This window comes from Papio anubis, chromosome 18, assembly GCF_008728515.1.
Source record: "Papio anubis isolate 15944 chromosome 18, Panubis1.0, whole genome shotgun sequence".
In the NCBI taxonomy this organism is placed as follows: Eukaryota; Metazoa; Chordata; class Mammalia; order Primates; family Cercopithecidae; genus Papio; species Papio anubis.
In genome coordinates this window covers 15,350,128-15,493,936 of record NC_044993.1, presented here as the reverse complement: position 1 = coordinate 15,493,936, position 143,809 = coordinate 15,350,128, and the positions used below count along the sequence as shown (strand labels likewise).

Sequence of the window (143,809 nt, the reverse complement as noted above, 5' to 3'; positions counted from 1 at the left end):
TCTGGTCTGAGATATAACCGCGGTATAAATGAGTGCTCCATAAAATAGGGTTGCTGGAGAAATTAGAGAACAAATGTATTCTAAATATAAGGTACAAAAGTTGCTAAACAAAAAAATAATGAAGCTTGAAGAAAACAATTTTATTGTTTCATTTTAAAAATAATCTTTGAGTATACTTTCTTTACTCATGAATGAGGTACTGCATTGAGTAGCTGAAGAAATACTTTTATTTTTACCTTTTGGAGGAAACCGTGTACCCCGCATATAAATTCTAACCACGCCTAATTTTTTTTTTTTTTTTTTTAAAGAGCATGAATCTCACTCTCAGTCTCCCAGTGGCATGAACACAGCTCACTGCAGCCTCAACTTCTTGGGCTCAAACAATCCTCTTGCCTCAGCCTCCCAAGTAACTAGGACCACAGGTGTATGCCACCATACCTGGCTAATTGTTTTTAATTTTTTGGTAGAGACAGGAGTCTTTCCATGTTGCTAGGCTGGTCTCAAACTCCTGGGCTCAAGCAATCCTCCCGCCTTGGCCTCCCAAAGTGCTGCAATTACAGGTGTGAGCCACTTGTGATTATGGGTGTAAGCCCACTTATTTTAAAAAACAGACATTGAGGACCGGGTGTGGTTGCTCCTGCCTGTAATACCAGCACTCTGGGAGGCCGAGGTGGATGATCACCTGAGGTCAGGAGTTCCAGACCACCCTGACCTACATGGTGAAACCCTGTCTCTACTAAAAATACAAACAAAAAATTAGCCAGGCATGCTGGTGTGCACCTGTAATCCCAGTTACTTGGGACGCTGAGGTAGGAGAATGGCTTGAACCCAGAGGTGGAAGTTGCAGTGAGCAGAGACGGCACCATTGCACTCCAAACGGGGCGAGACAGTGAGACGCAGTCGCAAAGAAAAAGGAGAAACTTTAATCTGTAACAAGAATCCCGGCTGGGCCCAGTGGCTCACGCCTGCAATCCCAGCACTTTGGGAGGCCAAGGCGGGTGGATCACCCGAGGTCAGGAGTTCAAGATCAGGCCGGCCAACATGGTGAAACCTCATCTCTACTAAAAACACAATAATTAGCCAGGCATAGTGGCAGGCACCTATAATCCCAGCTACTCAGGAGGCTGAGGCAGGAGAATCGCTTGAACCCAGGAGGCAGGAGGTGCAGTGAACAGCGATGGCACCATTGCACTCCACCCTGGGAAACAAGAGTGAAACTCCATCTCAAAAAAAAAAAAAAAAAGAATCCCAAATATAATAATGAAAAACTGTAAAACAGGAGGGAGGAAGTATTCTGACTTTACACAAAAACATTCTTTTTATTTTTATTTTTTGGAGACATCATCTCATTCTGTCACCCAGGATGAAGGGTAGTAGCATCATCATGGTTCACTGCAAGCTTGACCTCTTGGACTCAAGCAATCCTGTTTCAGCCTCCTGAGTAACTGGGACCACAGGCACTACCAGCCATCACGCCAGGCTAATTTTATTTTTATTTTTTGTAAAGATGAGGTTTCAGTATGTTGCTCAGGCTGGTCTCAAACTCCTGAGCTCAAGTGATCCTTCCGCCTTGGCCTCCCGAAGTGCTGGGATTAAAAGTGTGCAGTGGCTCATGCCTGTAATCCCAGAACTCTGGGAGGCCAAGGTAGGAAGATTACTTGAGGCCAGGAGTTCAAGACCAGCCTGGACAATAGAGCAAGACCTTGTCTCTCAAAAATGAAACCCATTCTAACAGCAATCATTTGGATTTGCTCCTTGTTCTCTGTTAAAACTAAAAGAATGAGTAAGACACAATTTTGGTTGTTTGAGGTATTTTTGCTTTGTTTTTGTTTAATTAGACCTAAGTTGCAATACATTTGATCTCTTTTTGAAAAACTGTTTATTATGAGTATGTGATGACTCATGACTGATGAATAAGACTGAGACAAGAAGGAAATGGACGAAAATTGATCTCATTAAAGTAGATAAAAGCTTTCTGTAGAACTCAGCCAACTAATGCCATCTCCTGCAGCTAATGCATTGTCCAAATACTCTTTGGGGCACTGCACAGTCCATTTTATCCTCTAGCTTTGTAGGATGTCTTACTTTATGAAGTTCAATTTCAGAGTAAATTCTGTCAAGTGTATTTTATGAAGACTAAATGTTGCTTGTAAGAAGTCAATAGATAATGTCTAATATTTTTAAAAAATCAAGAGAACAGCTTACATATTCTATTTTAAAATTAGGTAAATAAGAATAAAGAGCTAAAAGAGTTGAAATTGCAGAGAACTAAGACTGACTGTAGTCTTTCATTATCAACCTGATAGTGCCCTGCATCTCCTGAGGCAGGAGAATGGTTTGAACTCAGGAAGCGGAGCTGGCAGTAAGCTGAGGTTGGGTCACTGCACTCCAGCCTAGGTGACAGCGAGACTCCGTCCCAAAAACAAAAAACAAAACAAAACAAAAACCCTCAAGAGATCTTCATATGAAGACCTTAGCATGGCCGCACGCAGTGGCTCATGCCTGTAATCCCAGCACTTTTGGAGGCGGAGGCGGGCGGATCACGAGGTCAAGAGATAGAGATCATCCCGGTCAGAATGGTGAAACTCCGTCTCTATTAAAATACGAAAATTAACTGGGTGTGGTGTTATGCGCCTGTAGTCCCATCTACTTGTGGGGCTGAGGCAGAAGGATTGCTTGAACCCGGGAGGTCAAGATTGCAGTGAGCCAAAATCGTGCCACTGCACTCCAGCCTGGGTGACACAGTGAGACACTGTCTCAAAAAAACAAACAAAAAACCTTAGCATAACTTTTCCTGAATCTCATGTTGTACCATTTTTCAAAACACAGGCCTAAATCCTAAAAGCTATTTATCAGGTATAAAAGATGCTAAATTGAAAAACCAAATTTTAGGCCTGGTGCAGTGGTTCACACCTGTAATCCCAGCACTTTGGGAGGCTGAGGTGGGAGGATTGCTTGAGCCCAGGAGTTTCAGAGTAGCCCAAGCAACATGGCACAACCCCCATCTCTACAAAAAATAAAAATAAAAAACAAACAAAATCTTAACCAAGACTGGTGGCATCTGCTTGTCGTCCCTGCTACTCAGGAGACCAAGACAGAAAGAGTGCTTGGGCCCAGGAGGTCAAGGCTGCAGTGAGCCATATTCATGCCACTATACTCGAGCCTAGGCAACAGAGACAGACCCTATTTCAAAAACAAAAAAGTTTTTTAATTAACTCAAAATGGATCAAAGGCCTAAATGTAAGATCTAAAACTACAAAACACTGTGAAGCAAGCATAGGAGAAAAGCTTCATGACACTGGATTTGCAATAATTTACTGGATACAACACTAAAAGCACAGACAAGAAAAGAAAATAATAAAGTGAACTACATCAAAGTTGAAGACGACAAAATCGATAGAGTGAAAAGGCAATCCACGAAAAGGAAGAAAATATTTGCAGGTCATCTATCTGGTAAGAGGTTAATATCCAGAATATATAATAAGCTCTTACAACTCAACAACAAAAAACAAACAGCCTGATTAATAAGTGGGCAAGGATCACCTGAGGTCAGGAATTTGAGACCACCCTGACCAACATGGTGAAACTTCATCTCAACTAAAAATACAAAAAATTAGTGCACTGTTGCACTCCTGTCTGGGCGACAGAGTGAGACTATGTCTCAAAAACAAACAAACAGAAAATAAGTGTTGATGAGGATGTGAAGAAGTTAGAACTCTCCGAACTGTTGGTGGGAATATAATATGATGCAGCTGCTGTGAAAAACAGTATGCCCTATCCTCAAAAACTTAAAAATAGAATCGCCATATGACCTAGTAATTCCACTACTGGGTATATACCAAAAAAAAACTGAAGACAGGGTCTCAAAGAGATATTTGTATACCCACATTCACAGCAGCATTATTCACAAAAGTCAAAGGCAGAATTCATTCAAGTGTCCATCAACAGATGAACAGATAAACAAAATGTAGTGTATACGTATGATGGAATGTTATTTGCCTTTAAAAAGGAAGGAAATTCTGATACCCATGCCACAACATGGATGAACCTTAAAGACATTACACTAAGTGAAATAAGCCAGACACAAAAGGACAAATATCACGATTCCACTTATATGAAATACCTAGAATAGTCAAATTCACAGAGATAAAAAATAGAATGGTGGTTGCCAGGGACTCTGGAATGGGGTGTTGTTATTTAATAATTATAGAGATTCTATTTAAGATTTAAAAAAAAAAAGGCCAGGAGGTGCTTCACGCCTGAAATCCCAGCACTTTGGGAGGCCGGAACTATCTAAAAGGGAGGACATTCCTATTAACAAAGATCTTTCAAGATTAAGGAAATCCCAGCACCTCGGGATGTTGAGGCGGGCAGATCCCCTGAGGTCAGGAGTTTGAGACCAGCCTGGTCAACATGGTGAAACCCCGTCTCTACTAAAAATACAAAAAATTAGCCAGGCGTGGTGGTGGGCAGCTGTAATCCCAGCTACTGAGGCTGAGGGGAGGCTGAGGCAGGACAATCGCTTGAACCTGGGAGGCAGAGGTCACAGTGAGTCGAGATCGCTTCACTGCACTCCAGCCCAGGCAACAGTGAGACTCCGTCTCAAAAAAAAAAAAAAATTACAAATCATGTTCTGTGACACCACATTGGCTTGAACCCTCTCCTCCTTCCTCTCTTGTGTACCATTTTTTATGCACCCTCTACCTCTCCAGCATTTCCAATCTCTCACCCTCTCTACTGGTTCCCTTTTTCTTTGCCTTTAAAATAGATTTTCCTAGATAGTAAGATTGGGGAGAAAAATATTTTAATAAAAAATAGATTTCCTTAATGTTTTGTTTGTTTGTTTTTTGAGACAGACTTTCGCTCTTATTGCCCAGGGTGGAGTGCAATGGGGCGATCTCAGCTCACTGCAACTTCCACCTCCCAGGTTCAAGCGATTCTCCTGCCTCAGCCTCCCAATTAGCTGGGATTTTAGGCATGTGCCACCACGCCCAGCTAATTTTGTATTTTTAGTAGAGATGGGGTTTCACCATGTTGGCCAGACTGGTCTTGAACTCCTGAGCTCAGGTAGTCTGCCCGCCTCAACATCCCGAGGTGCTGGGATTTCCTTAATCTTGAAAGATCTTTGTTAACAGGAATGTCCTCCCTTTTAAGACAGTCTCACCTTCTCTTCACTATCAAACTTTTCAAATAGTCAAAATCTGGGTTCTATAGAATGTACTCTATCTCTTTTACCAGAAACCATGGTCTTTTCCTAGTCATTAACTTTAGCTATGCTACTCTAGTTACCCAAGGGTTTACTACCTTTTAAATTTCTCTTTTCTGGCTGGGCGCGGTGGCTCAAACCTGTAATCCCAGCACTTTGGGAGGCCAAGATGGGCGGATCATGAGGTCAGGAGATTGAGACCATCCTGGCTAACACGGTGAAAACCCGTCTCTACTAAAAAATACAAAAAACTAGCCGGGTGAGGTGGCGGGCGCCTGTAGTCCCAGCTACTCGGCAGGCTGACGCAGGAGAATGGCGTGAACCCGGGAGGCGGAGCTTGCAGTGAGCTGGGATCCGGCCACTGCACTCCAGCCTGGGCGACAGAGCTAGACTCCGTCTCAAAAAAGAAAAAAAAAAAAATTCTCTTTTCTTGACTTTCACAACTAAAATTTCCCTTTCCTTGGCTTCCACAACTAAACTCTTATAAATCTTCTTTTAACTCCCAACCACACCTCCTGTTCCCTATAATTCCCTCCACAAGCTTCCAACCCTTCATTGCAAGCTGTCCCCAGGGCTCAGTCCTTGGAATCATACTCTTCTATTTACACATTCTTTAAGAGGGCTTGGCCATGTTCATAGCCCCAACTAAAATTTAGACTCAGTTCAAGAGTTAGTTCCAAGTTTATATCCTCTTACTGGAAATTGCCTGAAATGCCTAGCTGTCATTTCAAATTCACCACAAATTATATATTTTTGGAGGTAGTGTAACAGTTAAACTTTGACTTTTTTTGGGGGGCGGGCAGAGTTTCCCTACTGTCGCCCAAATTGGAGTACAATAGCGTGATCTTGGCTCACTGCAACCTCCGCCTCCTGGGTTCAAGCAATTCTCATTCCTCAACTCCCTAGTAGCTGGGATTACAGGCGCATGCCACCAAGCCCGGCTAATTATCACATTTTTAGTAGAGGTGGGGTTTCACCATGTTGGCCAGGCTGGTCTTAAACTCCTGACCTCAGGTGATCCACCTGCCTCAGACACCCAAAGTGCTGGGATTACAGGAGTAAGCCACAGCACCCAGCCTAAAATCTGAATTCTCTTCACTGGGTTAAATTCTATCATTCCTTCAGCTCAATCATCTCAGAAAGACATTTCCAGACTCCGATGAGCCAATGTCCAAGCATCTCTCTTTGAAAGCTCTCACCATGGCTACGTCCTCCACTCGACAGTGAGCTCCGCAGGAGCAGGGACCACGTCTTTTAGAAGGGGGAGCTGAGGGTGTCATCATCACCACATTCCCAGCACCTACAATTAAGTTGCTGGCATACAGTAAATAATATTTATCCAAAATTTGTCAAACGAATGAACAAAAGCACTGTAAATTTTTCCTAGGTAATGAGTCCTCATCAATGCCACTTTTATCTCCTTTGCTACTAGTTTCCTTTGGCCCAAGTCTTTACTTTAAGATCTTATTTTAACAGCAGCTTTCTCACTGCCTTCAATTTTCCTCACTTCAATTCATAGTGTCCCAAGTAATTTCCTTAACTATTTCATCATGACATTCTCCTACCCAAAAGTCTTTATAGACCTCCTAATTCCCCTGAAAACAAAACTAAGTTAATACAGACATTTCAATAGAGGGCCAGATTTGACAAGAACAATAATGCCAGCTGCTCAGGACCCTTCCCACTGACCACGCATGGCTTTGAAAAACACTGTTTGCTCTGACTCTCCTTTATTCTCCTTGCAGACAATAATATGAACTTGGAAATGTTACTATTAATTGCATCATAATGCCTAACATTAATTAACTGAGTTTTGTTAGCAATACATTTATAAACCATCTCTTAGGGTATGTTTCTTACAAAGCATGATTAATATTATTTATAACACTCTTACCAATTAGTTTCAGTCAGTTTCACTTTAGAAACCTATCCTTAAATTCTAGAGAGCTAAGTAAACTATGAAGAGGCAAAGGCATCAGAATGATACAATGAACTCTGGGGACTTGGGGGAGAGGGTGGGAGGGGATTGAGGGATAAAAAAACTACACACTGGGGGCTGGGCACGGTGGCTCACGCCTGTAATCCCAGCACTTTGGAAGGCCAAGGCGGGCAGTCACGAGGTCAAGACTTCAAGACCATCCTGGCCAACGTGGTGAAACACCATCTCTACTAAAAATACAAAAATTAGCTGGGCGTGGTGGCAGGCACCTGTAGTCCCAGCTACTTGGGAGGCTGAGGCAGGAGAATTTCTTGAACCTGGGAGGCGGAGGGTGCAGTGAGCTGAGATTGTGCCACTGCGCTCCAGCCTGGCAACAGAGCGAGACTTGTGAAAACAAACAAACAAACAAAAAACCTACACATTGGGTACAGTGTACAATGCTTGAGTAATGGGTGCACCAAAATCTTAGAAATCACCACTAAAGAACTTATTCATGTAACCAAACACCACGTGTTCCCCAAAAATCTACTAAAATAAAAAAAATTTTAAAATCCTATCTTTAAATTCTAATCACAGATTCAAAAACTCTAAGTAAATTGACCAGGCTCAGTGGCTCATGTCTGTAATCCCAGCACTTAGGAAGGCCAAGGCAGGCAGATCACCAGAGCTCGGGAGTTCGAGACCAGTCTGGTCAACATGGTGAAACACCATCTCCACTAACAATACAAAAAATTAGCTCAGCACAGTGGCGCACACCTGTAGCCCCAGCTACTCGGGAGAGTGAGGCAGAAGAATCACTCGAACCCAGGAGGTGGAGGCTGCAGTGATCCGAGATTACACCAGTGTACTGCAGCCTGGACAACAGAGTGAGACTCTGTCTCAAAAAAACAAAAAACAGGCTGGGCGCGGTGGTTCACGCCTGTAATCCCAGCACTTTGTGAGGCCGAGATGGGAGGATCATGAGGTCATGAGATCGAGACCATCCTGGCTAACAGGGTGAAACCCCGTCTCTACTAAAACTACAAAAAATATTAGCCGGGCGTGGTAGTGTGCGCCTGTAGTACCAGCTACTTGGGAGGCTGAGGCAGGAGAATGGCGTGAACCCAGGAGGCAGAGCTTGCAGTCAGCCAAGATCATGCCACTTTACTCCAGCCTGGGCGACAGAGCCTGAGACTACGTTTCAAAAAAAAAACCTCTAACTAAAATTATGACAAATGCCAAAGTAGTTTAGTTATCTAAAATAAGATTTGGCCGGATGAGCTGGCTCACGCCTGTAATCTCAACACTTTGGGAGGCCAAGGCAGGCAGACCACTTGAGGTCAGGAGTTCGAGATAAGCCTGGCCAATATGATGAAACCCTGTCACTACTGAAAATAGAAAAATTAGCCAGGTGTAGTGGCGGGTGCCTGTAATCCCAGCTACTTGAGGGGTTGAGGCAGGAGAACTGCTTGAACCCGGGAGGCAAAGGTTGTAGTGAGCTGAGATTGCACCACTGCACTCTAGCCTGGGTAACAGAGCAAGACTCTGTTTCGGGGGGGAAAAAAAAAAAAGAACAGGTGGTAAACAGGGTGAATCTTATGGTAAGTGAATTTCATCCCAATGAGTCAGAGAGAGCTGATAAGGAAAAAAAAAAAAAAAAAAAAGGCAAGGCCCTAGGAAATGAATGGACCCACAAGATAAGAGGAACCTGGGTCTCTGGATCACCAGATGACTGGATCACAGTCCCCCACAACTTCTCGTGTTCAACCACTGATATTTTTGGTTTTTTTATGGAAGTTAGTTTTGTCCTAATTAGTACATGAACTGAAAGGAAAACTTTTATCTTGCACACTGGTAAAGGGCTTATTATTACCTCAACTCAGTTACAAGACAAGTTGACCTTCTTGACACACAATGAAATTATATCATGCTAAAATATTTTTCCACTGGGCAATGGAAAAATAATTTTTTTTTGAGACAGGGTATCGCTCTGTCACCCAAGCTGGAGTGCAGTGGCGCAATCATAACTCACGGCAGCCTCAATCTCCTCAGCTCAGACAATCCTCTCACCTTAGCCTCCAGAGCAGCTGGGACTACAGGAGCCTGCCACCACGCCTGGCTAATTTTTTTGTTTCAATAAAGTCAGAACTTTGGATCAAAATACACACACATTTGTAATTCTAACTTTTTTTTTTGAATTGTAGTCTCGCTATTGTTGCCCAGGCTGGAGTGCAGTGGTGTGATCTTGGCTCACTGCAACCTCTACATCCTGCGTTCAAGCAATTCTCCTGCCTCAGTCTACCAAGTAGCTGGGATTACAGCCGCCCACCACCACACCCACTAATTTTTGTATTATCAGTAGAGACAGGGTTTTACCACGTTGGTCAGGCTGGTCTCGAACTCCTGACCTCAGGTGATCCGCCCGCCTCAGCCTCCCAAAGTGCTGAGATTACAGGCGTGAGTGACTGCGCCTGGCCTTATTAATCTCCCTTTCTAACAAATTCTCCCCATTACTTCCCACATTTAATATGTCAGAAGTTAAAATCCAAGAAGTAATGATTTCTACTTCCACTCATGAGGATTAGCTACTATGGAAACTATCTCCCTTACTCCCATTGTAAACGAGACACGATATATGAAGTAACTTTCAGTCACTGGACAACAGGCAGCATTAACTATGATCCCTGAGAGAAGGTAACAAACCAGGTGAGCCGATGATTACCTAGCTTACTGCATGGAAGTGGCTTCTGGGCTGCAACACAGGGAGAGGAAACCCAAACAGAATTGGATGGTCTTGCTGAATGGAGGAGAGAAACTTTAGGGTATCTAAAGCAGCTAGAATTTGCAAGATTTGAATACTGGAACCAAGAAAGAGTGAGAATAGAGAAAGAGTTCTGTACTGAGAATGGTCACAGGAAATCTGCAGAGGGATCCCCTTGAATCCAATAAAAAGTTACCACACTTGGAAAGCAGGAATATGACTAATAACAAAACCTAATCATCAGAAAAAGATTAAGAAATGACAGAGATTATGGAATTAGCACATGAGGACCTTAAACAGCTATTATGGCTGGGCACGGTGGCTCACGCCTGTAATCCCAGCACTTTGGGAGGCTGAGGTGGGCGATCACAAGGTCAAGACATAGAGACCATCCTGGCTAACACGGTGAAACCCCATCTCTACTGAAAATACAAAAATTAGCTGGGCATGGTGGTGCATGCCTGTAGTCCCAGCAACTCGGGAGGCTGAGGCAGGAGAAACACTTGAACCTGGGAGGCGGAGGTTGCAGTGAGCCGAGATCGCGCCACTGCACTCCAGCCTGGCGACAGAGCGAGACTCCGTCTCCAAAAAAGAAAAACAAAAAAGAAAAAAACAGCTATTACAAGTACACTAAAGGGTGTAAAGGAAAACATGAACATAATGGATAATCGACTATATATGTAAAAGACCCAAATCAAACTTCTATATGTGAAATATATCTAAAATACCAAATTCACTGGATGGTATTAATAGCTGGTTGAAAACTACAGAAGAAAACATCAGTGAGGCCGGGCGCGGTGGCTCAAGCCTGTAATCCCAGCACTTTGGGAGGCCGAGACGGGCGGATCACGAGGTCAGGAGATCAAGACCATCCTGGCTAACACGGTGAAACCCCGTCTCTACTAAAAAATACAAAAATCTAGCCGGGCGAGGTGGCGGGCGCCTGTAGTCCCAGCTACTCGGGAGGCTGAGGCAGGAGAATAGCGTAACCCTGGGAGGCGGAGCTTGCAGTGAGCTGAGATCCGGCCACTGCACTCCAGCCTGGGCGACAAAGCGAGACTCCGCCTCAAAAAAAAAAAAAAAAAAAAAAAAGAAAACATCAGTGAACCTGAAGATACAGCAATAGTAATTATCCAAAATGAAACACAGAGAGAAAAAAACCGGGGCAGTTGGGGTTGGGTGGGGGGATTAAAAACAGAGCCCCCTCGTGGGACAATAGTAATCAATTTAACCTACATAAGATTAGAGCCCAAGAGAGAAAGAGGGACAAAAAACCTCATGAGTAGCTGGGACTACAGGTTCTCACCACCACGTTGGCTAATTTTTGTATTTTTTGTAGAGATGGGGTTAGGCCATGTTGCCCAGGCTGATCTCAAACTCCTAGGCTCAGCCTACCAGAGTGCCGGGATTACAGACATGAGCCACCATGCTCAGTCTGTTCTTAACACTATGTGACTTGCGCAAATAAAAATCTATCTGATTCATGGTTTTTTATCTGTAAAATAAGGCTAGTATCTGTCATATCTATCACACACGGTTATCAAGAGCTACAAATAAAATTAAAAGGGTTCTATAAACTGAAAGCTAAATAGCAACTTGACTAAGAATAATTAAATATTTAGGGAGAAGGTTGTCAGACCAATACCCATTCTTTTTTAATCAAATGTATTTCGTGAGTGGCCAAGCATGGTGGTTCATGCTTGTAATCCCAGCACTTTGGGAGGCCGAGGTGGGTGGATAACTTGAGGTCAGGAGTTCAAGAGCAGCCTGGCCAACATGGTGAAACTCCGTCTCTACTGAAAGTACAAAAAAAAAAAAACTTAGATAGGCATAGTGGCTTGCACCTGTAATCCCAGCTACTCAAGAGGCTGAGGTAGGAGAACCACTTGAACCCAGGAGGCGGAGGTTGCAGTGAGCTGAGATCGCACCATTGCACTGCAGCCTGGGTGACAGAGTGAAACTCTGTCTCAAAAAAAAAAAAAAAGAACAATTACGTTAAACCATATGAAAATGTTTTTATAAGTCAAATATGATGAAATATTGGTAATTTCTTATAGTTCAATCTAACAAAAATGAAGGAAGAAAACAATGCCTAAAGTGGACCTAGCTGGCAGGGGAGGAGAAGCAATGGGCTGTGCTGAGGGAAGGGCACTGGGAAATATTTTGGTACAGAAAATTCCCAAATCACTGAATATAAAATATTTTCCCAAAAATAACACTTACATATAAGCCCTGTAAACTCTGAAGCTGTAACTCTGTACTCTCCAGAAGCCCACACCGCTACACTATTTATCTGTGGGTGTGGGGCAGCAAGATGTGTATGGAGCCAGTGCGAAGGAGAGGCAAACAGGTTGAGTATCTGGGCTAAAGAATGGGAATTTCCACAAGAGGAAGGGAAGCACACCAATTTCTTCTGACTTCTGCCCTAATTTCTCCTATTTCACATACACTTTCAAGTTGAAAATGAAAGTATACCAATAGTAAAAATTCTTGGCCGAGCGTGGCGGTACACGCCTGTGGTCCCAGCTGCTCAGGAGTCTGAGGTAGAATTGTTTGAACATGATGGGAAGCAGAGGTAGCAATGAGCTGAGATCCAGCCACTGCACTCCAGCCTGGGTGACAGAGTGAGATTCTGTCTCAAAAATAAATAAATAAATAAATAAAATAAACAAACAAATAATAAAAGGATACCAATAGTACAAATCCTTGAAACTTTTGTTTTTGTTTATTTTTTTGAGACGGAGCCTAGTTCTCTCACTCAAACTGGAGTGTAGCGGCGCGATCTCTGCAAGCTCCACCTCCTGGGTTCATGCCATTCTCCTGCCTCAGCCTCCTGAGTAGCTGGCGCACGCCACCACGCCTGGCTAATTTTTTTTGTATTTTTTAGTAGAGACAGGATTTCACTGTGTTAGCCAGGATGGTCTTGATCTCCTGACCTTGTGATCCGCCTGCCTTGGCCTCCCAAAGTGCTGTGATTACAGGCGTGAGCCATCGTGCCTGGCTGATGTTTTTCCTTTTTTTTTTTACAATTATAAGAAGTTTCAGGCCAGGCGCCATGGCTCACGTCTGTAATCCCAGCACTTTGGGAGGCTGAGGTAGGCGGATCACCTGACATCAGGAGTTCGAGACCAGCCTGACCAACATGGAGAAACCCCATCTCTACTAAAAATACAAAATTAGCTGGGCATGGTGGCACGTGCCTGTAACCCAGCTACTCGGTAGGCTGAGGCAGGAGAATCGCTTGAACCTGGGAGGCAGAGGTTGCAGTGAGCCGAGACCACGCCATTGCACTCCAGCCTGGGCAACAAGAGTAAAACTCTGTCTCAAGAAAAAAAAAGAAAAAGAAAAGCATCACCACCACTGGACACACTAAAAGCTGCTATCAATACACATAATAGTCAGGTTCTAATAAACCTACCAAACTCAGAGTTTTAAAGTGAAATTGTGTCAAAGTACAGCCTTTCTTGTTAAAAAAAAAAAAAATTAAAATATAAAAATATGAAAATGAAATAGTGGATTTTCAACTATTTCAAAACTCTGCTGCCTAGTTACTTCTGAAAGAAGACTTACAGGGCCAGACGTGGTGGCTCATACCTGTAATCTCAACACTTTGGGAGGCCAAGGTGGGCGGATCACAAGGTCAGAAGTTTGAGACCAGTCTGGCCAACATGGTGAAACCCCATCTCTAGTAAAAATACAAAAATCAGCTGGGCGTGGTGGCATGTGCCTGTAGTCCCAGCAACTCGGGAGGCTGAGGCAGAAGAATCACTTGAACCTGGGAGGCAGAGGTTGTAGTGAGCCAAGATTATGCCACTGCACTCCAGCCTGTACAACAGAGCAAGACTCCATTTCCAAAAAAAAAAAAAAAAAAAAAAAAAAACCAAAGACTTACACAGCAAAAATTATTTGCGCTGTCCTTAATGTATGGCTAAGTCTAGTATTTATATCTTAGTATTACAGACCGCTTCACAGGCCAGAGAAATGTTCCAACCTTGACAATATGAGAGCAAAAGACCTTACATATTACTTTCCCTCTGAAAAGTCACCATCTTTCAGAAAAATTTCAGTAATTTTTGAATTTATCTGGTTTTATACAGGGAAAAAAGTAGTCTTCTCAACTATCCTTTTTCCCCTTATACATGAGAGCAGAGTCTTCCTTTGATAGGCAGTATTCCAAATTTGGCAAAACTTAATTCCTTTACCCAGAGGATTTACCCCTTCCTTCAAAGTGTACACATTTAAATACCATGCATGTATGTATGTATGTATGTAGAGATGGGGTCTCACCATATTGGCAAACCGGTCTCAAACTTCTGGCTTATGCGATCTGCCACCTTGGTCTCCTAAAGTGCTGGGGTGTGGGCCACCGTGCCTGGCCTTCTGTAATTTATTTACTGATTGATTGACTGATTGAGATGGAGTCTTGTTCTGTCACCCAGGCTGGAGTGCAACAGAGCAATCTCGACTCACTGCAAACTCCGCCTCCTGGGTTCAAGCGATTCTCCTGCCTCAGTCTCCTGAGTAGCTGGGATTACAGGTGCACGCCACCACACCTTGCTGATTTTTGTATTTTTAGTAGAGATGGGGTTTCCCCATGTTGCCCAGGCTGGTCTTGAATTCCTGACCTCAGGTGATCCACCCGCCTTGGCCTCCCCAAGTGCTGGGATTACAGGCGTGAGCCACCGCACCCGAACTGTTTATATAAATGTTCTTGACCTTATTCCAAAGCTTTATTGGAGACGCTTTGGAAGGATTATATAAAGGGTGTGAAGCATTCCAGTTTATTTCACATTTCTCTTAAGGCAGTGAACAAAAAGCATTATCTTGAATGATCTCACCTACAACAACAAAGGGGAAACGGAAGACCATTTACAAATAAGAAAACTGAAGGTTTGAGAGATTAACTTGCCCAAGGTCATAATAACTGGTAAGTGAGCTGGGATTTGAATCCAGGACTGCAGTTCCAAAGCCCATTCTATTTTTCCATTTACCACAATGCTTTTCCTCTCATCACAAGCTTCACATGACTGTAGGACCTTATCTCTTCTGATTTTACATCATATATAATAGGTGTGTCCTCAGTAAATGGTTGCTATCGTTTGAATGTGTCCCCCAAAGTTCATCTGTTGGAAACTTAATCCCCAATACAAGTGCTGAGAGACGGGACCTTTAAGAGGTGACCAGGTCATGAGAGCACTGTGGCCTCATGAATGGATTAACGCCCTTATTTCCGTTGCCCGGGAAGTGGGGTTCTGATAAAAGGATGAGTTATGCACATTCCTTGTGCAAGCCCACCCTTTCTCTTGCATTCTCTTGTCCTTCCACATTCTGCCATGGGATGATGCAGCAAGCCAGCCCTCACCAGATAGGGCCTCTCAATCTTGGACTTCCCAATCTCCAGAACTATGAGCCAAATAAATATTTCTTTACAAATTACCCAGTCTTGGGTATTCTGTTAGAGCAACACGAAATGCACTAAGACAATGGCACTAATTAACAGATGGCATGATATTTGTTCATGATTAAAATTCTCCATTACATCCCTTTCTTCATCATTGAAGTTACTGTCTACTTTATGCTGTTTATCACATTACAGAGCTGATATGGTCAGTGTAATTATTTTCAGAGTTCTGCTAAATGACTTGCAGGGCGGTCTTTCTCGTTTAAACTTAAATTACAAGTGAAGTACCAGAGCATTTTTTTTTTTTTTTTTTTTGGAGACAGAGTTTCACTCTTGTCTCCCAGGCTGGAGTGCAATGACACGATCTCCGCTCACTGCAACCTCCACCTCCCCGGTTCAAGCAATTCTCCTGCCTCAGCCTCCTGAGTACCTGGGATTACAGGCATGTGTCACCATGCCTGGCTAATTTTTGTATTTTTAGTAGAGATGGGGTTTCACCACGTTGGCCAGGATGGTGTCGAACTCCTGACCTCAGGTGATCTGCCCGCCTCGGCCTCCCAAAGGGCTGGGATTACAGGTGTAAGCCACCACACCCGGCTGGTACCAGAGCATTTTTAACACAATTTCTTTTGCTGTCATTTTTTCAAAACTTGTATTTCAACTGATTTAGAATTTATATTCATATTCTCATGGTTAATTTTACTCACTTACCATTTCATTTCATTGCTTATCATGCTTATGATTTTAAATATATATAACATTTTAATTTTTATTGTTGTTTTTTTTTGAGACAGAGTCTCACTGTTGCCCAGTGCAATGGCATGACCTTGGCTCACTGCCACCTCCGCCTCCCAGGTTCAAGCAATTCTCCTGCCTCAGCCTCCCGAGTAGCTGAGATTACAGGCATGCGCCACCACATCTGACTAATTTTTGTACTGTTAGTAGAGACGGGATTTCGACGTGTTAGCTAGGCTGGTCTCAAACCCCTGACCTCAGGTGATCTGTCCACCCATCTCCCAGAGTGCTAGGATTACAGGTGTGAGCCACCACGCCCAGCCTATCACATTTATTTTTTAAAGAAACACAAAAACATTTTAAAAATTTGTTTTATTTTACAAGTGTATAGATCCAGGATACAAGTCAGCACCCATTTTTACTATGATTCACCCTATCAAGAATCCTAGGTGTTATTAGAGCCTTTAATAGGAAAATGTACAGGTCCTGTAAATATCACACATTCAGTCAAACAAAATTTTCTGATTTCAGTAAAATTATTAAAGCTGAATGACTACAGATGTCTGGTTCTCTTAAGTCATTGTTTTTAGATTCCAGTCCACACTCCTTGTTCCTTCACACTCTATTTTAATGCAGATACAAAGGGTAGTACTGGCACAGTTCTGAGGGCCATCACTTAGGGTTCTTTCTTAAGTTTCAAATCTAAGGCAACCAAATTAAGATGAGTCACTAACTGACCTCTGGTTTTATCAGAGTATTGTTCTCAAGTTGAAGGAGCTAAAGCACCCCTTACAACTCACAAATTAGGCATGCAGAAGATGAAATCTACTCATTAACAAGATTAGGAGGCTTTTGTTTTGTTTCATTTTGTTCTGTTTTTGAGACAGACTCTCACTCTGTTGCCCAGGCTGGAGTGCAGTGACGTGATCTCAGCTCACTGCAACCTCCGCCTCCCAGGATCAAGCGATCCTCCAGCCTCCGCCTCCACAGTAGCTGGGATTACAGGCATGCACCACCATGCCCGGGGTAATTTTTGTATTTTTAATAGAGACGGAGGTTCACCATGTTGGCCAGGCTGGTTTCGAACTCTGGACCTCAGGGGATCCACCCACCTCAGGCTTCCAAATTGCTGGGATTACAGGTATGAGCCACTGCTTCCGGCCTAGGAGGCATTTTAAAGCAGTTCAATTAAGAATTTAAGGCCATGGGAGGCCGAGACAGGCGGATCACGAGGTCAGGAGATCGAGACCATTCTGGCTAACACGGTGAAACCCCGTCTCTACTAAAAAATACAAAAAACTAGCCGGGCGAGGTGGCAGGCGTCTGTGTTCCCAGCTACTCGGGAGGCTGAGGCAGGAGAATGGCGTAAACCCAGAAGGCGGAGCTTGCAGTGAGCTGAGATCCGGCCACTGTACTCCAGTCTGGGCCACAGAGACAGACTCCTTCTCAAAAAAAAGAAAAAAAAAAAAGAATTTAAGGCCAGTGTGGTGGCTCAGGCCTGTAATCTCAACACTTTGGGAGGCAGAGGTAGGCAGATCATGAGGTCAGGAGATCAAGACCATCCTGGCTAACACGGTTTCACTAGCCATCCTGGCTAACATGTCTCTACTAAAAATACAAAAAAAATTAGCTTGGCGTGGTGGTGGGTGCCTGTAGTCCTAGCTACTCGGGAGGCTGAGGCAGGAGAACGGCATGAACCTGGGAGGCGGAGCTTGCAGTGAGCCGAGATCACACCACTGTACTCCAACCTGGGCAACAAAGCAAGACTCTGTCTCAAAAAAAAAAGAATTTTATTAACATGAACCAACAATTCAAGAAGAGTTAAGAAGTACTGAAGGGCACTAGGTGCAGTGGCTCACGCCTGTAATCCTAGCACTTTGGGAGGCCGAGGCGGGCGCATCACAAGGTGAGGACATCGAGACCATCCTGGCTAACACGTTGAAACCCCGTCTCTACTAAAAATACAAAAAATTAGCCAGTCGTGGTGGCGGGCACCTGTAGTCCCAGCTACTCGGGAGGCTAAGGCAGGAGAATGGCATGAACCTGGGAGGCAGAGGTTGCAGTGAGCCGAGATTGCGCCACTGCACTCCAGCCTGGGCAATAGAGCAAGACTTCGTCTCAAAAAAAAAAAAAAAAAAAAAAAGTACTGAAGGGCTCTTTTTCTGATTCTCCCAACCATTTCCTCTACTATACACCTATAGCATTTAATTTATTCTTCTCTTCTGACACTTATTACTTTAAAACTTGTATTATGGTTTTCAGTAAAGACATCTTTTTCTTCTAGACCAGTGCTATTCATAAGAAGTATGTGAGACACATACATAATTTTATGTTTCCTGGTAGTCATTTATTTTTAAAAAGTAAAACTGATTTTATAATTTATTATTTAACCCAATATATCAAAATTATTTTTTAAAGACATAAACAATATAAAAATTATCGGGCCGGGCACGGTGGCTCACGCTTATAATCCCAGCACTTTGGGAGGCCAAGGCGGGTGGATGACCTGACGTCAGGAGTTCGAGACCAGCCTGGCCAACATGGCAAAACCCCATCTCTATTAAAGATGTAAAATTTGCTGGCCATGGTGCCACATGCCTGTAATCCCAGCTACTTGGGAGGCTGAGGCAGAAGAACTGCTTGAATCTGGGAGGCAGAGGTTGCCCCTTATACGTGAGAGTGGAGTTTTCCTTTGACAGGCAGTATTCCAAATTTGGCAGAATTTAATTCTTTCACCCAGAGGATTTACCCCTTCAAAATGTATATATTTTGAGATCATGCCAGTGCACTCCAGCCTGGGCAACAGAATGAGACTCTGTCTCAAAAAAAAAAAAAAAAAAAAAGTTATTGTGGGCCAGGCGTGGTTACTCATGCTTGTAATCCCAGCACTTTGGGAGGCTAAGGCGGGTGGATTACCTGACGTCAGCAGTTCGAGACAAGCCTGGCCAACATGGTGAAACCCCTTCTCTATTAAAAATACAAAAATTAGCCGGAAGTGGTGGCGTGTGCCTGTAAACCCAGCTACTTGGCAAGCTGAGGCAGGAGAATTGCTTGAACTTGGGAGGCAGAGGTTGCAGGCAGCCAAGATTGTGCCACTGCACTCCAGCCTGGGCCACAAGAGTAAGACTCTGCCTCAAAAAAAAAAAAAAAATTATGGTGATATTTTACATCCTTTTGGTACTAAATCTTCAAAATCAAATGTGTATTTTATACTTACAGCACATCTCAATTCAAACAGGCCACGTTTCAACTGTTCACTAGCTGCACGTGGCTGCTGACTGCCACAGTAGACAGTACAGTCCTAGGTTACTTATGCCTTAGGGATGGGAGAAAAATGAACTATCACACAGCTGGACTGACTTGCTTTCAAATCTTGACTCCACTACTCACAAGCCCTGACGCAAGCTATTTAGAACCAGTTTTCTCACTAAAAAATAATAGGATGTAATAGGTTGGGTGCCATGGCACATGCCTATAATTCCAGCACTATGGGAGGCCAAGGCAGGAGGACTGCTTGAACTCAGGAGTTGGAGACCAGCCTGAACAAGAGAGTGAGACCTCATCTCTACAAAAAAAACTTTTAAAATTAACCAAGTATGGTTATTACTAGGGGGCAGATACTCAGGAGGCTGAGGTGGGATGATCACTTGTGCTCGGGAGGCAGAGGCTGCAGTGAGTCATGATCATGCCTCTGCACTGCAGCCTGGGCAACAGAGTGAGACCTCATCTCAAAAAAAAAAAAAAAAGAAAAGAAAAACCACCAGGCACAGTGGCTCACGTCTGTAATCCCAGCACTTTGGGAGGCCGAGGCGGGCGGATCACCAGGTCAAGAGATCAAGACCAGCATGACCAACATGGTGAAACCCCGTCTATACTAAAAATACAAAAATTACCTGAGCATGGTGGGGTGTGCCTGTAGACCCAGCTACTTGGGAGGCTGAGGCAGGAGAATCGCTTGAACCCGGGAGGCGGAGGTTGCAGTGAGCTGAGATCATGCCACTATCCTCTAGCCTGGATGACAGAGCGAGACTCCATCTCAAAAAAAAAAAAAAAAGAAAAGAAAAAAGAAAAAAAAAAAGCTCTGGTGATAGATGGTGGTGCAAGAACATCATCTGAGGTCAGGAGTTCAAGACCAGCCTGGCCAACATGGTGAAAACCCATCTCTACTAAAAAAACAAAAATTAGCTGGACATGATGATGTGCACCTGCAGTCCTAGCTACTCAGGAGGCTGAGGTAGGAAAATCGCTTGAACCCGGGAGGCAGAGACTACAGTGAGCTGAGATCACACCACTGCACTCCAGCCTGGCCGTCAGAGCAAGACTCTGTCTCAAAAACAAAATCAAACAAACAAAATCAATAATAATTATAATAATAAAACATCTCTCATAAAATTAAATGAGATAATGCCTAGAAAGCATCTAGTCCGTCAGGACAGGGCACGCAGAAAACCCTCAGTAAATGCTACCTATTATTATTAGTAGCAGTATCCTTGAACACTGAGCAGTGTCTTGCACACAGGTTTCAATAAATGTTTGCTGAAATTAGAAAAACTGGCCAGGCGCGGTGGCTCACGCCTGTACTCCCAGCACTTTGGGAGGCCAAGGCAGGCAGATCACGAGGTCAAGAGATTGAGACCATCCTGGACAACATGGTGAAAACCCGTCTCTACTAAAAATACAAAAAAAATAGCTGGACATGGTGCCAGGTGCCTGTAGTCCCAGTTACTCGGGAGGCTGAGGAAGGATAATCACTTGAACCCAGGAGGCGGAAGTTTCAGTGAGCCAAGATCCTGCCACCGCACTCCAGCTTGGTGACAGAGTGAGACTCTGTTTCAAAAAAAAAAGAAAAGAAAGAAGAAAAATTAATTTACATGATAGCCTATAAGCCATTGTAATTGCTGTTTTAAAAATATGTAAGTTGCCGGGCGTGGTGGCTCAAGCCTGTAATCCCAGCACTTTGGGAGGCCGAGACGGGCGGATCACAAGGTCAGGAGATCGAGACCATCCTGGCTAACATGGTGAAACCCGTCTCTACTAAAAATACAAAAACTAGCCGGCGAGGTGGCGGCACCTGCAGTCCCAGCTACGGGAGGCTGAGGCAGGAGAATGGCGTGAACCCGGGAGGCTGAGCTTGCAGTGAGCTGAGATTTGGCCACCGCACCCAGCCTGGGCAACGGAGCCAGACCCGCCTCAAAAAAAAAAAAAAAAAAAAAATGTGTGTATATGTGTGTGTGTGTGTGTGTGTATATATATATATATATATATATATATAGAAAGTAAGGCCAGCTGCGGTGGCTCACGCCTGTAATCCCAACACTTTGGGAGACTGAGGTGGGTGGATCACCTGAGGTCAGGAGTTCGAGACCAGCCTGGCCAACACGGTGAAACCTCGTCTCTACTAAAAATACAAAAATTAGCCGGGTGTGGTGGCGAGCGCCTATAATCCCAGTTACTCATAAGGCTGAGGCAGGAGAAAGGCTTGAACCCAAGAGGCAGAGGTCGCAGTGAGCCGAGGCCATTCCACTTCACTCCACCCTGAGCAAGAGCGAAACTCCACCTCAAAACAACAACAAAAACATATATATACATACATATCTTATATAAAGAGGAGACTTTTGTTATTGTTCCTGAGTAAATTTGTTTTGAACACATTAGGAGAAATGTACAAAAGACAAATGCAGCATTTCATCTTTTGGACTGTTCAGGTATTTTATTTCCTTCTACAGAACAATGAATTATTAAGCAACTATATACTGTAAAGCATTCTCATCAAGAGATTTCTTAAAAAGTATTTGCCGGCCGGGCGCGGTGGCTCAAGCCTGTAATCCCAGCACTTTGGGAGGCCGAGACGGGCGGATCACGAGGTCAGGAGATCGAGACCATCCTGGCTAACACGGTGAAACCCCGTCTCTACTAAAAATACAAAAAATTAGCCGGGCGTGGTGGCGGGCGCCTGTAGTCCCAGCTACTCGGAGGCTGAGGTGGGAGAATGGCGTGAACCCAGGAGGCGGAGCTTGCAGTGAGCCGAGATCGCGCCACCGCACTCCAGCCTGGGAGACACAGCGAGACTCCGTCTCAAAAAAAAAAAAAAAAAGTATTTGCCATAAATGACAATACTACTTTACAGGTAATTCTCAGTTATCTGCTGGAATATTTTTATCTCGGGTAGGGATAAAAACATCCTGTTTCCAAACTTTATTTGGAGAACCAATCAGAGGTGAATATACGACCCTTTATGATCTGGACTGAAAACATTTTCAAGTTCTCTATTTCAGTCAGTACAGCCCCTTTAATAATTCCTCAAAGCATCTCCCCTTCCTACCTGTGCTACGACTCTCCTGCACGTTTTATATTCCCACAGATCACAAAATCACAAAGCACCAGAGCTGGAAGAATCTTAAGAGATAATCCAAGGCCAGGAGCGGTGGCTCACGCCTGTAATCCCAGCACTTTGGGAGGCTGAGGCGGGTGGGATTACCTGAGGTCAGGAGTTCAAGACCAGCCTGGCCAACATGGTGAAACCCCATCTCTACTAAAAACACAAAAATTAGCCAGGCCTGGTGGCTGGCACCTGTACTCCCAGCTACTAGAGAGGCAGAGGCAGGAGAATCGCTTGAATATAGGAGGCAAAGGTTGCAGTGAGCCGAGATCACGCCACTACACTCCAGCCTGGGTGACAGAGCAAGACTCCATCTTAACCAAAAAAAAAAAAAAAAAAAACAGAGAGATAATCCAGTGTTAGTGTTTTCCGAAGCGTGTGCTATTGGTAATATGCAAGATGATTTCAGGTGGTATGTGTTGGTACTGTATACGTTATAGTCATATATTTAGTTTCATACATATTAGAATGTACCTAGCACATCAAATTCATGAGTTCATGTATATTTCCGCTTAGAACAAGGCTAAGTGGTGGTGTGTACCATAGTCCCAGCTACTCGGGAGGCTAAAGTGGGAAGATAGCTTGAGCCCAGGAGTTCGAGGTTGCAGTGAGCCATGGATCATGCCACTGCACTCCAGCCAGTCTGGGAGATACAGCAAGACTCTCCAAAAAAAAAAAAAAAAAGAACAAGGACAAAGCTAAAGTAGACAATCCTTGCTTAAGAAAAGAGACCAGGCTGGCGCAGTGGCTCAAGCCTGTAATCCCAGCACTTTGGGAGGCTGAGACGGGCGGATCACGAGGTCAGGATATCAAGACCATCCTGGCTAATACGGTGAAACCCCGTCTCTACTAAAAAATACAAAAAACTAGCCGGGCACAGTGGCGGGCACCTATAGTCCCAGCTACTCGGGAGGCTGAGGCAGGAGAATGGCGTAAACCCAGGAGGCGGAGCTTGCAGTGAGCTGAGATCCGGCCACTGCACTCCAGCCTGGGCGACAGAGCAAGACTCCATCTCAAAAAAAAAGAAAAGAGACCGGGTGCAGTGGCTTACACCTGTAATCCTAGTACTTTGGGAGGCCAAGACAGGCAGATCACCTGAGGTCAGAGGTTCAAGGCCAGCCTGGCCAACATGGCGAAATTCCCGTCTTTACTAAAAATACAAAAATTAGCCGGGTGTGGTAGCGCACGTGTGCAGTTCCAGCTACTTGGGAGGCTGAGGCAGTAGAATCACTTGAACCCAGGAGGCAGAGGTTTCAGTGAGCCAAGAATGCACCACTGCACTCCAATCTGGGCGACTGAGAGAGATTCCATCTCAAAAAAAAAAAAAGTGATTGAAATTTCAAGCTAAGAATAGCAGAGCTGGGTTCCACCCAAATCTAAATTCTAATTTTGTGCTTATTTCACTGCCCTAAAATAATTTACTATCTGTATGACATCAAGTGATTAACACTCTCTTATATAATTGTTTCTTGATCACAACAATCTCATTTATCAAACCAACTGTAAGCAATGGTGGTGTCTTAAAGCACAATTGTCCTTCCACAATGATAGGTGTATAACAGATCAACAATGACTTGATTATGTGGTTAGATTGCTTCCAACCACTGAGAGACAGCATAGGAGGAAATTCCATATTGGCTCAAACAAAACAATGATAATATATCCTAAAGCCAAACAAAGTTTGGATTAACTGCTGTTTGAATTATTCATTGTCACTGATTTCCTCCATGAATGAATATGGAATCAGAAGCTGGCATATATATAATCCTAGAAACTTTACAATATATACATACAGAGAATATATACAGGAAACGACTCATACAGGTTAGACAGCAGAGATCTTAGAAACTGTACTGTAGGGGTTGGGTGTGGCGGCTCCATCTGTAACCTCAGCATCCGGGAGGCAGAGGAGGGTGGGTCGTTTGAGCTCAGGAGTTTGAGACCAACCTGGGCAACCCAGCAAGATCTCGTCTCTCTTATAATTAAAAAAAAAAAAACAAAAAACGCTTCCAGTGTTCTAGTACAAATCCTGCTTAAGGTGAACTGGGATTTGAAACTCTTTTCATAAAGCAGAAATTCAGTTTATGATGCACTTAGACTAATTAAATTAGCGTTGGGTGATAATGCCGATACATCTGCCTGAGAAATCTACAAATACTTCAATGCACTGTTACAACTCAATTGTTCTTGTGTCCCATTTAGCATACATTTATAAACCTGTAGCATTCTCAATAGTCACATACTCTTTTCCTTAGCCACAACCACCCATGGTAGATTAGAAAGAGTATGGTCTTTTAATATAAAAAGGACTTGCTGAATACCAGCTCTACCACTTAGGATACGACATCAGACAAGTTACTATAGCTCTTTGAGCCTATTTCTCTGCTAAAATAATAACACTAGCACTAATCACCTCACATGACTATCAACAGCGAGACAATAGAGATGGTGTAGTACACTATCTCAAGTATACAGTTAAGTGAAAGGTTAAGAGCAGCGTAACAAAAATGTTTACCTATGAGTCTAAAAGGGGGTTTATGGTTTGCAACACTGAAATGTTAATTTCTGTTCAATACCTAAATTAGTTTATTTAAACATTTACAAAGCATTCACTCTGTGCAAACCTTAGAGTATGGTTACAAATTTATAATCAGAGACTGATATATGAAGAAAAGGTGGCAAGAAAAACATTTTTTATCGTTTTTCTTTTTAGTGTCAGAATTACTTGCAACAGAAAGATTTCATTATACACTTAAATACAAAAACAAAACAAAAGCTTCTAGCTTTTATTTTTATTTATTTATTTTTTTGAGACGGAGTCTCGCTCTGTTGCCCAGGCTGGAGTGCAGTGGCTGGATCTCAGCTCACTGCAAGCTCCGCCTCCTGGGTTCACGCCATTCTCCTGCCTCAGCCTCCCGAGTAGCTGGGACTACAGGCGCCCGCCACCTTGCTCGGCTAGTTTTTTGTATTTTTTTAGTAGAGACGGAGTTTCACCGGGTTAGCCAGGATGGTCTCGATCTCCTGACCTTGTGATCCGCCCGTCTCGGCCTCCCAAAGTGCTGGGATTACAGGCTTGAGCCACCGCGCCTGGCCAGCTTCTAGCTTTTAAAAAGTATTTATCGAAGATATGCATTGAAGTATTTGAAATGACAGCATCTGGGATTTGCTTTAAAATATGCCAGCCTCCCAACCCTGTGCCCTAAAAATAAAAGGGTGGCTTACGACTGTAATCCCAGAACTTTGGGAGCTCGAGGAGGGCAGATTATGAGGTCAGAAGTTTGAGACCAGTCTGGCCAATATAGTGAAACCCTATCTCTACTAAAAAATACAAAAATTAGCCAGGTGTGGTGGCAGACACCTGTAGTCCCAGCAACTTAGGAGGCTGAGGCAGGAGGATCACTTGAAATCGGGAGGCTGAGGTTACAGTGAGCCGAGATCGCGCCACTGCACTCCAGCCTGGGTGACAGAGTGAGACTACATCTCTCAAAAAAAAACAAAAACAAAAATCAAAAAGGGTGGGAACAGTTGAAGCTGGGTGATGTATACCCAGGGACTCATTACCCTATCTCTCTACTTCTGTGTAAGAAAATCTACAGGCACAGTGGTTTATGCCTGTAATCCGGCAGTTTGGGAGGCCGAGGCAGGCAGATCACCTAACGTCAGGAGTTCAAGACCAGCCTGGCCAAGGTGATGAGGAGGCTGACACAGGAAAATCACTTGAACCCAGGAGGCAGAGTTTGCAGTAGGCCAAAATTGTGCCACTGCATTCCAGCCTGAGTGACAGAGCAAGATTCCATCTCAAAAAATAAAACCAAAAAAAAAAAAAAAAAAAACAGCTGAGTGGCTCACACCTGTAATCCCACCACTTGGGGAGACCAAGGTGGGCAAATCGTGAGGTCAGAAAATCAAGACTATCCTGGTGAACATGGTGAAACCCTGTCTCTACTAAAAATACAAAAATTAGCTGGGCGAGGTGGCACGCGCCTGTAATCCCAGCTACTCGGGAGGATGAGGCAGGAAAATCACTTGAACCAGGGAGTCAGATGTTGCAGTGAGCTGAGATCGCACCACTGCACTCCAGCCTGGCAACAGAATGAGATTCCGTCTTAAAAAAAAAGAAAAAAAAATCTAATCTATGAACATCACAAACTTCTTTTTTTAGAGACGGTAAATCACTATGTTGCCCAGGCTGGTACTGAACTCCTGAGCTCAAGCTATCCTCCTGCTTCAGCCTCCCAAAGTGTCAGGATTTCAGGCATGAGCCACCGCACCTGGCTGAACACCATAAACTTCTAAGGAACCAAGGTCTCCATCTGAAACTTCAAAATACAAGACACTACTGGAAAAAAACAAAAAACAAAAAAGTGCTACTGGCCATTTCAACCAAGAATACATAAAGTATTTTAAAATGACCAGCAACATCAAGCATGCCTTCTTTATCACATACTAGGCAATAGTATCTTCTCTTTCTTTGGTATTATTACTCCACCTACTAGAACAGCTCAGGGAATATTTTTTCTTTTTTGCCTTATACTTTCTTTTTTTTTTTGAGACGGAGTCTCGCTCTGTCGCCCAGGCTGGAGTGCAGTGGTGCGATCTTGGCTCACTGCAAACTCCGTCTCCAGGGTTGACGTCATTCTCCTGCCTCAGCCTCCCAAGTAGCTGGGACTACAGGCGCCTGCCACTAAGCCCGGCTAATTTTTTGTATTCTTTAGTACACCCAGCTAATTTTTCATATTTTTTAGTAGAGACGGGGTTTCACTGTGTTAGCCAGGATGGTCTCGATCTCCTGACCTCGTGATCCACCTGCCTCAGCCTCCCAGAATGCTGGGATTACAGGCGTGAGCCACCGTGCCCGGCCTGCCTTATACTTTCTAGTTCTTTGTTTTTATTTAAATAACTTGAACTACTACTAATTATACACACACAACTAGAACTACTAACACACCATTACTGGCTATTACATCTATTATTGAATAGTGGACCCATGATATACTTGGCCTTTTTAAAAGCATGACACATCTGAGAGCGTTAAAAAAAAAAAAAAAAAAAAAAAGAATCCCAAGGCCAAGGCACAGTGGCTCACACCTCTAATCTCAGCACTTTGGGAAGCCCAGGTGGGAAGATCACCTGAACCCGGAAGGCTGAGGCTGCAATGAGCTCTTGAACCCAGAAGGTTGAGGCTGCAGTGAGCTATCACTGCACCATTGCACTCCTGTCTGGATGACAGAGTGAGAACTTGTCTCCAACGTAAAACATATTTTTCAGAAAGAAAAGTTCCGTAAGTTTCCAAAAAGCAAAAGTTGTTTGACACATGCCAAGTACTACAGTGAATTCACATGAATGAAGTGATATGTAGGCACTGTACTAGGCATCATAAGTATTTTACAGATGACAAGAATTTGGAAGGGTGTGCACAGATCATATGGAAATATGACACCCTTTTATATGGTATAAGTTACTTGGGCGTCCTCAGATTTCAGTATCTGAAGGAGGCCTGGAACCATCCTCCAGTGATACCAAGGAACAACTCTACTCATATGCTCTGCCTTTTCATAATTCCAATAATGGATACAGATAGGACAATGTTCCCTGCATTTGTATCCAAAGAGATAGAAAAGTACGTGTATCTATTTCACTATCAAACAGTTCTACTTACTGAACAACAAATACAAAACATATTCCATACATGTTTCTTCAAATGTGCCTAGCTCGTTTATTTCTTTAAGTTATGCTCTTTCAAACACATAGATCAGATTTAATTAACTCCCAGACTAAGCAGAATGAAATTTCCTTTCACTGTCTTTAAAGAAAAAGAAAATAGGCCAGGCACGGTGGCTCACGCCTGTAATCCTAGAACTTTGGGAGGCCGAGGAGGGCGGATCACGAGGTCAGGAGATCGAGACCATCCTGGCTAACACGGTGAAACCCCGTCTCTACTAAAAATACAAAAAATTAGCCAGACGTGGTGGTGGGTGCCTGTAGTCCCAGCTACACGGGAGGCTGAGGCAGGAGAATGGCATGAACCCGGGAAGTGGACCTTGCAGTGAGCCGAGATCGTGCCACTGCACTCCAGCCCGGGCGTCTCAAAAAAAAGAAAAGAAAATAAGGTGGGCACAGCGGCTCACACCTGTAATCTCAGCACTTTGGGAGGCCGAGATGGGCAGATAACAAGGTCATGAGATCAAGACCATCCTGGCCAAAATGGTGAAACCCTGTCTCTACTAAAAATACAAAAATTCGGCCGGGCGCGGTGGCTCAAGCCTGTAATCCCAGCACTTTGGGAGGCCGAGACGGGCGGATCACGAGGTCAGGAGATTGAGACCATCCTGGCTAACCCGTGAAACCCCGCCTCTACTAAAAATACAAAACTAGCCGGGCGAGGTGGCGGGCGCCTGTAGTCCCAGCTACCAGAGGCTGAGAGGCAGGGAATGATGTGAACCCGAGGCGGAGCTTGCAGCTGAGATCCGCCACTGCACTCCAGTCTGGCGATAGATGAGACTCACCTCAAAAAAAAAAAAAAAAAAAAAAAAAAAAAATTAGTTGGGCGTGGTGGCACGCAACTGTAGTCCCAGGTACTCAGGAGGCTGAGGCAGGACAACTGCTTAAAGCCGGGAGGTGAAGGTGGCAGTGAGCCGAGATCACGCCACTGCACTCCAGCCTGGTGACAGAGTGAGACTCCGTATCAAAAAAAAAAAGAAGGCCGGGCGCGGTAGCTCAAGCCTGTAATCCCAGCACTTTGGGAGGCCGAGACGGGCGGATCACGAGGTCAGGAGATCGAGACCATCCTGGCTGACACGGTGAAACCCCGTCTCTACTAAAAAAAAAAAACACGAAAAACTAGCCGGGCGAGGTGGCAGGCGCCTGTAGTCCCAGCTACTCGGGAGGCTGAGGCAGGAGAATGGCATGAACCCGGGAGGCGGAGCTTGCAGTGAGCTGAGATCTGGCCACTGCACTCCAGCCTGGGCGGCAGAGCGAGACTCCGTCTCAAAAAAAAAAAAAAAAAAAAAAAAAAAGAAAAGGAAAAAGAAAAGAAGTTTAAAAATAACTCCACCTCCTGAAGAATATACACAGGTGTTCACAGTACTCTTCTTTCAGTATTTCTGTATGTAAAAACTGGAGGAAAAAACATTAAATTGGGAATTTGGCTCCTACCCCTCCCCCTAAACCCCCAAAACTCCCATTTCCAATTTACATGACACCTTTCCTCCTCTGGAGCATAAAAGTGCCTCCTTTAAGTGGAGGTTTCCAAATGTCCAGAATACACATGAAGAAGGATATATACACTCCTTGCATAGGCACTTTTTGCCACTTTCCCTAATAATGTGCTGTTTCTGGCCCGGCACAGTGGCTCACGCCTGTAATCCCAGCACTTTGGGAGGCCGAGGCAGGCGGATCACTAGGTCAGGAGATCGAGACCATCCTGGCTAACATGGTGAAACCTCGTCTCTACTAAAAATACAAAAAATTAGCTGGGCGTGGTGGCGGGCACCTGTAGTCCCAGCTACTCGGGAGGCTGAGGCAGGAGAACGGCGTGAACCCGGGAGGCGAATCTTGCAGTGAGCCGAGAACGCTCCACTGCACTCCAGCCCGGGCGACAGAGCCAGACTCCGTCTCAAAATAAATAAATAAATAAATAAATAAATAAATAAATAAATAAAGTGCTGTTTCTACCACAAACCACTAATAATGTGTTTGGTCACCAGTATTAGGATCGTAGTTTGATGAAACGACATCTATTATGTGTCCTCAAAGAGCAAAAAGAAAATTCCAAAAAGTTTGACACCCCGAGTTAGGAATCTTAGCTGTATCTAACAGAGGACTATCCTTCTAGCCTTCAAGCTGAAGATGAGAAGTCAGGTAAGGCCTTGCATTTCCAGTGGCTCTGGAAACTTCCTTTCTTTCTGTCTCCTGCTTATGTATGTCTTTTCCTCTATCTGAATTGCTTTTGTATAGAATACTAGAGCATGAGATGAACCAAGAGTAGCAAATTTCTACAAGTCAGTGGTCTTCCTATAACTTGAACGCCTTAAACAAATCTGATACTACAATTAAAAAAAAAAAAACCAACAGCTAAAAACAGTATCAAGTAGCAGCTTTATTCTATGTGTCAACCTTTAGGGCTAATTCTAATACTTACACCTCTGGAAAAAGTTTCTACTGTCAGATTTGCTCCCAAACTTTGAGAATTGTCAAATATGCACTTATAGTCTGCAGCATTAAACCTAGATTATAAATTATCAATGTCACTTAACTGAATCACACCAAGCAATGGCAAATCTAGATTTCATTAACAGATACTGTTAAAATCACATTGAGACCTCAGAAAGGCAAGACCCCATAACCCAGCCACAAACACAGCTTCAAATGCTTCCCCAACTTTTCAAGCTTTGGGGCGCCAAGTCACTAGGAGTTAACAGCCTAAACATGGGGTTCAATACAAACTGACCAAAGGAAGTGAAGAAAACAAAGCATACATTATTTCAGCAAGAAGATGGATTTGCGAATTACATCTACTGTAATAAACAGCAGATCAAACACCTACTGCTAATAAATAGATCGTTCTTTACAGCCTAAGTACGCCAGGCATTTTTTTATGTTTAAATGGCTTGCCACAAATTGTCCTAGTCGAAACTGATGGCAAAATCCTAAACTGGTCTTCGGCGAGGAGACACTCGGTATAGAGGATCACACAAAAGACAGGAGCGAACAGACACGCTCTGGGCCTCGGCGGATTGCGGCCAGGAGTCCAGGTCTTCGTCCCAGACCCCGGCAACAGGGAGGGAAATAAGGGCGAGGGAATGAAGAAGTGGGGGTGGGATCCTTTTCCCTGAATGCGCCTGGGAATGAGGAGCAAAGAGGGAAGGAGCGAGTGCAGCACAGAGGAAGCGAGAAAAGCAGCCGACCGGCGTCAGCGTCTTCCAAGGCTGGCAACACCCTCGGGCCCGCACCAGGCCTGGCCCTCCCGGCTTCGTCCCACCTCCTCACCTCCCTCACATCCTGCAGGCACTCGAGCACCGCCAGGTTGTTGCTCCAGGTGTGCTTGGGGCACACGCGGGTCACGTCCTCCCTGCAGGACTCTTCCTCCGCCAGCTTCCAGCCCCCACCAGCCCCCGCTCCTCCTCGCCGAGCCGGAGGCCCACCCGCCGGGAAAGGCGGCTGTGGCGGCTGAGGCTGCTGTTGCTGTTGCTGTTGCTGTTGTTGCTGCTGCTGCTGCTGCTGCTGCTGCTGGAGCTGCGATGACTGAGGCAGCTGGGGTAGCTGCTGACCCGCCGGGCCGCCGCCTCCGGCCTGCCCTACGAAGGACACAAAGTTGGCGCCGGGGCCCTGGCCCTGGCTATGGACGCCCAGGCCGGGGAGTTTCTCGGCCCCGGCCGCGGCTAGCAGCAGCAGCTGCAGCGCCGCCGACAAGCGGAACATCCTCCGTACACGTCCACACGCCGCCATCTTGGGTCCGCGGCGAGCTCGACGCACTCGCCGGCGCCGCGTATTTAAATAAGGGGGCGGAGACGCTGGGCGTGGCAGCGTGGCCCTGCCGAGGCCCGCCCCTGCCGGCGCCGAGCCGCAAGTCCAGAGTGGGGCGAAGGAAGAGGCCAAGCTGAAAACCGTACACGCCCTGGACCCGCGGTTGGGAGAGCGGCGCTCCTTACCCCGGGGGTTGGTGGAGTTTCTTAAAAAGCCCGGGCAAGGCGGCCTAGTCTAATTCCCTTTCTTGTCACAGAAAAAAAATCAAGGGAATTGGGGTTGCCACAACCAAAATGGCCGGTAGAATATGTCGCCGGTTCAATGACTTGGAAAACAAAAACTTTATATGTAGAGGTGAACTTTGCACAACCAGGTGTGTTACGGAATCGGAAAGCTTCTCCTTGCATCGCTCCCTCCTTCCTTCCACCTGCCTCAGAAGTCTTTCCTAGCCAAAGAGAGAGACAGCATTGAATAGGGTTAAGAGCATAGGTCTTGGGGTAAGAAAAAAATTAAGGTTATAATCCTTGCTCTGGTAGAGTGGGCAAGAGCTCAAATGTAAAGTACCATTGACAAGATTCAAAATAATAATAAGGGAAGTGCCTGGCCCACAACATGGAACTCCAAAAGTCATAGCCAGTATTGTTAAACTGTGAAGCCCTTTGTGCGTAAATCCTGATTTTAAACCAACATTTAGATTCATGTTTAAAGGATGAAAAAATAATAATAAAACACACTTTGAGGACTCGGGTTAAGTCTGTGTCGGTAACTGTTCTCATTGACCTGCATGCAATATCGCAGGCACCCCACGCTAGCATCCCCTCCCTGTCCTTAGGAGAAAGGATATGTTCCCAAAGCCTCTTCACATCCGCTGTGTAATCTGAGCCATGCATCAGGCCTGCGTTAGGTTCTCACTTAGCTGAAGAATGGCACAGAGATGTTAACAGTTCTGTGCGGAGGGATTAAATGAGCGGCCCAAGAAGAACTCTGCTATCCTGTAGACAGCCAGGCTAGCCACCAGAATCCCTGGGGCTTCCCACCACCCTGGTGCACTTTTATCCCACTTTGTCCATGCACATGTTGGGGAATCAGGGCAGTTTGGGATGTGTAATCTTCCCTGGTCATTGTGTCCAAAAATGCAGCTTCTGCTGTCCTGACCCACAAATGATCAGTCAAGACCAGATTAGACATAACTAGAACCTGAGAAGTCAGGAGCTCAGGGAACCTAAAAGGAGCCCCTAAGACTGAAGATATTCTGTGAGTACAAATTACCCACTGTGGCTGACCCCAGGCCTCTATCATGGGGAATGAGAGCTTGTTGGCATCTCCACCAACGGTCACCTTTGTTACTGCCTTAAAATGATCGTGAGGCTGCTGCTAACCTTGAGCATTGACTAAGGCAGCCCCATGTTTATTAGCAAACACATGGCATAAGTTTCAGTCAGGCTGGAGACATCACCAGAAGTCCTTGAGATGTCACTAGGTTATGTTAATTTTTTTTTTTTTCTTTTTGAGACAGAGTCTCACTCTGTCACCCAGATTGGAGTGCAGTGGCGCGGTCTCTGCTCACTGCAACCTCCACCTCCTGGGTTCAAGCAGTTCTCCTGCCTCAGTCTCCTGAGTAGCTGGGATTACAGGCATGTGCCACCACACCCGACTAATTTTTGTAGTTTTAGTAGCGACGGGGTTTTGCTACGTTGGCCAGGCTGGTCTCAAATTCCAAACCTCAGGTGATCTGCCTACCTCGGCCTCCCAGAGTGCTAGGATTACAGGCGTGAGGCACCGCACCTGGCTTCCATTAATTTTCAATGCTGGGTCTGCATGTGTTTAGACAAGTGGGAGATTATTTTAAGCCAGTTTAACTAGAAATTGACAATCCTAGACAAGCCAGCAGTTACTTATCTTTCAGCCTAAACTGAGGAAACCACAGCCACGGATTGCCTCCAGAGATAGGGAGGAGTACACATGCCTATCTTGAAATCTCAGTGACCAAGAAGCAAGAAACTGAGATAAATCTGGGAACCTGGCCAGCTCGGGCTGTGTCAGGCAAGCATAGACAGAAGCCACGAGCCCCCAAACCCGTGGAAAGACAGTTGCCCTAATTCAGGTCTCCTGGCCTAATTGGCTTTTCAATATAAAATATACTAACTATATCAGAAACGGGGAATCCTTTTTTCTTTTTTCTTTTTTTTTTGAGGAGTCTTGCTGTGTCGCCAGGCTGAAGTGCAGTGGTGTGATCTCGGCTCACCGCAACCTCTGCCTCCCGGGTGCAAGCGATTCTCTTGCCTCAGCCTCCCACCAGGCCCAGCCATGAGCATTTTCCTTGTTTATTTTGAGACAGGGTCTCCCTCTGTCACCCAGGCTAGAGTGCAGTGGCATGATAATTGTGGCTCACTGCAGCCTCAATCTCCTGGGCTCAAGCAGTCTTCCCGCTTCAGCCTCCTCAGTAGCTGGGACTACCGGTGTGTGGCACCATGACCAGCTAATTATTTTTTTGTAATTTTAGTATTTTGTTTTTGACACAGGTTCTTGTTCTGTCACCCAGACTAGAGTATAATGGCATGATCATGCTCACTGCATCCTCAGCCTCCCGAGCTCAAGTGATCCTCCCACCTCAGCCTCCCAAAGTTCTGGGGTTACAGGTGTGAACCCTGCACCTGGCCTGTTGAGAATTTGTTTTTGTTTTGTTTTTTTTGAGACGGAGTGTTTTGCTCTTGTTGCCCAGGTTGCTGTACAATGACATGATCTCAGCTCTGCAACCTCTGCCTCCTGGGTTCAAGTGATTCTTCTACCTCAGCCTCCCCAAGTAACTAGGATTACAGTTGCCTGCCACCATGCCTGGCTAGTTTTTGTATTTTTAGTAGAGATGGATTTTACCATCTTGGCCAGGCTAGTCTCGAACTTCTGACTTCAGGTGATCGCCTGCCTCGGCCTCCCAAAGTGCAACTATGAAAAGAGGGCTCTAAAGTGTTTCAAAATCAGAAGTTAATAACTAGTTCAAGATTCTAAGGAGGTGGGAATAAGCGTTCAAAATGAAGGCCTGTTAGGTGTGGTGGCTGACACCTGTAATCCCAGCACTTTGGGAGGCTGAGGTGGGTGCATCACCTCAGGTCAGGAGTTCGAGAGGCACCTGACCAACATGGAGAAACCCCGCCTCTACTAAAAATACAAAAATTAGCTGGGCATGGTGGTGCAACCTATAGTTCCAGTTACTCAGGAGGCTTAAGCAGGAGGATCACTTAAAAGTGGCAGGTGGAGATTGCAATGAGCTGAGATCCTGCCACTGCACTCCAGCCTGGGTGACAGAGTGAGACCCTGTCTCAGAAAAATTAAAAAAAAAAAAAAAAAAAAAAAAAAAGGAGGTCGGTGCTGTGGCTCATGCCTGTAATCCCAGCACTTTGGGAGGCCAAGGTGGGTAGATCACTTGAGGTCAGGAGTTCAAGACCAGCCTGTTCAACAAGGTGAAACTCCATCTCTACTAAAAATACAAAAATTAGCTGGGTGTGATGGCAGGTGCCTGTAGTCTCAGCTACTCAGGAGGCTGAGGCAGGAGAATCACTTGAACCCGGGAGGCAGAGGTTGCCGTGAGCTGAGATTGCGGCACTACACTCCAGCCTGGCTGACAGAGTGAGACTCGATCTCAAAAAACAAAACAAAACAAACCAAAGAAGACCTGTGTGCTGAATTGAAATGAGAAAAAGAGAACAGGAGGCTGAGGCAGGAGAATAGCTTGAACCTGGGAGGCGGAGATTGCAGTGAGCTGAGATGGCACCATTGCACTCCAGCCTGGGTGACAAGACCGAGACTCTGTCTCAAAAAAAAAAAAAAAAAAAAAAGAGTGGAAGAAGCAGTGGGTGGGTGAGTCAAAGAACTGGCCAGAAGTCAGATCATATCAGATCATATAAAGCCTTTTCTTTTCCCTTTAATAATAATAATTATTATTATTTAATAGAGGCAGAGTCTCACTCTGTTGCCCAGGCTGATCTTGAACTCCTGGGCTCAAGCGATCCTTCTGCCTCGGCCTCTCAAAGTGATAGGATTACAGATGTAAGCCATCATGCCTGGCCAATATAAGGCCCTGTAAACCCTATACATACATGTAATAGTGGATGCTTCTGATTTCAAACATGACTAAGACCTTGTATTTCCACTGAAATAAAACCATGAAAACTAGTTAAAACATATAAAATATCTTTGGAAGGAATAAGAAAGAAACCAATGCAGTCAGGAAATGAGAAGCTACAATCCTTGAGAAAAGTGGTGTACACAGGGAAGCTCCAGCCCAGATTTTTATTTTTATTTTTTTGAGATGGAGTCTTGCTCTGTCACCCAGGCTGGAGGGCAGTGGCGCGATCTTTCCTCACTGCAACCTCCACCTCCTGGGTTCAAGCAGTTCTCCTGTCTCACCCTCCCGAGTAGCTGGCATTACAGGCGCCCCCCACAATGCCTGGCTAATTTTTGTATTTTTACTGGAGACGGGGTTTCACGGTATTGGTCAGACTGGCCTCAAACTCCTGAGCTTAGGTGATTCACCTGCCTCGGCCTCCCAAAGTGCGAGAATTATAGGCATGAACCACCACACCCGACCTCAGAATTTTTTTTTTTTTTTTTAAGCATACTGTCCAAATTTTGGCTGAGAGGAATTGAGGTCCTCTAGAAAGTAACAATCTTTTTTTTTTTTTTGGAGATGGAGTCTTGCTCTGTCGCCAGGCAGGAGTACAGTGGCAGGATCTCGGCTCACTGCAACCTCCGTCTCCTAGGTTCAAATGATTCTCCTGCCTCAGCCTCCCAAGTACTTGGGACTACAGGCACCTGCCACCACGCCCAGCTAATTTTTGTATTTTTAGTAGACTAAAATGTTGGCCAGGATGGTCTCGATCTCTTGACCTCGTGATTCGCCCTCCTTGGCCTCCCAAAGTGCTGGGATTACAGGCGTGAGCCACCGCACCCGGCCGAAAGTAACAATCTTTATTGGGCTAAAAAAACACAGCCTCCAAAGTGACTGAGACAAGGATCAAAACACTGCAGACCCTTAAGAAACCACAGAGATAGAGCCAGAAAGCCAAAAATCTGTGAAGAAATGTTTCTCAAGTTACTGGCTGACTCCTAACTCTGCATGCACAGAATGAGACTCTAAAGACAGAAGCAAACAATAGCTGAGAGAGTAATAGCTGAACAGAAGCTTCAGCAGCCACACAAGTGCTGGGGAAATCGATGTTAAAGTTTAAACCCTGCCAAGGTACAAAAACCTTGGCAAACACTCTGGGCTTTTAACTGAGGCCTCAAAAGGGCTACACCCTAGGAGTAAAGGCCACATCCCACGAGAAAGAACAACAGCCTAGGAATAAGGACCTTGCCCTAGAATAAAGTGCAAAACTATGATAAACCAAACCCAGTAAAGCCTAAAACGTGCCTCAGTGAGATCAAGGTGATCCACTACTACTCTGTCCATAAGAAGAAAACTTCAATCTTTTTTGGAAGAATGATTACATCATCCAGAGCCTCTGTAATTTTTGATTCATTGCTAGACCATGCAGATAAAAAGATAAAAAGATATATAAAAAAATTAGCCAGGCATGGTAGTATGTGCCTGTAATCCCAGCTACTTGGGAGGCTGAGACAGCAGAATTGCTTGAACCTGGGAAGTGGAGGTTGCAGTGAGCCGAGATCACGCCATTGTACTCCAGTCTGGGCAACAAGACCAAAACTCTGTTTAAAAACAAAACAAACAAAAAAAATCAAATGAGCCGGGCACGGTGGCTAATATCTGTAATTCTAGCACTTTGGAAAGCCAAGGCGGGTGGATCGCCTGAGGTCAGGAGTTTGAGACCAGTCTGGCCAACATAGTGAAACCCCATCTCACTAAAAATATAAAAAATTAGCTGGGCGTGGTGGCAGGTGCCTGTAATCCCAGCTACTTGGGAGGCTGAGGCAGGATAATCACTTGAACCTGGGAGGCAGAGCTGGGAGTGAGCTGAGATCACGCCATTGCACTCCAGCCTGGGCAACAAGAGCAAAACTCTGTCTCAAAAAACATAAATAGGCCAGGCGCTGTGGCTCATGCCTGTAATTCCAGCACTTTGGGAGGCCAAGGCAGGCAGATCACAAGGTCAGGAGATCGAGACCATCCTGGCTAACATGGGGAAACCCCATCTCTACTAAAAATACAAAAAAATTAGCCAGCGTGGTGGTGGGCACCTGTAGTCCCAGCTACTCGGGAGGCTGAGGCAGGAGAATGGCGTGAACCCAGGAGGTGGAGCTTGCAGCCAGCTGAGATCACGCCACTGCACTCCAGCTTGGGCAACAGAGCAAGACTGTCAAAAACAACAAAACAAAAACAGTAATAAAAAAAAAATCAAATTGACATTCTAGAACTGAATTAAAATTTATTATATGAGGGCAGGGCACGGTGGCTCACGCCTATAATCCCAGAGCTTTGGGAGGCTGAGGCTGGCAGATCACTTGAGCCCAGGAGTTCGAGACCAGCCTGGCCAACATGGCAAAACCCCATATGTACTAAAAATACAAAAATTAGCTGGGTGTGGTGGCGGGCGCCTTGGTCACGGCTACTTGGGAGGCTGAGGCACAAGAATCACTTGAGCCTGGAAGGTGGAGGTTGCAGTAAGCTGAGATCGCACCACTACACTCCAGCCTGGCAATAGAGTGAGACTTCGTCTCAAAAAAAAAAAAAAAAAAATTTTGCCAGGCGTGGTTGCTCACACCTGTAATCCCAGCACTTTGGGAGGCTGAGGCAGGCAGATCACGAGGTCAGGAGATCAAGACCATCCTGGCTAACATGGTGAAACCCCATCTCTACTAAAAATACCAAAAATTAGCCAGGCATGGTGGCAGGCGCCTGTAGTCCCAACTACTTGGGAGGCTAAGGCAGGAGAATGGCGTAAACCTGGGAGGTGGAGCTTGTTGCAGTGAGCCAAGATCGTGCCACTACACTCCAGCCTGGGTGACAGAGCAAGACTCCGTCTCAAAAAAAATAAAAAATAAAAAATAAAAATTTGTTATATGATTATAACAGCAGACTGGACGTGGCAGAAGATAGAATTAGTGAACTGGCCACAGGTTAATAGAAAATATCTTAAAAACAAACACACACACAAAAAAGAATTTAAAAAATAGTGTAAGAGATATGAACGGCACAGTCAAATTGTAGAGTCTCAAAAGGAGAGAAAGAGAATAGGGCAGGCTCAATATTTGAAGAGGCAATGCCATGAGTTTTCCCCCATACTGATGAAAGATATAAACCTACAGATTCAAGAAGTTCCAGGAGACCATGTGCGGTGGCACACGCTTGTAATCCCAGTACTTTGGGGTTCTAAGGCAGGACAAATGCTTGACACCAGGAGTTCCAGACCAGCCTGGGCAATATAGTGAGACCCTGTCTCTACCAAAAATAAAAAATTAGCTGAGCGTGACGGCACATTCCTGTGGTCCCAGCTACTCGGGAGGCTGAGGTGGGAAAATGGCTTCAGTCCAGGGTCTGAGGCTGCAGTGAGATATGATTGTGCCACTGCACTCCAGCCTGAGTGACAGAGCTCCTGTCTCCAAAAAAAGAGCCCTTGTCTCAAAAAAGAAAAAAGAAAAAAAGTTAAAATGGTGAGTTTTATGTTGATACAAAATTTTTTTTTTTTTTTTTTTTTTTGAGACGGAGTCTCGCTCTGTCGCCCGGGCTGGAGTGCAGTGGCTGGATCTCGGCTCACTGCAAGCTCCGCCTCCCGGGTTTACGCCATTCTCCCGCCTCAGCCTCCCAAGTAGCTGGGATTACAGGCGCTCGCCACCTCGCCCGGCTAGTTTTTTGTACTCTTTAGTAGAGACGGGGTTTCACCGTGTTCGCCAGGATGGTCTCGATCTCCTGACCTCGTGATCCGCCCGTCTTGGCCTCCCAAAGTGCTGGGATTACAGGCATGAGCCACCGCGCCCGGCCCAAAATTTTTAAAAATACAATTGGTTCTATTTTTTTAAAGGAGGTAAAATAAAGACATTTTCAGGCATACAAAAGCTGAGTGAATTCATTGCCAGATGATCTGCATTACCCTAGGCTGACGGCAAGTGATCCCATTTGTAGCCTAGGACTGCAGGAAGAAATAGGAGCACTGGAAAGGTCAATATGGGGACAATTAATAATACTAATTGTTTTAGACAACCATAATGAGAGATTTAGAACATATGTAAAACTAAAATATGTGACTCCCATAGCACATAGCATGTAATCAAGGATGCAGATTAGAATTGCTAGCCTTGGCCGGGCGCAGTGGCTCAAGCCTGTAATCCCAGCACTTTGGGAGGCCAAGACGGGCGGATCACGAGGTCAGGAGATCGAGACCATCCTGGCGAACACGGTGAAACCCCGTCTCTACTAAAAATACAAAAAACTAGCCGGGCGCGGTAGCGGGCGCCTGTAGTCCCAGCTACTTGGGAGGCTGAGGCGGGAGAATGGCGTGAACCCGGGGGGCGGAGCTTGCAGTGAGCCGAGATCGCGCCACTGCACTCCAGCCTGGGAGACACAGTGAGACTCCGTCTCAAAAAAAAAAAAAAAAAAGAATTGCTAGCCCCAAGAGCTTAGGGTGAACACTAAAACAACACATGAATGTGTAAGTGTAAAGATAATAGAAGAGAAAAAACAGTCTGTCCAGGTGCAGTGGCTCACGCCTATAATCCCAGCAATCTGGGAGGCCGAGGTGGCGGGGATCACCTGAGGTCAGGAGTTTGAGACCTGGCCAACACGGTGAAACCCTGTCTCTACTAAAAATACAATAAAGTAGCTGGGTGTGGTGGCAAGTGCATGTAGTCACAGTTACTCGGGAGGCTGAGGCGGGAGAATCTTTTTTTTTTTTGAGACAGAGTCTCGCTCTTTTGCCCAGGTTGGAGTGCAGTGGCGCTATCTTGGCTCACTGCAAGCTCTGCCTCCTGGGTTCACGCCATTCTCCTGACTCAGCATCCCAAGTAGCTGGGACTACAGGCACCCGCCACCACACCCGGCTAATTTTTTCTTTGTATTTTTTGGTAGAGACAGGGTTTCACCATGTTAGCCAGGATGGTCTCGATCTCCTGACCTCGTGATCTGCCCGCCTCAGCCTCCCAAAGTGCTGGGATTACAGGTGTGAGCCACCATGCCAGCCAGCCAGGAGAATCTCTTGAACCCGGGAGGCAGAGGTTGCAGTGAGCTGAGACTGTGCCACTGCACTCCAGCCTGGGAGACAGAGTGAAACTATGTCTCAAAAAAATAAGTAAATAAAATAATACATAATAAAAATACAAAAATTACCCGGGCATGGTGGTGTGCACCTGTAATCCCAGCTATTAGGGAGGCTGAGGCATGAGAATGCTTGAACCCAGGAGGCAGAGGTTGCAGTGAGATGAGATCCTGCCACTGCACTCCAGCCTGAGCGACAGAGTGAGACTCCGTCTCAAAAAAAAAGAGAAAAAACACTGAAATGAAAAGCATTTGATTAATCCAAAAGAAGGCAAAAAGGGTAGGAATAAAGTAACAAAGAACAGATGGGATAAATAGAAAACAATTGCATTAGGCTTAAATCTACTTAAATCTAAACGGAATGAGCAGCTCTTGGAGGGCTTTTAGCAAGGGCATAATATAATCCCCAAGCAAGAGCTGGCAGAGGTGGGGTCTTCAACTACCTCACAATTACCCTTTTTTTTTTTTTTTTTTTTGAGACGGAGTCTCTCAGTCGCCCAGGCTAGAGCGCAGTGGCACGATCTCGGCTCACTGCAAGCTCCGCCTCCCGGGTTCACACCATTCTCCTGCCTCAGCTTCCCAAGTAGCTGGGACTACAGGCGCCTGCCACCACGCCCAGCTAAATTTTTGCATTTTAGTAGAGACGGGGTTTCACCGTGTTAGCCAGGATGGTCTCGATCTCCTGACCTCGTGATCCACCCGCCTCAGCCTCCCAAAGTGCTGGGATTACAGGCGTGAGCCACCGTGCCTGGCCATACCTCACAATTACCCATACAGCGCTAAGCATGATTTGGGCACACAGAGAGCATCTGAAGTCATGCTGGATTGGTCAAGCTGCCTCCTGCTATTGGAGAGTTGCTGAAAGGGTCATATTTTCCTGAAGCCCTCTCTTGCCTTTCCTCACTTACTGCATAAACAAAGTGAAAAGAGGAGGTTGGGCAGAGCACTTTCTCCCATTTCTTACCATCTTTCTCATTTGAAAATTGTGGCAGCTTTCAAAGTAGAGGAATCTCTTCTGAAACTTGACTGGGCAGCTGCATCACCAGGAGCAATTTTCTTTTCTTTTTTTTTTTTTTTCTTTTTGCGATGGAATCTTGCTCTGTCACCAGGTTGGAGTGCAGTGGCATAATCTCAGCTCACTGCAACCTCTGCCTCCCAGGTTCAAGCGATTCTCCTGGATCAACCTCCCCAGTAGCTGGGACTACAGGCATGCACCACCACGCCCGGCTAATTTTTGTATTTTTAGTAGAAACGGGGTTTCACCATGTTGGTCAGGATGGTCTCTATCTCTTGACCTCATGATCCGCCCGCCTCAGCCTCCCAAAGTGCTGGGATTACAGGCGTGAGCCACCGCGCCTGGCCAGCAGGAACAATTTTCAAAAGTTTATTTTTTCTTTTTCTTTTTTTCTGAGATGGAGTCTTGCTCTGTCACCAAGCTGCAGCGCAGTGGTGCAATCTCGGCTCACTGCAAGATTCGCCTCCCGGGTTCACGCCATTCTCCTGCCTCAGTCTCCCCAGTAGCTGGGACTACAGGTGCCTGCCACCATGCCCAGCTAATTTTTTGTATTTTTAGTAAAGACGGGGTTTCACCATGTTAGCCAGAATGGTCTCGATCTCCTGACCTTGTGATTCACCCACCTCAGCCTCCCAAAGTGCTGGGATTACAGGCGTGAGCCACTGCACCCGGCCTTCTCTTTTTTTTTCGAGACAGGATCTTGCTCTGTTGCCCAGGCTGGAGTGCAGTGGCACAATCACAGCTTCACAGCTCACTGCAGTCTTGACTTCCTGGGCTCAAGAGATCTTGCCTATCTCAGTCTCCCAAGTAGCAAGGACTATAGCTGCGTGCCACCATACCTGGCTAAATAAAATTTTTTTTTAGTAGAGATGAGGTTGTGCTGTTGCTCAGGCTGGTCTCAAACTCCCAGGCTCAAGCAATCCTCCTGCCTCAACCTCCCAAAGTGCTGAGATTACGGGCCTGGGCCACCCCTAACAACTAACCCAGCACTGGTCCCTGCTGCTCTTTGGCTACTGTCGGTCTAGTGCATGCCTGACAGTATGGTGGACTTCTTTTCGTCAGGCAACTTCCTGACCTTTGCCATATCCAGACCTCAAAATCAAACAGAAGTAACATTGACCCATAAAGTTTTAACATTTTTACCTTGAAATTTTTTTGTTACCTGTTAATGCCCTTCCCCCAAGTCTCAACATTTCTTTTTTCCCCTGGGAAAATTAACTCCTTGTCAACATTGTCATTTTTATTTTCATTCACTTAATCAGCAATTATTTTTGGAGCAGTCCTATGTATCACCTGCTTTGGGGATGGCACTGTGGTTAGGAGAACCAGTCTGGACTGGCCGGTTCCAAGATCTGCTCCACCGCTGCCTGCTGGTGTGTTGTTCTGGGTTCTCCAACAAGCACTCTCCAGATAAGATTAGCCATGCAAAACACTTAATTGGAGTAAAGCCAGGCCGGCTCAGTGGCTCACGTCTCTAAACCCAGCACTTTGGGAGGCCGAGGTGGGTGGATTACTTGAGGTCAGTTCAAGACCAGCTGGCCAACATGGAGAAACCCCATCTCTGCTAAAAATACAAAAATCAGCCAGGCATGGTGGCACATGCCCGTAATCCCAGCTACTCTGGAGGCTGAGGCAGGAGAATTGCTTGAACTTGGGAGGTGGAGGTTGCCGTGAGTCGAGATCATGACACTGCACTCCAGGCTGGGCGACAGAGCGAGACTCTGCCTTAAGAGAAAAAAGAAGTAAATCCTCCCAGAAATGGGAGCATCTCTGCCGTAGCATTTCTGCCAAGTTCAGAGATTGGCTAGGAGTAACCTTTAGGGAGTATGGCCTCAGAGTGAACACAATGATGGGTTTCAGAGCACAACAGCTGGGACCATTGGTCAATTACATTCCTCATGGTTGGAGATTTGAGAAGCATATTTCATGACCACTCTATTCCACCCTTTCTGTTTCACAGATTTACTTCTCTGATCAAGTTTGGTGAGCAGCTAAGCCATAGTTCCCATGGGCTTCTCTTTCTGCGAGAAAAACTTCAAAAGAGGGAGGTTAGTGGGATAAACTAACATTCATCATTGCAATTGATCTCAGACCTCAATTGCTATTCATCCTCTCCTTGCTCCATTCTGAATTTATTTTACACTCAGCTATTACTTCAGAAGTCTTGGTGGCTTACCTGGTGATGTGACACAAACCTTCATTCCTGGGGTGGTGCTGCCGGTGGTCTTTGTCATCATATAGTGTGGTGTGGTGTTGCTATGCATGTCTCTTCAGTTACAGAAGGGCCAGGAGGCGCCAGCAGGCACCCGCATGGATCACTTGGGTGTTTCCCCCGTCCCCATTATATAAAAGCAACCCTACTGCCTCCGGTTGATGAGGGTTAATTACTACTGCCAATATGGGGAGTCCTTTTCTCACATACTGGTCTCTGGGCGTGCTCGAGGAGTCCAAAGTGCCCTGGCGGCAGCCGTAACTTGTAGTTCATTAGGACCCTTGCTGCGTCACCTAGCAAAGTGTGCTTCCTGTAGGAACCCAGGACCTTCGACCATGCAGGGCTCAGAATTGCTGGGATGGGAAGCACAAAATCACCTGGGTCATCAGGAGTGACAGTAAGTGGGGTCATGCCTGGCACCTGGACCCATGTAATTTTCCTATCAGGAATTAGCACAGTCTCTAACTTAGTGCTGCATCCTGAAGATCTGCATCCTATCTTTCAGAATGTTCTCAGCTAGTGCTTCAGCTGTCCCTTTAAAAGGTCATTAACAGGATTTTATTAGTTGGCTGCTTATGGATGGTGTGGTATAGGATATGACCAGCAGCCTCATGGTCATGGGTCCGTTCACTGTTGATAGGGTTCCCTGGACCAGATGCAATGCTGTGTGTCAATCTGAACTCAATCAGGCATACCACTGGCTGACGTTCTGAGAGTGAGAAAGGCAAACCCATACCCAGAATAGGCAGTCTATCACTGTGAGGATAAAATGGCCTTTGCAGATGGAAGAAGCCAAATGTAGCTGACTTGCCACCAAGTGGCTGCTTGGTCTTCTTTAGAAACATGCCTTTCAAAGACTCAGTGTTGCAGGCCGGGCGCGGTGGCTCAAGTCTGTAATCCCAGCACTTTGGGAGGCTGAGGCGGGCAGATCACAAAGTCAAGAGACCAAGACCATCCTGACCAACATGGTGAAACCTCGTCTCTACTAAAAATACAAATATTAGCCAGGTATGGTGACGCACACCTGTAATCCCAGCTACTCAGGAGACTGAGGCAGGAGAATCGTTTGAACCTGGGAGGCAGAGGTTGCAGTGAGCCGAGATCATGCCACGGCACTCCAGTCTGTCTCAAAAAAAAAAAAAAAAAAAAAAGACTCAGTGTTGCTCTCTGTTGCTGACAAGTTGGACATTCAGAGGCAGCAGTAGCTGGATGTACCTTGGTGAGTGGGAGTCCATGATGCTACTGAGCTATGGCTGCTCTTTTCATTGTCCAGCATGTCAGGTCTGGAGGAGCTAGAGGCTAGCTCATGTCAATTGGCGGGGTCATTTTGCTTACTTTGTTGTTCAGTGCCTTTTTGTGGTGGAGGCTTTCTGATGGGCATTATTAAGAGATACAAAAATATTTACATATTGTACCCACTCCCATATGTTCATCCATGTGCCTCTACTCCAGGCCAGGCCATTGGACTTTGTCCAGGAATATGTATATATTCTCATCTTACACACAAAGTGGAATGACTAAGAGCATAGCCAGCATTTCCACCAATTGGGAAAAGTTTTCACTCTCCACCATCTTTCAGAACCACCCTTGCATTCTTTAGGTCTTTAATGGTGACTCTAATCTTCACAAATCCCCATCCTCCCAATGGAACATATTTTTTGTCATTAGTTATCATCAGTTTATTATAAAAGAGAGATACAAAAATTATTTTTTTTTTTTTTTTTTGAGACGGAGTCTGGCTCTGTTGCCCAGGCTGGAGTGCAGTGGCCGGATCTCAGCTCACTGCAAGCCCCGCCTCCCGGGTTCACGCCATTCTCCTGCCTCAGCCTCCTGAGTAGCTGGGACTACAGGCGCCTGCCACCTCGCCCGGCTAATTTTTTTTGTATTTTAGTAGAGACGGGGTTTCACCGTGTTAGCCAGGATGGTCTCGATCTCCTGAACTCGTGATCCGCCCGTCTCGGCCTCCCAAAGTGCTGGGATTACAGGCTTGAGCCACCGCGCCCGGCCTACAAAAATTATTTACATGATGAAAGATTTCAGCCCCATCGCTAATAAAAATACAAAAAATAAGCCGGGCGTGGCGGCGGGCGCCTGTAGTTCCAGCTACTTGGGAGGCTGAGGCAGGAGAATGGCGTGAACCCGGGAGGCGGAGCTTGCAATGAGCGAGGGTGCACCGCAAACCGGCCTGGCGTGGAGCCAGACTCAGATCTCAAAAAAAAAAAAGATTTGGGGCACCAGGTGAGACAGAGGCAGCTGGCTGGTGGCTGCGCCTTTGAGCGAGTCTGGCTCTGTCGCCCAGCATCTCAGCTCACTGCGGCTTCCGCCTCAATTCCGCTCGATCTCTGACTCGAGGACTGAAGCGCCCGCCACCCTGCAGCCGGCTAGTTTTTTGTATTTTTTAGTAGAGGCGGGGTTTCACCGTGTTAATAGGATGAAGTGCCAGATCTCTGACGCCTTGATCCCGCCCGTCTGGGCCTCCCAAAGATGCTGGGATTACAGGCTTGAGCCACCTTGACGTAAACCTTGAATGCCTGATACCATTTCAATAGTGTCTTATTTCAGTCGTACTTTTCAAGAATGTCACCATCTCTAAATAGGAAATAATCCTTGTGTCTCTTTAACGTTGCCTCCGCAATTCTGGAAGAAGAACTTTTTTTTTTTTTTTTTTTTTTGGGGGCAGTCTGGCTCCTGGCCAGTTTTGGAGTGCAGGTGGCTGGATCTCAAGCTCACTGCAAGCTCCAGCCTCCCGGGTTCCTTCATTCTCCTGCCTCAGCCTCCTGAGTAGCTGGGACTACGGCCACTGCCACCTACTTGGCTAATTTTTTTGTATTTTAGTAGAGGCAGCGGGGTTTCACGTCCCCAGCCAGGATGGTCTCGATCCTGCAGACTCGTGATCCGCCCGTCTCGGCCTCCCAAAGTGCTGGGATTACAGGCTTGAGCCACAGCCCGGCCTCGGAGAGAAGAACTGTCCAGCTTTCATAGTAGCGGCTGAATCTCTCCACCCCTTTCCGCTGGGACCCGATCCAGCAAGTGACCCTGGCCTTTTAATGCGCCAGCAGAGATTTTTCTGGAGGCATAATGCCTCCTTTGGTTACAGTTTCAGCAGCGCTCCTTTCAACAGTACTTGCTCAAAGAGTGGAAGAAACTTTCTAAACGCCTGTCTTACCATGACTCCCTCCACCTCAGACTTGTACTCTTGGAAAATTGTTTCTATTTATTTATTTATTTATTTTTGAGACGAAGTCTTGCTCTTGTCCCCCAGGCTGGAGTGCAATGGCGCGATCTTGGCTCACTGCAACCTCTGCCTCCCAGGTTCAAGCAATTCTCCTGCCTCAGCCTCCTGAGTAGCTGGGATTACAGGGACCTGCCACCATGCCCAGCTATTTTTATATTTTTAGTAGAGACGGGGTTTCACCATGTTGGGCAGGCTGGTCTCAAACTCCTGACTTCAGGTGATCCGCCCACTTTGGCCTCCTAAAGTGCTGGGATTACAGCCACTGTGCCCGGCCTCGGAACATTGTTTTTAACATATTTTAGTCAGGGGTAGGGAGCAATTTCACAGGTTTACATCTGCCCTTTCCTGCCCCTGACAGCTCCTGGCCCACAGGCCAGAAATACAATGTGGGGTTATTCCAGGTCACTTCCAGTTATATATTTGGGGACTATGTAAATCTCTGGGTGGGTCCATACATCCAGTGAGCTGAGAGCCATATTTTACCACTTTAGCCAAGAGTCCATTTATTAACTGGCCCTTATAGGCCAGGGGGACTATAATGATGTTTTAGGCCTCTGATGATCAATTTCACCTTTAAGTCTGTGTCCAATAGTCTTCAAAATGTTTGGTTATTTCCCTTTTGCCACTGTACAGTCACCCAGGTAAGTAGCCATGAGTTCCTTTGGGGAAGGCCTGAGGACCCTCGTGCCATGGTGTGGTAGGGTCTTTGGTATTAGGCTCCTGACCAATACTTTCATCAATGGATTCTAGATCTGAAAATTGGCTCAGATTGGGCAGGGTGTGGTGGCTCACACCTGTAATCCCAGCACTTTGGGAGGCTGAGGTGGGCGGATCATGAGGTCAAGAGATGGAGACCATCCTGGCCAACATGGTGAAACCCTGTCTCTCTAAAAATATGAAAATTAGCCAGGTGTGGTGGTGCACACCTGTAGTCCTAGCTACTTAGGAGGCTGAGGCAGGAGAATCGCTTGAACTTTGGAAGTAGAGGTTGCAGTGAGCCAAGATTGCACCTCTGCACTCTAGCCTGGATGACTGAGACTGTCTCAAAAAAAAAAAAGCTCAGATCAGAAACTGGGCAAAGGTGCAGGACTTATTGGTGACCACCCTTAGTCTCCTGTTCCTCCATTCTTTTTTTTTTTTTTTGAGGCCGGTCGCTCTGCATGGAGGCTGGAGTACAGTGGCAGGATCTCAGCTCACTGCAAGCTCCGCCCTCCAGTTCAGCCATTCTCCTGCCTCCCAGCCTCAGCTCAACTGGGACTACAAGGCGCTCCCGCCACCTGCAGCCAGCTAGTTTTTTTTGTATTTTTAGTAGAGGCGGGGTTTCACCTGCTTCAAGTTGGTCTCGATCCAACCTCGTGATCCCACCGATCTCGACCTCCCAAAGTGCTGGGATTGAACAAACCGGCGCCCGGCACCATTCTTTTCTTTTTTGAGATGGAGTCTCATTCAGTTGTCCAGGCTGGAGTGCAGTGGCCCGTGATCTCCCACTCCTGCAAGCTCCGCCTCCCACGGGTTCGCCGTTCTCTACCTCAGCCTCTGGTAGCTCGCGACTACAGGTGCCCGCCACCGCGCCCAGCTAATTTTCTTTTTTTTTTTTTGAGGCCCGGGTCTCGCTGTGTCACCAGGCTGCAGGTGCAGTGGCGTCTCGGCTCACTGCAAGCTCCGCCTCCCGGTTCAGGCCATTCTCCTGCCTCAGCCTCCCGAGTAGCTGGGACTACGAGCCCGCCACCACGCCCGGCTAGTTTTTTGTATTTTAGTAGAGGCGGGGGTTTCACCATGGCCAGGATGGTCTCGATCTCCTGACCTCGTGATCCCGCCCGCCTCGGTGACCTCCCAAAGTGCTGGGATTACAGGCTTGAGCCACTACATCCATTGGGTACTCATATTTTAGTAGAGATGGGGTTTCACCATGTTAGCTAGGATGGTCTCCATCTCCTGACCTTGTGATCTGCCCGCCTCGGCCTCCCAAAGTGCTGGGATTACAGGCATGAGCCACCGCACCTGGTTTTTCCTCCATTCTTATGGACCTTATTGGCTATAGATGTTGAATAGTTCCCTTGCTGGTCTTGGGTGATGTTATCCTTTATTAACCATCTCTATACTCCCCGCTCATCAAGACCCCTTGGTTGCCATTTTATTATTAATTTTTTTTGAGATGGAGTCTCGCTCTGTCACCAACGCTGGAGCGCAGTGGCACCATCTCGGCTCACTGCAACCTCTGCCTCCTGGGTTCAAGCGATTCTCCTGCCTCAGCCTACCGAGTAGCTGGGACTACAGGTGTGTGCCACCACACTCGACTAATTTTTTGTATTTTTAGTAGAGATGGGGTTTCACCGTGTTAGCCAGGATGGTCTCGATCTCATGACCTCGTGATCCTCCTGCTTCGGCCTCCCAAGGTGCTGGGATTACAGGCATGAGCCACCCCACCTGGCAAATTTTTGTATTTTTAATACAGACAGGGTTTCACCATATTGGCTAAGCTAGTCTCGAACTCCTGACCTCAAGTGATCCTCCTGCCTTGGCCTCCCAAAGTGCTGGAATTATAGGCATGAGCCACCACATCTGGCCCTTGGTCATCTCGTTTGATCTTGCTGGTAATGGTGGTAATTGTGGTCTCCTGGCTTCTGGCAGTTAAACATTGCCACCAGGTCTTTATTATTCTGGGGCCCCAATCAGCCCGTCTTACCACCTGTTTTCTTGGAACACTCCTGGCACTACTTGTGTGAGTCCAGGTCTGCCAGGAAGCAGACAACAAAAAGGGATTAGCTATGCAAGAAATTTATTAGGGGCAACAGTTGTAGGAAAAATGAGGTGGCTGAGAGAGCCATGTGACCATGATGCAGGTCCAACACTGTGTGAAGTACAAAGGGAGGGAAGGAAGGACAGGAGGATTCGGTGGAAACATCTAAGACTCATCTTAAACTGAAATTCATTTCTAAGAAAGTCGGCCAAGGCCGGGCGCAGTGGCTCACGCCTGTAATCCCGGCACTTTGGGAGGCCAAGGTGGGCAGATCACCTGAGGTGGGGAGTTCGAGACCAGCCTGACCAACATGGAGAAATCCGGTCTCTGCTAAAAACACAAAAAATTATCCGGGTGGGGTGGTGCATGCATACCTGTATTCCCAGCTACTCGGGAGGCTGAGGCAGGCGAATCACTTGAACCCGGGAGGCAGAGGTTACAGTGAGCCAAGATCGCGCCATTGCACTCCAGCCTGGGAGACAAGAGTGAAACTCCATCTCAAAAAAACAAAAAAAGTTGGCCAAGGCCATAGGACAGTCCTCATGCAAAAGTTACCTGTCACTGAGTCTTCCAGAAATGGGCCTGCGTCAGTAGCCCTGCCACTTTCTTTTTTGAGATGAGGTCTCGCTGTGTCACCCAGGCTGGAGTGCAGTGGCGCGATCATGGCTCACTGCAAGCTCTGCCCCACCCCGGGTTCGTGCCATTCTCCCACCTCAGCCTCCCGATTAGCTGGGACTACAGGCACCTGGGCGAAAGAGCGAGACTCCATCTAAAGAAAAAAAAAAGAAGCTGGGATTACTGGCTACCATGCCCAGCTAATTTTTGTATTTTTAGTAGAGATGGGGCTACGCCATGTTGGCCAGGCTGGTCTCGAACTCCTGACCTCAAGTGATCCACCCTCCTCGGCTTCCCAAAGTGCTGGGATTACAGGCATGAGCCACCGCACCCAGCCTTTATTAGGATTTTTAACCTGTTTCTTCCCCTGTAAGATAGAATAATAATACGTATTCTATAACATTAAGAATTACTTATTAGTAATACATATTTACTAAGACATTACTTAATATATTAAACTATAAAGAGATAAAACAAAACAGCAGAGATTTTTACCAACAAACATATGTTGACTAAGAACAAGGACAGTGGCCGGGCGCGGTGGCTCAAGCCTGTAATCCCAGCACTTTGGGAGGCCGAGATGGGCGGATCACGAGGTCAGGAGATCGAGACCATGCTGGCTAACACGGTGAAACCCCGTCTCTACTAAAAAATACAAAAAATTAGCCGGGCGAGGTGGCGGGCGCCTGTGGTCCCAGCTACTCGGGAGGCTGAGGCAGGAGAATGGCGTGAACCCAGGAGGTGGGGCTTGCAGTGAGCTGAGATCCGGCCACTGCACTCCAGCCTGGGCGACAGAGCGAGACTCCGTCTCAAAAAAAAAAAAAAAAAAAAAAAAAAAAGAACAAGGACAAACAAATGTCTATTTTTAGAATTTTGGCCAGGCATGGTGGCTCATATCTGCAATCCCAATGTTTTGGGAGGCAGAGGCGGGAGGATTGCTTGAACCAGAAGTTTGAGACCAGTTGGGCAACAAAGCAAGACCCCTGTCTCTACCAAACAACAACAACAACAACAAAAAATTGGCTGGGCAGAGTGGTCCACAACTACAGTCCCAGCTACTCAGGAGGTTGAGGAGACAGGATTACCCCAGCCCGTGAGTTTGAGGATGCAGAGATAGGACAGTGCCACTGCACTCTAGACTGAGTGACAGTCAGACCCCGTTTCTTATAAAAAATTTTTTTCAGAATTTCACTTATACTCAATCACTGACATGGAAAACAAAAAGAAGGGTATTGTGAAAAACAAAAACAATGGTGTTCGGTTTTGTAATTTGGGGTTTACTTCTATCCTAGGACCTCTGTCATTGTCCCTTAGAGCATCAGGCTCCATGAAGTTAGTAAGCTTATACTTATGGATTCAGTTCTCCTGGAATCCAGTATACTCCATTTGCTGTTCAGCTAGAAACTGGAAAACATTTTCAGCCTTTCCAGCCTAATTGCAGAGCACCATGATTTATGGCAACGAAGATTCTTGAACTCAAACAGAACAAAGAAACTGAGGCAGGTGGCCAGAACTGTGCTGAGCAGGAACCCTGAAACCCATGCTTGCCCACTGCTGCTGCCATGGTCAGAAGTGCTGCCAATGACTAGAAGAAGTAAAGGAAACAAAAGTCCTCTCCTCTCCCTTCCTCCCACTTTACAGTCTCCTGGATTCAAACAAACAAGCAGGAAGCCAGCAGGCAAGAGTCTGGGAAATGTAGATCCCTAGATCTGAGAGTAAACAGACTAAGTAGACACATGACCAGGGCCTTTTTTTTTTTTTTTTTTTGAGACGGACTCTCGCTTTTTCACCCAGGCTAGAGTACAGTGGTGTGATCTCGGCTAACTGCAACCTCTGCCTCCCGGGTTCAAGCAATTCTCCTGCCTCAGCCCCGAGTAGCTGGGATTACAGGCGCCCACAACTACAACCAGCCAATTTTTGTATCATTTAGTAGAGACGAGGTTTCACCATGTTAGCCAGGCTGATCTTGAACTCCTGACCTCAGGTGATCTGCCCACCTTTGCCTCCCAAAGTACTGGGATTACAGGCGTGAGCCACACGGCCAGGACACAGGGTTAAGAGGCAAACATATCACTTTCCATTGGCAATAGCAAAACAGAACTGCAAGCAAAAGCCTCAACCACTTTATTAGTGTGAAAAAGAGAAAATCTATGGCTGGGTGAGGTGGCTCTTGCCTGTAATCCCAGTACTTTGGGAGGCTGTTAAGATGGGCAAATCACTTGAGGTCAGGAGTTAGAGACCAGCCTGGCCAACATGGTAAAACCCCATCTCTCCTAAAAATAGAGAAGCCAGGTATTGTTGCAGGCACCTGTAATCCCAGGTACTCGGGAGGAATGAGGCAGAGGCTGCAGTGAGCTGAGACTGAACCACTGCGCTCCAGCCTGGGACAACAGAGAGAGACTCAGTTAAAAAAAAGAAAAAGGCGGCCAGGCACGGTGGCTCATGCCTGTAATCCCAGCACTTTGGGAGACTGAGGCAGGCGGATCACGAGGTCAGGAATTCGAGACCAGCCTGACCAAAATGCTGAAACCCGTCTCTAATAAAAATACAAAAATTAGCCGAGCATGATGGCGCACGCCTATAATCCCAACTACTCAGAAGGCTAAGGCAAGAGAATCTCTTGAACCCAGGAGGCGGAGTTTGCAGTGAGACGAGATGGCACCACTGCACTCCAGCTAGGGCTACAGAGCGAGACTCTGTCTCCAAAAAAAAAAAAAAAAAAAAGAGAAATTTACCGGGTTGGGATTATATCCCTCTCCCAAGAGGCAGACATGTTCCTGCCTCTAGAAGTCAGAGACAAAAGGCACTAGGAGCCACTACACATAGCAAATTCTTTATTTTCATATTAACATTAAAACATAAAACAGAAACATTAAAACAGGGTATAAACAGAGTTCCCATTGCCTTCTTTTCAAAGCAGGGGCAAGAATATATACAATGACAAGATATTTTGAGTTCGTTTAACTCCAAATCCTCAAGTGGGGAAAAAACCTTAGAGGTAGTGACAAAGGAATATGATGGGGCAGAGCCTGGTGGAGCTCAGAAGACTAAAGCCTGGATTTACAAATGTGATGTCCTACGATGGGAATTGGGAATGGCGTCAAGGTTTTTTTTTTTGAGATGGAGTCTTGCTCTGTCACTCAGGCTGGAGTGCAGTGGCATGATCTTGACTCACTGCAACCTCTGCCTCCCAGGTTCAAGCAATTCTACTGCCTCAGCCTCCTGAGTAGCTGGGACTACAGGCGTGCTCACCACTGCGTCCAGTTAATTTTGTATTTTTAGTAGAGATGGGGTTTCACCATGTTGGTGAGGCTGGACAAGGTTTTTTTCTTTGGAGAAATCAGTCACGGTCCTATGAATTTGCTTCCAAAATATCCAAATTTAATGTACTAATGCAAGGACTGGTGAGACTGAGGATTCACCTAATGTCCCTCATAGTTAAGTCTCTTGCTTCCTACTTTTAGGGGAATCAATCAGCATCAGGTACTTCAAAGCAAGTGAAATCCTAACCCTGCCCAGGGCCAAAGACAAAGCCAGTCGGGGCCTGACCACCTGCATCCTCTTGGTGGCAATCTGCTGAAACCAGATGAGTTCTGCTTTTTAATTCCAATCCTATTCTGCCGCTGAAACTCCCGGCCTGGGCAGCCACTCTTAATCATTAATCATTAACATATCAAAAGGAATATCTCCTTGGAGAAAAGAGCTTTTCTCAGGTTCTAGAAGCTAGCTTTTACAAAATATGTCTTCAAATAGGGGCCGGGTACAGTGGCTCATGCCTATAATCTTGGCACTTTAGGAGGCCGAGACGGGAGAATTGCTTGCGGCCAGGAGTTCAAGACCAGCCTGGACAACATAGTGAAACATCTATTTCTACAAAAAATTTTAAAAAGAAAAAAATTATGTCCTAAAATATTAAAGGGTCATTAAAAGGCAAAACTAAAACTTGGAACTCTGGGGAAATCTACTGCAACAACCCCTTGCTGGAGAGAAAGATCCTAGAAACAGCTCTTGAATTGACAGAAGTGTTTATAATAAAAACGGTAACAACTCTTCAGCAATCATTTGAGAAAATCAGATTGTTAGCCATTTTCTCCCATGAACAGGACACTGACCTGCCCACATCTTGAAGCATATTCTGTTGTGGACAGTGGTTTGGTCAAGTAGTCTGAGGCAAGTCAAAGAAATACAAACTGAGCCTTAGAAAAGGTTAGGGAGGCAAATCAGAGGACAATGGAATCAAACATCAGCTTCACATGGGGAAGGCTTTACCTGGAATGTATAAAGAACACTTAAGAACAGCCCCTCAGTCTGAGGGATTGGATTTATTTAGATAGGAACTCTCTCAAAATGGGAGACAAGTTCTTCTCATGTTTTTAATAGCAGTCTGAATAGCTTTTGTAAATTCTCTTATGTCTTTTCTCCTGGTATCTAGGGGAGACTCAAGTAAAACCTTTGACGTATCACTCATCTTTTCCTGGCAAGAGATAGTGTTCTTCAAAGCACTAGCTTGCATAAAACCAATCCTGAGTTCCTAAGCTGGCTAGAAAAAACAAAATTTTCCCCACCACTCAAACAACTGGCCTCTTTCCTTACCTTTCACAAAGCAATAAACTTAATGCACTAGGCATCAGCAAAGAGAATAGTTCACTAGCTGCTTCCATCACTGGGCCTGCCAATGTCCCATCACTTCACACCTGGAACACAAGTGTTGTTGCCACAAGGCACACCCAGGTGTGCTCTATCACACACTTTTGTGGCGATGAGACAAGTTACTAAAAGATTGTCAGCCTTCAAGGTCAGAAATAAACCGGACACAAGGTTTTACAGTGCCCTCTTGTGTTCAACTGAGTAATACTCTTTTACATCTATGTTGCATCAAATCAGTATCAAGACAATGGTTAGTCCCTTCAAGGATACCTAAGTAACAGGACAACTCAGATGGGATGTCATATCCCCCAGAAAATGCTTGATGCCTACTTACATCCTAGATGATGAGAGGACACTCTCTAAGGTCCAGAAAGTCACATAGAAAATAAAGAAAATAAGAATTTCCAGCATACAATAATGGTAAATGAAGGCTTTAAACCCAAGAAATGGATAATGTAGATAAAGTACCCATCAATTACTCTTTTAGTGGACATAACAGATACACAATCTGTAGTGTCTCAGTGACCTAAAGTCCTAGAATCATATTAATGCAAACAAACCATGATCCCCAATGTTCTAGGCCGCAGACAATAAACAGGGATCTTGCTTGGGACTGCTAGGTGCTAGCAAACAACATTTAACCAGCAGCAGGCCTTCAAGGTTTCAAGACCACGGTCACTCCCACTTATAGATGTGGACCATCTTCTCTGTTAAGGTAGCCAAGTAGCTGTTATGGTTCACCTCAAATGGGCAGATGTCCAAGACAGGCTGATTGGTCTGTAGGTCCTGGAGCAACGAGCCACTGGCAGCATCCCACAGCTAAAGAACGCAAGCAGAGGGAAGGTTCAGGACCCAGTCAGTACACGAAGGGACTTCCTTTCTTCATCATCAAACAAGTCTAAAAGGCTGCAGAGAGAACACTACCTGGAGAGCAAAGCAGACCATCCCTAACCTTCACAAGGTTGCTCAAAGCCAGCACACCTGACATAGTTCGGATACAGCCTCACCTACTGTAATCAGCAATTAGTCTACCTGTAAGTGGATCTGAAAATAAAGCCCAGCTTCCATTCATTCAATCTATGTGTCAGGCTCTTCTAGGGACAGAAAGGTAAATTAAAAATAAAGTCCCTGTCTTTGCCCTCATGGAACTCACCTTTTTTTTCTTGAGACAGAGTCTCGCTCTTGTCGCCCAGGCTGGAGTGCTGTGGCGCAATCTTGGCTCACTGCAACATCTGCCTCCTGGGTTCAAGCGATTCTCCTGCCTCAGCCTCTCAAGTAGCTGGGACTACAGTGCCTGCCACCACACCCCGCTAATTTTCTTGTATTTTAGTACAGATGGGGTTTCACCATGTTGGCCAGGCTGGTCTTGAACTCCTGACCTCACGTGATCCATCCACCCTGGCCTCCCAAAGTGCTGGGATTACAGGAGTGAGCCACCGCGTTGGCCAGGCATGGTGTCTCACACCTGTAATTCCAACACTTTGGGAGTCTGAGATGGGACGACAGCTTAAGGATAGGAGATAGAGATTAGCTGGGGCAATATAGCAAGATTCTCATCTCTACAAGAAATTAAAAAATTAGCCAGGTGTGGTGGTGCATGCCTGCAGTCCCAGCTACTCAAGAAAGGGTAAAAGAGGATTGCTTAAGCTGAGGAGTTTGAGGCTACAGTGAGCCATGATCACACTACTGCCCTCCAGTCTAGACTAAGCAAGATACTGTCTCCTAAAAAAGAAAAATATTTTAAAGTATTAAAAAGTAGAGTCAGCCAGGCATGGTGGCATACACCCATAGTTCCAGCTACTTGGGAGGCTGAAGCACAAGAATCACTTGAACCCAGGAGGTGGAGGTTGCAGTAAGCCAAGATTGCGCCTCTGCACTCGAGCCTGGGCAACAGAGCGAGACCCTGTCTCAAAAAAAAAAAAAAAAAAAAGTATGACCAGGCACGGTGGCTCATGCTTGTAATCCTAGCAGTTTGTGAGGCTGAGGTGAGAAGACTGCTTAAGCCCAGGAGTTTGAGACCAGCCTGGGAAACATGGCAAAACCCCGTCTCTACTAAAAATACAAAAATTAGCCGGGTATGGTGGTGTGCACCCAGCTACTTGGGAAGCTGAGGCATAATTATTGCTTGAACCTGGAAGGCAGAGGTGGCAGTGAGCCGAGACTGCGCCACCGCATTCCAGCCTGGGTAACAGAGCGAGACTGTCTCAAGAAAAAAAAAAAAAGTATGCATCTGTTTAAAAAAAAAAAACAAAAGGATGGGCCGGGCGTCATGGCTCAGGCCTGTGATCCCACCTTTTTTCTTCTGCCATTGACTTCTTGTGGAAGCCGGATCAGCTGTCTTACAGAACGCCCACAACCTGGACTTGTGTGTATACTCTCTGTGCTATCATTAAACTTGTTCTCCTCTATTCCCTGCAACTCCAGTCAATGAAACTTAGCGCTAGCTTCTAGAGTGGCACTATACAATATAGTGGTCTCTAGTCACATAAGTTTATATTTAACTTGATTAAAAATAAAGTAAAACATTAAGTTCTTCCTTGGCACTAAGCACACTTTAAGTGCTCATGTGACTAGTGTGACTGTATTGGACAGTGCTACTCTACGACTTAATTAGACTCAGGTTCAAGAACATCTCAGCTGGGTACGATGGTTCACATCTATAATCCCAGCACTTCGGGAGGCCGAGGCTGGTGTATCACTTGAGGTCAGGAGTTCGAGACCAGCCTGGTCAACACGGTGAAACCCTGTCTCTACTAAAAATACAAAAATCAGTTGGGTGTGGTGGTGGGTGCCTATAATCCCAGCTACTAAGGAGGCTGAGGCAGGAGAATCACTTGAACTCAGGAGGTAGAGGTTGCAACAGTGAGTCAAGATCTACAAAGCAGTATGGAAAGCATATGTAAACCAAGCAACCTCACATACACACATATGCGGATATGTGGGATTACAGAGCAGAACTTACACTTTTTTGCTTTATGAGCTTCTGTAAAAAAATGTTCACGTTTTCCCTTACCAATATTTTAAGCAAAACTACTTTTTATATGAAAGTAAAAAATAACAGGCTCACCAGGGCAGAATTTGCTGCTTCATCCCCAGTACACACCAGGATGTTGCCGTCATTCTCTGGGCTTTGGAAAATGGCATTTTTGGTCAACAGTTTGCAAGTAGGTCCTCCAAAAAATGTATGTACAGGCTGGCAGGAGCAGACTGGATTTCCAGTGTCATCCAGTCGGTAGGACATTTCCATCAGCACACTTCGTATGGTGGTGTGATTTTTATCTATGGGACAGAGAAATCAGTGCTGCACCATGGGGATGCTACACAAAAAATTAACCAAGTACCCAAACCTCACACGCTTACAACCTAGTTGGACGGAAAAGCCATAAATGCTTAACCATCAAGAACAGCTACAAAACAAATGAAAGAACAGTATCATAGCATCAGTGAAATTCAGAACCGTAGGCTAGGAATCAAGTAATCTACAATAGCTTTTTGCTTAAGAGAAAAACAATTCTGAGAGTGAGTTACCTGTTTTAGTAAAATCAGTCTCCTGCCAGACCTCTGCTGGGGGATTTCTCTCTTAAGAATTCTCAGTAAAAGGTTTTTCCCTTCCCCCAGTGAGAACCTCATTAGCCCCTGGGACTGCACATTTTTATAAAGTGAAAGCAGGCTATTACAGAAAGGGAAACATGTATCTGAAATTCTGCTGGGAGGCAAACAAAAGCCAGAGAACAAAAGAGGACCCCCAGGCTTTGTATACCAGTCACAGCAAATCACAGTCTTGGAGACAGCAGAGCTGTGGGATGACGAAGAGCCAAAGGGTCTGAAGTGCTACTCAGATGTTTCTCAGCTCAAACAAAACTTAAAAACATGAGTAGACCCACCCACAACTAGCAGAAGTGTGAGCATTTAACGACTAACTCTGACTATACATCTGCCTGACTGTTATAATTTGCTTAATACAGTTGTGACCTCAGCATCTGTTTTCAGGACTGGCATAAATTATCTGAAACCTAGATGTACCCTGTCAACTTTGGTCTAGTTAAAACATCCCTTCCCTGAGCAGAGGTTGGAAATATAGCCCACTTGTCCCTCCCCTCCACCCCTACCCTACCCCTAAGGGAGCAGGCCTGTCCTGGATGGCTCCCCCTTCTTCCCACTGGCCCCTGAAGCACGCTGCCCTCTTCTCTGTGGGATCTGTCAAGTAAGCTGATTCCGTTATTTCCTGTGTTTTGTGCATTGCCTCCTTTATGTCTCACCTGACCAACACACCTGAACCTAACGTCTTTCCTAATCAGGGCTCTTGTAGAGAATCACTATCTCAAGGGAAATGAACTGGACACAGGTCAGACAAGCACCACAAGGGTACCTGCCAGTATAAACAAGTTTCCTGTGAGAGGGACACCTGGTCATGAGTCAGGCAGGTGTTAGGCCATCTGCCAGGACAAAGGAGTATCCTGTGAAAGGTACACTATGAACACCCACAACGAACTCCCTAGAGTTTGGCAGGACAGGGCTACAGTTTATAGCCACTCTCCTGACAGAGACCTCAAGACCACATTAGAAAGAAAAAACCTACAACACTGACCATCAGTACAGTTTACCAGGAATTTAGATTCATGACACTTAGCCTAGAAAGAACCTGTGAATGAAGCACAGTCTGCTGTTACGGGTTCCACCTCTGATTCCAGAGGCAAAGATGTTCAGCTGGCTGGGCCCACACAACCATTGTTGTCCATTTCCCCTTATTTACCTTTGTCGGCCCAAATAAGGAGGAATAGACAATATGCCAGCTGGGGGTACTACATGGCTGCCCTAATCTGGACCTTTCTCTCAGGGGAAGTGAGAGGCAGGCAGAAGATATGAAAGTGATCTCAAGATGGCTCAACGACCTAGAGCTGGCCCCCTCATTCCACTACTGTTCTAAGTTGTAGGGGCTCCTAAGTGGCTAATTCACTTCCAGGAGTACCTGGCAGAATATGCTCCAGTCCTCACATGTAAGGAGCAGGGAGGCAGGCTCTGTGGGGGAGCTTGAAGCCACCATCCTCCCTGTAGAAGCAAGAGCTACAACGTATCTTGTTAGTCTGTGAGCAGTACCACAGCCACCCAAAGGGTAGGATCGAACTCTCCTTCCCTCTTCTCTATCACTGTGCTCCCAAATAAACCATAGGAGACCCCAGTACTACTCACCAGGCCTGTAGGTCACAAGACAGTGCCGGGAGCTGTTCTCTGTCTGGAAGTCTATGCAGCCCCCTGGCTCCAAGGGCAGTACATGAGGCCAATGAGAAAAGTCCGTTTTCTGTTCCCAGAATGAAGCATCCTCCAAGGTTCCAGCCAGCACCCCACCATATGGAAATGCAGCTGAGGCAGCTCTGGACATGTATGACAAGGAGACCAGTGGGCATCTGAAAGGAAAGTTAGGAAACTGTATCTCACATTCCAAAACTCGGACGGCTCCAGACCCCACTACCAGTAACCCTCAAGCACATTCCCACCTCTACAGAGGTTAAACACCTTTAGTCACTATCCTCTGACATCTGATAAAAATTAGCAACCCTCTCTGTAGAAACAAAAGGACATCATATAATATTCTGAAACTAATTTCAGGGGAGATACTAGATGCTCTAAAAGAAAAGGAAAGCTGGGCGCGGTGGCTTACGCCTGTAACCCCAGCTCTCAGGGAGGCAGAGGCGGTAGGATAGCTTGAGCCTAAGAGTTTGAGACCTGCCTGGGTAATATAGCGAGACCCCGTTCTCCACAAAAAGGAAAAAAAAAAAAAAAAGAAAAGGAAAAAAAGAACTAGGCCCAGCACTTTGGGAGGCCAAGACGGGCGGATCACGAGGTCAGGAGATCGAGACCATCCTGGCTAACACGGTGAAACCCCGTCTCTACTAAAAAATACAAAAAACTAGCTGGGCGAGGTGGCGGGCGCCTGTAGTCCCAGCTACACGGGAGGCTGAGGCAGGAGAATGGCGTAAACCTGGGAGGCGGAGCTTGCAGTGAGCTGAGATCTGGCCACTGCACTCCAGCCCAGGAGACAGAGCAAGACTCCATCTCAAAAAAAAAAAAAAAAAAAAGAACTAGGAAATTTAAGGGATACAAGATCACAATTACTAGGAAGCTTGACTGATGTGAAGCTTCTGGAAATGGGTTTAGCCACATGAGAAAAGTCAGGAAAGAAACAAAGCTTATATACATAACAAAATAAAGATCCCAAGTTGTAGATGACAGACCCCACAATTAAAATACAGCTAAAAGCAGCTACATTTTAATTCAGAAACAGGACTGTTTTAGATTTTCTATATTTCCTTCTGCAAGCATATGACCAGGACTATGCGCCAAGAATTCTCTCAGAAATATCCTCCTTCAGACTGTGTTCCTATGAACTCATTTCTGCTGTGAACTCGTTCATGCCAAAGTTGCCAAAGTCTACTTGCCTGTTTTATTTCATTTTCCCTGTCACAATAAAGGTAATCAAAGTAAACACAAATAAAAATGAACAATACATACAAGTATTTTTTTCTTGCTATTTTAAAACTTGCCGTGTTTGGCTGGGCATGGTGGATCACACCTGTAATCCCAGCACTTTGGGAAGCCAAGGTGGGAGAATCACTTGAGGTTTGAGACTAGCCTGGCCAACATGGTGAAACCCCATCTCTACTAAAAATACAAAAGTTAGTCAGGTGTGGTGGCGCATGTTGGTAGTCCCAGCTACTCGGGAGGTGGAGGATGCAGTGAGCCAAGACTGTGCCACTGCACTCTAGCCTGGGTGAGAGTGAGACACCGTCTTAAAAAAATAAAAAACCACCACCACCAAAAACAAACAAACAAAAAAACCTTGCCGTATTTTACTCTCTACTCTATTTGGGCCTAGGTTTCAGTAAATAATTATTACTTTAGTGATATCTTTATGTTTGGCTCTCCTTGCTCTTAATATATCCAATTGGAAACATAAATTATCTGTTAAGATACTTTTCATTTTGGTCAGGACACAGACCCTACTCCCCTTCTGAGAACTTCATACATACAGGGCAGCTCAACACATTCTAAAACAGAGTGGTGCTGGTGGCCATCCATCCTCAGAACTTGGGCTGACTTTATAAACTTCTCAATCTCACAACTGGATTAAATGATAAATAATACTAATACAGTATCTTCAAACAAGTTGGTTTAGCTTTGGATTAGGGAAGTTTTAAATCACTTTTGATTATGCTATCCTTAACTGATCTCTTCCTATGTGCTAGACACGTGGCTATTTTTTTTTTTTGAGACGGCATCTCACTCTGTCATCCAGGTTGGAGTGCAATGGTGCGATCTCGGCTCACTGCAACCTCCACCTCCTAGACTGAAGAGATTCTTCTGCCTCAGTCTCCTGAGTAGCTGGGATTACAGGCATGCGCCACCACGCATGCCTAATTTTTTTTTGAATTTTTAGTACAGACAGGGTTTCACCATGTTGGTCAGGCTGGTCTCGAATTCCTGACCTCGTGATCTGTCCGTATTGTCTTCCCAAAGTGCTGGGATTACAGGCGTGAGCCACCACGCCCGGTGACATGTGGCTATTAAAGCAAGTCTATATGGACCAGATTTTACAGATTAAGCTCACAATGGGCCAAGAAACACAACTAAGGTCACACAACTTCTAAGTAGTGGAGCTAGGTTCTGAACATAGATCTGACTCTGTTTTGCCATGTTAGATGATTACTGACTATGAACCTGGCTATACGTGTACCAAAACTCTCTGTCATATGAAATATCATGAATACAAACTCTTGTTAACAAGAATGTTATTAATTCTGAAGTGAGATCAAGTGGATCCTCAAAAACTGTAAGGATTTCTGACCAACTGTGTAACACCCTCTGAAGAGACGATTAACACAATAATAAGCCAAGAGACAGTTGCTACCACCAGGAAAAGAGTGAGTGGCTCCCTACCTGGCTTTCTGAGCTACTAACTCCTGCACATGACTGCTCGTGTTCCGCACGTCATATACCAGAATTGAACCATTGGCCAGTCCAGCATAGATGTAGTTAGTCTCATCAAGACACCAGCAACAGCTCCAGACAGGACGTCCAGCATTGTAAGTCTGGACCACGGTATTTGTCTCCAGGCTGTGGAGTTACAAAAGACTTTTACAACTGCATTAAGAAAATCAAATACATGACAAAGATGTAAAGATTACCATTTAAATGATCATTAACCCTTACCGAGAACACACTCATATACCCAAAGTATCTGGATTTCCTATTTTTTCTAGGATCTGCCCAGGTAACTCCTTTAAATTCCATAACGTTTGTTTTGGGGGTCACAGGTTTTCCTCTTGAGTTGTAAAGAAGTAAAATAATAAATTAAAGGGGCTGGGCATGGTGGCTCATGCCTGTAATCCCACACTTTGGAAGTCTGAGGCAGACAGATCACTTGAGGTCAGGAATTTGAGACCAGCCTGGCCAACATGGCGAAACCCCATCTCTACTAAAAATACAAAAGTTAGCCAGGTGTGGTGGCGTGTATCTGTAATCCCAGCTACTCAGGAGGCTGAGGCAGGAGAACCACCTGAACCCGGGAGGAGGAAGTTGTAGTGAGCCGAGATTGCGCCGCTGCACTCCAGCCTGGGTGACAGAGCAAGACTCTCTCTCTCTCTCAAAAATAAATACGTAAATAAATAAATAAATAATAATCCAACCAACACTTTGGTATGTAACATTTTTCTACCTTATTTTTAAAACAATACTTATAAAGGCATGGAGCACACTCACATCTGGTTCACAGTACTCACAGAGCATGTGACAGATAAAACACTGTAACTAAGTAAGGGTATAAAAGAAGTCATTATGGTACCCAAGGGCAGTGAGTGCTTGGTGAACATCTCTGTTACACAGAATTGTCCAGGTAACAGACCAGGACTAGGAGAAACAGGCGAGGACTAGGAGTAAACAGTACCGACCTAGTATGGTGACTCTGATGTCAGGTACCAAAGCTCCCTCCATCCTGTCATTCCACAAACTTTATTTTTAAATTTTATTTATTTATGTATTTATTCATTTACTATTTTTTTTTGAGACACAGCCTTGCTCTGTCACCCAGGCTGGAGTGCAGTAGCTTGATCTTGGCTCACTGCAACCTCCACTTCTCAGGTTCAAGTGATTCTCCTGCCTCAGCCTCCCTGGTAGCTAGGATTACAGGTTTCTGACACCACGCCCAGCTAATCTTTGTATTTTTAGTAAAGACGGGTTTCACCATGTTGGCCAGGCTGGTCTCAAACCCCTGACCCTCAGATGATCCGCCTGCCTCGGCCTCCCAAAGTGCTAAGATTACAGGTGTGAGCCACCACGGCTGGCCTCCACCAACTTTAGAGTTTTATTCTCATCTCCTTAAAATATGCTTAAGACATTTTTTGTAATATATATAATTTTAAAGAAATAAGAAACACAGTTTTGTAACCTGCTGTGCCCACTTCTAAAAGCAATGTATTTTAAATAGATCTCCGAAGACACAGTCTCAGACCAAAAAAAAAGAGCTAAGGTCATCATAACACTGATACTAATTCCATGCTACTCAACACCAAACAGCCCAGTCTCCACCTTCCTCCCCAAATCACTCACCTGGTCAGTTTAATAGTGTTGTCTAGGGAAGCAGAGAGTAGCAAGCCTCTGGAGTAACTGCTAAAAGCCAGTCCACGGATCTGTTTGCCATGCATCGGAATGTACTGACTGCTTCTCATGTTGGCAGTACTCAACATCTTAACACCAAAGCCTGCCAAAGGCAAAATAGTATGAAACAGATCACTGAAAGTGAACCTAGGGCAATGCAAACTACTTTTTCAAGTAGCTTCTTTGTCCACCTTTCTTCGCATATAAGTCCTTGGGAACCAGCTGGTCAAACGACAATTCTCCAGTGTTATAATTTATTCATTTATTTTTGAGACAGGGTCTCACTCTGTCACCCAGCCTAAAAAGCAGTGCATAATCTTGGCTCACTACAACCTCTGCCTCCTGGGTTCAAGCAATTCTCCTGCCTCAGCCTCTCGAGCAGCTGGGATTACAGGCCCGCGCCACCACGCCCAGCTAACTTTGTATTTTTTGGTAGAGATGGGGTTTCACTGTATTGGCCAGGCTGGTTTCGAACTCTTGGCCTCAAGTGATCTGCTCGACTTAGCCTCCCGAAGTGCTGGGATTACAGGCATGAGCCACTGCGCCCGGCCTATGATTTATTTAAAAAAGTACAACCCAGGCCGGGCGTGGTGTCTCACCTCTGTAATCCCAAACCTTTGGGAGGCCAAGGCAGGTGGATTACCTGAGGTCAGGAATTCAAGACAAGCCTGGCCAACACAGTGAAACCCTGTCTCTACTAAAAATACAAAAAATTAGCCAGGCGTGGTGGCAAGTTCCTGTAATCTCAGCTACTCGGGAGGTTGAGGCAGGAGAGTCGCTTGAACCTGGGAGGCGGAGGTTGCAGTGAGTCGAGATTGCACCCTACACTCCAGCCTGGGTAACCAGAGCAAAACTTGTCAGAGAAGGGAAGAGGAAGAGGAAGAGGAAGAGAGAAGAGAGGAGAGAGGAGAGGGGAGAGAGGAGAGAGAAGAGAGAAGAGACAAGAGAGAAAAGAGAGTACAACCCACGCTTGCCTCATGACAATGAAAAGAAGGAAAAAAAAAAAAAAAGAAAAAGAAAAAGTATAACCCATTTCAAACGTCCAGGTAAATGGATAAACAAACCTACTGTATACAGGTATGATGAAATACTATCCATTAAAAAGGAATTAACTACTAACATATACTACAATAAAAAATCATGCAGTGAGAAAGAAGTCAGACCAAAAAATGGTTAACACTGTATGATTCCAATTATGTAAAATTCTAGAAAATGCAAACTCATCTGTAGTGACAAAAAGCAGTGACTGCCGGGGATGGGAGAGGAGGGAGGGGCAGGTGAGATTATAAAAGGCCATAGGGAAACTTTTGGGGTAATACATATGTTCATGGCCAAGCGTGGTAGCTTATGCCTGGAATCCCAGCACTTTGGGAGGCTGAGGTGGATGGCTCGCTCGAGCTCATGAGTTCGAGACCAGCCTGGGAAATATGGTGAAATCCTGTCGCTACAAAAAATATGAGAATTAGCTGGGCATAGTGGGGCGAGCCTGTACTCCCAGTTACTCGAGAGGCTGAGGTGGAAGGATGACTTGAGCCCAGGAGGTGGAGGTTGTAATGAGCTGAGATCACACCCCTCCCTGCATTCCAGCCTGGGAGATATAACTTGATCTTGTGTCAAAAAAAAATTAAAGTTATCTTGATTGTAGTGATGGTTTCAGGGGTGTATTACATATGTGAAAAGTAATCAAATTGTATACTTTAAATATGCACAGTTTACTGTCAATTATACTTCAATAAAGCTGTTGAGAGAGAATATTTCACTAGAACCACACTCTAGATGCAGAAGGAACAGTGAACAATAGAGAATGAAAATAAATAATATGTCAGTCAAGATATGTCACATCTGTCTGAAATGAAATGAGACCGATGACAATTCAAGTACCCACATTCCCGAAAGGGGTAAAAATAACCAACAAAAACCGATAACCTTTTAAAACTATTTGTTACTCTGTTCTCTTACTAGGCTATAACATTTATTTTTAACTAAGTTATATATATAAACAGGGTCTCACTCTATCACCAATGCTAAGGTACAGTGGCACCATCACGGCTCACAGCAGCCTTGATCTCCTAGGCTCAAGTGATCCTCCCAACTCAGCCTCCCAAGTAGCTGGGACCAGAGAGGTGTGCCACCACACCAACCTAGTTAAAAAAAAATTTTTTTTTTTATAGCGATGGAGTCTCACTATGTTGCCCAGACTGGTCTCATACTCCTGGGCCCAAACGATCCTCCCGCCTTGGCCTCCCAAGGTGCTGGGATTATAGGCATGAGCCAATGTGCCCAGTTGAGTTAAATTCTTTAAAAATGCATCAAATCCTAGATTCAAGACAGCTTCAGCTTCTCCAGGGAACCAAGTACGTGGCTTATTGCACTTTCTTCCAGCAGAATTAGGACAGCCAGAGAGGGGAAAAAAAAAAAAAAGCAAGGGGTGGGGGTGGGTGCAGGTGCAGGTATAGGCTTTAAATCAACAAGGTCGCTGGGCATGGTGGCTCATGCCTATAATCCCAGTACTTTGAGAGCCCAAGATGGGTGAATCACCTGAGGTCAGGAGTTTGAGACCAGCCTGACCAAAATGCTAAAACCCCATTTCAAATACAAAAATTAACTAGGCATGGTGGCATGCACCTGTAGTCTCAGCTACTCAGGAGGCTGAGGCAGGAGAATCTCTTGAACCCAGGAGGCAGAGGTTCCAGTGAGCTGAGATCACACCACTGAACTCCAGCCTGCGCAACAGAGCGAGACTCCATCTCAAAAAGAAAATAAAAGGAAAAAAAAAGAAAAAAAAAAAAATCAACAAGGTAACAGAAATACACACCAAGTTAATCATTAAGGGGAACAAGGACAAATCAGCACCAACACACTATCAAGCGGACTGGAATGGACACGTTAAGAAAAAAAGAACAGAACACATTCCCAATTTGGGGAACATTAGAAAATAGTTATTTTTCCACTTTGTTGGTTCTATTTGATGACAAATCTTTTTATTAAAAACTTAGATGGGATAAAGGAACATTATAAAACCATGTTAAAGCAAAGGGGTCTTCCAGTTGGCAGAAATCTTATGCTAAAGACAGTAGAAAGAAACATCTGCAAGATTTAGAAATGATTTAATTGAGCATTTGAAAAGACTTGGATTTCAACATTTAGAAAACCTAAAATAAAGCTTAAAAAGCACAAAATATGTTGAGAGAAAATTAATCTAGCATTAATAGTCAGTGTACTCCTTAAACTCTCTTATTTGGAAATTGTTAACTTGAATACTACTGAAAATAAGTGTTAAATTTTGTTTCACCTTGAATTACCCTTAGGGTAGTGTTCTGTCAAACATTTCCAGTCTAAAAAGAATCTATAAGGCCGGTAGCGGTGGCTCAAGCCTGTAATCCCAGCACTTTGGGAGGCCGAGGCAGGCCCGGGATCCGCGAGGTCAGAGATGAGACCATCTGGCTAGCTGGGTGAAACCCTGTCTCTACTAAAAATACAAGAAAATTGCTTGGTGAGGTGGGGCGGGCACCTGTAGTCCCAGCCTTCTCCCAGGAGGCTGAGGCAGGAGGAATGGCGTGAACCGAGTGAGGGCTTGCAGTGAGCCGAGGGTCAGCCACTGCACTCAGCCTGGGGGCACAGAGCAAGAGACTCCGTCTCAAAAAGAATCTATAAGTTGAATAGGACATATATGTCCTTCTTGGACTCTATCAGTAACCTACACTTCCAAGGACCTCACCATCTGCTTTGTCATGGTTATCAGTATTTCTACCCTCTTGGTTAATAAATTTACAGAATGAAGTTAATAGACAGTAAAGACATCTTTGCTGCACCCTGGGGTACTTGCATTAACAAGGAACTGAGAGGGAAAGGTGATTTGGTGAGCCTTGAGTCTTGAATTTTCCAAAAGAGCAAGGAAATAAACACATGGAGTCTAATAAAGAACATGAAAGCTGAAGTTCTAGACTCTTTACCTGGAAGAAAAGAGGCCTGAGGAGAAGGCTGTGATATCACCAGGCAGCTCAGAGCATCACAGTATGCCATGATCCGGCAGTTTCCTGCCTGAGATACTGTGAAGGTCTTTTGGAAGTGGTACTTGTGCTTGTGCTGGCCCTGGCTGGAGGGTGAGCAGCTCAGGACCCATGCTTGGGAGCCCCTGGGTTGCTGTAAATTCTGATTTTGATGTGACATAAGCTTTTGCAAGTCCTAAAATGAAAAAGATTTTATAAATACAAAGCTTTTTAATTTGATATTCCCCTCAAACACAATTCCTTGATCTTATATAGATTTCTTATCCATTACATGAAAATGTTAACATAAATTCTAGAGAACTGCTGAGTTTTTTTTTTTGAGATGGAGTCTTACTCTGTCACCCAGGAGTGCAGTGGGACCATGTTGGCTCATTGCAACCTCCATCTCCTGGGTTGAGGCCCTTCTGCCTCAGCCTCCTGAGTAGCTGGGATTACAGGTGCCCACTACCATACCCAGCTAATTTTTTAATATTTTTAGTAGAGATGGGGTTTCACCATGTTGGCCAGACTGGTCTTGAACTCCTGACCTCAGGTGATCCATCCGCCTCGGCCTCCCAAAGTGCTGGGATTATAGGCGTAAGCCACCGCACCTGGCCAGAACTGCTGATTTTTTACAGTATGTCAACAAGTGAAATAAGGAGAGCACAGAATCATAATATGAGGGTTGAAAGTCCTTAATGATGGTTTTGTTTAAAGTCATTTAAAAAAAAAAAAAGCAGACAGGGTCTCACTCCGTCATCCATGGCATCCAGGCTGGAGTGCAGTAGTGCGATCACAGCTCACTGTAACCTTCAAACTCCTGGTAAAGCCCTCATTTTATTGGTAGATTTACTTAAACAAGTTTGGAATTCTTGGTTGGCTATTTAATTTTTTCTAAAATTCAGATTGTAAGGCCAGGTGCAGTGCTTACGCCTGTAATCCCAGCACTTTGGGAAGCCAAGGCGGGTGGATCACCTGAGGTCAGGAGTTCGAGACTAGCCCGGTCAACATAGTGAAACCCTGTCACTACTAAAAGTACAAAAATTAAGTGGGCATGGTGGTGGGCGCCTGTAATCCCAGCTCCTTGAAATGCTGAGACTGAGGCAGGAGAACCGCTTGAACCCAGGAGGCAGAGGTTGCAGTGAGCCAAGATCACATCACTGCACTCCAGCCTAGGTGACAGAGTGAGACTCTATCTCAAAAAAATAAAAAAATAAAAATAAAATTCAGACTATAGTAGATTTCATTATAAAGTGTGTAGTAAGTTTTGAACAGATGCCCTAATCAGAAATAAAATAAGCAGTTGGTCATGTTTATTTCCTAAATAACTTGGCAAATCCTATTTATTTCTGAGATGAACATAAGTAGCATTTAGATTCCTCTTCCATTCCTATTCCAAAAGTTATTTGGGTTAGAAAGGATAAACATACCTGAACACGGCTTTGAAGCCTAGTGCACTCATCAGTGAGGACCTGCAGTTGGAGTCGGCACTGTGCTGATTCTAACTCGGCCTGCTTCCTTAGCATCTGTTCCTTCAGTAGGGAACTAGGGGGGGAAAGCCAGCAACAACTGGGGATTAGGAAGGCTACAGAAGACTTCCCATCAAGATGGCAGAATAAAGTTCATGCTATGATGCATATTCTTTGCTGTAAATATGTTATGATAGTGAATAAAACATAAAAAGAGAAAAATCTCTCCAGAGACAGATTTTGGGGTAAGCAGGGACTGATGGTCAGGAATCTGACTACTACTAGAAAAACTGACTATGAGTAAAAATGCCACAGGCAAAACGAGAGAACAGAGCTAATCTAGTGTTTAGCTAAGGCAAATTATAAAAGATTAAACTCACATGTTAAAAGGCCAAGGTTACTGGATTAAAAAGAAAACAGTAAGCTGTTGGTTGTTCATGATACTCAAATAATATAACCCAAAAAAGAATGTGAAGTTAAGAAAAGAGCAAAAGTAGACATCAAGCAAATGCTAACGAAAGAAAGACCAATTAGAATTAATGAAAAAGCATAAATAGGCATAACGAGGCCAGGCGCGGTGGCTCAAGCCTGTAATCCCAGCACTTTGGGAGGCCGAGACAGGCGGATCACAAGGTCAGGAGATCGAGACCATCCTGGCGAACACGGTGAAACCCCGTCTCTACTAAAAAATACAAAAAACTAGCCGGGCAAGGTGGCAGGCGCCTGTAGTCCCAGCTACTCGGGAGGCTGAGGCAGGAGAATGGCGTAAACCCGGGAGGCGGAGCTTGCAGTGAGCTGAGATCCGGCCACTGCACTCCAGCCTGGGCGACAGAGCGAGACTCCGTCACAAAAAAAAAAAAAATAGGCATAACGAGGAACAATGTATCATAAAAGGACACAATCACCAAGAATAACACTCATACATTTGTATGTACCTAAAAAGTCTCAAAATATGAAATGCAAAGACAGAATTCCATTCCAGTAAGATGTGCAAGAAAAAGACATGAAAATTAGAAGAGATAAAGCTGCCCTTATTAATTTTTACGGCAAATTTAAGAGAACCCACAAATGATTACAGTTTAGCAAGGCTGCTGGACTCAAGACCAAAAAGATTAGATCAACAGCAGTCCCCATATCAGATAACTGATTAGTAAATGTAAGTTAAAAAATTTTATTCACAACAATTTTAACAGCAATCTAGAAATAGAGTCATGTGCAGCTTAATGATGTGGGCATGTTCTGAGAAATGTGTTGTTAGGCGATTTTGTCATGTGAACATTACAGAATGTACTTACAGAAACCTATACAGTATAGCCTACTACACACCTAAGCTATATACTGCTGCTCCCAGGCTACAAACGTGTATAGTATGTTACCATACTGAATCTGAATACTGTAGGCAACTGTAATATAATGGTACTTATGTATCTAAACACAGAAAAGGTAATGCATTGAGGTAAGATTTTTTTTTTTTTTTTTTTTTTTTTGCCTGAGTCTCGCTCCGTTGCCCAGGCTGGAGTGCAGTGGCATGATCCAGGCTCACTGCTACATTCGCCCCCGGGTTCAAGAGATTCCCTTGCCTCAGCCTCCCGAGTAACTGAGATGACAAGCGCCTGCCACCATGCCCAGCTAATTTTTACATTTTTAGTAGAGACAAGGTTTCACCATGTTGCCCAGGCTGTTCTCAAACTCCTGGCCTCAAGTGATCCACCTGCCTCGGCCTCCCAAGTGCTGGGATTACAGGTGTGAGCCACCACGCCCGGCGCGCTAAGACATTTCAATGATTACGATATCACTTACGTAACAGAATTTTCAGTTCCATTATAATCTTAGGGGGCCACCATCGTGTATATAATCTGTCATTGACCCAAAGGTCATTATGTAAAGTAAAAGGCTAGGTAGGACCTTTATGAAGCAAAATACTTGTGAAAAACACAAGAAAACAGTAAATAAATGGAAGGATATTACATAAAGTTCATGACTGAAAAGACTCACTATCACAAATATGGTACTTCTCAAGTTACTCCACAATAATTTTTTAATGCAATTTCAATCAACATCCCAAAGTTTTTTTCATGGAACTTAACAAATTAATTTTTTAAAATTAATATGAAGAACAATGACAAAAAGAGCAAAAAAAACTTTTGCAGAACAAAGCACTTTTGCAGAACAAAGTGGGGTGACATATATTAAAGCTACAATAAATTATAACTTGGAATATTGGAGAAAGAATTAACAAAAAGACCGTGGAACAAAAGAGTACAGTAGTGTCCCCTTATCTAGTTTCATTTTCCATGGTTTTCGGTGTCTGTGATCAACCACAACCCACAAAACTTGAGATATGTTGAGAGAGAGATTAAGAACACATTCACATAACTTATTAGTATATTGGTATAATTGCTTTATTTTATTATTATTTATTGTTGTTAATCTCTTACTGTTCCTAATTTATAAATTAACCTTTAGGTTTGTATGTATAGGAAAAAACATACACTGGTTTCAGGCATTCACTGGGGGCTCCTGGAATGTATTCCTTGTGGCTAACAGGGGACTACTGTAGCCCATTCATACATGGAAACTTAATTTTTTTTTTTTTTTTAAATGAAATCTCTCTCTGTTGCCCAGGCTGGAGTGCAGTGGCGTGATCTCGGCTCACTGCAACCTCCGCCTCCTCCCAGTTTCAAGCGATTCTCCTGCCTCTGCCTCCCGAGTAGCTGGGATTACAGGTGTGTGCCACCACGCCCAGCTAATTTTTGTATTCTTAGTAGAGACAGGGTTTCACCATGTTGGTCAGGCTGGTCTCGAACTTTTGACCTAGTGATCTGCCCGCCTCGGCCTCCCAAAGTACTGGGATTACAGGCGTGAGCCAATGCACCCAGCTGGAAACTTAATTAAGGATAGAAGTAGCAATGAAAATTTGTACAGAAAAATATACTACTTAGTAAATTATGAGTCAGGTGTGGTGGCATGTGCCTGTACTTCCAGCTACATGGGATGCTAAGGTTGGGGAACTGCTTGAGCCTAGGTGTTTGATGGCGCCACTGCACTCTGGCCTTTGTGACAGAGCAAGACCCTGTCTTAAAAAAAAATTCTTTTTGGCCGGGCGTGGTAGCTCACGCCTGTAATCCCAGCACTTTGGGAGGCAGAGGTGGGTGGATCATGAGGTCAAGAGTTCAAGACCAGCCTGGCCAAGATGGTGAAACCCCATCTCTATTAAAAATACAAAAAATTAGCCAGGCGTGGTGGCATGCCCTATAGTCGCGGCTACTCATAAGGCTGAGGCAGGAGAATCACTTAAACCCAGGAGGCGGAGGTTGCAATGAGCTGAGATTGCGCCACTGCACTCCAGCCTGGGCGACAGAGCGAGACTCTGTCTCAAAGTAAATAAATAAATAAAATTCACAAAGGTATGAAAAAATGAGAAATCTCTCATGTTTTTTTAAACAAGAAAAGTTTAAGTTAGAAGAATAATTTGACAATATTTAGGTAAAGCAGAAATTAAATGTGCCTTATAATAAAGCAATTCCATTGCTAGACCTGTCTCTCTGCAGCATGGCTAATGTTAACAAGTGGAGACAACCTAAATGTCTACCAATGTAAAATACAATCAGATAATTTTTTTTTTTGAGACAAGAGTTTCGCTATTGTTGCCCAAGCAGGAGTGCAATGGTGCGATCTCGGTTCACTAAAACCTCGGTCTCCTGGGTTCAAGCTATCCTCCTGCCTCAGTCTCTCGAGTAGCTAGGACTACAGGTGCATGCCACCATGCCCAGCTAATTTTTTGTATTTTTAGTAGAAATGGGGTTTCACCATGTTGGCCAGGCTGGTCTCGAACTCCTGACCTCAGATGATCTGCCCACCTCAGCCCCCCAAAGTGCTGGGATTACAGGTGTGAGCCACCACGCCTGGCCTAAACAGATTAATTTTGACTAGGGAACTAGAATATTATCAAGAAATTGAAATGAAAAGAAAAAAAAAGAGAGCCCCATGGATCAACTAGGACACACTCCCAAAGCATAATATTAAGCAAAAAAGCAAGCTACAGAAGAAAAAAAAAAAAAAAACTAACATTTGCATAAAGTATAAAAACTTTCTGGACGGGTGTGGTGCCTCACGCCTATAATCTCAGCACTTTGGGAGTCCGAGGTGGGTTGATCACAAGGTCAGGAGTTCCAGACCAGCCTGACCAACATGGTGACACCCCATCTCTACTAAAAATACAAAAAAAATTAGCTGGGCATGGTGGTGGGCGCCTATAATCCCAGCTACTTGGGAGACTGAGGCAGGAGAATCGCTTGAACCTGGGAGGCGAGAAGTTGCAGTGAGCCAAGATCACACCATTGCACTCTAGCCTGGGCAACAAGAGCAAAACTCCATCTCAAAACAAACAAACAAACCAAAAACCCAAACAAAACTTTCTATATCATACTATGTATAATTTACGAATACAAATATAGCTAATCAAACACAGAATCACTCTTGGGAATGATGAACACCTAATTCATGAAAGTAGTTCTCTATGGAATTCTAGTGTACCTTTTTCTTTTTGAGCGAGTCTTGCTCTGTCGCCCAGGCTGGAGTGCAGTGGCACAATCTCGGCTCACAGTAACCTCCACCTCCCAGGTTCAAGCGTTTCTTGTGCCTCAGCCTCCTGATTTGCTGGGATTACAGGCATGCACCACCACATCCGGATAACTTTTTGTATTTTTAGTAAAGACAGGGTTTTGCCATGTTGCTCAGGCTGGTCTCAAACTCCTGAGCTCAGGCAATCTGCCCACCTCAGCCTCCCAGAGTGCTAGGATTACAAGCATGAGCCACCGTGCCTGGCCCTTCTACTGAATCTATAATTTACTACTTCTTTAAAATTTTCTTTCCTTTTTCTCCTTCTTAGGTCTGACCTAGTCAACAGATTTATCTTTATTTTTACTTTTATGATACAGGGTCTTGCTCTGTCACCCAGGCTACAGTGCAATGGCATAACCACAGCTCAGCCACAACCTCCTGGGCTCAAGAAATCCTCTCTCCTAAGTAGCTGAGACTACAGGTGTGTACCACTACACACGGCTAATTTTTTTCATTTTTACTAGAGACAAGGTCTCACAATGTTGCCCATGCTGGTCCCAAACTCCTGGTCTCAAGCAATCCTCCTGCCTCGGCCTTCCAAAGTGCTGGGATTACAGGCATGAGCCACTACACCCAGCCTATTTCTTTTCAAAAAGGCTCAAAGCAATATGGTAAAATATTAAGATTTGATAAAACTGGGTACAAGGCTGTTCGTTTTATTAGTCTGTATTGGCATTTTGAAATTCCTTACTTTTTCTAATGAGGCTGGAGAGTATACTAACTGCTTATTGTAATCAGTGAATTGTTTTTAAATACAATCACCCTTAACAGCCACATCTATAGATTTTGCCTTTTCAACAAAATTTCACTCTGTACACACCTTCCATTATTTAAAAATGCTACAAGTGAGTACTGGTTGGATCAAATGAGTAAAAACAAGGAAGAAAATTAAAATAATCTGTACAGTGACTACCTATAAGTATTTTTTTTCTTTCTTTAAAAAACATTTTTAGGCCGGGCGCGGTGGCTCAAGCCTGTAATCCCAGCACTTTGGGAGGCCGAGGCGGGCGGATCACGAGGTCAGGAGATCGAGACCATCCTGGCTAACATGGTGAAACCCCGTCTCTACTAAAAATACAAAAAACAAGCCGGGCGTGGTGGCGGGCGCCTGTAGTCCCAGCTACTCGGAGGCTGAGGCAGGAGAATGGCCTGAACCTGGGAGGCGGAGCTTGCAGTGAGCCGAGATCGCGCCACTGCACTCCAGCCTGGGTGACACAGCGCGAGACTCCGTCTCAAAAAAAAAAAAAAAAAAAAAAAAAACATTTTTAAATAGAGACAGGATCTCACTATGTTGGCCAGGTTGGTCTTGAACTCCCCGCCTTAAGCAATCCTTTCGCCTTGGCCTCCCAAAGTGCTGGGATTACAAGAGTGAGCCACTGCACCAGCTGTATTTTCTTTTTCTAGTTCACAAAAATGCAATGACACTAATAACATGTTTCCACAGGACAACATACGCACATTTCAACATTGTATAGTATTCTGTTCATGCACATACCACCATTCACTCAACTAAGCAATCCCCTTGCCTTAGATTTTTAACAATGCTAAATGAAGTTTCATTAAGTAAATCTTTGTACACACTCTTCAATGCTTCTTTAGAACAAATGCCTGAACAAGTATTACTAGATCAAAGGCTTTAGAGACACATTTCCAAGGATGTCTCAAAATGACTTTGCCTGTGTACATCCTAACCAGTAAAGTGTGAGAGAACCCATGTCCCTGCACCTTTCTCAATGGTGTGTATGTTCTTCAATATTTTTGAAGCATATACTGACTGGTGTTACTAGCAACTGTTTATGTGCTTCCAAAATCCTGGTAATTTTTTACATTGCACAGCATGTGCAAAGCTTCACTTATGAGTCTTCTGTATGGAGAACTGCTGTGGGGGGCTCAGGGATATGAGAAGCAAAAATGGCAACAGTTAAGTAATGTGCCAGATCCTTGTGTTTAATGCTCTATGTAAGGCCAACGATGCAGACTTCCTTAAGAAGATATCAGACATGAATTATAAATAACAGCGTTAAAACATACTGTCAATGATCCCCAGAGATCCCAAGTCACAGGTCAAGTAAAACCTCACTACGAGTGACTCATACCTCGTTTTTCAAATGTGCCTACAATGAACCAAAACGGAACATTCCAGTCAGGCATACTCTCACCACCTACCTTTTCATGCGCTCCTGTTCACTAGTGTCCAAAGCTCTCAGGGTTCGGGCATAAAGGACGACAATGTCACTGTGCCTGGCTTTCTTGTTGCACTAAAGAACCCAATAGGACATAATTAGAGTGGTTCTAGGAATCTGCCTGACTTAACATGTTAATGTGTCCTTACCTATATGGTCCTTACCTGGGGACATTTTCGTACTTGTCCTTTGAGCCACGTGGAAATGCAACTATACCCAAAGAGATGACCACAGCGTAATGCTGAGAGCCGGTGGTCTCCAGCACTGGTCCACTGTTCCAGACATATTGTACAAGTGTCCCCTTCTTCCTCATCCACAGAGGCAGAAGGTAGCAGAGGCTCAGACTTCTGGGGAGATGGCTAGATGGAAACCAGAATATATTCAAATTAGAGAAAATGTAAAATCAATCTTCTTTTTTTTTTTTTGAGACGGAGTCTCGCTCTGTCACCCAGGCTGGAGTGCAGTGGCCGGATCTTAGCTCACTGCAAGCTCCGCCTCCTGAGTTCACGCCATTCTCCGGCCTCAGCCTCCTGAGAAGCTGGGACTACAGGCGCCCGCCACCTCGCCCGGCTAGTTTTTTGTATTTCTTAATAGAGACGGAGTTTCACCGTGTTAGCCAGGATGGTCTCGATCTCCTGACCTCGTGATCTGCCCGTCTCGGCCTCCCAAAGTGCTGGGATTACAGGCTTGAGCCACCGCGCCCGGCCTGTAAAATCAATCTTGAAGAAGATGTGCAACTAACAAGTTAACAAAAGTAGAAAAAAGAGATACAAACAATTAAAAGGGCTACAGAAAACTTGTAACACCTATGAATCACTTGTCATTCTTTCTAGGATGCAATGTGGCAAAATATAAGCTATGAAAACTATGCTACTCTTTAATCTTATAAAATTCTTGGATACTTTTTCCTTCACTCAAAGGAAGAAAAGCAGCTATCATATAAAGAATAGCAGCTATAAAATATTTAGCTTATGTGTATCAGAGGAAAAAAAAGAAGACAAAGAAAGGATACAAATGCTTACAAGAAAACACAATGGTCAATAAGTGTTTGCTTATAATTAAAGAAATGCAAATTAAAGAGACCATTTTTCATCTATTAGACTGGTATAAATTAACGTCTGATGACACCAATAACTGCTGAGGGTAAACGAGAAATGGACATGCTTATATACTGCTTCCTTACATATAAAGCGGCACAGATTTCTGGAGCAGTATTTGGCATTATCCATGGAAATTAAAACACATATATCTTTCCTTTGGCATAGCAATCTCTCTGCTAGAGGTATCTCATGGATATACAGTCATGCATTGCTTGACAACAGGAATACATTCTGAGAAATGCATCTTTAGGCGATTTCGTCATTGAATGATCCCAGAAGTACTTAAACAAACCTAGACTGTGTCAACTATTATATACTTAGGCAACAAACCTGTACAGCATGTTACTGTACCAAATACTGCAGGCAACTGTAGCACAGTGGTATCTGTGTATCTAAACATAGAAAAGGCACAATAAAAATATGGTGTTTTTTTTTTTTTTTTAAGACAGAGTCTCGTTTTGTCGCCCAGGCTGGAGTGCAGTGGTGCAAGATCGTGGCTCACTGTAACCTCTGCCTCCTGGGTTCAAGTGATTCTCTTGCCTCAGCCTCCCAAATAGCTGGGATTATAGGCACAAACCACCACGCCTGGTTAATTTTTGTATTTTTAGTAGGGACAGGATTTCACCACATTGGCCAGACTGGTCTTGAACTCCTGACCTCAAGTGATCCGACCACCTTGGTCTCCCAAAGGCTGGGATTACAAGTGTGAGCCACTGCACCCAACCTGGTATTATAACCTAATGGGACAACCATCATACATGTGGTCTGTTGTTGACTGAACTATTATGCAGCCCATGATCATAGTCACAAATATTTTCTTTTTTTTTTTTGAGACAGAGTCTCACTCTGTCGCCCAGGCTGGAGTGCAGTGGCGCAAACTCAGCTCAATGCAAGCTCCACCTCCGGGGTTCACGCCATTCTCCTGCCTCAGCCTCCCGAGTAGCTGGGACTACAGATGTCCGCCACTACACCTGATTTTTTGTATTTTTAGTAGAGACGGGGTTTCACAGTGTTAGCCAGGATAGTCTCGATCTCCTACCTCATGATCCACCCACCTCGATCATGATCCATCCCTCAAAGTGCAGGGATTACAGGCATGAGCGACCACACATGGTCAGTCACAATTATTTTCGTTTTTTTTTTTTTTTTTTTGAGACGGAGTCTTGCTCTGTCGCCCAGCCTGGAGTGCAGTGGCCGGATCTCAGCTCACTGCAAGCTCCGCCTCCCGGGTTCCGGCCATTCTCCTGCCTCAGCCTCCCGAGTAGTTGGGACTACAGGCGCGCGCCACCTGACCCGGCTAGTTTTTTCTTTTTGTATTTTTTAGTAGAGACGGGGTTTCACCGTATTAGCCAGGATGGTCTCGATCTCCTGACCTCGTGATCCACCCGTCTCGGCCTCCCAAAGTGCTGGGATTACAGGCTTGAGCCACCACGCCCGGCTCAATTATTTTCTAAGATAATTATATAAGATTGTTCCAAGCAGGCCAGGTGTGATAATTCACGCCTATAGTCCCAGCTCATTGGCAGGCCAAGGCAGGAGGATTGCTTCAGCTCAGGAGTTTGAAACCAGACTGGACAACATAGCAAAACCTTGTCTCTGTTAAAAATTTTAAAAAGTAGCCATGTGTGGTGGCACATGTCTGTAGTCCCAAGTAGTCAGGAGGCTGAGGTAGAAGCATCACCCGAGCCACGGATATTGAGGCTGCAGTGAGTTATGATTGTGCCACTGCACTCCAGCATAAGGGACAGAATGAGACCCTGTCTCAAAAAAGTTCAGTGGAGCATGATTTCTATCAAGAAAAAAGTATTATTACCCTCCAAAGTAGTTGGGACAACACAGGCGTGTGCCACCATACACCAAACCATGCTTTATATGATAAGAATTAATTCATTGGGCGCAGTGGCTCATGCCTGTAATCCCAGAACTTTGGGAGGCCGAGGCAGGCAGATCACGAGGTCAGGAGATTGAGACCATCCAGGCCGACATGGTGAAACCCCGTTTCTACTAAAATACAAAAAAATTAGCCGGGTGTGACGGTGTGTGCCTGTAGTGCCAGCTGCTCAGGAGGCTGAGGCAGGGGAATCACCTGAACTTGGGAGGCGGAGGTTGCAGTAAGCCGAGATCGCACCACTGTACTCCAGCCTGGCAACAGAGCGAGACTCCGTTTCAAAAAAAAAAGAAAAAATTAATTCAAAATGTATTTGTATGACGGAATGCCATGTATCTATTAATAAGAACAAGATTAGGCTAGGCATAGTGGCTCATGCCTGTAATCCCAGCACTTTGGGAGGCCAAGGCGGGCAGATCACGAAGTCAGGAAATCAAGACCATCCTGGCTAACACTGTGAAACCCCATCTCTACTTAAAAAAATAAAAAACAAAAAATTAGCCGGGCGTGGTAGCGGGCACCTGTAGTCCCAGCTACAGGAGGCTGAAGCAGGAGAATGGCATGAACCCAGGAGGCAGAGCTTGCAGTGAGCCGAGATCACGTCGCTGCAGTCCAGCCTGGGCAACAGAGCGAGACTCCGTCTCAAAAAAAAAAAAAAAAAAAAGATTCAATTTTATGTACTGATAACAGAAAGCTCTCCAAGATGTAATAAGCTGGGAAAAATGAGCCAGACTCAAATAAAAACACAAAGAGCATATAGAAATATGGAAAATGTAGATAAATGATGTTTTGAGATTGGCAAAATTCACAGCAGATGTAAATAAATCATATTGAGGACAATGATGTATAGGTGTTATTTTATTTATTTTTTTTTTGAGATGGAGTCTCGCTCTGTTACCCAGGCTGGAGTGCAGTGGCATGAACTCCGCTCAACGCAACCTCTGCCTCCCGGATTCAAGCGATTCTCCTGTCTCACCTTCCCGACTAGCTGGGACTACAGGCACACGCCACCATATCCGGCTACTTTTTGTATTTAGTAGAGATGGGGTTTCACCATGTTGGCCAGGCTGGTCTCAAACTCCTGTCCTCAGGTGATGTACCCACTTTGGCTTCCCACAGTGCTGGGATTACAGGTGTGAGCCACTGCGCCCAGCCAAGATTATTATTATTATTTTTTTTTTTTGAGACAAAGTATTGCTCGATCTCCCAAGCTGGAGCTCAGTGGCGCTATCTGGGCTCACTGCAACCTCTGCTTCCCAGGTTCAAGCGATTCTCCTATCTCAGCCTCCTGAGTAGCTGCGATTATAGGTGCGTGCCATCACACCCAGCTAAGTTTTATATTTTTAGTAGGGATGGGGTTTCGCCATGTTGGCCAGGCTGGTCTTGAACTCCTGACCTCAGGTGATTTGCCTGCCTCGGCCTCCCACAGTGCTGGGATTATAGGCATGAGCCACCACGCCCAGCCCATTATTTTTAAAAATAAAAATTATCACTTACTAAACATATTCTGCCTGATAGTTTTTTTAAATTTTAATTTTTTTATTGAGACAGGGTCCTACTCTGTTGCCCTGGAGTGCAGTGTTGTCATCATGGCTCACTGAAGCCTTGACCTTCCAGGATCAAGCAATCCTGCCTCAGCCTCCCTAACTAGCTAGGACTACAGGTGCATGCCACTACACCTGGCGAATGTGCTTAATAATTTATAAAGCACATTTATGACTGTTTTTTCAAATGGTACTTAACCTTGTTGGCTAGACAGGACAGATTATTCTCAATACTCCTCCCTACCCATTTTTAAATCTAAGAGACAGCAGTTACACAAACAATGAGTAACTGGGATAGGATCCACACCTGGACCTCTTGCCTACAAAGCCTGCAAGCTTCCATGTTAACCCGCAGCCCCCCTGACCTTTTTGGTAGAGACCAAGTTTCACCACGTTGGCCAGGCTGGTCTCAAACTCCCGACTTCAGGTGATCCGCCTGCCTCGGCCTCCCAAAGTGCTGGGATTACAAGTGTAAGCCACTGTGCCCAGCCAAAACCCCAAACCTTTTATTTAAAAGGATATTCAGAGGCCAGGCATGGTGGTTCACACCTGTAATCCCAGCACTTTGGGAGGCCGAGGTGGGTGGATCATGAGGTCAGGAGTTCAAGATCAGTCTGGCCAGTATGGTGAAACCCCATCTCCACTTAAAATACAAAAATTAGCTGGGCATGGTGGCGCGTGCCTGTAGTCCCAGCTGCTCGGGAGGCTGAGGTAGGAGAATTGCTTTAACCCGGGAGGTGGAAATTGTGGTGAGCCAAGATCGTACCACTGCACTCCACCCTGGGCAACAGAGCGAGAGTCCGTCTCAAAAAAAAAAAAAAAAAGGATATTCAAGTTGGGCATGGTGGCTCATGCCTACAATCTCAATGGTTTGGGAGACTGAGGCAGGACGATCCCTTGCGCCCAGGAGTTCGAAACCAGCTAGATAATATAGTGAGACTCTGTCTACAAAAAACAAAAAATTTAGCCGAGTGTGGTGGCATTACCTGTAGTTCCAGCTATTCAGGAGGCTGAAGTGGGAGGATCCCTTGAGTCCAGGAGTTTGAAGCTACAGGGAGTTATGATTGCATCACTGCACTCTAGACTAGGTGAGAGTGAGACCTAGTCTCTAAAAAAATAAAATAAAATAAAAATAAAATGATGTTCATATTACCTGTTTGGGGAGGGTCTTGCCTCCATCGATACATGTAACTTCTTGCTCTGCTGAGACACCTGCTAGTTGCTCTGCCAAGTCATTTCCAGAAATGATAGGATAGGTAAAATACAAAGTAAGATATGTCAGGTATTAGAAGCTAGCAGGAGACAGCCTGACTCACTAGTTTCCCATTTCTAATTGACAGTGTTCCTGCAAAAGGGATAACAATTTCCCCAGGTCCATCAGTGAATTTACTTTTAAAAATTTAGTTTGAATATTCTCAAACATACATAAAAGTAGACAGAACAGTACAGTTAAGCCACAAGTACCCATCACTCAATTTAAAAAATAATCAATATTTTGCCAATCTTGTTCCACCTAAGCCCCCATTCCATTATTTTCTTTTGGTTGGAATCCTTAACAAACCTTAAAATGTCATTATACTTGCAAAAACTTCTGCAACACTGACAAGAATTTTTTTTCTTTTTTGACATGAACACTGTGTAATTATTATACCTAACAATATTAACAATAATCCTCCAATACCACTGAATACCCAGGCATCCAGTTCATATTCAAAATTTCCTAACAGTTTTCTCCTGCCTCAGCCTCCTGAGTAGCTGGGACTACAGATGCATGCTGCCAGGCCCAGCTAATTTTTTGTATTTTTAGTAGAGACGGGGTTTCACCATGTTAGCCAGGATGGTCTCGATCTCCTGACCTTGTGATCCGCCCACCTCGGCCTCCCAAAAAATTTCCCGATAGTTTTAAAGCTGCTCTCTACAGATTTATTGCAATCAGAATCCAAAAAAGGTCTCCATAATGAGCTTGTGATGTCTCTTAAGTCTTTTTCATTTTATTACAATTCCCCCTCATCCATTTTTTCCCCTCTGTCATTCATTTGTCAGGTCATTTGTCTTATGAAAAGTCCTACACAACCTGGATTTGGCTGATTGCTTCTTCATGAAATTGTTTAACCTTTATATACAATAAATTGAGTATTGTGCAACCATCACCATAACCCAATTTAAAATATTTCTATCAGCCCACAAAGATCCTTTATGCCCATTTAGAGTCACTTCACATTTGCACCTGCAGCCCCAGGCAACCACTAATATTGTCTCTGTAGATCTGCCTTTTCTGGACATTTTACGTAAGTAGAATCATAAACTATGTTGGTTTGCTGTTATATAAAACATTAAAAATTGTCCACACGGATTTGAGATATTCTCTTCACAATATGTTAAATTTCCATATACATTCAGGTCTAGAAAGATGTTCCATTTGTAGACTGTTCTACATTTTTAATTTAAATGATTACATCTCTGAGGTATTATCTTGTTCCTCCACCCCTTTTTCTACAAACTATGCAAACTGGTTGTTAGAAAAGAGTCTTGAGCAGATTCAGGGTTTTTTTTTTTTTTGGCATTGGGGGTGGGGGACTGGTGTGTGTGTGTGTACAGTATTCCTAAGTGGCATGACTATTTCTGATTGCAGCACATTAAGAGGCACATATGGTCTTGCTATCCTATTTTTTTGATATGCTAAGATTGACCAACGGGTTCAGGTGGTATCATCCTGGTCCTAGTATTAAAAAGAATCCCATCAACCCCGCAACCTAATGGTTTTAGGATCCACTGATGATCTTTGCCTAGACATATAATTTCATTAGGAGTCACAAAATGATGACTTTTCTATCGTTCCTGCTGCAATTAGCTGAAATTTTTCTATTAAAAAAACCTTCAGCCGGGCGCGGTGGCTCACACCTGTAATCCCAGCACTTTGGAAGTCCAAGGTGGGCGGATCACGAGGTCAGGAGATCGAGATCATCCTGGCAAACACAGTGAAACCCCATCTCTACTAAAAATACAAAAAAATTAGCCGGGCATGGTGGCGGGCGCCTGTAGTCCCAGTTTCTCAGGAGGCTGAGGCAGGAGAACGGCGTGAACCTGGGAGGCAACAGAGTTTGCAGTGAGCGGAGATCGCACCACTGCACTCCAGCCTGCGAGACAGAGCGAGACTCCGTCTCAAAAAAAACAAAAACAAAAACAAAAAAAAACAAACCTTCAAGCCTGGACAACATAGGGAGACCTCATAGCTACAAAAAAAATTAGCCAGGTGTGGTGGCACACACATGTAGTCCTAGCTACTCAGGTGGCTGAGGATCGCTTTAGCCTGGGAGGTCAAGACTACAGTGAGCTGTGAATAAAAAACAACAAAAAAACCCCCTTCATCAACTATCTGGTTGTCCGAAATACAGTTTATACAGGAAGGCAAAATATTAATATATTCCTGACCCTTTATTTACTAGTTTTTGGAGTAATTAGTTGGGGTTCTAACTTACCATAGTGATAAATGAGGTTTTGGAAAATTATATAAATATGAACTTAAAGATTTTCATTGATTTATTATATTTCAATTCATAATCCAAGAATATTCTTTCAGTAGGAAAATATACTGAATGAGCACCCTCTGGGGATCAGAACTTTTTTAACATAAGCAGGACATCTACTTTAGGGGTCTCTGCCTACGACTGTTAAATAAAGTTCCACTTGCATAACACGTAACATTATACTAGGACTCCAAAGTGTTAGCCTAGACAGGGTGCTGAATTTACAAAACTTTTAAATAAAGAATCTAGGCCGGGTGCAGTGGCTCACGTCTGTAATCCCAGCACTTTAGGAGGCTGAGGCAGGTGGATCTCTTGAGCTCAGGAGTTTACGACCAGCTGGGGGAACATGGAAAAACCCTGTCTCTACAAAAAAATTTTAAAAATTAGCCAGGTGTGGTGGTGTGTGCCTGTAGTCCTAGTTAGTGGGGAGGCTGAGGTGGGAGGATGGCTTGAGCCCAAGAAGTGGGGGTTGCAGTAAGGTGAGATTGTTGTTGCTGCACTCCAGTTGTCACTGGGGGGACAGAGCCAGACCTTGCCTCAAAAAATTAAAAAAAAAAAAAAAGAAAAAGAATTTACTTTCTCAGATGTCTAAAAAAGTGAAAGAGAATATAAAATGCCATTAAAAAGTGACTGACTCACTGGGTCACAAATTACATTAAGCTGTAAGTCAGATCAAATCCTCTCTATATAATTATGGCCAGTGATGGCTCTACAAAACAGGAATCCACAACACTTAGGGGAGAAAACGGAAAGTGTCAAAGCACAAATCTAGTTTCTAGCCTTCTGAAGTTTAAGCTTTGGGGATGTTAGCCTTGTGAGTCCAAACCTGGTAAAATACTGACCTTCTAAAATGACAGCTCCAGATTCCTCTGCCTGGTCAACAACCCCTCCATACTCTGCAGAGCTGTCACTGTCAGAATCAGAACTACTAGACACCTGTAAGTCTTCAGACACAGGATTCCTAGTCTCTGAATCATAAGTGGCAGCTGGCAAGTCAGGCTGGGTCCTGCTCACCTGAAAGTAAGCATCCAATGGTGCTCTCAACCTATGTACACAGAAAGACAACAGAATTACAGTACAATGAACTATCATCACAAAAACAATCTATAGTGATTTGAAGTAAATCCTATCACTTCAACCCATCTCCAAGCCATTAACTGCTGCCTTTGAAAGCTGAAGCAGGAATAGCAGATAAGGGGAGACTGGCCTCTTGGATATTATCTTTCACCACTCAACCACTGCTACATTAGCCCACACAGGAGCTTGATCCTTCTGTTAAAAGCCAATTCTATTTTACTGGCTATCTTGGCCATACTGTCAGTATCTTTAAAGGAGAAACTCGCAATCTGTATGCTGGTATTAGGTAGTTGAAAAGGGAGGTGAGCAAGAAGAAAAAGGGCTTTGTTGCCCAAATATGGCCTCATAGGATTTTGCTATTGCAGCCACCTAGAGCAAGGTATTTTGGAGTACAGTACAGAGTCTGGCTTCTATAATTTCTTCACCTCTCATTTTAGGACAGTATTTTTCTTTTAAAATTTAAATAATGTTAGTTTTAAGATAAAAAACATAAATGATAATATGGTATCAAAAAAAAAAAATAACTTGGAATGATGAGAAGATCTGGGGCCAAATCTAATACTCCAAATCTATCTTGGCTGCCTGAGTTTAAAATAACCACTACTGTACCTCAGTTTCCCTGATTCCTGGAATAACAAAGCATACTCCAGCTTGAGCTGAGGAGTTTGAGGCCACTTATGTCACAGAATTAACGAAACTTTATATTTAGTAGAGATGTTGGCCAAGCTGGTCTCGAACTCCTGACCTCAAATGATCCACCCACCTCGGCCTTCCAAAGTGCTGGGATTACAGGCGTAAGCCACCACACCCAGACAAATTAATGAAACTTTTTATACTATAGCCAGGCATAGTGGTATGCTCCTGTAGTTCCAGCTACTTGGGAGGCCAAGGTGGGAGGATGGCTTGAGCCTGGGAGATTGAGGCTGCAGTGAGCCACGACAGCGCCCATACTCCAGCCTGGTTGTCAGAGCGAGACTTGTCTTAAAACACAAAAAAAAAAAACCTCAGAAAAATGACATCCAAAAAACTTGGGAGGCTGAGGCAGGAGGATCACTTGAGCCTGAGAGTTTGAGGCCACAGTGTGTGAGTTATGATTGTGCTACTGCACTCCTGCCTGGGTACAAGAGTGAGACTCCATCTTCAAAAATAAATAAGAAGAAAAAATAAAAATTAAAAAAACAGCTGACCGTGGTGGCTCACGACTGTAATCCCAGCACTCCTGGAAGGCCAAACCAGGAGGATTGCTTGAGGCCAGAAGTTTGAGACCAGACTAGCCAACAAAGTGAGACACCATCTCTATTAAAAAAAAATTTTAAAACAAAAGGGCATTCTAAACTTTAAAATATACCACCTCACTAATAATTACTAAGTATTACTGACAGGCGACCTACTGTAAGTTCTAATAATTGACATTAAATAAAATATTGATTATTACCCAGAAAAATTGTTGGGGCCTGCTTACACAGAAAAATTTTGATTTCTTTTTTTTTTTTTTTTTTTTTTGAGACGGAGTCTCGCGCTGTGTCACCCAGGCTGGAGTGCAGTGGCGCGATCTCGGCTCACTGCAAGCTCCGCCTCCCAGGTTCACGCCATTCTCCTGCCTCAGCCTCCGAGTAGCTGGGACTACAGGCGCCCGCCACCACGCCCGGCTAGTTTTTTTTTGTATTTTTAGTAGAGACGGGGTTTCACCATGTTAGCCAGGATGGTCTCGATCTCCTGACCTCGTGATCCACCCGCCTCGGCCTCCCAAAGTGCTGGGATTACAGGCTTGAGCCACCACGCCCGGCCCGAAAAATTTTGATTTCTAATAGTTTGGGTGCAATTTATTGATGAATTAGGGCTTTCTACTTAAAAAAAAAAAAGATGACCAAATGCTAACTAGAACAAAATAAACACTACTTAGTGTCCAACTCAATAGACAGAAGATTTTTCGCCCTTTTAAAAAAAGAAATGTCAATAAATCGAAAGGAGAAATAGCAATCAAGTTGCTTTCTTTTTTGGAAACTGAGATATAATTAATATACTCCAAAATCCACAATTTAAAAGTGTACAATTCAGTGGGGTTTTTTTTTTAGCATAACCACAAGGTTATGTAATCATAATCATAACCATTATCTGGTTCCAAAACATTTTTTGTTACACCTAAAAGGGACCCTGTACCCACAAGCAGTCATTTCCCCTCCTATTTGGTAGTCATGTCCTCTCCTTCATTCTTGATTTTAGTACTTTGAGTCTTCTCTATTTCTTGGTTGGTCTAGCTAAAAGTCTGTCAATTTTGTTGATCTTTTAGAAGAACCAACTTTTTGATTAGTTCATTTTCTCTCATTTTTCTATTCTCTATTTTATTTATTTATATGCTAATCTTTATTATTTTATTCTGCCTGCCTGTGTTGGGTTGTGTTTGTTCTTTTGATTATTTAGGAGTGTGTTATTTAATTTCCACATGTTTGGTGTGCAAGAATCACACCCATGTAAGATGGTGAACTTAATCAGTAAATGTTGTGTATGTTGACTGCTCCAACGATCAGCCATTCCCCTCCCTCCCTCTCCTTGGGCTTCCCTATTCCCTGAGACAAAACAATACTGAAATTAGGCCAATTAATAACCCTACAATGGCCTCAGTGTTCAATTAAGGGAAGAGTCACACATCTCTTACTTTAAATCACTAAGCTAAAGTGATTAAGCTTAGTGAGGAAGGCATGTCAAAAGCTGGGATAGGCCAGAAGCCAGGCCTTTTGCACCAATAGCCAAGTGGTGAATGCAAAGGAAAAGTTCCTGAAGAAAATTAAGTGCTACAAGCAAGGCTGATAAGACAGCCTTATTGCTGATATGGAGACAGTTTTAGTGGTCTGGATAGAAGATCAAACCAGCCACAACATTCCCTTAAGCCAATCCCTAATCCAGAGCAAGGCCCCAACTCTCTTTAATTCTATGAAAGCTGAGAGAAGTGAGGAAGCTGCAGGTGAAAAGCTGGAAGAAAGCAGAGGCTGGTTCATGAGGTTTAAGGAAAGATACTGTCTTCATAAAATAAAAGTGCAAGAAGCAGCAGCAAGTGCTGACATAGAAACTGTACCAAGTTATCCAGAAGATCTAGCTAAGACAATTGATGAAAAGTGTGTACACTAAACAGATTCTCAGTGTAGAAGAAACAGCCTTCTATGGGAAGAAGATACCATGTAGGACTTCTGCAGCTAGAGAGAAGTCAACGCCTGGCTTCAAGGTTCAAAGGACAGGCTGACTCTCTTGTTTTTTTTTGTTTTTTTGAGGCGGAGTCTGGCTCTGTCACCCAGGCTGGAGTGCAGTGGCCGGATCTCAGCTCACTGCAAGCCCCACCTCCCGGGTTCATGCCATTCTCCTGGCTCAGCCTCCCGAGTAGCTGGGAGTACAGGCGCCCGCCACCTCGCCCGGCTAATTTTTTTTGTATTTTAGTAGAGACGGGGTTTCACCATGTTAGCCAGGATGGTCTCAATCTCCTGACCTCGTGATCCGCCTGTCTCGGCCTCCCAAAGTGCTGGGATTACAGGCTGGAGCCACCGCGCCCAGCCGACTCTCTTGTTAGGGGATAATGCTGCTGGTGACTTCAGCTGAAGCCGATGCTTTTTTTTTTTTTTTTTTGACGGAGCCTCTCTCTGTCGCCCAGGCTGGAGTGCAGTGGTGTGATCTTGGATCACTGCAAGCTCTGCCTCCCGGGTTCACGCCATTCTCCTGCCTCAGCCTCCTGAGTAGCTGGGACTACAGGCGCCCGCCACCACACCTGGCTAATTTTTTGTATTTTTAGTAGAGACGAGGTTTCACCATGTTAGCCAGGATGGTCTCCATCTCCTGACCTTGTGATCCGCCCACCTCGGCCTCCCGAAGCACTGGCATTACAGGCGTGAGCCGCCACACCTGGCCTATGTCTGTGCTCTCTAAAAGGAACTACAAAGCCTGGATAACAGCTTATCTGTTTAGACGATGTCTTACTGAGTATTCACTGAGTATTTTAAGCCCACTGTTGAAACCTACTATTCAGAAAAAAGGATTCCTTAAACATATTACTGCTCAGTGACAATGCACCCAGTAAACCAAGAGCTCTGAAGGTGATTAATGTTATTTTCACGTCTGTTAACATAACATATTCTGCAGCCCAACTTTCAAGACTTTTTATTTAAGAAATAAGGCCGGGCACAGTGGCTCACACCTGTAATCTCAGTACTTTAATGAAACAACATCTCTACAAAAAAACAGAAAAAATTAGCTGGGTGTGGTGGTTTGTGCCTTTAGTATCAGCTACTCTGTAGGCTGAGGCAGAGGATTACCTGAGCCTGGGGAGGTTGAGGCTGCAGTGAGCCATGATTACACCACTGTACTCCAGCCTGGGCAACAGAGTGAGACCCTGTCTCACAAAAAAAAAAAAAAAAAAAAAAAAGAAAGAAAAAAAAAAATATTTTGTTGTGACTCTTAGCTATGGGAAAAAGCTTTTTTTATTTATTTTTTTTTAATTTCTTAAGATGATAGCTGCCAGTGATTCCTCTAATGGATCTGGACAAAGTAAATCGAAAACCTTGAAAGGATCCACCATTTTTTTTTTTTGGAGACAGGGTCTGGCTCTGTCACTCAGGCTGGAGTGCAGTGGCACGATATTGACTCACTGGAACCTTTCACCTCAACCTCCTAAGTAGCTAGGACTACAGGCATACACCACCAAGCCCAGCTAATTTTTGTATTTTTTGTAGAGACAAGGTTTCAACATGTTGGCCAGGTGGGTCTTGAGCTCCTGAGCTCAAGCAATCTGCCCACTTCAGCCTCCCAAAGTGCTGGGATTACAGGCATGAGCTACTGCGCCTGGGGGATCCACCATCCTTGATGCCCCTAAGAACATTCATGATTCATGGGAGGAGACCAAAATATCAACATTAACAGAAATTTAGAAGAAGTTGATGTCAACTCTTACGGGTGACTTTGAGGGGCTCAATATTTTAGTTAAGGAAGTGACTGTATATAGAAACAGCAAGAGAACTAGACTTAGAAGATGCGACTGAATTGATCTCGTTCCTAGATTTTCCTTTCCCTCTTATTGGTTAGTTTATTGTTTATCCCACTGAATATCCATTACCTTAGGCAGGCCCCAGGGAAAATGATTTAGGCTTTTCACACTCTGCATTGCTCTGAGTCAAGAGTTGTCTTGCAAATGGGGTTTTCCAGAGAACCACCAACCAGGTCACATAAAGATAATTCTCTGGGAATGAGGCTTTGAAGGTGCTCCAATCCCTCTGGTGCCTGCCAGGCTGTTGGTTTTTACTATGATTACAGGCAGATGATTTTCACAACTACCAAGGAGCTGGAGACGGGACAAGAATAAGGAATGCCATAGAGCTCACTGAGATTTGACTGTTTTTCTTTAAACAGCCCTCCCTGGATTGCTGTAAGCATTCAGTCAGTTTCCCAAATTATGAAAAAGTTGATCCTGACAAATTCTGCCAGTTGTTTCACTACTTTTATGGAGATAATTCTCTGTGGTCCTTACTCTGCCATTTTCGCTGACATCACCCAGGTTTTCTTTTTCTTTTTTTTTTTGAGATGGAGTCTCGCTCCGTGACCCAGGCTGGAGTGTCGTGGCGCAATCTCGGCTCACTGCAACCTCCACCTCCTGCCTTGGTCTCCTGAGTAGCTGGGATTACAGGCACCCGCCACCACACCCGGCTAATTTTTGTATTTTTAGTAGAGACAGGGTTTCACCATGTTGGCCAGGCTGGTCTCGAACTCATGACCTCAGGTGATTCGCCCACCTCGGCCTCCCGAAGTGCTGCGATTACAGGTGTGAGCCACTGTGCCTAGCCAGGTTTTCTTTTTAAACGGTGCTAAGCAACTTTACCAACTCCATTTCTTGAGATTCTGAGTGAACAGCAGCTATAGCTACCATAAGACTAAACACATAAGAAAAGCATTTTATAAGAGGATTTAATCAAATACAAACTAGAGTTAGGCTGTTGACATGTATATCAAAAGAATTCTACATAGAACCCAGTAAAAAAGTGGTAAGACACTTAAAAAAAATCACTCTTTAATACTGCTTTTATGTAGTAAAGAATTTCCAAAGTCAGGCAAGAACACAGGAAAGGAGAACTATGAAAACCAACATGAAGCAGTGCTAGGGTTTCTCCTTGGGAGCACAGATTTAGAACCCAAGAAATCCTCCTCCTTTCCTGCACTTACCGTCTTTGAATTAAATATATTTTGCTCCTTCCTTACTCTCTGTAGTCCTAAACTCCATATGCTCCATGAAAACAATATTGTAATCTGTGTTCACCACAGATTACAATATATCACCAATATATCTAAGTGATATATTGGTGAATACAATATATCACCAATATATCTAAGTGATATATTGGTGAATACAATATATCACCATTATATTTAAGGATATACGCAACAACAAATACATCACTAATATATTTGCGATATATTGCGAATACAATATGGCCCACCAATATATCTAGGGCAAAGTTTAGTCTCTCACACAGAGGAGTGTTATCAATATTTGATGAATGAGTGATGACCCCTGCAGCCAGAATGAAGCCGCCTCAAACAAGTAAGAAGGGAGTTTGTGACCTCAGCTAAGCCTGTTGGGAAGAATAAGCTCACTACTTAGCTTTCTGTAGCTTTGGCTTCTTGGCTGACTGTGAGTCAGTGCCACCACCTCACTCCAGCTTTCAACACTCAAACAGTGGACAGTCTGTCAGATGAGTAAATGTCAAACACCGCATCAAAGACTGAGAAATTCATCTCAAGAACTTCAGAAGTTATAGTTATTAGTCCTGGGAAAGCTCATACTTAAGGGAAAAAAGTTTTAATCACATTTATCTGGCTCCAGAACTGATGTTATTTCCATTGAACTGCACACTTTCTGACCTTTTAGGTTATTCCCTTTGTGGAGACAGATTATGGCTGCCAAATAGCTTGACTGACATCTTTCAACATCTAAATTCTGTATAACTCTTTCCCTGAGCAGATTCTATAAGAAAAAAAAATTTTTTTAAGACAGAGCCATTCTTGTCACCCAGGCTAGATTACAAGATTTTGGCTCACTGCAACCTCCGCCTCCTAGGTTCAAGCAATTCTCATGCCTCAACCGCCCAAGTAGCTGGGACCACAGGTGTATGCCACCACATCCGGCTAATTTTTTATATTTTTAGTAGAGATGGGGTTTCGCCATGTTGGCCTTGAACTCTTGGCCTAAAGGGATCTGCCTGCCTTGGCCTCCCAAAGTTCTGGAATTACAGGCGTGAGCCACCATGCCCAGCCACATCGAACAATTTTCTCACTAGAGTTTGGCCTCTGTGTGGCTCTCTAGTGATTCTATTTTTCTTTGTAAGTTGGCATCTGGTTTATAAGTGCCACCCTTATGTTGGTTAATACAAGTCAGTGTGCCTGACCAAGCAGAATCCACTGTGCCTCCCCCAACAAGAATGAGTGCATGGATAAACAAGACTGAGGACTACTGCAAGAGGCCTGCTGACAGTCAGTCAGTTCCTGAAGACACCACTCACAACTCTCAGCCATGGAAAGTTGGCTCATATTTACTTTGGCACGGTCCCCAAATTACACCATAAGGTGCCTTCACCTATAACACCAATGTATGAAATCTTACCCTGCCTTTATAACGTGAGTAATGACATCTTAAAATAACAGACTATAGGCCGGGCGCAGTGGCTCACGCCTGTAATCCCTGCACTTTGGGAGGCCGAGGCGGGCGGATCACGAGGTCAGGAGATGGAGACCATCCTGGCCAACATGGTGAAACCCCGTCTCTACTAAAAATACAAAAAAATTAGCCGGGTGTGGTGGCGGGCACCTGTAGTCCCAGCTATTCGGGAGGCTGAGGCAGGAGAATGGCGTGAACCCAGGAGGCGGAGCTTGCAGTGAGCGGAGATCGCGCCACTGCACTCCAGCCTGGGCGACAGAGTGAGACTCCGCCTCAAAATAAATAAATAAATGAATAAATAAATAAACAGACTATAGCCAGGCCTGCAGGCACACGCCTATAATCCCAGCTACTCAGGAGGCTGAGGCACAAGAATCGCTTGAACCCAGGAGCCAGAGGTCGTCGTGAGCTGAGGTAGAGCCATTGCACTCCAGTCTGAGTGATAGAGCAAGACTCTTGTCTTAAAAACAAAACAAAAAAAAACCACAGTAATATGCATTTGCAACTCTTGTCAACACAGAACTAGGCATCTGTCATCCTTGAGAGCACTACAGACACTGGAGCCACAGTCATGGCAAGCCCAACATTAAAATCAGCAGGATCCATGAAAAAGAATGCTGAATCCAGATTCAGAAGGCACAATTCCAATCCAGCCTTATCACAACCAAATCACAAATTATCCCATTGGCTTCCTCATTTGTAAAACATGAGTAATGGATGACCTAGCTACCACTTTTTAGTACCATCTCAGTATTTTCACAGTGATAGAAAACATCGGCATGGTTGCGTATGCCTGTGGTCCCAGCTAATCAAGAGGCTGAGGTAGGAAGATTGCCTGAGCCCGGGGAGGTCGAGGCTGCAGTGAGCTGTGATTGCACCACTATACTCCAGCCTGGGCAGCACAGTGAGACCCTGTATCAAAAATAATAATAATTAAAAGAAGAAGAAAGAGAAAACAAAGGGATTTGATCGAAGCTTCCTCCATCTGCCTGTGTAGAAAACAGGGCAGATCCAGGTTCCAATACCCAAGCTAACTCCTCTATGCTATAGCTATGAGACCCTGAACAAAGCCCTCTCTCAGGGTACAAGTTTCCTTCACATACAAATTAGAAGTTGAATTATATTTCTAAACATATTGAAAACACTTAGAAGACCAAATGTGAAATAAAATACTTTAAGTAAAGTCAGAAGTTAAAAAAACAGACAGGTTTTAGTTGGGGGTGGTGCCATGTGCCTGTAATGCCAGCTACTCGGGAGGCTGAGGCAGGAGAATCCCTTGACTCTGGGAGATGGAGGTTGCAGTGAACCAAGATCGCGCCACTGTACTCCAGCCTGGGCGACAGAGTGAGACTCCGTCTCAAAACAAACAAACAAACAAACAAAAAACAACAACAGACAGAATTTTGAGGCAATTACATTATTCTTCATGGCCCCTCTGTCCAGGCAGTGGCTCAAGCCTGAATCCCAGCACTTTGGGAGGCAGAAGCTGGTGGATCCGAGGTCAGGAGATCAGGGGCCATCCTGGCTAACATGGGTGAAACCCGTCTCTACTAAAAATACAAAAACAGCAGTGGTGGTGAGCCTGTAGTCCCAGCTACTCCGGAGGCTGGTAGGAGAATGCGTGAACCGGGAAGTGAGCTTGCAGTGAGCGAGATCAGCGCCACTACACTCCAGCCTGGGCGACACAGCGAGACTCAGTCTCAAAAAAAAAAAAAAAAACCACCCTACTAAGACTTGACGGCTAAGCCCTTCAAGAGGCAAGTTCAAACCAAGACTATGAAAGAAAATTAATTAATTGTGCCTCTCGGTGGAATGCCAGTGAATAATGAATTTGATTGAGTAGAGGAGATCTGCAAGTGAAGAAAGAATTTTTGCTGTACAAGACACAATCTGAAGAATAGCCAATCTCTACAAAGATTGCCAACAAACTACCATCTAGTTTTCAAGGCACAATCATTTAACTTATCCCCTCATTACTTTGTGAAGTAAGGCAAGCAATTTTATTTCCATCTGACTTATGAGGAACTGGGGGTCAGAAGTTATCCGACTTGCCAAAAGTCACACTGTCAGTCCTTGAATGGCAGAGCCTCAGTTTCATAATTCCTAGTACAGCAATGATCACAGACTTATCCATATATTGATTTACCTGGCACTGTCTGTCCTCTGAGACCCTCCGGCTCTTGCCCTCCGTGAAGCAGATACCCTCCTTCTTGTTCTCATTGGCCCTACACTGTGGTTTGAAGATGAAGGTCTCAGGAATTCCAGCATGCCATGAAGTCTCTGCAGTCCACTAATGAAGTTGGTCATTGAATGCAATGAAGATGTTCGGATGGTGTGATTAGCATCAGATGCCTGTCTATGTTGTTCTGAAGTTCTTGGATTGATGTTCTCCACATTGTCTTCTCCCAAGACCTCCACTTCTGTCAGGTCAATAGACAGTTGTGGAGCAGGCTGGAGTAGGGGTGGTGTCACTTGGCTGCCAATCACTTCAGCAGGAGCTGGCTGGAAGATCAGTGGTCCCCCCTGGCTGCTGATCACATCAGCAGGAACAGGCTGGAGGAGGGCTGGTCCCCCTTGGCTGCTGGCCACATCAGCAGAAGCTGGCTGTTCTTCAGCATGATTTAACTGCACCTGAAGATCATATTCCATTGCTTCATGAGCCATCACTAGGGAAACAATTATTTGCAAAAAGTATTAATAGATAAAACATGCTATGTAGGTAACAGAATCATATTTAATATTTCTGATTTTATGCTTAATATCATTCTTAGCAAGACTGAGAAGCTTCAAGAGAAGATTTTAACTATTTAAATTTTAAGTCAGAAGTGTTTGGTAATGGACTTTCTTCTCTATAACAAGCATTTATAACCAGTTTTCCAGTTTGCCCTTAGAAAATGTGAAGTCCTGTGATCACAGTAGTATCTTCCAAAATAGAAAGATCTATAAAGGATAAACAGAGAAAGGACATTTTTTACACTTGCAAAATTAACTGAGTTACTAACTCAAAATGGAAATTTACCTGATTTTTCCAAAAAGGCTAAGCAAACTTTTTCCTATCCCTTTCATTATTTTTGTTTTCCATCTCTAATTCCATCATGTTCGCCTATTCAACAAATATTAAGCACCTATGTTCTTTTCATGTTTCCTATCTTAAATTCCATTACATCATTTTGAAAACTACCACCTAGCTTTTAAACTTAAAAAAAAAATTTTTTTTTTTGTTATATAGATGAAGGCTTCCTATGTTGCCCAAACTGGTCTTGAACGCCTGGCCTCACCTCCTCATGCACCAGGACAACAGGACTGAGCCACTGTGCCTCTCTACCACCTAGTTTTTAAAGTATATCAGTATAACTTATCCCCTCAATTACTTTGTGAAGTAAGGCACATGCTTTTATTTTCATCTGACTTATGAGGAAATGTGGGTTCAATTAGTATTTATTAAGCACCTGTTATGCAGACAGACACCCTAGAGGCAAAAACAGGTAAGACACCATGTATCAGAGTTAACATTCTAGCAAGTAAGATGTCAATAAACGAATACATGAGAAATTATAGATTATGATGTTCGGGGTTGAGGAGACAAGGAGGACCAACTAAGACACAACTCTGAGGGAAGTAGTCTTTTACAGAGTGAAAACTGGGCTGAGGCATGAAGGATTAAAAGAAACTGTCTCTGCAAAGAGCCAAGGAAGTTTCAGAAGGAAATCAGTGCATAGGTCCCTGATGAGCATGGGTTTGACTGATGAACAGGACACCATCATTAAAGGGCCCATGGGCCTTGGTAAGGAGTTTCTTCTGTGTTAGAGACAGGGTTTCACCGTATTAGCAGGATGGTCTCGATCCCCTTACCTGGTGATCTGCCTGCCTCGGCGTCCCAAAGTGCTGGGATTATAGGTGTGAGCCACTGCGCCCGGCCAACAGTCAAGTTTCTTAAAATCACCAGAGCAGGCCTGGCGCGGCCTCCACAGGATGGAGAGTGGCGCAGTAGTGAAAATAAATGGGAAAGAAAGTCTGCAAACTGAACGATGTGAGATACTTTAAGTTTTAAACATTTTTTGTATAGATGGGGTTTCCCACGTTGCCCAGCCTGGTCTTGAACTCCTCAGCTCAAGCAACCCTCCTGCCTCAGCCTCCCAAAGTACTGGGATTACAGGAGTGAGCCACTGCAGCTGGCTAACTAAAAGCTTTTAATATGTTTCTAGGGTACAACGACAGTCTCCCGAGAATTGTGTGTGTCACAACATAAGACCCAAGTTACTTGCGTAGATGTACTTAAGAGACATTAAGCAACTCAACCTTCAGGAAGACAAAGGGTAGAAACAGACTAAAAAGAGCAGAATCTAAATGGCCGCCGCACTGTCTACTCCCATATGGTTACTTAAATTAAATAAAAAATCAAGTTCGGCCAGGAGCTGGGGCTCATACCTATAATCCCAGCACTTCGGGAGGCTGAGGCAGGTAGCTTGAGACCAGGAGTTGGAGACCAGCCTGGGCAACATGGCAAAATCGCGTCTCTACAAAAAATACAATTAGTCCGGCGTGATGGTGTGCACCTGTGGTCCCAGCTACTCGGGAGGCTGAGGCAGGAGAATCCCTTGAACCTGGAGGGTGGAGGTTACAGTGAGCCGAGATTACACCACTGCACTCCAGCCCGGGAGACAGAGTAAAACTCTGTTTCAAAAGAAAGAAAGAAAGAAAGAAAAGTTCCTTTGTCATGCAGGACACATTTCAACTGCTAGAAACCCACATAGGGCGGGTGGCTCCCATTCTGGACAGCAGAAATACAGAACATTTTCCTTGTCGCACGAAGTTCTATGGAACGGTGCAGTTCTGGAGCCGAAGCTTCTTAACCACCGTAGGCCAGTCGGAGGTCCCTAGAGCGAGAGACCATGGGCTGTGCACCCCAAACCTTGAGCATGTCACACAAATGCTGCTTTTTATGTGTGCTGTGAGTGTCCGGGTTTAAAACGTTAACCTCAGACTTGTCATCTTTATTATTCAGGTTTCAATCAATGCCCACAACAGGCAGGATGAAAGCCCCTCAATTAAAGGTTGAGAGGAGGTGGGCGGGGGAAGTCGGGCCAACCTCGGTTCAAATCTTTGCTCTGGCCAGCGCGGAGGGTCACGCCTGTGATCCCTGGATATTGGGATGCCCAGGCGGATGGATCGCTTACGCTCCGGTGTTCGAGACCAGCTTGGGCAACACAGTGAAATTCCCATTTCTACCGAAAAAGAAAAATAGAACAGGTCAGGTGCGGTGGTTCACACCTGTAATCCCAGCACTTTGGGAGGCCGAGGGCGGACCACTTGAGGTCGGAGTCCCAGACCGGCCTGGCCAATATGGTGAAACCTCGTCTCCACTAAAAATGCAAAAATCACCCAGGTGTGGTGGCGCATTCCTGTAATCCCAGCTACTTGGGAGGCTGAGGCAGGAGAATCGCTTGAACCCGGGAGGCAGAGGTTACAGTGAGCTGAGACCGGGCCAGGGCACACAAGGAGGCCCCCCCTAAAAAAAAAAAAAAAAAAAAAGAAAAAGAAAAAAAAGAAAACAATGAGCCGGGGGTGGTGGTGAGCAGCTGTGGTCCCAGCAATTGTGGGAAGCAGAGGCGGGAGGATCCCTGGGGCCCGGGAGTTCGAGACTGCAGTGAGCTCTTCCAGCCTGGGTGCAACAGGGAGACTTCGTTTCGCTTCTTAGGTTTTTTTTTTTTTTTTTAGACGGAGTTTCACTCTTGTTGCCCAGGCTGGAGTGCAATGCCGTGATCTCGGCTCACCGCAAACTCTGCCTCCGGGTTCAAGCGATTCACCTGCCTCAGCTTCCCGAGTAGCTGGGATTACAGGCGTGTGCCACCACGCCTGGCTAATTTTGTATTTTTAGTAGAGACGGGGTTTCTCCATGTTGATCAGGCTGGTCTCGAACTCCTGACTCAGGTGATCCGCCTGCCTCGGCCAAAGTGCTGGGATTACAGACTAGAGCCACTGCGCTTTCTTCTCTTTACCACGAAAAAGGAAGGGAGGGAGGAAGGGAGGAAGGGACGGAGGGAGGGAGGGAGAGAGGGGTAGAGGGGGAGAGGAAGAAGGGGAAGGGAAGGGGAAGGCGAGGGGGAGGGGGAAGGGGAGGGGGAGGGAGAGAAAGAAATATTAAATCCCTGTTCTTTTACTACATGGGGAAACCTCGGCTCAACTTGTTCGCCTGTGAAATAGGGATAATACAAGTCTTTACGCCACACTTTCCATGATGAAATTAAAAATGAAGTTCTTCCGTCAACTTTAAAGTGATGAAGTAACGGAGCTCAGAGCGGGCGCAGGCATCGCCGCTGAGGAGCCCGAGGCTAGACTCTCGGGGGAAGGGCCGGGCGACCTCCCACCCTGGCCAGGGCAGGCCCCGCAGCAGCGAACTCGGCTCCTTCCGTCATCGCCCCGAGCTCCCGCCTGCCCAGCCCCCAACGCCCAGCAACCCAGATAAGAGCTAGGGTTCGGGCTCCTCAGTCCAGACCATTGGCGCCGCCCCGAGGGCCCGAATCCTGATAGGCTGCCAGGTTCCAAGCCCGCGTGCAGCCCACCTCGTGGGGTGTCTCCTAGACCCCAATCCAGGAATCAGGCGTGGGGAAGTTTATCCCGGAGTTAGAGGCCCAAGGCCTGGGGAGAAGCAAGACCCCTCCTCACCTGAAACCAGTAGGCCGCGGACTGGCTCGCGAGCCCGCCGAAGACTCTCTAGTTACCTCAGCAGAACTCCGAATGCACCTACGCCAACGGCCACTTCCGGAGCCGCTCAAGCTCCCGCCAGAGCCGCCGGCAGGTAAGCTCCTATTGGACAGAAGCCCTAGGCTGTGGCCAATACTCACTCTTCTTCTTCAATGGGTCCCCGCTAGCTGAAGCAGCGGCGCTCTCATTGGCTAGTTGTTCATAAACTGACGAGGCGGGACCGCTCTCGGGGAAGCCTCCTACAATTGGCAGCAATCTACGTCCGTCACCTTGTGCCCGCCCCGGAAAAATAAAAGTTTGTGTTTTTTTTTTCAGCGCGTTTTATTTGAACTTTCGGGCGGGAGAAAGTTATATGATTTATCGATCCATTTTGGAATGGAGATGAAAATATTAAAACTGTGACTCCTGCTGCTTGTCCCTAACGCTTTAGTGAAGGAGTTATCTGTATCCAAAGGATAGTAGTTAATCGAATAATTTCTAAATATTTCAATATTTTGAATTTCGGAGCCTGTAAAAAGGGTAGGACAGTCCAGTTCATATGTATCCTCTCATGGGGTTGAAGAGCTCACTCAAAAGACTTTGCCTACACAGTCTCTTCAATCTCAAACAGCTGTAATGGATCTGAGCTACTAAACAGTCTCAAGTCACTTGGCAGGGCCGCCGCTCGCCGCCAGCGCCAACAGCAACGGGCCCCCGGAATTCTCCAGCTACGAGAGCGCGAGCCCACAGGCGTCTCGACTCCGGGCCCGCCGCCGACAGGAAAGCCACAAAGAAAACTGATAAACCCAGACAAATGATAAAGACAATCTAGATGTAACAGAACTCATTAATGAAGATCTTTTGGATCAGCTTGTGAAATACGGAGTGAATCCTGGTCCTATTGTGGGAACAACCAGGAAGCTATGTGAGAAAAACCTTTTGAAAGCGAGGGAGCAAAGAACAGAATCAAGATCTTCTCCTCTGCCAACAATTTCTTCTTCAGCAGAAAATACAAGGCAGAATGGAAGTAATGATTCTGACAGATATAGTGACAATGAAGAAGACCCTAAAATAGAGCTCAAGCTTGAGAAGAGAGAACCGCTGAAGGGCAGAGCAAAGACTCCAGTAACCCTCAAACAAAGAAGAGTTGAGCACAACAAGAGCTATTCTCAAGCTGGAATAACTGGGACTGAATGAACAAGTGGATCTCCAAAAGGCAGACCTCTGCAGGCATTATAAACTAGGGAATCTACAAGAGAGTCAAGAAGAACTCCAAGGAAAAGAGTGCACACTTCAGAATATTTTCGTATAGATGGTGCAGTAATTTCAGCGAGTACTCCCATAGCTGAAACTATAATGGCTTCAAACAATGAATCCTTAGTTGTCAATAGGGTGAATGGAAATTTCAAGCATGCATCTCCTATTCTGTCAGTCACTGAATTCTCAGACATACCCAGAAGAACACCAAATACACCACTGACAAGAGCTGAAGTGGGAGAAAAAACACAGGAAAGAAGGCTAGAAAGGGATATTCCTAAGGAAACGTTCCCCTGTGAAGCAGCTACACCAACAAGAATTAGTGCTAGTTGCCGCAGACCAATCAAAGGAGCTCCAGGCCGGCCTTTAGAACTCAGTGATTTGAGGATGGAGGAGTCATTTTCATCTAAATATGTTTGTAAGTATGTTCCCTCGACAGATGTCAAGTGAGAAAATACGAAAAAAGGGACACTCTATTCCTGTATGGATAAAAATTCTGCTGTTTGTTGTTGTGGCAGTTTTTTTTGTGTTTGGTCTATCAAGCTATGGAAACCAACCACATAAATCCCTTCTCTAATTTTCTTCCTGATGGCTCTAGAAAACCCAACTGAGTGGTATCTCTTTGGCACATTCAACTTGGTCTTGTATTTTTAATAACTGTGTTGAAGAACATTTGTGTATGCTTGTTGACTCCAAGAACTAAAAATAATGTGATTTTGCCTCAATAAACATAGTATTCCATTGGAAAGCAAACAAAATATATATAAATGGACTTCATTAAAATGTTTTTGAACTTTGGACTAGTAGGAGATCACTTTGTGCCATATGAATAATCTTTTAGCTCTGGAACTTTTTTTTTAGATAGGGTGTCACTCTTGTCACCCAGGCTGGAGTGCAATGGCATGATCTCAGCTCACTGCAACCTCCGCCTCCCAGGATCAAGTGATTCTCCTGCCTCAGCCTGCTGAGTAGCTGGGACTACAGGCATGTGCCACCATGGCCAGGTAATTTTTGTATTTTTAGTAGAGATGGGGTTTCACTATGTTGGCCAGGCTGGTTGAACTCCTGACCTTAGGTGATCCACCTGCCTCAGCCCCACTAAGTGCTAGGATTACAGGCATGAGCCACCGCGCCCGGCCATAATCTTCATTATCTTGATAGGGCTTGGATTACTCATATGTATGCATTTGGCAAAACTCATCTAAATGCTATCTTTAAGATTTGTGCCTTTCACACAAATTTTTTCACAGCAAAAACTTACCTTTCCACACCCCCCCGCCAAAAAAAAGCCCATACAGAGGTAAACTTCAGCTAATGGCATAAATGCTGAAGTGTTTAGGAATGAAGTGCATACAAAATTAGGATGGATTAATGGATAGAAAGAGGCACAAGTAGATAAACAGGTATGTGATAAAACAAATATAATAAATTGTTGTAGAGTTTAGGTGGTAGGTGTATGGTTATTCAGAGTACAATTGTACTAACTTTTCTGTGTATCTGGAAATTTTCATACATAAGTGTTGGGAAAAATCAGGTACAGGGCCTTGGAAGGCATCCTGTGCAAATAAAAGGCCCTGAAAATTCAGTTTTCTCAGTTTTACAGTAAATTCACCTATAATAATTGTGGATCTGCCAGAGTATGAATAATTCATCTACCAAGGAGAATTTTCACTGTAACTTCTACAGTAAATAGAACAAATGATTTTAAAGATGAAAACATGGCTGGGCATGGTGGCTCACACCTGTAATCCCAGCACTTTGGGAGGACTAAATAGGAGGATCCCTTGAGGTCAGGAGTTCCAGACCAGCCTGGGCAACACAGCAGACTCTGCCTCAAAAAAAAAAAAAAAAAAAAGAGAAAAAAGAAAGGAAAGAAAATAGTAATACCTACCAATAAGTTCTACAAAAGAATCATATTGTTTATATTCTTCTGCATTTTTTATTTACAGAAAAAAGACATGTTCTAGGTTTAAAAAAAAATCAAGGATAAGTAAAAGATAAAAAAAAAAATAAGGCCAAGTGTGGTGGGTCATGCCTGTAATCCCAGCACTTTGGGAGGCCAAGATGGGAGGATCACTTGAGCCCAGAAGTTCAAGACTAGCCTAGTCAACACAGTGAAACCCTGTCTCATAATAATAATAATAAAAATCAGCCATGATTTTATTCATCAGAGATGATTACTAGAATACAAGATCCAAATGTATTTTTATTGCTGTCTTCTCAGTGACTGAAACAATGGCTAGCACATTTGCTGTTGAATGATTTAGAATGAGTTCTGAAAAAAATGTAACTTTAGAGGCAGGGGTTAGTGTATCCTAGGCAAAGCACACACCATGAACAAAAGTATAAGAAATCTAGAATGAGACCAGGCATGGTGGCTCATGTCTGTAATCCTAGCACTTTGGGAGGCTGAGGCAGGCAGATAACTTGAGGTCAGGAGCTCGAGACCAGCCTGACCAACATGGTGAAACCCCGTCTCTACTAAAAATACAAAAATTAGCTGGGTGTGGTGGTGCACACCTGTAATCCCAGACACTTGGGAGGCTGAGGCAGGAGAATCACTTAAACCTGGGAAGAAGAGGTTGCAGTGAGCCAAGATCGCATCATTGCATTCCAGTCTGGGCAACAAGAGTGAAACTCTGTCTCAAAAAAAAAAAAAAAATCTAGAATGAAAGCACCACAAACATAGGTTTCAGTCTGGCAGGGATTAAAATCTGACAGCTCCTATATGCACATATTTTGTTTGTCCTATCAGCATTAAAATAATTTTTTTTTTTGAGACGGGATCTCACTCTGTCGCTCAGGCTGGAGTGCAGTGGTGCAATCATGCCTCACTGCAACCTCCACCTCACAGGTTTAAATGATTCTCATGCCTTAGCCTCCTGAGTAACTGGGATTACAGGCATGTGGCCACCACACCCAGCTAATTTTTGTATTTTTAGTAGAAACAGGGCTTCACCATGTTGGCAAGGCTGGTCTTGAACTCCTGACCTCAGGTGATCCTCCTGCTTTGGCCTCCCAAAGTGCTGGGATTTCAGGCGTGAGCCATCGTGCCCAGCCTAAAATAATGTTTAATGAGATACTAACCTTTAAAAATAAGGACATCACAGAAAAATCCAACTTTCTAGCTCTTTTGACAAAATGGAAAGCTCTGGAAATGTTGGAATCCCATTCTATGTGACAAAGTTTAGATTGGAGTTGAGCAGATGCTGTTCTTGCTCATCTGTTCACTAAAGCCCCCTCCAGGCACAAAGCATTCATTTAGGTTCCTTCCTAGGCCCTAAAAGTATTAGACTTTGCAGTCTCTGGTAGGAGAACTCTGGGATCTAATTGGAAAGTCAGGTTGGAAAGTATGGTATGGGATATATCCATAACGCTATGGATATCTGAATAGGAAGTTTGTACTTGATTCCTTGGGCAAGAGGAAGAATTGAACACTGTTTGCCCAGTTACTTCTGTTGTGTAACAAACCACCCCAAAACTTAGTGTTAAGACAACAGTAATTTATTTAGCTCCTGATTGTGTGAATGGGCAATTTGGACTGGGCTCTGCTTGAGTGGTTCTTCTGGTCTTGATTGTCCTCATTCATGTGTTAGCTGCCATGTTGGTTGGTTTAGTATGACTTCAGCTAGGAAAGCATGTTTCTGCTTCATGTGGTCTCTCATTCCCAGCATGCTCACTCAACATGTTCATGGCTGGGTAAGGTTGCAACAGACATTTAAAAGGCCTCTTAAAACCTAGGCTTGGAACTGGCACACAGTCACTTCTTCCACATTCTATTGATCAAATCAAGTCCCAATGCCAGCCCAGATTGAAATGGTGGGGAAAGAGACTTCATTTGTGGGTGGGAGGAGCTGCAAATTACATTGCCAAGAGGTGTGGACACCCAGAAAGATACATTTGACAAACCATCTATCAAAGTTATTGTCAGAGATATGTTTTTGGAAATATCATTTGGAGTGGGATGTGTCCTGTATGACTGGAATTATTTTCTATTTGTAACAGATAAATGCTCCCACTCCTTGCACCCATAAATAACTCAATAACAAAGGATATGAGAGAGAGAGATGTCCAATTTGTGACTGTGCCAGCTTCTTGTCCAGGGAATCCTTGGTTTAGATTTCGATACACTACTTAGTAAAGGTGGAGAGTTTCTTTAAGATTTCTGTGGATGAATGAACAGAAAATTAGACCAGAGCAGGGAGCTGAGAGCCAAGTTAGAAACACAAAGACATTTCTACATTGCACAGTTGCTTAGAAACTGCATTCCCCCTGGTCTGGCTGGCGCCTAAACCACCATCAGCACTCATGCCTTTGTGATATAAAGTTATCTTACTTGATCAACTTTTAAAACACAAACACCTCATAGGAAGGGGTAAACTCACATCTTAGTGTGAATTAGTCTCTGGTGTTAGATTCCTTAACACTAGGAGGACTCTAGGTTGTAAGGGAGCTTGGTAGAAGAAGAAAGAAGACAGAGGAGAGAGTGAAGTGGAGGACGGCATTGTATAAATCACTGTTGGCTTCTCATCCACCCTAAAGACCAATTTTTCAGGAAGCATCATTAAGTCTACACTTCTGCTCTGTGGTGATGAAGAGAAAGTTTCAGACAGAAACTATGATGTGACTTTGATTTTTCATTCTGAAAGGTAGGGATGTGGATGAAGGGAGAGGAGAGATGACAGATGAGACCCTCTTGGGTAGTGTGAGAGGTTTTCCCGACAGACCATCTGTGAGAAGGCCTTGAAAAATAGTCCTCATGCTAGAGACTTCTGTAAGTAGAGAGAACATTCTTGGAAGCTGCCTCAAAAGTCTGGACTCATGGCTCCTTCCTTCCTTCCTCCCTCCCTCTCTCCCTTCCTTCCTTCCTTCCTTCTTCCGAGTCTTCCTCTGTTGCCCAGGCTGGAGTGCAGTGGTGCGATCTCAACTCACTGCAACCTCTGCCTCTGGGGTTCAAGCAATTCTCCTGCCTCAGTTTCCTGAGTAACTGGGATTACAGGTGTGTGCCATTACGCCCAGTTAATTTTTGTATTTTTAGTAGAGATGGGGTTTCACTATGTCGGCCAGGCTGGTGTTGAACTCCTGACTTCAAGTGATCTGCCCGCCTTGGTCTCCCAAAGTGCTGAGATTACAGGCATGAGACAGCGCCCGGCCCCTTCTCTTTTTTGTCTGGGCTTTGTGGAAAGTCTGCGAGATTTAGGTCTAGGATAGGAGAGAGAGATGCTTCCAGGGAGGGAGACAGTGTAAGGAAGCTATGAAGAAGCAGCTGATGATGTGGTGAGATAAAAGTCTGCGTCAAGGAAATAATCCCAAGGATGCTGAAAAAAGGAAGGAAGGCAGACAAGGAGGAATGAAAAGAGGAGAAAGATAAGCAAAAATAAAGCAAGAGAGAAGAAAAAGAAGAGAGATAGAAAGACAAAAAGACAACAAGATAATGCCTGCTGTGGTGGTGCCTGTTGTCCCAGCTACTCTAGAGACTGAGGTAGGAGGATCACTTGAGCCCAGGAGTTCGAGGCTGTAGAGTGCCATGATCCTGCCTGTGAATAGCCACCATACTCTGGCCTGGGCAACGTAATGAGACCTCCTGTCTAAAAAAAAAAAGAAAAAGAAAAAAGATAAATAGACAGATACAGACAAAAAGAAAGGAAGGAAATAGGCAGGAGGAAAGTAATCTGCCCTTCCAAACCACTTTGGATAAAACAGTGCCCTTTGGAAGCCCTTACACTATTGACATTTGGGCCAGATAGTTCTTTGCTGTGGTGGGCTGTCCTATGCATTGTAGGATGTTGAATAGCATTCTTTTTTTTCTTTTGAGACAGAGTCTCGCCCTGTTGCCCAGGCTGGAGTGCCATGGCGCGATCTCAGCTCACTGAAACCTCTGCCTCCTGGGTTCAAGTGATTCTCCCGCCTCAGTCTCCTGAGTAGCTAGGACTACAGGCATGCGCCAACACACCTGGCTAATTTTTGTATTTTTAGTAGAGACGAGGTTTCATCATGCTGGCCAGGGTGGTCTCGAACTCCTGACCTCAGGTGATCCACCCACCTTGGCCTCCTAAAGTGTTGGGATTACAGGCGTGAGCCACCGTGCCCAGCCAACATTTTTTTTTGAGACGGAGTCTTGCTCTGTAGCCCAGACTGGAGTGCAGTGGTACAGTGGCACGATCTCGGCTCACTGCAACCTCCACCTCCCAGGTTCAAGAGATTCTTGTGCCTCAGCCTCCTGAGTAGCTGGGATTACAGGCATGTACCACCATGGCCGGCTAATTTTAGTAGAGATGAGGTTTCACCATGTTGGCCAGGCTGGTCTCAAACTCCTGACCTCAGATGATCTGCCCACCTCAACCTCCCAAAGTGCTGGGATTACAGGCATAATCCCTGCGCTCAAATCCCTCCTGAGTAGCTGGGATTACAGGCATAATCCCTGCGATCAACTGCGCTCACCCATCATCCTTGGCCTTTATTCATTAGATGACAGTAGCACACCCCATCCTAACACTCTGGCCTTATAACAAACAAAAATGCTTTCAGACATTGCTAAATGTTCCCTGGATAAAATCACCCCTCATGGTAAACTACTGCCTTAGAGCTGGTGAAAAGGAAATATTTCACAAATGTGAAATAAGCATGAGGCTCATGCTCTTTACACCAGAAAGAACCCTACCATCCACAGAGGGCCGCACAGAGGGATCATGGGCCCGGCACTCATCAATGATCTCCCGCAGCTCTGAAGGGCAGTCTTCACCCAGCGGCTCCTGCTGCCGCTTCACAGCCACCAGCTCGTAGATCTTCTCAGAATTACAGCCTGGAAATGATAGCATGAGAGCCTTAAAAAACTACTCCGGAACTCGTACATCTCTCTGGATGCTGATGGCTGGCATCAGAACTAGGGACTCTGAGTATGGAAACAACAAGAGCTTCCAACGATTCCACTGACCAGCCCAGGCAGTTCCAACATTAAACAACAAATTGCCAGGGGCAGCACTGATGGGGAGTTTCTGGTCTATTGGCAGGGGACCCAACCCCAGCACTGGCTGAGCCAGCCTTCACCTTCTTCACCTTTAAACGGGATCCTTCCAGTGACAATTTCCCAGAGGACGATTCCAAAGCTAAAAGAAAACCAAGAAACTGAACAACCATAACTAGTCTCCCCTTTCCCCTGTCCCTCTAGCCACTGCCAGAAAACTCAGTGAATTTTTTGATTACTACCCAATTTCATTCAACAGAGTTGAGTTTAGGTGGTCCTTGGAGGAGTTTGATTTGGGTTTTCCTATCATGCACATCTGAGTTAGAATCTGTACCAGAACATGAATGTACCTGTATATTTCAGACTTTACGTCATATCGATGATATACATCTTCCAGTTTCTGAGGTGAGATATATGCTGTAGATTTGACTCTGTCTGTCTTTTCTCTCTTAGTTTTCAAACTGATGGAAGTCTGTGTTTTCCTCAACTCAAATCCTGCAAGCTAGACAGAGAGGCAACTTAGAGACAGAAAGAAACAAGCAAGATCTTGGGTAGAGGAGTAAAGGGCAGGGATTATTGCTACACACAGTTGCCAGGGAATTGTCTTTTACCTTAGGGATTTATTTCCTGTAGTGACTTCTGTCTGTGTGGCTACTCTATTGGTTAACATTATGGGTTCAACTTAACATAGTGCAGTGACCAAGAGAAACACAAAGAGATTTCTTCTCTATAAAATGGGGTGATGACAGGGGGGATTACTTGAGATAATGGTTATAAAGCACCGGTAAGACCTGCTAAGTTGTAGTTGTTGCTAGTATGACTATGTTAAAATATAGGGTTTTCTCAGTTGAGGACTGAACTCCACTCAGTGAGAGTGGAGAGGGGTCGTAGAGCCACTGCCTGGCTCACCTTTTCCCAGAGAAGCAGATGGAAAAATGGCATGGGGGCATTCCCTCTGTACTATCTGACCCTATGGGGGGGTCAGCCTGATCCTTCGGCTTTGGTGTGACAAGTGTGAGTCATCCCCCCAGCCCTGCATGGTCACGTGGTGTTTTTAAAGAAACCATAGCACAATCAGTGAGAGCGTATGTTCTTGTCCTATACACACCTGCCATTGACACCATTGGTGTGCAGAAGGCTGCCAGCCCCAAACTCAGCCAGGTACCATGTAGGCAATGTGAGAAAAGGGATAAGGCACTTAGATGGCTCATCCACCTTTCATTCATTCATTCATTCATTCACTCACTTGCTCACACATTTCCTGAGCACCAACATTCTCTGACATCTAGCGCCATATGGGATACCAGGGGTGAAAGGCGGAATAGCGCATCTTATAGTCAGGCTGGATGAAGAGCGTGACAGTGGTGGACACAGTGTTTTGGGAGTACTTATGTGACCATTGCAGAGGGGGAAAGACATTTGAAAGACAAAAAAGGCCTGTCTGCTGTTAATTGAGGTCTGTCTCTGACACTCATAAGACTGGAAGAGCCGGGCGCGGTGGCTCACGCTTGTAATTCCAGCACTTTGGGAGGGCGAAGCAGGTGGATCACCTGAGGTCGGGAGTTCAAGACCAGCCTGACCAACATGGAGAAACCCTGTCTCTACTAAAAATACAAAATTAGCCGGGGTGTTGGCACATGCCTGTAATCCCAGCTACTCGGGGGGCTGAGGCAGGAGAATCGCTTGAACCCGGGAGGCAGAGGTTGCGGTGAGCCGAGATCGCGCCATTCACTCCAGCCTGGGCAAAAAGAGTGAAACTCTGTCTCAAAAAAAAAAAAAAAAAGACTGGAAGAAAGAAAACCAGCCATGGATGACAAAGGTAGACTGTCACCTATGGCCCTTAGTAATGTTGCTGATGATAAAAATAAAAATGACTGCTGATTGTTAGATAGCTTCTGGGCAGGACCAAGGGGGTAAGTGGACTACACAGTAAACAGCTGATGGGAATGCTTTGTAGCAATTTTTTCTTTTTTGCTTTTTGAGACAGGGTCTCATTCTGTTGCCCAGTCTAGGGTGCAGTGGCATAAACATAGCTCACTGCAGCCTTGATCTCCTGGGCTCCAGCCATCCTCCTCCTGCCTCACTCTCCTGAGTAGCTGGAATTACAGGTGTGCACAACCATGACTGGCTGATTTTTAAATTTTTTGAAGAGGGGGAGGTCTCACTGTGTAGCCCAGGCTGGTCTTGAACCCCTGGGCTCAAGTGATCCTCCTGTCTTCCCTTCCAAAGTGTGGGGATTACAGGCATAAGCCACCATGCCCGGCCATGTAGCAGCTCTTTTCTTCTTTTTTTTTTTTTTGGAGACGGAGTTTTGTTCGTGTTGCCCGGACTGGAGTGCAACAGCGCAATCTAGGCTCACTGCAAACCTCCGCTTCCTGGGTTCAAGCAATTCTCCTGCCTCAGCCTCCTTAGGAGCTGGGATTACAGGCATCTGCCACCACGGCCGCTAATTTTTTGTATTTTTAGTAGAGATGGGGTTTCACTACGTTGGCCAGGCTGGTCTTGAACTCCTGACCTCAGGCCATCCACCTGCCTTAGCCTACCAAAGTGTTGGGATTACAGGCGTGAGCCACCATGCCCAGATGTAGCAGCTCTTAAAACAGCAACTGACATGTCCCTTGCAGAAACACTGGAAGGCCTGCCTGCAGAGTTGTTATCAGACATGCTGACTCCTGCAGGTCATGGGCTTCTAAGCCTGGATGACCCACATGCACCTAATGGGAGCTGCTTTCTCCAGCACCTGTGGCTCTGACAAAGCAAGTATCTCCTTGATGACTGCGAGGACTCACCCTGGAGGGAAAAGTTTGGCACTGCTGACACTGTGTTTTCTGCAGGACATCCTTCTAAGTAACTGAATGACAAGTGTGGCCTAGACCTGTCCTGTGAGTCTGAGTCCTTAGACCTAAGAAGATCCCCCGTTGTGTGTTGTAGGGACACAGAAGTGGTGTCCAGGCATCTAAGGGGAAATGGCTTTTAGTCCATCCCTGCTAAATGGGCAGTGAGGGAAGGCAGTCATCAGAACAGGAGGCATAGATAGAGTCTGTTGTGTGGTGGGCACACAGAAAGTTCAACTTAGTTCTGAAACTAAAATTGAACTCAGTTCTAAAAATAAGGCAAGCCCGGGCATGGTGGCTCATGCCTGTAATCTCAGCACTTTGGGAGGCTGAGGTGGGCGGATCACTTCAGGCCAGGAGTTCAAAACCAACCTGGCGAACACGGTGAAACCCTCTCTCTACTAAAAATGCAAAAATTAGTCAGGAGTGGTGGTGCTTGACTGTAATCCCGGCTACCTGGGAGGCTGAGGCAGGAGAATTGCTTGGACCTGGGAAGCAGAGGTTGCAGTGGGGCGATCTCGCTCACTGCACTCTAGCCTGGGTGACAGAAAGAGACTTGTCTCTAAATAAATAAATTCATAAATAAACTAAGGCAAAAATCAAGCCTTTCTGAGACATTCGTGCCCCTCTCCTAGCACCAGTCATGCAGGTTTGACCCAAAGCATCCTATGGAGGGCCCACTCACCTTCACTTGATAGCCTTGAGTTACCAGGAAGTTTGAGCTTCTGATTTTTCCGTGGAGTTCAGGTTCTTCTGAATGGTGTAGCCTGACACAGCCAAAGGCAGGGAGCATTAGTGACCTTTGCCCAAACTTTCTTGGGGGGACTGACAATCATGACTGGGCTAATGAGGCTGGACAGTACCATGGGTGCCTGTCCACGGAGAGACGCGAAAAACTGGGATGCAGAGGCAAGGTTTGAGAATCGCAAGCTGCGAGTATAGAGCAGAGATGAGATTCATAGCACAAGGGGGCATGACAGCCCTTGTGAAGTGCATGCAGTCTGGCATCAGGGGTGCCTTTAGGTAGAGAAGGACAAAGGTGCCTCTGTGTTGCTTTGCCTGGGAAGTGCTGGGCAGATCCGAATGCTCAGAGGCATGGCTGGGTGGCTGGACCTTGCTGGGATCCTTCAGGTCAAAACAGAATGTGGAGCTGGGGTCCCACTGACTTCCAGACAAGGGTTTTGGTTTCACAAAGCCCCTGTGTCCCAGGTTGGGTTGTGGTCATGGTGTCTGCCTGAGCTCAGATTCTCCCAGAAGCAGATCATGAGCCATGGTTTGCGTACGAGGGATTGTATCAAGAAGGTGCTCCCTTGGCCAGGCACGGTGGCTCATGCCTGTAATCCCACACTTTGGGAGACCAAGGTGGATGGATCACTTGAGGTCAGGAGTTTGAGACCAGCCTGGCCAACGTGGTGAAACCCCGTCTCTACTATTAATAAAACTACAAAAAATTAGCTGGGCATGGCGGCATGCGCCTGTAATCCTAGCTACTCGGGAGGCTGAGGCAGGAAAATTGCTTGCACCCAGGAGCTGGAGGTTGCAGTGAGCCAAGATCATGCCACTGCACTCCAACCTGGGCGACAAAGTGAGACTCTGTCCCAAAAAGAAACTCCCAAAGTCCCCCAAACAAACGAAAAGAAGGTGCTCCCAGGAGAAACGGTGAGGGAGTAGAGGAAGCAGGATGGGGAAAGAGAATAAATCAAGCAAGAGGTTGATTTCAGGTGAAATCCCAGGCTCAGGTGGTCTCATGGAGACCTGTGGGCACAATTACAACTCAGAGCATGTCCCACAGGAGGCAAAGGAATTGGACTTTTGCATTCACACCAGTCAGTGGTTATGGACTGTGTTGGGGAGGCCAGGGACAGATGGATATAAAACTCGTGAGCACTTTCAGCTGTCTATAAGGGTGAAACGGCTCCAGTGCCCACAGGCAATCCTCTGAAGATTACAGCTGTTAACTTTTAGTACCAAAGCGTGCTGAGAAGGGGATGGGTATATAGAGCTAGTAAAAAGGATCAGAGGTCATTTGGAGGGGATATTAAGAGTGTCCCCTACAACATCCAAAAATATTTCTCCTTAAACTCACTAGTTTAGGGAGTTGAGAAGAAACAAACTTGATAATTTCAAATTAATAGCTAAGACAGTGTTTCCAAAAGTATGGGATAAGGTGGTATGCAAGATTATATAAAGGGAAAATTACTCTCCTTTCAATTTGCTCCAATCTTTTGATTACATCAAGGAGAAAGCTGGGGTTTGGTGTTTTTTTTTTTTTTTTTTTTTGAGACAGAGTCTTACTCTGTTGCTGGACTGGAGTGCAGTGGCGTGATCTCGGCTCACTGCAACCTCTGCCTCCCAGGTTCAGGTGATTCTCCTGTCTCAGCCTCCTGAGTAGTTGGGACTACAGGCACCTGCTACCATGCCCAGCTAATTTTTGTATTTTTAGGAGAGACAAGGTTTCACCATGTTGGGCAGGATGGTCTTGATCTCCTGACCTCATGATCTACCTGCCTCAGCCTCCCAAAGTGCTAGGATTACAGGCGTGAGCTACTGCGCCCGGCCTTGGAGTTGGGTATCCTTAACACTTGTCTAACTCTGCCAGTATCTCCACTGTACAAAGAGAATGTGGGTTGGACCAAGAACTTCTGGCAGGCAGCCTCATCCAGCCAGAATTTAATTACATTGTTTTGGTTTCATTTGTGGTTACCTATTTTTGGCAAGTGATATGGTTTTCAATTTATGGCAGTAATAGAAAGTGTCCTTTTTAAAAACTTTATTTCAATTTTTTTTTTTTTTTTGAGATGGAGTCTTGCTTTGTCGCCCAGGCTGGAGTGCAGTGGTATATTAGTTCACTGAAACCTCCTCCTCCTGGGTTCAAGTGATTCTTGTACTTCAAGCCTCCTGAGTAGCTGGGATTACAGGCCTGTGGCACCATGCTGGGCTATTTTCTGTATTTTTAGTAGAAACGGGGTTTCACCATGTTGGCCAGGCTGATCTCGAACTCCTGACCTCAAGTGATCCACCCGCCTCGGCCTCTCAAAGTTCTGGGATTACAGGCATGAGCCACCGCGCCTGGCCTTTATTCAGATTTTTTAAAAGCGAGTCAATGTAATGAAAAATGTTAAGTAAGTAACACTGGTAGTAGTATAGTTAAAACCCTGCAGGTGGTTTGCGAGGGACTAACCTTTGGGGACCCTTGGGATTAAGAATCCATAGATTCTGCAGGTGAGAATAGGTAGAGTTGCCAAATAAAACACAAGACACTCCATTAAATTTGAGTTTCTGATAAGCAATTAACATACATATTCATGTACTAATATATATATATGCCCACAAATTGTATATGACATACTTGTACTAAAAAGAAATGTGACCGGGCGTGGCGGCTCACGCCTGTAATCCCAGCACTTTGGGAGGCCGAGGCAGGCACATCACAAGGTCATGAGATCGAGACCATCCTGGCTAACACGGTGAAAACCGTCTCTACTAAAAATACAAAAAAATTAGCCAGGCGTGGTGGCTATTTTGTAGCCTGTAGTCCCAGCTACTGAGGAGGCTGAGGCAGGAGAACGGAATGAACCCGCGAGGCGGAGCTTGCAGTAAGCCAAGATTGCGCCACTGCACTCCAGCCTGGGCAACAAAGCGAGACTCCGTCTCAAAAGAAAAAAAAAGAAATGTGTATCCAAAATTTGGGACTGGGTGCAGTGACTCATGCCTGTAATCCCAGCACTTTGGAAAGCTGAGGCAGGAGGATTGCTTGAGCCCAGTAGTTCAAGAGCAGCCTAGGCAGCATGGCAAAATCTTGTCTCTACAAAAAATATTAAGAAAAAAAATTGGCTGAGTGTAGTGCTGTGCGCCTATAGTCCCAGCTACTCAGGAGGCTAAGGTGGGAGAATCCCTGAGCTCGGGAGATTGAGTGAGCTATGATCACATCGCTGCACTCCAGCCTGGGCAAGAGAGTGAGACCCTGTCTCAAAACATAAAATAAAATAAAATAAAATTTGATATTTTTGATATTTAGTATAAGTATATACCATGCAATATTCAGGATGCACTTATACTAAAAAATGATTCATTACTTTCCTAACATTCAAATGTAACTGGATATGTTTACTTTTATGCTAAATCTGTCCACTCCAAAATTAGGGCTTATCCAACTCTTTAAGTGCAGTGTGTACATCAAATTCAACCGTCAGTTCTGGGAGCTGGTGTTCCCTGGGTTAAGCCTCCTTCCTCCCTCCTATCTGTAATCAAAGTAAATAGTAAAACAGTGTATGGGAGGGAAACTGGGGCTTCCGGCCTGCTCTCTCACCATCTCTGAGAGTATCAGAAGTGTGGACAGACCCGTCCAACCCTTAGTGGCGTCTTTTCACCCCGTCGTACCAGTACAGGCCTTGGGCTGCCCCCAGGACTAGGACGATGCGCTTGCTGAGTGTGAGATCTTCTTCCCTATCCAACAGCTCCCTCAGGGTCCCAAGTTCACAGTACTCCATGACGATGGAGAATTGAGGTGGAGTCACTGGTGGAAAGAAGCCAGGCACTATGAGGATCTGCCCTACTCGAAGCTTCCCCTGTCCTTAGCCCGCCTCTCCCAGCCTCAGTACAGATATAGACTGGCTCTGCTGTGAGTCCCATTTCTCCCCCAATTCTCAGCCCACAGTTTTGCTCCCCACCTCCTTGAACAGACCAAATATGCCCAGAATTCCCATCCTCTTCTCCATAATACTTGGCTTGTCGTAATTCTACCTTAAAAAAAAAAAATTGGCTGGGTGTGGTGGCTCATGCCTGTAATCCCAGCACTTTGGGAGACCGAGGTCAGGAGTTTGAGATCAGTCTGGCCTACATGGTGAAACCCTGTCTCTACTGAAAATACAAAAAGTAGCTGGGTGTGGTGGCAGGTGCCTGTAATCCCAGCTACTTGGGAGGCTAAGGCAGGAGAATCGCTTGAAGCTGCAAGGCAGAGGTTGCAGTGAACAGAGATCGTACCACTGCACTCCAGCCTGGGCAACAGAGCAAGACTCTGCCTCAAAAAAAAAAAAAAAAAAAAATGTTCTGCCAGGCATGGTGACTCACGCCTGTAATCCCGGCTTTTTGGGAGGCTGAGGCGGGTGGATCACTTAAGGCCAGGAGTTTGAGACCAGACTGGCCAACGTGATGAAACCTCGTCTCTACGAAAAATGTAAAAATTAGCCAGGTGTGGTGGCACATGCCTGTAGTTGCAGCTACTAGGGAGGCTGAGGCAGGAGAATTGCTTGAACCTAGGAGGTGGAGGTTGCAGTGAGCAGATCGCACCACTGCACTCCAGCCTGAGAGACAGAGCGAAACTCTGTCTCAAAAAAAAAAAAAAAAAAATTATTTTTCTTTTTCTCTTTTTACTTCCATCTCCTTTTCTTAGTTTAATTCTAAATTTTCTTGAGCAGTTATTTGGGGAATGTCTTCCTCACTCAGCTGGAAGCCCAAGAAGGCAGGAAATGTGTCTGTCTTGTTCACACGGTGCTTACAAGCAGCTTCGTACGTCTGTGTGGGAGGAATGAGTGGGGTGCACATGGCAGGGGCAGGTGAGGACTCAGACAAGAAGTCGACATCCCCGTTCATGGGCCTGAGTTGCAAAACTGACATATGACTGGGCCAGGCACCTCAGCGGTCCCCAAGGAGAATAAACGTTGCTGAAAGTTTGCCTTTATGTTTTATTTTTTAATTTTTTTAAGACAGAGTCTCGCTCTGTCACCCAGTCTGGAGTGCAGTGGCGTGATACCGGCTCACTGCAACCTCCACCTCCCAGGTTCATGCAATTCTCCTGCCTCAGCCTCCCGAGTAGCTGGGATTACAGGCACCCACCACCACACCCAGCTAATTTTTGTATTTTTAGTAGAGACAGGGTTTCCGCATGTTGGCCAGGCTGCTCTCGAACTCCTGACCTCAGATGATCCACCTGCCTCAGCCTCCCAAAGTGCTGGGATTACAGATGTGAGCCACCGCGCCTGACCTACGTTTGCCTTTAGACTGGGATTCCACACTCTGAAATCAAGTTGGCCTGAGGCTGTGGAGCAACTTCCAAAGGGGATAAGACAGGAGTTGCTCTGTCCGCTCTCTAGTCAAGAGCAGCAAAACATGACCAGCAGGAGGGGTCATTCCATGAGAGAAAATGCAGTCACGTTGAGGAAAAAAAAAAAAAAAAAAAGAGCCTGTCACATGAGGCTCTTGGTAAAGGGGTAATTTTTTTTTTTTTTTTTTTTTTTTGAGACAGAGTCTTACTTTGTTGCTCTGACTGGAGTGCAGTGGTGCGATCTCGGCTCACTGCAACCTCCGCCTCCCAGGTTCAAGCAATTCTCCTGCCTCAGCCTCCCGAGTAGCTGGGACTACAGCACGTGCCACTACACCCAGCTAATTTTTTGTATTTTTAGTAGAGACGGGGTTTCACCATGTTGGCCAGGATGGTCTCGAGCTCCTGACCTTGTGATCCACCTGCCTCGGCCTCCCAAAGTGCTGGGATTACAGGTATGAGCCACTGCAACCGGCCAGGTAAGTTAATTTTGCTTTTAGATTTGCTCTACAGTAATGATGACCAAGGGTGTTTTCCTTGTTTGGGTCAGACAGCTTTATAATTTATTTTTGTTTTTGTTTTTATTTTTTTTTATTTTTTATTTTTTATTTTATTTTATTTTTTGAGACGGAGTCTCGCTCTGTCGCCCAGGCTGGAGTGCAGTGGCCGGATCTCAGCTCACTGCAAGCTCCGCCTCCCAGGTTCACGCCATTCTCCTGCCTCAGCCTCCCGAGTAGCTGGGACTACAGGCGCCCGCCACCTTTCCCGGCTAGTTTTTTGTATATTTTAGTAGAGACAGGATTTCACCATGTTAGCCAGGATGGTCTCGATCTCCTAACCTCATGATCCACCCGTCTTGGCCTTGTTTTTATTTTTGAGACGGAGTCTTGCTCTGTTGCCCAGGCTAGAGTGCAATGGCGCACCCTCAGCTCACTCAATCTCCGCTTCCCAGGTTCAAGCAATTCTCCCACCTCAGCCTCCTGAGTAGCTGGGACTACTGGTGGCTGCCACCAGACCCAGCTAATTTTTGTAGTTTTAGTAGATATGGGGTTTCACCATGTTGGCCAGGCTGGTCTTGAACTCCTGACCTCATATGACCTGCCCGTCTCGGCTTACCAAAGTGCCGGGATAATAGGTGTGAGCCACTGCACCTGGCAGCTTTATAATGTTTTAGAGCAATAAGATGCACCCCTCTTCCAGGCTGGCATCTAAACATGTACCCCCTTATTTCCCAGCGTACTGAAAGGAGATGTGGCCATGTTAGTGCAAACCAACCCTCAGCCTTCAGCGCTGCTCTCCTAAAAGAAGATGAGAACGTGCATCTTGGGATGAAAAAAAAAATTAACATTGATAATAATCACACTTTGTAGATTCCACCCTTTGTGGTGTTCTTTAAAAAAAGTGCAACACATTGAAACACAGGAGGTATATTCCAGGCCATCCAAAGCTTGACCAATCCCAGAAGCATTCCTTACCTGTTTCATCAATGCAAATCCCGAATATACGCAGGATGTTGGGAGATTCAAATTTCTTCATGGTTTTGATCTCATCGTTGAAAGTCTGCCTCACTATTCTATGAGGATAAAAAGAGAAATCGGGATTTCAGAACTGGAAGGTTCCTTAAGAACATTCAATGTGGTGACTCTGTGTATGTGGGGGTGGGGGTATCAGCATCTCCTGGGGGTAAGAACTGGTGCCAGGATGAGCTCAGCTACTGATGACAACATGTAGAACCCCTCGGGTGCCTGTGGCAGCACAATTAGTCCCTCGGGGTCTGTGAGATATTAATGGGGCTTGCTAATATCTTTTCAGTAGTTAAAATAGTCTGATAGAATTGTATTTTTATGACCTACAGGGCTTTCCTAGGCAAACTAAAAAGTCAAGCATTTGTTATTGTTTTTAGGCCATAACCTGTTGTTTAGCATATACTCTGACAGATGGTGGTGTCTGTCTTTTTTTTTGTTTTTTAAATTGGAGACAGGGTCTTGCTCTGTCGCCCAGGCTGGAGTGCAGTGGTGCGATCTTGGCTCACTGCAGCCTCCACCTCCCAGGTTGAAGCGATTCTCATGCCTCAGCCACCTGAGTAGCTGGAACTGCAGGTGCATGCCACCATGCTCGGCTAATTTTTTTTTTTTTTTTTTTTTGTAGAGACGTGGTTTCACCATGTTGGCCAGGCTGGTGTCAAACTCCTGGCCTCAAGTTATCTGCCCACCTCCACCTCCCAAAGTGCTGGGATTACAGGTGTGAGTCACCATGCCTAGCCTGTGATGAGTGTCTTTGATTAATAAAAATAAGGATATTTATTAAGTGAAATCTTATAACCAAAATTCCTTCCAAAACATGGGCCTTAAAAAATGTGAGCAGGTAAATTATTAAAGAGGATCACTGGAACCACCAACTCAATCCAATCTGTTCATTCACTCTGAGTCTTAGATTCAAAGGGTAAAGGAGGCTTGTCCAAGGTCTGTCAGAGAAACAGGGCAGGTTCAGAGCCTACAAAAATCAATTGTATTTCTATCTGCTAGCAATTAACAATCAAAAGATTAAATTAAAAATTGTCATTTCCAATAGCATAAAGAGAATAAAATACTTAGCAATAAATTTATAAAAGAAGTGCAAGTCTTACCCTGAAAATTTTGTACTTAAATTGTTGAAAGAATTTTGTTTTGGTTTGTTTGTTTGTTTGTTTGTTTTTTGAGACGGAGTCTCACTCTTGTTGCCCAGGCTGGAGTGCAATGGCGGGATCTCGGCTCACTGCAACCTCTACCTCCCAGGTTCAAGCGATTCTCCTGCCTCAGCCTCCCGAATAGCTGGGATTACAGACACCTGCCACCATGCCCAGCTAATTTTTGTATTTTTACTAGAGACGGGGTTTCACCATGTTGGCCAGACTAGTCTCGAACTCCTGACCTCAGGTGATCCTCCTGCCTCAGCCTCCCAAAGTGCTGGGATTATAGGCTTGAGTCACTGCACCTGGCAAGAAATTTTAAAAGATCTAAAGAAATAGAAAGACGTCCTATGTTCTTGAATAGGAAGACTTTGTATCATTAAGATGATAACATTTTCCAAATTGACCTACAGGTTCAGTGCAATCCTTACCCAATTTGTAGTTGGTTAAAAAAAAAAAAAAAGCAAAAACAAAAACAGAAATTGACAAGATATTCCTAAAATTTGTATGGAAATGAAAGGAATTCAGGATAGCCAAGACAGTCTTGCAAAAAAAGAACAAAGCTGGAAGACTCATACTTCTCAATTTCAAACATATCACAAGGCTACAATCATGAAAACAGTATAGTGCTATCATAAGACTAGACAAATAGATCAGTGGAATAGAATTGGGAGTCCGGAAGTAAAGTCATACAGATAAAGCCAGTTGATTTTTCACAGTTTTTTTTTTGGAACGCGCTCTGTCACCCAGGCTAGAGTGCAGTGGTACAATTTCTGCTCACTGCAACACCTGCCTCCTGGGTTCAAACGATTCTACTGCCTCAGCCTCCCAAGTAGCTGGGACTACAGGCACCTGCTACCACGCCTGGCTAATTTTTTGTATTTTTAGTAGAGATGGGGTTTCACTATGTTAGCCAGGATGGTCTTGATCTCCTGACCTGGTGATCTGCCCACCTTGGCCTCCTAAAGTGCTAGGATTACAGGCATGAGCCACTGTGCCCAGCCAACGCCCAGCTAATTTTTATATTTTTAGTAGAGATGGGGTTTCACCATGTTGGGTAGGCTGGTCTCGAACTCCTGACCTCAAGTGATCCACCTGCCTCGGCCTCCCAAAGTGCTAAGATTACAAATGTGAGCTGCAGTGCCAGGCCAGCACAGTCTTTTAAACAAATGGTTCTGGCACATCTGGATATCAACATGCAGCAAAATGAAGTTGAATGACTACCTTATACAATACACCAAAATTAACTCAACATTGGAAACCTAAATATAAGAGCCAAAATTATAAACTCTTAGAAGAAAACACAGGAGGGCCAGGTGCAGTGGCTCAAGCCTATAACCCCAGCATTTGGGGAGGCCAAGGTGGGTGGATCACTTGAGGTTAGGAGTTTCAGACCAGCCTGGCCAACATGGCAAAACCCGTCACCACTGAAAATACAAAAATTAGCTGGGCATGTTGGCGCACGCCTGTAGTCCCAGCTACTCGGGAGGCTGAGGCATGAGAATTGCTTGAACCCAGGAGGTGGAGGTTGCGGTTGAGCTGATGTCACACCACTACACTCCAGCATGAGTGAAAGAGCAAGACTCTATGTCAAACAGAACAAAATAAAAACACCCCCCCAAACCTGTACATGAATGTACACAGAAACATTATTCATAATAATCAAAAAGTGGAAAAAACACAGGGTTCATTAACTGATCAATGGATAAATAAGATGTCCATACAACAGACTATCATTCAGCCATAAAAAGGAATGAAGAAATGATACTTGCTACAATATAGATGAACCTTGAAAATATTATGCTAAGTGAAAGAAGCCAGACTCAACAGATCACGTATTGTATTATTCCATTTACATTAAAGATTTGGAAAAGGCAAATCTATAGAGACAGAAGGTAGGAGTGTTGCCTGGGGCTCAGGATGGTGGTGATGGGGGTGAATGAGGAATGACTGCTAGTGGTATAGGGTTTCCCTCTTTCCCTCTCTCCCTCCCTCCCTCCCTTCCTTCCTTCTTCTTTTTTTTTTTTTCATTGGAGTCTTGCTCTGTCACCCAGGCTGGAGTGTACTGGCACAATCTCAGCTCACTGCAACCTTGGCCTCCAAGGTTCAAGTGATTCTCCTGCCTCAGCCTCCCAAGTAGCTGGAATTATAGGCTCACACCACCATGCCCAGCTAATTTTTGTATTTTTTGTAGAGACGGGGTTTCACCATGTTGGCCAGGCTGGTCTTGAACTCCTGACCTCAGGTGATCTGCCCGCCTTGGCCTCCCAAAGTGCTGGGATTACAGGTGTGAGCTACTGCACCCGGCCTGTAAATATACTTAAAGTCATTAAATTGTACATTTTAAATAGGTAAATCTTATGGTATGTAAAATATATCTCAATAAAACTGTTAAAAATATGGTCTCAATCAAAATCTTGATCGCATTTTGAGGAGTGTGATAAAACTTTCTTTGATATTTATTTAGCTAAGTCAACCCGAAAAAGAATCAGGAGGAAGTTCTTTACCAGATACCAAAACTTACTGCAAAGTCACATGAAAAACACAGTAACAGCGTGTCATTGATACAGAAACAGACAAATTGATCAGTGGGAAAGATTAGAGAGATCAGAGTCAGATCCATGTCTATATAAAAACTTAATATACAATAAATATGGTACCACAAATCAACAAGGAAAAGACAGACCACTTAATAGATGGTATAGAGAAAACTGACTTACTATGTGGCTAAAAATAAAAGTTAGCCCTACATAATGTCACATACAAAGGTGGATTCTAGTAGGTGGATTAACGTGGATTAAAACCTAAATATAAAAAATAAAACTGTAAAGTTAAGAGAAGAAAATATAGAATGCTTTTAAGATCTCGAGGTGGGGAAGGGTACCTCCAGAGCACAAATAAAAATCTGCAATATCTAAAGCTGACAAGTGCTTGATTTCCACAATATACAAAGATCTACAAACAGACAAGACAAAAGCAGCAACCATGATGGAAAAAAGGGCAGAGGATATGAACAGGCAATCTATGGAAGAGAAAACCCAAATAGCTAAAACATGTAAATAAGGGCTTGAATTCATTAGTAAAAACAGAAATGCAAGTTCAAATAACTACAAGATATTGATCACTTTATAACTAGAAGGATGAAAGTAATTAGAAATCTGGATAACACTAAAGGTTGATGAGGTTGCTTGTGGGAGTGTAGGCATAGACACTCTGTTCTGAAGAGTTGCCTGGTAGTACTTAGTCACTTAATATACACATATCCTATGGCCCATCATTTTCTCTCCTGGTGCTATATCCCAAAGAATTCTCATACAGGTCCCTAAAGGGATACTTAGTATGGCACCTTTTTGATAGGAGAAGTTGGAAGTTGACTGGATTTCATCACTGGAAAAAAAAAAATAGACAAAATATATGGCTCATGCCTGTTATTCCAGCACTTTGGAAGGCTGAGGCAGGAGGCGCTTGAGTCCAGGAGTTCCAGACCAGCCTGGGCAGCACAGTGGGACCCTGTCTCTACAAAAAATTTAAAAATTAGCCAAGCATGGTGGTGCACACTTGCTGTCCCAGCTACTTGGGAGGCTGAGGTGTGAGGATTGCTGGAGCCCGGGAGGTTAAGGCTGCAATGAGCTATGATCTCACCACTGCACTCCAGCCTGGACAACAGAGTGAGACCTTGTCTCAAAAAAAAAATAAAAATAAAAATAAAAAATTGGCGAAATGGGGATCTTCACCATGGATGGCAGACAGAAATTAAGGAGTCCAAGTATGGAACATGTTTCATGATGTTGAGTGAGAAAAATGAGGAAAGGAGGTAACAGACACATAACTCTACCAGTTGTGAACAGGAAAAATGTATGCATACATTTTACAAGAACAGATACAAACAAAACACACTAGAATTACTGTCTGGGGAGGGGATGAGCAACTGGGAAACAGGGTTGGAAGAGAAAGTTTTTTTGTTTTTTTTAAATATATACATGAATAAAGGAGAGAAGACTAGAACTGAGGTGGAAAGATGTATTTAAGTCAAGACTGCTCTTTAATAGTGGAGAGCAGTCATTTAACCCTTTGAAGCCCAGGCTTCCTCATCTAAAAATGGAGACAATACCCCTCTCTCCCTGGTGAGTTACAGAGAATAAGTATTAGTACACACGAGAGAACCACACGAAACAACTTACGCAATGCTGCCAGCCTGGGGTTTGTTGAATACTTTTATGGTCACTGGAGCTCTGTGGTATTCTCCTTTATAAAGTGTGCTGACTTTATTTTCCCTTAGCAGAATCCACGGGGATCCTGAGAGCTGCTCCTTCTTGATCTCCTTGATTTGCTCTTGCGGGATCTGCATGCATTTTGGTAGTAAACCTGACCTCATCCCCAAGAGGAAAGACGATAAAAGAGTCAATGAGCAGAGGAAGGGGTCCTAAGGGAGGTGGCATCCTTGTGATGTGTGAGTGGGAAGCTCTACAACATGAACCAGAGCTGGTCATGGCTGGGGCTTCTGATCGACTCAGCCCAAGGGAGCGGCTCCAATGCCTCTGAGTGACCAGTAGAGACACAGTTGGATAGTTAACAGAATGTGTCATCCACTTCCTTTCGCTCCTCTTCAAATCCCACCTGTCCCTCCAGCCTTAACCCTCATCCAGACTCGTCTATCTCATCCTGGAAGGATCGCTATTCCTGTTACCCAGAGCTTGGCATTTGAGCATCTGGCATCTGGTCTAGTCATTTCAGATCTAGTAGTTAGGGACATAGTTCAAGCTCAGTAACCTTGCTGTTGTGTGTTCACTGTCTCTCTTTCCTCTTTTCTCCTCTACCCCATGCGCTCCTGGAAGTCAGTGTCCTTCTCTGCATCTTAGTCCCCTCTTTGCATGGCTTCTGGCATAAAACAGATACAGTTTTGTTCAATGAATGAATGGGTGGGCATTTTAAATTTGATTTGAATTTTTTCTTGGAAATTCAGCAACCGAACTGAAGCTTTGATGCTATTCATAGAGATTTTTAAGCACTTTGACAGCTGTTAGAAGATATTTTACTGGTCAAGAAGCCGCCTCTGGATGTTATTCCGTGGACAGAAGCCTGGGCTAGCCATGAATGGATCCCCAAACCTGTGGGCTGCTTCCAGTCATCCAGCACAGAAAATGGACAAACGCAGGGGTAGGGGGAGGCTGGGGTCCCAGTAAACTGATGACTTCTAGTTTGGGGGCCATCAGAAACAGCAGGGCACACGAAAACTTACACTGCCTCAAAGTTTCCTTGATTTCTTTCATGTTGATTTCTAATCGTCTCAATGAAGCTTCTATTTCTTCATTATCTGCAGGAAAAAAGGGCAGTGAATGCTCAAAACAAATTAAAATCACATGCCAATCAAAACTAAAATGCTAATTAAAACTGTTGAGATATCATTTTTTACTTATCATATTCATTATGATGGGATTACTACTGATCACCAATATTCAGATTTCTACTTCTAAGCACATAGGAAATGCATTAAAGCATAGCTGGGTAACTCACTTTGGCTAAGAAATGAAGGAAAGAGATGTCTGTCACTTCCCAGAGGGGGCATTTAACTGACTCTGCATAAGGTTCCAACCTGGCTGCTTTGGAAGTGAAGAAAGTTTGTGTCAACAGAGGAGTGCTATACTATTGAAAGTATCCTAGAAGGAGGACATTCATCTTGGAGAGTCCCCTGGACTTTGCCTGAATGAGAAATAAACTTGTTTTTTTAGAACACTGAGTTGTTGTTGTTGTTGTTGTTTTTTAAACCACAGCATAATCAAATCTATCCTGATTTATATACTCAGAAACACGTTTGAAAATTTACAACACACTATTTACAATGGTCAGCCATCCCTGTCTGCCCAGGACTGAGGAGTTCTGGGGACATGAAACCCTTACTACCAAAAGTGGGAAAGTCTCTTATGGGAAAAGTATAGAGAAGCAGATAACCTCATGCATCGTTGGTAGGAGTAATATCTGTGCAACTTCTATCAAAATTTAAAATGCTTATAGTCTTTGACCTAGTGATTTTACCTAATAATTCCACTTCTGGGAATTTCTCATAAAGATATCTTGAAATAGGCCAGGCGTGGTGGCTCATGCCTGTAATCCTAGCACTTTGGGAGGCCGAGTCAGGCAGATCACTTGAGGTCAGGAGTTTGAGATCAGCCTGGTCAAACTGGTCAGTAGAGATGGTAAAACCCCTTCTCTACTAAAAATATAAAAGTAAGCTGGGTGTCATGGCACATGCCTGTAATCCCAACTACTCGGGTGGCTGAGGCACAAGAATTGCTTGAACCCAGGAGGCAGAGGTTGCAGTGAGCCAAGATTGTGCCACTGCTCTCCAGCCTGGGTGATAGAGCAAGACTCTGTCTCAAAAAAAAAAAAAAAAAAAAAAAAGAAAAGAAAAGAAAGAAGAAAAGAAAAGAAAGAAAGAAAGAAAGAAAAGAAAAAAAAGTTCTGGTGATAGATGGTGGTGATGGTTTCAGAACCATGTGAATATACTTGATGCCACTGAATTGGCATCTAAAAATGGTTGAAATGGTAAATTTTATGTTATGTATATTTTATCACAAAAAATGGGAAAAAATGATGGGTGTATGTATTGGGTTGTTTTCGAATTTGTATGCTGCTGGTATGATCATACAACAAAACAAAACAGTAGGATAGATGCCAAGTAGGAAAACAAGCTATATAATTCCGTGGATATTTACATGGGAGATATTTAAAATTATTTAATGAGAAAAGAAGAAACAGAACAATGTGTTTGGTATGATGCTGACTGTGTGACAACAATAAAATATAAATACTTAAATCTCCAGAAGGGTATTCAAGAAACTGGTAGATTGTGTGATTGTATCTCACATTTTGATAACGGTTGCACAAATATCCTTCTACCAACAATGGATTAGATTATCAGTGTGTCTATATGGTTTCCATTAGACTTCCCCAGTTTCAGTACTGAAGGTCTCATGTCCTCAGAACGGGAAACGGGGCCCTCGAGGTCAAGGAGGGAGATTTACTTCTCATGCTGGCCCCCCTCCACCCTTTGGTTTTGGAGACAGAATCTCGCTTTGTCACCCAGACTGCAGAGCAGTGGAATAATCATGGCTCACTGCAGCCTCGACCTCCTAGGTGACTGTAATCCCAGCACTTTGGGAGGCTGAGGCAAGAGGATCACTTGAGGCCAGGAGTTCTACACCAGCCTGGGCAACATAGTGAGACTCTCTATCTGCAAAAAATAAAATAAAAATTAGCTGGGCATGGTGGCATGCACACCTATAGTCCCAGCCACTCCAGAGGCTGAGCTGGGAGGATCACTTGAGCCTGAGGCTACAGTGAGCTATGACTGTGCCACTGTCCTCCAGCCCATGCAAAAGAGACCCTGTCTCAAAAAATGAAACAAAACAAAAAACTCCTCCTCTACACTGACTTGCCCAAATTTCACCAGCCCTCACCGTATATCTGGGCCAAAGGATGTTAGGAGTTTTGAGCTACAAGTATGTTATAGCTGCTCAAACTTCATCCTTGCTGCTCCTTTGGTGAATTAAAGTGAGGCTAAAATGTGTTCAACTGCACTCCCACTCCCCACCAAAAACCGAACTTGCCCCTTCGTAGCATCTGGAAGGCTCGCCTGTCTTCGTCTGCATCCTGCTGATCTTCCTGTGCCCAGGACGCTCCTTGGCTTATGCGTGAAACAGGCATGCGTTGCTCAATCTGTAGTAACAGCGAGAGCTCCTTCCAGACGTCATTCAGGTTCTTGTTCACATCCTTGAAGAGTATTTTGTCCTGGCTTGCTGTTAGAAACCTGCAGATATTGGATCTATTGCTGAATTTTTCTATCTCCTCATTAGCCTCCTCCAGGGCAGCCTTGAAGCGGTTCATGGCTGTGGTTAACTTCTCAGAGGGCACGCTCCTCTTTCCTTGGTCCTGGAGCATCTCCAGAGACTCGACCAGGCCGAGGACGCGGTGGCCCAGGCGCCGGCACTGTTTCTTGCAGTATTTCATCTCTTCACACCGTTTGTGGATGACCTGGCCAAGGGTGATAATATGCTTCAAATTTTCCATGCCTGGAAGAAATGAATGTAATTTGGTGAAATCCCCAATTCTCCTGCATATTCACTACTTGGCTAAGAAAGAATCAAAGGGGTCTGTGATTTAAATGCCTGAGGAGGTCTCCCTAGCATTTTCATGCAAGATGGAGATGGTTTGCTGCCCACCAAAACCTGTTCTGCCCTCCCACAATAATAGAGTTGTAGCTGGGAAGAGCTGGTCCAGCCAGAACTACATCTCCCAGCCTTCCTTGCAGCGTGATGTGGCCATGTGACTAGTTCTCACCAATGGGGTGTAAGTGCATGTGACCCGCTCTACTTCGGACTGGGGCAACTTTGCTGCCTCCACAGACTCTCCCTTTGCCGGCTGGCTCCGCGTGAAGAAGCGGCCCTAGGGGTGGTGGAGCCCCAAGAAGGGTCCTGAGTCCCTGGATCATCACCTGGAGAAGAGCTACCCACAGACCTGGAACGTCTGTCATGGACTGTTAAGTGATCAAGGAATAAACTTGTATTGCATGTAAATTTTCAGGTCGATATGTTTACATCAGTTTCGCCTATTACAAATATATCCTGCTAAAGCGTAGAGGTTTCAGGGGCCAGGCAGGTAATTCAAATGAGTGAAGTGAGCTGGGCTAGTCTTTACTGCCACAGATAAGTATGTTTCTTTCTCTTTTTCTTAAAACACGTGGACTGTCTATCTTTCATTTTTCCTACAAAAATTTGTTCAGTTTCTTCCTACAGTGCTTTAAGAAAAATGCAGCTGAGCGAGGTGGCTCCCACCGATAATCCCAGCACTTTGAGAGGAAGAGGCAGGAGGTTTGCTTGAGGCCAGGAGTTCCAGATCAGTCTGGACAGCAAAGTGAGACCCTTTCTCTAGAAAAATAAAAAATAAAATAAAATAAATAAAATATAAAATTGGCTGGGCGCAGTGGCTCATGCCTGTAATCCCAGCACTTTGGAAGGCTGAGGAGGGCAGATCACTTGAGGTCAGGAGTTGGAAACCAGCCTGGATGGTGAAACACCGTCTCTACTAAAAATACAAAAATTAGCTGGGTGTGGTGGTGCACGCCTGTAATTCCAGCTACTCGGAAGACTGAGTCAGAAGAACTGCTTGAACCCAGAGGGCAGAGGTTGTACTATCACAAAAAAAATGTAATATATTACATATATATTGTAATACATATATAATATTCCATATATATAATATATATAATAAATTAACCTGGTGTGATGGCACACACCTGTAGTCTCAGCTGCCTGGGAAGTTGAGATAGGAGGATTTCTTGAGCCTAGGAGGTTGAGGCTGCAGTGCCAGCTTCCTACTCTCAACCTCTCTGTCTTCTCTGAACATGAGTGAGGAAGCACAGAGCCCTGATCCTAAAGCTTAGAATGAGGCTAACCTGAGCATGGTAGAATGGAAAGGGAGAAAGAATCTGAGTCCTTGATGAGAACATTGAGCCACTGGTTTGAACTGACACTGAAGTGTACCCCACCCCCTAACTACAGGTTTCATGGACCAATGACCTCCCTGATTGTTTAAGGCAGTTTGAATCATGTTTGCTTTATTTGCAACTAAAGCCAACTGTGTTCAGCAATGAATGATGATGATAATGATGATGCTAGATCTCTCAATTCACCCACTACATCCTAAGCGCTCCGGAACCCCCAGCTCTCCATGGTTATTTTCATTTAACAGATGGAGATACTGGCTGGGCATGGTAGTTCTTGCCTGTTATCCCAATATTTTGGGAGGTAGAGGTGGGAGGATTGCTTGAGGCCAGGAGTTCCAGACCATTCTGGGCAACACAGCGAGACCCATCTCTACTAAAAATACAAAAATTAGCTGGGACTACAGGTCCCAGCTACTCAGGAGGCTGAGGTGGGAGAATTGCTTGAGCCTAGGAGGTCAAGGCTGCAGTGAGCTATGATGACACCACTGCACTCCAGCCTGGGAAACAGAGAGAGACCCTGTCTAGAAGAAACAAACAGGTGAAAAGTGAAGACGCTGTGGTTCAGGGAGGTTGCATTCAAATAATCACAAGGCCATGAAACCAGTTTCCACAGTATTTAAAATAAAGTTAGGGTAGGGTGTGATGGCTCAAACCTGTAATCCCAGCACTTTGTGAGGCTGAGGCCAGGGGATTGCATGAGCCTGAGTTCCAGACCAGCCTGGGCAACATGGTGAAACCCTGTCTCTAAAAAAAAAATACAAAAATGTGCTGGGTGTGGTGGTGCTTGCCTGTAGTCCCAGCTACTCCAGAACCTGAGGAGGGAGAATTGATTGAGGCTGGGAGGTCAAGGCTGCAGTGAGCCATGAGTGTGCCACTGACTCCATCCAGCCTGGGCAACAAAATAAGACTGTGTCTCAAAAATACCACCACTACCACCAGTAACAACGACAACAAAAAACAAAGTTAGTTTTGTTTTTTTTTTTTTTGAGATAGAGTCTCGCCCTGTCACCCAGGCTGAAGTGCAGTGACACAATCGCGGCTCACTGCAACCTCCACCCCCTGGGTTCAAGCGATTCTTCTGCCTCAGCCTCCTGAGTAGCCAGAACCACAAGTGCCTGCCACTTCGCTTGGCTAATTTTTGTAGTTTTTAGTAGAGGCGGGGTTTCACCATGTTGGCCAGGCTGATCTTGAACTCCTGACCTCGTGATCCACCCGCCTCAGCCTCCCAAAGTGCTGGGATTACAGGTGTGAGTCTCCACACCTGGCCTTTTTTTTTTTTTTTAACAGCTCAGTGAAAAAGGTAGGTTAAGTATTACCACCAGTTTATGGATTAAATAACAGCTTGGCCTGGAGCCCAAATATGGCTTTAAAAATTGAGTGAGGCACTGGCAGAAGTGAAACTAAATAAATGAGCAATTGATATATTTGCATTTTTGCTGCCTGAGAGTTACAGTGATTGGGCAAGGGAGGTAAGAGTTATTAGGGCACTCCTAAAAAGACTAGCGGATCTCAGACTACCCAGCTATTCCCACATGCTAAGCACGTATCTTCAAGGCTATGTCTTGGGAATTGTGAGGGCAAAGGGTTTTACACTTTCTCTGTTGCACCAGAAACAGAAGCACATGTGACAACGTTGTTCAAGGAATCTTGCAAATTTTAGCTTCCTAGCTCCAAGCTCCAGTTATCTTACTACCAGCCTCATCAGAAAGCCATATCTCAGCACTAACTAATCAGAAAGGAAAGTGGGGAAAATATTGCACCCATAGAAGAGACAAACAATTTAAAATAATTAATTATACAGTGGTGGCATGGTATGAAGAAAATTGTAGCGGGCGCAGTGGCTCACGCCTGTAATCTCAGCACTTTGGGAGGCTGAAGCAGGTGGATCACCTGAAGTCGGGAGTTTGAGATCAGTCCAGCCAACATGGTGAAATTCCATCTCTACTAAAGATACTAAAATTAGCTGAGCATGGTAGCAGGTGCCTGTAATCCCAGCTACTAGGGAGGCTGAGGGAGGAGAATTGCTTGAACCCGGGAGGTGGAGGTTACACTGAGCCAAGATCATCCATCTCAAAAGAAAAAAAAAAAAAGAAAATTGCGCAAAACAAAGCTTGAAGAAAGGAGGAAAGAGAAGAAGTGTCATGCTTCTGGCTGGGAAGACTAAAATAGACCAACCCAGCAATCCTTCCCAAATTTAAATCCAATTTAATGCAGTTCCAATAAGACATCTAATGACATATTTTGGCATTGAAACAAAATGAAAAGTTCATTTGAAACAGGAAATTAGTAGGGATAACTAGGATTTTAAAAAATAAAGAAAAGGGGACTTGCCTGTATGACATTAAAACATATTAAAAACTGCAAAACATCGAGAAAAAAGCGCCCTACAATAACTTCAATTGTTTAAGGGCTTATTAAGTATATGTGCTCTAAGGGAAGAAAGGGAATATAAATATATACACACATAGACTGGGCAATTTGAATTTCTAGGAACTTATGATGCAGAAAGCTTGTGTGTGTAGATAGATGGCTACTAAGATGTTCACTGCAGTGCTATTTATAATATGTAAAACAAACAACTAAGAATATATTCAGGCCAGCTGCAGTGGCTCACACCTGTAATCCCAGCACTTTAGGAGGGCGAGGTAGGAGGATCACCTGAGCCCAGGAGTTTGAGACCAGCCTGGGTGAAAAAGTGAGACCCTGGCTCTACGAAAAAATACAAAAGAAATTTAATTGGGTCTGGTGGTGTGCACCTTGTAGTCCTAGCTACTTGGGAGGATCTGGCGGGAGGATCACTTGAGCCCAGGAGTTTCGGAGGCTGCAGTGAGCTATGATTGTACCACTGCACTCCAGCCTGGGCAACAGAGGAAGACCCCATCTCTAATAATAAATACATAAAAAGAAAAAGGGGATTATGTTCATATGTTACGATGAGAAAACACGTTACTAATTTTAAAAGTGAAAAATCTTTAAATGGCAATAATTCAAATTCACCTCTTCCCTCCAAAAAATAAAAATAAAATAAAATAAATAAAGATTATCAGACATTTACCTCTTCCCCCTCTCTCTCTGTCTCTCTCTCTCGCCTTCAGCCTGCGAACCTGAAGGCTTCGTTTTTCTGAGAAGACATCAGGTTACTTTTTCTCGTGTCCCTGTCCTCCACGACCCCCACCGCTACTGGGCCTCTCGCTTTGGCAGAAGGTAGTGCGAGATCCAAGCAGGCAGCTCCACCATCAGAGCCGAGGAAATGAAACCAACTAGGTCCTGAGTTCCAGGAATTCGGACCGGGCCACCTCACGCCCGGTTCTTCCCGTCACTGCCCAGGAATCCGGCTGCAGCCCCTCGGCCCCGCCGCCTCCTGGGGAGACCCCATGCTCACCTTCGTGACTCCCCCGAGGGATGTGCGTCCAATCTGTCCCGTGCAGAGTTCCAAAAAGCTCGCTCTTCCGCCTTCTTTCCCACGACCGCCTCCTGCCCAGGCGAGAAGTCTGCAAACACGAGGCCCGCGGGAATTCCCCTGCACCCCCTTCCCTGGTGTCCGCGCCCTGCACTCCGCTGGCCGTACCGGACACCACACGTGGCTGGCGGCGACAAGGAGCCCCGATCCTACCTGAGGGAAACCCCGGCCACTGCAGCTGCACTTGAGTAGGGTCCCTCCACTCAGCTACTTGGACGGCTGTTTCTGTCCTGTGCCCTCCGGAGGCCACCGCCTCAGGTCTGGGACGCCTGCAGGGAATGCTGCGACACTTCCCCCTCCGACCTGGCTCAGCTGCCAACCGCCAGGCTCACCGTGCCCCGGCTCCCTAGAGCCGCTTTCTAGGAAGCTCAGAACCACGAGCCCTCCCTTCCTCCTGCTATGCTCCTCCTGTCCTTTCCACACTCTCCCTGCCTTCCTTAAAGTCACTCTGTAACTACGCTGTACACGTCAGTGCCAGGCCTTCTTTCGGGGCTGGGGATTCAGAATAGAATAAGGTCCCAGCAACTACTATAACCAGGACACGGTGTGGGAAGGACTGGAAGTTTAGAGAAAACCTGCAAGTTGGAGAGGCGCTTCTGGTGTTTACTTCTCTGTGCTGGATAATATTGGCGGGGTGGGGAGGGTACTAGGGAAGAGACACCAAAGTGGGAAAAAAAATCACTTCCTCCTTTAAGGTCATTGCAGAACATCCTGTTATAGTGTGAGTCAGGTTTTCTTAAGATTAACTACATCTTCAGCTAGAAAGTCTAAGTAGTGTCACGCATTTACTCAGCAGACTATTTGCCTCTGAAAGAACAGAACTGGGGGCTGGGCGCAGTGGCTCATGCTTGTAATCCCAGCCCTTTGGGAGGCTGAGGTGGCCGGATGACCTGAGGTCAGGAGTTGGAGACTATCCTGGCCAACATGGGGAAACCCTGTCTCTACTAAAAATACAAAAATTAGCCGGACATGGTGGTGCATGCCTGTAGTCCCAGCTACTCGGGAGCCTGAGAGGGGAGAATCACTTGAAGCCGGCTTTGGTGATTGTTCGCCCTGCTATTGTTCTTCCTCTCCTGAACCATCCGTTTTCTTCCTGTCTTAGGTGAAGAGATTCAGGTGAGGCAGGAGAATAGGGTCTGCAGGCAGGGAACATAAAGCTGATTCACGCTGACTTCCTAGAGCTAAATAAAATGGAAACACTGCAGCTATGACAGGAAATATTTTCTTCATTTACATATGGTGTTCACTGAGTAGGTGACTTAGCAACTTAACTTCATCTTCTTCATTTACATAGGGTGTACACCAAGTAACCAATGGAAACCTCTAGAGGGTGTTTAAACCCCAGAAAATTCTGTAATGGAGCTCTTGAGCCCCTATGTTCAGGCTGGCTCCCACCCTGTGGAGTGTACCTTTGTTTTCAATAAATCTCTGCTTTTGTTGCTTCATTTTTTCCTTTCTTTGTTTGTGCCTATTGCCTAATTCTTTGTTCAAGATTCCAAGAACCTGGACACCTTCAACAGATAACACAGGGGCATGTGATTTATTGAAGGAAGGCTCTCAGGAGAGCGGTGGGTAGGATAGCGCAGGGGAAGAAAAAGTGAAACAAGGATGTAGTCAGTGGAGGTTCCATGGGGAGGTCTGGAACATGAAGCTCTGGAACAAGAGGCAGCCTCCTTTCTGCCAAGGGCAATCCTTCCAGATGAGGGGGAAGCTGTGTGAGTCTTTGGCTGTCAACATTCAGAGCAGCTGCAGGATGGGTATACTGATCTGCTATAAACAAAATCATACAATGTATAACCTTTTGGAATTTTTTTCTTTTCTTTTTTTTCTTTTTTAACTATACTACCATCAATGTACAAGACATTCAGTTTCTCTGCATCTGCAGCAGCATTGTGTTTTGTCCCTGTCTGGATTTTTAGCTATTCTAACAGCTGAATAGTGATATATCATCATGGTTTTTTGTTTTGTTTTGTTTTGAGATGGAGTCTCACTCTGTTGCCCAGGCTGGAGCGCAGTGGCACCATCTCAGCTCACTGCAACCTCCACCTCCTGGGTTCAAGTAATTCTCCAGCCTCAGCCTCCCAAGTAGCTGGGACTACAGAAGTGCACCAGCACACCTGTCTATTTTTTGTATTTTTAGTAAGACAGGGTTTCACCATATTGGCCAGACTGGTCTTGAACTCCTGACCTCAGGTAATCCACCCACCTTGGCCTCCCAAAATGCTGGGATTACAGGCGTGAGCCACCGTACCTGGCCTCATCATGGTTTTAACTGGCATTTCTTTAGTGCCTGGTGATGATGTACATGTCTTCGTGTGCTTGTTTGCCATCTGTTTAGCTTCATTGGTGAAATGTCTGTCCATGTCTTTTGCCCAGTTTTAGTTGAATTGTTTTTTAAAAACTTGAGTTTTGAGAGTTTAAATATTCTAGATATTAGTCCTTTGCCAGATATGTGGTGTTCAAATGGTGGTGGAGTAACTGAACAAAAAAATGAACTTCACCTAAACCTCATATTCTATGCAAAAATCGCCTGAATGGATCATAGATTTAAATGTAAAATGTAAAACAAGGAACCTTTTAGAAGAAAGCAGAGAGAACTGTGCAGAATTAAAAGACATTTCCTGTTGAGAAAGTGTCAGTGTTTGAAAAAAGTTTAAATGAGCCTTTAAAAATTTTTTTACTTTTAGTAGAGACAGGGGTCTCCCTGTGTTGCCCAGGCTGATCTTGAACTTCTGAACTCAAGCAATCCTTATGCTTGGCCTCCCAAAGTGTTGGGATTATAAGCATGAGCCACCATGCCTGGCCAAATGAGTCTATTTAATTAGAATGGCTATTCATACTAAAAATTGTACAATATTGAAAATAATTTGGCTTTATCTTGGAGTTGCCATTTGAAAAAAAAAAACTCACAAAAATTAAAAACAAACAAACAAACAAAACATGAAGTAGAACATGTAGAAGAAAATCTTCAGGACCTAAGGCTAGGAGAAGAATTCTTAGGCATGACACCAAAGCTGTTATTTTTTTCTTCTTCTTCTTCTCCTTCTCCTTCTCCTTCTTCTTCTTCTTCTTTCTTCTTCTTTTCTTTGAGACGGAGTCTCCCTCTGTTGCCAGGCTGGAGTACAGTGGCGTGACCTGAGCTTACTGAAACCCCCACTTCCAGGGCTCAAGCAATTCTCCTGTCTCAGCCTCCCAACAAGCTGGGGCTACAGGCATGTGCCACCACGCTCAGCTAAATTTTTTTTGTTTTTTAGTAGAGACGGGGTTTCAGCATGTTGGCCAGACTGGTCTCGAACTCCTGACCTCAAGTGATCCATCTGCCTTGGCCTCCCAAAGTGCTGGGATTACAGGCATGAACCACTGTGCCCAGCCCCAAAGCCATTATTCTTAAAATTAAAAAATGATGGCCGGGCGCGGTGGCTCACGCCTGTAATCCCAGCACTTTGGGAGGCCGAGGTGGGCAGATCACGAGGTCAGGAGATCGAGACCATCCTGGCTCACATGGTGAAACCCCGTCTCTACTAAAAAAATACAAAAAATTAGCCGGGCGTGGTGGCAGGCGCCTGTAGTCCCAGCTACTCGGGAGGCTGAGGCAGGAGAATGGCATGAACCCAGGAGGCGGAACTTGCAGGGAGCTGAGATCGTGCCACTGCACTGCAGCCTGGGCGACAGAGACGATGTCTCAAAATAAATAAATAAATAAATAAATAAATAAATAAATAAATAATAAATCAGACTTGATCAAAATTTGAAACTTGCTCTGCAAGGACCCTTTTAAGAGGATGAAAAGACAAATTACAGATTGGGAGAAAATATTTGCAAATCACATATCAAACAATACGCTTCTAAATAACTCATGAGTCAAAGAGGAAATTTTCTCAAGGGAAATGAAGATATATTTTGCTCAATAAATTTAGAGAGATCAAAATCATACAAAGTATCTTCTTTGACTACAATAGAATAAAACTAGAAATAAATAACAGGAAAGAGAACTGGAATATTCACAAATATGTAGAAATTAAACAACATACACTTAAACAACTAGTGGGTCAAAGAAGAAATCACAAGGGAAATTAGAAAACACTTAGAGACAAATAAAATAAAAGATACAACATACCAAAACTTACAGGATGCAGCAAAAGCAGTCCTCGAAGGATAATTTATAGCTATACATGGCTACAAAAGGAAAAAAAGAGAGAGGCCTGGCATGGTGGCTCATGTCTGTAATCCCAGCACTTTGGGAGGCCGAGGCGGGCGGATCTCAAGGTTAGGAGTTCAAGACCAGCCTGGCCAACATGGTGAAACCCCATCTCTACTAAAAATACACACACACACACAAAAAAAATCAGCCTGGCGTGGTGGCGGGTGCCTGTAATCTCAGCTACCCGGGAGGCTGAGGCAGGAGAATCACTTGAATCCAGGAGGCAGAGGTTTTCAGTGAGCCAAGATCGTGCCACTGCACTCCAGCCTGGGCGACAGAGCGAGACTCCATCTCAAAAACAAAAAGAGAGAGAGAAGATCTCAAATCATTATCCCAACTCTACATTTTAAGGAACTAGAAAAAGAAGAGCAAACCAAACCCAAAACTAGCAGAAGGGAGGAAATAATCAAGATCAGAAAAGAGAAAATCAATGAAACTAAGAGTTAGTTCTTCGAAAAGATTAATAAAATTGACCAATCTTTAGCTAAACTAAAACAAGAAGAGAGAAGATGAAAATAAGGTAAATCAGAAATGAAAGTGGGGACCTTACTATCTACCTTATAGAAATAAAAAGGGCTATGAGAGAAAACTATGAACAATTGTTTGTCAACCAATTAGATAACCTAGAGGAGATGGACAAATTCCCAGACACACAAAATCGACCTAATTCACTTAATGAGAAAGAGAAAATCTGAACATACCTACAACAAGGAAAGAAATTGAATTAATAATCAAAACTCGCCCAAACAAGAAAAGTCCAGGCCTAATAGTTTCACGGTGAATTCTACCAAACTTTTTTTTTCTTTCTTGGAGACTCATATTTTATTTATTATATATATTTTTTATTATACTTTAAGTCCTGGGGTACATGTGCACAATGTGCAGGTTTGTTACATAGGTATACACGTGCCACGGTGGTTTGCTGCACCCATCAGCCCATTACCTACCTTAGGTATTTCTCCTAATGCTATCCCTCCCCTAGTCCCCCACCCATCCAACAGGCCCTGGTGTGCGATGTTCCCTTCCCTGTGTCGATGTGTTCTCATTGTTCAACTCCCACTTATGAGCGAGAACATGCGGTGTTTTCTACCAAACATTTAAAAATAAATTAGCACCAATCATTCTCAAACTCTTCCAAAAATAGGAGAGGAGGAAACACTTCCCAACTCATTTTAAGAAACCAGCATTGGCCGGGCGCGGTGGCTCAAGTGCTGTAATCCCAGCACTTTGGGAGGCCAAGACGGGCGGATCACGAGGTCAGGAGATCGAGACCATCCTGGCTGACACGGTGAAACCCCGTCTCTACTAAAAAATACAAAAAAACTAGCCGGGCGAGGTGGCGGGCGCCTGTAGTCCCAGCTACTCCGGAGGCTGAGGCAGGAGAATGGCATGAACCCGGGAGGCGGAGCTTGCAATGAGCCAAGATCACGCCACTGCACTCCAGCCTGGGCGGCAGAGCGAGACTCTGTCTCAAAAAAAAGAAACCAGCATTACTCTGATACTAAAGCCAGATAAAGACGCAAGAAAAGAAACTACAAACCAATATAACTTAAGAATCTAAGGGGCCGGGCGCAGTGGCTCACACCTGTAATCCCAGCACTTTGGAAGGCCGAGGCGGGAGGATAATGAGGTCAGGAGATTGAGACCATCCTGGCCAACATGGTAAAACCCTGTCTCTACTAAAATACAAAAAAATTAGCTGGGCGTGGTGGTCCCAGCTACTTGGGAGGCTGAGACAGAGGAATCGCTTGAAACCGGGAGGCAGAGGTTGCGGTGAGCCGAGATCACACCACTGCACTCCAGCCTGGCAACAGAGCAAGACTCCACCTAAAAAAAAAAAAAAAAAGGAAGAAAGTAAACAAACACGAAAACTTGTGCCTTGAGAAGGGGAATAGGTGATTCTTAGTAACAGAATGAGAAGTTTTCTGGCAACAATTCAGACACATCAAGAGTAGCCAAGAGTACAGAATCAAGTTATAGTAATAGAAAGCATTATTCTTCTAGACCTTTAAGATAAACATTTCAGTGTCAGGTCATAAGGGCAGAGTCAGAATTGGAGAAAAAAAAAGTTACAAGAGTTGATGAAAAGGTTGAAGGAAAGAGTTACTATCCCAGGCAAGGTCTTGCTCTGTTGCCCAGGCTGGAGTGCAGTGGTGTGATCGTAGCTCACTGCACCCTCAAATTCCTGGGCTCAAGTGACCCTCTTGCCTCAGCCTCTGAAGTAGCTAAGACTACAGGTGGTGTACCACTACACCTGGCTAATTTCTAAATCTTTTTCATAGAGAAAGGGTCTTGCTATGTTGTCCAGGCTGGTCTTGAACTGGTTTCAAGTAGTCCTCCTGGCTCCTATTTCATAATTTTTAAAAACATGTTTTTCCATAATAAAATTTTTGCATGTATTAATAGACCCAATAAATATAATATTTTACAAAATGTAAGCATCAAAGAACACACTTGTATTTATATTCAGTAATTTGGTTCATTAAAATAATATTTTACTTATTTAATATTAGTTAATATTTAATATTCAATTAAATTGAGTAATAACTAAATTGAATATTATTTTAAAAATAATATTTTTAAATGAACCAAATTACTGAATATAAATACAAGTGTGTTCTTGTATTTCATTAAAAATATTAGTTTTTAATGACACAAATTGACCCAGACATTTAAACGAATATCTATTATTTTATTTAATGTAACTCAAAAATTTCAAATTACATGAAAAGTTCATTTATAGACATTTACCTAAGTTATTTTATTTATTTATTTATTTATTTATTTATTTATTTATTTTTGAGATGGAGTCTCACTCTGTCGCCCAGGCTGGAGTGCAGTGGCTCAATCTCGGCTCACTGCAAGCTCTGCCTCCTGGGTTCACGCCATTCTCCTGCCTCAGCCTCCCCAGTAGCTGGGACTACAGTTGCCTGCCACCACGCCCGGCTAATTTTTTGTATTTTTTTAGTAGAGACGGGGTTTCACCGTGTTAGCCAGGATGGTCTCAATCTCCTGACCTCATGATCCGCCCGCCTCAGCTTCCCAAAGTGCTGGGATTACAAGCATGAGCCACCGTGCCCGGCCTATTTGATTTATTTTTTCAAGACCTCACTCTGTCACCCAGGTTAGAGCACATTGGCGCAATCTCGGCTCACTGTAGCCTCCGCCTTCGAGGTTCAAGCAATTCTCCCACCTCAGCCTCCCGAGTAGCTGGGACTACAGGCATGCACCACCATGCCTGGCTACTTTTTATATTTTTAGTAGAGTTTCACCATATTATATTTCTGCAATATATAGTTTCACCATATTATGGGGTTTCACCATATTGGCCAGGTTGGTCTCGAGCTCCTGACCTTGTGACCCGCCCACCTAGACCTCCCAAAGTGCTGGGATTACAGTTGTGAGCCACCGTGCCTGGCCAGTCCTTGGAATTTTACCTGTGAGAATTTTTTGAGGCCTGAATTGAAGATACATTTTTCCATAAAACGATTTTAATTGCTTCCTCTGACAGCCTTGTGGCTCCACCAACCGGGCTATTTTACATTACAATTTTGGCTTGAGGTGTTTCAGATCACACATTTTGCACAAATTCAGGCTTCAGACCTCAGTGAGGACTCTCCTTGTGGCTCTGCATCCTCAGCCTTTACCCACTCCATGCAGGAGATTTCACTTGCAGTGCCCTGGGGAGGTGGGTTTCCTCTTGGTTCACTCTTACATTGAGGATATAACCCTTTGGGGTCTGTAGCGAACACATCTGTTCCTCCTCATCCTGTCCCCTCTGTCTACCTCTGGTCTTAGCCTCAATTGCGGTGGAAGGTTCTGTGTGAACTCTGTCTCAGCTCTGATTTCAGCCAGAGTTCCAGTGGCTAGTTCCTGCCTAGCAAGCTCATATTCAACTCGTGCTGATAGAATCCCACTGCAAATGCATACCTCTTCTTCCTGCTTTTCTCCAAGGACTTTTGCCAAAGCCAGCATCTGCTTGGCTTGCACGGCAGAGAAGTCCCTAAGTGAGGGTGAATCAATGTCCCTGAACACAGTCCTCACCCACAGGAGTGGAAGCTGGTGATAAATGCTCCAGCCTCCTGTCCTGTTGGACAATTCTGACATGTTTTCTCTATGCTTCTCAAGATGCCCTTACAGAATCTGTAGGAGAACCCCACATACTCAACTTTACACTGCTCTTCCAACTTCTCCCTTTCTAGACCTCCCTGGTTCTCGCTCTTTATTTCTGCAATCACCTCCCAAATAGACTGCCTGCATCCATGTGCTTGTTTTAGGTTTTGATTTTGTTGTTGTTGTTGTTTATTTTTTGAGATGGAGTTTTGCTCTTGTTGCCCAGGCTGGAGTGCAGTGGCGCGATCTCAGCTCACCGCAACCTCCACCTCCCGGGTTCAAGAGATTCTCCTGCCTCAGCCTCCCAAGTAGCTGGGATTACAGGCATGAGCCACCACACCTGGCTAATTTTGTATCTTTAGTAGAGACGGGGTTTCTCCATGTTGGTCAGGCTGGTCTCAAACTCCCAACCTCAGGTGATCTGCCCGCCTTGGCGTCACAAAGTGCTGGCGCAAGCCATCGTGCCTGTAATCCAATTTTTAGGGAACCTAAAAGAAGATATAACCCCACTGCTTTTGCCAGAACAAAATATTTTTTCTTCTTTTAAATTTCTTCCTCCCCACTATAGGTATCTGGGATGGGACAGACACTTATGAGATGAGAATCCTGGAATTTTCCTAACTTCACATTCATCTTGTAGCATTCTTTACAGATAACATTTATTCATTGGAACCTGGTGTGGTCTTTGGGCAAAACACCTAACTGTAAAGAAAACTCCAGCTGAAATTTTGCAACCATTATGGCTTTTTAGAAAGTTAGACTCTTCATATACATAGTTCCAACTTCCTCTCAAAAATGGCAGATGAGTCAAGAATGTAAGTCAACAGAATGGGTAAAGTGGAAAAGACTAGAATTTTGAAATCACAGATACCTGCTTCCAAAATAGTCCCCGCGAGGGCAGTAATAATGGGGTAGGGCTGCATGCTGCCACCAGAGAGCAGCAGAGGCTGGGAACAGGTGGAGAGGCAAGGCCCAGTTACTGTTACCGTCTGAGATCTGGAGACAAGACGAGCATTTATTGGGCTCTGTTACAAGTTGGTCATTGTGCTGGGCACAATAAAAAATCACATAGAGTTCAAAGGCAGAGGGCAGAGGTCAGCGCCACTGGGGGAGTGGAACAGAGCAGAATTAAGAGGGCAGTTCTTCGGATCAACTAAGGAACCTTCAAAGACAGCATGCCTGGAAATACAAACACAATACCAGAAATAAATATGATGGCTATTTTTTGGTCTGTTCTTGGCCATGGTAGCTAGGTCATCCCTGGAGAATCAGCTAAGGCAAATTTGTAGGGCCACTGGGGGTCAGTCAACCTGCAGATTTACTTTATGCTGATCAGAATTTAAATGGCCCTCTTGGCTGGGCATTGTGGCTCATGCCGGTAATCCCAGCACTTTGGGAGGCTGAGCTGGGAGGATTGCTTGAGCCCAGGAGTTCGACATCAGCCTGGGTAACATAGAGAGACCCTGTCTCTACTTGTAAAAATTTAAAAATTAGCTGGGCACGATGGCACATGCCTGTGGTCTCAGCTGTTTGGGAGGCTGAGGTAGGAGGATCTCTTGAGTCTAGGAGGTCAAGACTGCAGTAAGCTATGATCATGCCACTGCACCCTAGCGTGGGCAACAGAATGAGACCCTCTCTCTATAAATAAATCAATAGCCCCCTCCCTGAGCAAACACAAAACTTTTTGGGTTTGGTGGCTCTCCTACTACAGGATAAACACAATCCCACATCACAGGTCCAGGCTTTTCCCATCGGGCTAGATGTGTTGGCATTTTGATAATATCCCGTGCTTGCTCTAACATCTAATCTTTGAC

General features: G+C 44.8%; 3 protein-coding genes and 1 pseudogene across 14 annotated transcripts in view; 1 reads left to right on the top strand and 3 right to left on the bottom strand.

Annotated features, from left to right (window-relative positions):
• Window positions 1–31,892, bottom strand: part of GLG1 (golgi glycoprotein 1) — a 147,985-nt gene extending 116,093 nt beyond the window's left edge. Inside the window, exon 1 of the mRNA XM_031658095.1 lies at window positions 31,389–31,892. Within this exon, the coding sequence (XP_031513955.1) occupies window positions 31,389–31,847 (459 nt within the window). The 5' untranslated portion in view covers window positions 31,848–31,892. The remainder of the gene's footprint in view (window positions 1–31,388) is intronic.
• Window positions 31,893–53,701: 21,809 nt separating this feature from the next.
• On the bottom strand, window positions 53,702–101,141 carry RFWD3 (ring finger and WD repeat domain 3). Of its 4 annotated transcripts, none has more exons than XM_031658093.1 (14): window positions 100,939–101,141; window positions 99,023–99,497; window positions 96,419–96,938; window positions 86,351–86,553; window positions 83,135–83,205; window positions 77,614–77,808; window positions 77,433–77,524; window positions 70,605–70,719; window positions 69,139–69,370; window positions 65,138–65,288; window positions 63,470–63,646; window positions 60,725–60,939; window positions 58,602–58,813; window positions 53,994–56,353 (listed from the first exon to the last, which is right to left on the bottom strand). In XM_031658093.1, exons 3-14 carry the CDS (start codon window positions 96,934–96,936, stop codon window positions 56,210–56,212), a joined length of 2,325 nt encoding a protein of 774 aa, XP_031513953.1. In that variant the 5' UTR covers window positions 96,937–96,938; window positions 99,023–99,497; window positions 100,939–101,141; the 3' UTR covers window positions 53,994–56,209. The 4 variants fall into 4 exon arrangements, with proteins under 4 accessions (XP_003917221.1, XP_031513953.1, XP_017809045.1 ...); XM_017953556.3 differs by having other exon boundaries at window positions 99,362–99,497; XM_003917172.5 differs by lacking the exon at window positions 99,023–99,497 and having other exon boundaries at window positions 53,702–56,353.
• On the top strand, window positions 98,005–102,966 carry LOC101009763 (annotated as a pseudogene).
• A 2,729-nt stretch (window positions 102,967–105,695) lies between these two features.
• On the bottom strand, window positions 105,696–134,380 carry MLKL (mixed lineage kinase domain like pseudokinase). 9 transcript variants are annotated; one of them, XM_017953558.3, is made up of 12 exons: window positions 133,604–134,379; window positions 133,277–133,342; window positions 128,327–128,788; window positions 125,959–126,033; window positions 124,901–125,084; window positions 119,527–119,624; window positions 116,392–116,527; window positions 112,697–112,778; window positions 109,528–109,679; window positions 109,261–109,319; window positions 108,875–109,015; window positions 105,696–106,378 (listed from the first exon to the last, which is right to left on the bottom strand). In XM_017953558.3, the coding sequence occupies exons 3-12, from the start codon at window positions 128,784–128,786 to the stop codon at window positions 106,344–106,346; spliced, it is 1,422 nt and encodes a 473-aa protein (XP_017809047.2). In that variant the 5' UTR covers window positions 128,787–128,788; window positions 133,277–133,342; window positions 133,604–134,379; the 3' UTR covers window positions 105,696–106,343. The 9 variants fall into 9 exon arrangements, with proteins under 9 accessions (XP_017809047.2, XP_009195111.2, XP_009195110.2 ...); XM_009196847.4 differs by lacking the exon at window positions 133,277–133,342 and having other exon boundaries at window positions 133,604–133,712; window positions 133,835–134,378; XM_009196846.4 differs by lacking the exon at window positions 133,277–133,342 and having other exon boundaries at window positions 133,604–133,695; window positions 133,835–134,378.
• Between the last annotated feature and the right edge of the window lie 9,429 nt (window positions 134,381–143,809).

Coding starts and splice junctions, on each gene's coding strand:
- RFWD3 (XM_003917172.5), bottom strand. CDS start 96,936: ATGGCTCATGAAGCAATGGAATATGATCTTCAGGTGCAGTTAAATCAT. Junction 70,720..77,432: donor GAACAGGAGCGCATGAAAAG/GTAGGTGGTGAG, acceptor TTCCCCCCCTAG/TTCCCTACTGAAGGAACAGA. Junction 63,647..65,137: donor AACACTATTAAACTGACCAG/GTGAGTGATTTG, acceptor GTAACTCCACAG/CCTGGAGACAAATACCGTGG.
- MLKL (XM_017953558.3), bottom strand. CDS start 128,786: ATGGAAAATTTGAAGCATATTATCACCCTTGGCCAGGTCATCCACAAA. Junction 126,034..128,326: donor CTTCCAGATGCTACGAAGGG/GCAAGTTCGGTT, acceptor TTTTTCCTGCAG/ATAATGAAGAAATAGAAGCT. Junction 112,779..116,391: donor GCAGCCCAAGGCCTGTACTG/GTACGACGGGGT, acceptor TGGCTGTGTCAG/GCTACACCATTCAGAAGAAC.